The sequence below is a fragment of the Oxyura jamaicensis genome, chromosome 24 (assembly GCF_011077185.1).
Source record: "Oxyura jamaicensis isolate SHBP4307 breed ruddy duck chromosome 24, BPBGC_Ojam_1.0, whole genome shotgun sequence".
In the NCBI taxonomy this organism is placed as follows: domain Eukaryota; kingdom Metazoa; phylum Chordata; class Aves; order Anseriformes; family Anatidae; genus Oxyura; species Oxyura jamaicensis.
In genome coordinates this window covers 2164338-2304663 of record NC_048916.1, presented here as the reverse complement: position 1 = coordinate 2304663, position 140326 = coordinate 2164338, and the positions used below count along the sequence as shown (strand labels likewise).

At 52.3% G+C, this 140326-nt stretch overlaps 1 protein-coding gene and 3 long non-coding RNA genes across 8 annotated transcripts; 2 read left to right on the top strand and 2 right to left on the bottom strand.

Moving 5' to 3' along the window:
• Window positions 1–46832: 46832 nt before the first annotated feature.
• On the bottom strand, window positions 46833–51423 carry LOC118177957. The gene is made up of 2 exons (XR_004755990.1): window positions 49065–51423; window positions 46833–48689 (listed from the first exon to the last, which is right to left on the bottom strand). It is a non-coding gene; the product is annotated as an uncharacterized LOC118177957 (long non-coding RNA).
• Window positions 51424–61230: 9807 nt separating this feature from the next.
• SNX19 (sorting nexin 19) lies at window positions 61231–90068 on the top strand. 4 transcript variants are annotated; one of them, XM_035346050.1, is made up of 12 exons: window positions 61231–61234; window positions 65881–66491; window positions 66891–67029; window positions 67757–67857; window positions 68378–68497; window positions 68829–68959; window positions 70275–70371; window positions 70616–70802; window positions 72955–73084; window positions 84631–84815; window positions 85641–85728; window positions 86404–90068. In XM_035346050.1, the coding sequence occupies exons 3-12, from the start codon at window positions 66936–66938 to the stop codon at window positions 86537–86539; spliced, it is 1269 nt and encodes a 422-aa protein (XP_035201941.1). In that variant the 5' UTR covers window positions 61231–61234; window positions 65881–66491; window positions 66891–66935; the 3' UTR covers window positions 86540–90068. The 4 variants fall into 4 exon arrangements, 3 of the variants coding, with proteins under 3 accessions (XP_035201941.1, XP_035201940.1, XP_035201939.1); XM_035346048.1 differs by lacking the exon at window positions 61231–61234 and having other exon boundaries at window positions 64165–66491; XR_004755987.1 differs by lacking the exons at window positions 61231–61234; window positions 85641–85728; window positions 86404–90068 and adding an exon at window positions 83330–83666 and having other exon boundaries at window positions 64161–66491; window positions 84631–84770.
• Window positions 90069–103041: 12973 nt separating this feature from the next.
• Window positions 103042–139876, top strand: LOC118177956. 2 transcript variants are annotated; one of them, XR_004755989.1, is made up of 4 exons: window positions 103042–103857; window positions 104354–104460; window positions 124916–125014; window positions 137709–139876. It is a non-coding gene; the product is annotated as an uncharacterized LOC118177956 (long non-coding RNA). The 2 variants fall into 2 exon arrangements; XR_004755988.1 differs by having other exon boundaries at window positions 103042–104113.
• On the bottom strand, window positions 128205–128810 carry LOC118177958. Its single transcript, XR_004755991.1, has 2 exons — window positions 128605–128810; window positions 128205–128326 (listed from the first exon to the last, which is right to left on the bottom strand). It is a non-coding gene; the product is annotated as an uncharacterized LOC118177958 (long non-coding RNA).
• Window positions 139877–140326: the final 450 nt, after the last annotated feature.

Here is a 140326-nt window from a genome sequence, read left to right as displayed (position 1 = left end):
AGGGAGGAGGGATGCTGGCGCGCTCGCGGACGGTGGCGGTGGCTGTTCTTGCATCATCTCATAAATATTTAACAGTGAGCACTTTGTAAAGAAGAATGTTATTAAGGCTGGTGTAGTCTGTGGCTCCAAATGTGGCCATACATCAGATGTTGCCAGTCTAGGATGCAAAACCCTCTTAGAGCAGCCGGTGGCAAATCAGTTTCGTCGGGTTAAAAGAAAAAAATAGGGGGGAAAAAAAAGGTAAAATCCTGAGTCGCGGAGCCCTGGGGAGATGCGTGAGACGTTTGAGGGATATCCTACCAATAGATCAGGCCTTCACAACCACCTACAGCAATACAGACATCGCGGAGAGATGGGGGAAAAGGGAGGGCGAAAAGGGAAAAACAATAAAACAGAATGCACTAGATGAAAAGCAATTCTTGGCAGCAATTTTTAGCATAAACTCATTGTTGTTTTTTTTTTTTCTTTCCTGCAATAGCAAATTAATCTTTTTATTGCTGCCGAAGACACTCTAATAATATTTATTCCAACACTTTACGCTTTATTGTGATGCTTTTGACTTCTTCTGGGGGTCTGGGCTTTTTGTTGGTGTTTTTTTCCTGGTATATTGATTTCATTTGCTTCATCACAGCCCCGCCAGCGCTGGAGGGAGGGAGGGATGGAGGAAATCCTGCTGCAGCCAAGAGCAAACCTCCCCGGGTCCCTTTCACCATCCCCTGCTCGAGCAATCCCTGCTCCTGCCCTCAGCTGGCTCTAGCAGCTCACCGGGGCTGGTAAGAGGTTTTCAAGCCTAAGAGCCCTGAGCAGAATCCTGCCCCCAGATTAAAATTTAAGATCCCACCTCCAAAGCTCATCAGCTTCCCTTGTTAACTGCCCGCTTGCCGCTGGTCCCCCCTCTCACCCGTGTTGCCCACGGGGTCAAACCAAACACCCCAAGGGCAGGCTCGGCCTGGGGGACCCGATTTCATTTACATTTCATCCCGATGCTGAAGAGGCAGCGCGTCCCCGTCCCGTGCCAAGCTATGCAGCCTTTGCCAGGTTCCAAAAAGCTGATAATTTCTTTTATGGGGTTCCACAAACTGGTCACTTCCCCTCGCTGCCGAAGCAGCGGTGCTTATGGCGGCTGCTGCACATTGACCATCTGAGCAATGACATCTGAAGTACATTTAAATAGGAAGCAGGCCCATTAAGACACTTAACAATATGGCAGCAGCGAAAGCAGCCCGCGAGTTCGTAATTTGGTTTAAAAATATTGAAAATGATTTTAATTCCCTAATTATCATAATGAAAACCTGGGGAGAGGATGCACGTGCAGGGGAGGGAGGAGGCAGATGGGGAAGGTGATTTTTAAGCCACCATTCCTACAGCAAACGTTTATACGGGGAGAAAGCCTTTGGGACAAAAGGGTGGCTCCTGCACCTTTATGTCCCATAAATTGACTCAAAAGGCTGGGAAAGCTGCTGCGAGGCAATGTGCTCCCCACACGAGTGCCCCAAAACGTTCCCTGACCCCACAAACCCACCCCAGGCACGGGCGATGGCAGAGCATCCCCGCCTCGTCGGCACGGCGTCCGTTTAATCTGTGCATGTGCTTAATTCCCCGCGCTGCTGGCGTTCCTCTCCTCTCTCACTTTTCACAGGCTGTCAGTCCCGAAAGCCTTCACAGAGCAAGCACATGCCATACCTACTTAGGAACGACGCCAGCTCCAGCAGTCATTAGGCACTTCCCATGTCCTACATGCAGCTGTGAACGTTCGTGCTACTGAGACGCCATCAGACAGCGCATCAGCTGCAAGCCGAGCGGGGAGGCAGGCAGGGATGTCACCGATCGCTCCCCTGCCTCGAAAGCTTTCGGGCTGCTTCTTTTTTATTAGCTTTTTTAATTTAAAAAGTTCCATTTGCCTGTTTGTGTTTTTTTTTTTTTTCTGCTGGAGGAGTTCCAGCACCCAAGCAGAGACTCCTCGGGGCTTGTTTTCCCCACTAACAGCCTTGCCCAGGGAAATCCGCCCCCGCGGCATCGCCTGCAGCGGGGCAAACCCAGGCACCGGGGGCTGCCGAAGGGCTGTAACAGAGGGAAACTGAGGCACGGCGAGAGGACGTGATGTGCTCGCCCAATGCCCAGCAAAGAAAAAAAAAAAAGCTCATTCCCGGCTGGGGATGTGGCCACCGACAGCCAGCCCTGGCCCTGTGCTGCAGCCTCCCTGGCAAACCCAACCCCACCAGCATCCATTTCCATCCTGCCGAGCTCGGCTTCCCCCCTCCGGAGTCACTAGGAAAGCCGCAAGGGTGGCACGGGAAGCCGCCATTCGCCCTTTGCAAGGTCAAGAAAAATCCCTCCAAATGTCATCGAGTTTTGAGAGTCCTAAATGAAGAAATTGCTTAATCTACCTGGGGGATTGCAGCTATTATATCCACTGCCGTAAACAAGCTTCAGATCCAGCTACTAAGGATTGTGCCGACATCGCGGAGCCCAGGCTAAATTGACAACTTGTCTCTGCTGCCCTTGAAACTCAATTTGCCATCGCTCACCTCATTTCAAATTAGCACAGAACGAAGCCTCGCCGTCCGATGCTGCTCTGTTGGGGCTTGCTTATGCAAGGTCCCTGCTCCTGGCTCCGTGAGCTGGCGGTGCAGGGTTTTGTCCTATTGCATCAGGTAGGGGAAAAAAAGGAGATTAAATGCAGCCCCTTGAACGCAGCCGAAGGTCCTTAAATTTGGGAGGAATTCACCCTTTTGTCAACAAACCCGCAAAAGGTGCATGCGTGGCTTAAACCCCTTCCTAGATGCATGCAGTGAGGGAGCACGACAGCAGCCCTATGCACGGAGGGAAATGTTACCCCTTCTTTGGGACTGGGATCACTTGGGGCTGAGCTGGATACTCCCAGGGGACCAGGAAGGCTGGAGGATCTCCTCTCCAAAACGTGCTTCAAACCCCGCTTGCCCCAAACCTACCCAACGCCCAGAGAGCTCGCTTCTCTTTTATTAAGTGGGAATTTGCGATGGATAAAATTTCAGGTGAGGACGTGACATCAATGCTGAGCGGATGCTCCGAAACTTCAAAATCAGCTAGGTTATAGGAAACCAACCCCCACAATATTTTTCAAGGAAACTTGGGTCCAAATCACTCTGGTAATGACCACTCAGAATTTATACTGGGGGTGGGTGGGCGCGTCAGACACCGACCCAGTGCCAGGGAGCAGAGAGTTCTTTTGAATTTGCTGTATGCTGTTGCCATGAAGGGCCACCTCTGCTCCTCTTTTGCAGCAGCGAGGCTGAAAATAGGTTGGCAAACGCCTTTGTGCAAAGGGGGAAAGAGACATTTATTTGTCTTCTCAGTGCCACCCTGCAGCAGGGCCAGCAGAAGATTTCCTTCTCCAGGACCCCAGATCAGCACGTTTGCTCTGGGAGCCCGGCTCCCAGGTCCATCAGCTGCAGAGCGCTCCCACACCTCCCCAGATCCACATTTATTAGCTCAGAGAGAGCATTTCGGATCTCGGCTCCCCGTGCACCGAGCAGCTCGCCCACAAGCAGCTTCCAAACGCCTCCCTGCCCGCTGCCGGGAAGCTGACTCGTGGCGTTCTGCCTCCCAAATCCAATCAGCCAATTACGCTCCCTAATTGCCTACAATGGATTTAATTGGGCTGGGACAGCATGCAGCACCTCAATAAATTCCCCACAAAAATGAGGAAAGTAGCACAGCAACGGGCCCTTGGCATCAGACGTTACCTTCCAGCCCCGACCACCCTTGGGTTCCAGTGCCAGTGGCTGCCACCGCCTGGGGACACTTGTCACCGCGGGTCAGGCTGGTTCCCGATGCAAAAACCTCCTCGTCTCCAAAATGGGGCTTATTTACAGGCAACTGTGCAGAGCGTTGCAGGCACCAGCGCCAGTGGGGCACTGCTGGGAAATTAAAGAGGTTTTCCCTCGTAGGGACATGGGTGGGAGATGGGGAAGTGAGCAGGGGGAGAAAGTTGGTGCTGGGGAGAGCTGGGGGTGAGGGTGCTGCCTCTGCTCCTGCTGCTTTTGTTCAGCCCTTCGGTGTTCAGCCCCTCCAGACCCAAAACTGCGGCAGGGACCACGGCGATGAACCCGCACCCCGCTTGGTCGGGAGCCACGTGCTTGGTCTCGCAGCCTTCTGCCTCCGCCTCCCCTACAAAGGGCTCATTGATGCTCGCTCACCGATAGCCTTTGCCCCGAGCCTGCGGCAGCACCCGAGCTGGCTCCTCGGGCGCTGCTGCGAGTGCGAGGCACAGCAACAAGAGGGCTTTATGCTCCGCAGGGCAGCGGGAGGATAAAGAGCCAGTGTTCGCTGCCGCCGGCACTGCCGGCTGACCCGCGCTCAGAACAAGCGCCTGCCTTTCCCCGCGCCTCCCTGACCCCCTCCCAGCGCTCGAGCATCACCGCGCTGCTGCTGCTGCCCTGGGAGGGGGCACCAAAGGGTGTCCCAGCGCTGGGAGGAGGCAGGTGCCAGAATTTTGGGCTCCACGAGGTGCCAAAAGCTTGTGCACAAGAGCGGGAGGTGCAAGTGAAAGGCAGATTTGGGGTTTGATCCACCCCAGGATGTGAAGTTTGATGGGAGGCGTGCTGGGACTGAGCGCGGCTGTGCCAGACCCCAGCACCCTGCTGATGCAGCCCCTTGACCCTTCTGCCTCCAAAATGCACCCGGTTGGGGTGGAGAGTGGTGGGCTGCCATAAGTGGCACACAGAGACCCAGCCCACGCTTGTCCTGATCTCAACGCCTGCAGTCAGCTCCCCAAATTCTTGGTCCATTTGAGTTTCAGAGCACCAGGTGACCAAAGTGGCTTTTTCAGCACCCAAGGAACAACATGGAAATCAGGGAAAGCAAAAAGGCAACGCAGAGCTCCCGGAAAAAACAAATAGGAGGCAGGGGACGACAGACCAACCGCGGCACCCAGCCTGGCGCAAGGTCCAACGCCGAGGCGAGCTGGTACCTCGGTGTGCTCCCCGACCCCGAGTGGAGCCGGCAGGGGCTCACAGGAGATGCTCTTGCATTTCTACTGCCAAAAGCCCCTCCGTCCCCCAGTGCTTCCATTCGGATCGGCATTTCACACTGCGGGTGATGCTCAGCTCCCGGGGCCACGCAAACCAGCAGCGTCCCGGCGCAGTGGACACCCAAGAAGGAACGGAGCTATCCGTCACGGAGCATCGAGCGCATCAGCCGGAGCATTTGCCTGGGCAAATCACCTCGAACAGTCGTTAGCCCAGAGCTCGCTGCTCACGGAGCAGGCAGGGAGCTGCCAGCAGCCCCGGGGGTGGGCAGGTGATGGCAGGGCATCCCAAAATCCCTGCAGACCCTCCTACGACCCAAGCCCAAATAGAAAGCAATCCTTGGAAGAGCCCTGCTCCTTCCCCGCCGCTGAAAGCAGCTTTTGACAGTGGCGTGTGATGTAGGATTTGACTTTGAGTGACTATAATAAAGCGTTTTTATTTTTAAGCTGTTTTATCCCATTTTCCTAGCTCACGAGGAGTACACCTTGGTGTCAACAGGACTCTTTTGTCTTTGTAAGCTATTTTGAGGCAAAATATCTGTAAATTACTTCCCCAAACCTCCACACAAGCAGATCATGCAGAGAAAATAGGCTTTGCAGGAATGCAGCAAATTGTTTCTGTCACACAAGGAAATATAACCAATAGAAATCGTTATGGATGAGTCATTATGAGAGGGACCACAAAAATTAACCTTCATCCATTTCCTTCAGCTCTGCGCATATGCGAGGGTGCGAGAGGGAGAGGAAAGGTGGCGAGCGCCTGCTAAGTGAGCGCATTAGCGCCGGGGGAAAGATGGGACGGGCAAGCGGGTGGAAAAAGGACAAAACCCCACCGTGGGATGTTGGGTTTTTGTTATTATTTGGGAGAGGGCGCGAGGAGGAGGGCTGCAAGAGGAGCGATGCATCAGGGAGCCCCCGGTGGGCAGGGATGCTCCTGGGTGGGGGAGAGGGGCAGGGAAAGAGCAGCCCCACGCAAGCAGCCACGCAAGAGGGGAATTCTTGCTAGCGTGCATCGCTTTTTGTCTGTGCACGTCCTCAAATCCCTTCGCAGCCCTCGCAAACGTCAGGACCCCAGTGGGGTTAAGGAGGGCGGCGAAGCCAAAGCTCCCCGAGCACCACCAAGCCGCAGGGGCTGCAGCCCGGCCACCAGCACAGCAGCAGCCCGCAGCAACGTGCTGCTTGCTTGCTCCACCTTCTGCAATACCAGCACGAACATGTCGGGTTGCCTGTTTTCGGTCTTTTTTTTGTTTAAGATATAAATACACGGAAAAGATGAAAGAAACACAAGCGGGGGGCAGTGAGCGCAGGGATGTCTGCTGCCTGCGTGGGTGAGGTGGCTTTGAGAGACAGAATCATCAGACAGAGGAGTACGTGAGAGCAGAGGAAAAGGTTTATTCCCACTTTTTTGGGGTAAGCAGCACGGGTGGTAATGCCAGCTCGTGCTCTACCCATCGCCGCCATCCCGCACCCGCTCTGCTGCACCAGCCCCGAGCCATTAACCAGGCGCCTTCGCACGTGCGCTCTGCCTCATACCTGCGTGCATTTGTTACAGGCGTAAAGAAAAAAGAGAAAAAAAATCCATTTCCAGAGTGGCAGATAACGATTCCTCCAGCCACACCGTGCAAACAACGCGGCGGAAAAGGCTCAAGTGTTAAATGTTCCCTAATGTGCAGTAATTGATTTCCATGTGTGCAGTAATGGATTTGGTCACATCATGCAACAATGGATTTGACATGGGTTCTCGCTGATATTATAAACATAGTTAAGTCGTTAGCCTTGTGCCCAAGAATTAGGCGTTTAATAGCGCTGACCTCCGCGACCCACGGCGGCTGGCCAGAGCTGCACAGGCAACCACCAACATCTTCAGAGCTGGTTCACAGTCAAGGATGCAATCGGCGATTTAACGGCAAAAAACCACCCGGAGCGATGCAAAACACCGCTGGAATTTTGCTCCAGCCACTCGTGTGCATACACAATTCCCACCCCACCTTCTTCCTCTCCAGCTTTTTTGCCTGTGGCTGCACTCCCTGACATCTCCCATCCCTGGGGACGGGAACAGCAGAGTGGTCTTCGCCTCGGTATCAGCAGTGAGAAATAAACCAGCAATAAAACCCCGCATCCCACTGCGGCTTCCTGCACCCACTGCAGACCCGGGCAGGAGAAGTCCATCACCAGCCTTCCTCCTGGTGCAGCAAACCCGAGCCGAAGCCCAGCATCTCCTATCAGCACTGGCCTCCTCGAGGGGCAAAGGGGCACCGGGGAGGGGGGTGCTCGCTGGGTGTTTACAAGCCTTGCAGGAGCGTTAAAAATCTATTATTTTCACTCCAGCACTGCGGCAGCGCTCGCCTTCTGTCGAGAAGTGATTGGGCTCCTGTCCGTCAGGGACACTGAGTGATTGTACTGAGAAAATTGCATTCGGCAATGGGGGATTTAAGAGGGTGCTTGTCCTCAAACAGGGCTCCAATTAATTAACTCGGAGGAAGGGGCTGCTTGCGGTGCGCTTGGTCTTTTCTGTGTTTTCCTTGGTGCGTTTAATTTATTGGCGGTGCGCTTGTTTTGTTTCCTTCTTGCTTTTCTGTTTGTCTTCAGGACTCTTTGCAGGATGATGAAGCGCACGGAATGTATTTACTCGGCGGGGGATTAATTGGCAAGCAGGAAGGAGAAATGGCCGGGCCAGGCCCTAAATCCTGACCCTGGTGCTGCACCTGCCAGCACGGGGAAATTGAGAAACCTTCTGGCCAGCCCGGCACGCTCCCGGGACTGCAGCCCGTGGAGAGCACCAGGGGAGGACCTCAGCGTGGGGCTCTGCTGGCCCTTAGCGCACACAGCTGGGGTAAAGTAAAGCACCACGGGCCTGAGGGATGTACTGGAGCCGGGTCTGCAAAAACCAGGGGCTTGGCACCAAGACCGAGCCCCCAAAAGCCTGGGCAAGTATTTTGGTGGTGGCTTGTCTCTGAACCACAAGTTTCTGCAGCGTACGATAGAGGGTTGTGACACCTCCCGCTCCTTCCCCCGCACCTTGGCCACTCACTAGACAAGAAGCTGCTCCATGGATTATTCCTTCGTCTTTTCCACAATTAGCACAGGCAGGTTTGACCTCTGATGGAGTCCTATCACGTAGACCATCCTGAAAAGAAAATAATCTGCATTTAAAGAGAATTAGGGATTGGCACTGCAAATGGAGAGACACAACCGATGGCACCACATTTCTGGGTTCCAACCAAAAGAGAGGTGGAAATGTGCATGCCCCAGTTGAGAAGAGCACGTCCCCATGGCTCAGCATGGGTAAGCCACTGGGGACGCACAGCCTCCAGGATGCAATTCCCAAATCTCCAGAAGAGCACGTTCCCAAGGACAGACGGAGACCAGGGTGCGTGGCTAACGGAGACCCCATGGCAGCCTCTGCTCGATGGAGACCCGCTGCCTCGCTGCTCCGGGCGAGCCCTCCCCAAACGCAACCCCAACCACGTCCACAGCACCCAGCCCTGCCATTTCCTTCAGCCCTCGAGACATTTCACATCGCTGCTGCCATTTCGAGGGGTGAGAAAGGTCCTAATCTTGCCCTCGGCCCTAATCTTTCAAAGGAATTAATCTTCAAAGCAATCTCGTCCCGGCTACGCTACAGACAAAGTTTTGATTTATGGGTTACACTGACAGCTGAGCTCCTCTGGCGCGCGAGATGGGAAGTGTGGGGTGGATGGGGCCAGTGCCAGGAGAAACCTCGACACAAACAGGCGTCCAGACCTCAGCTGGAACAAACGCCACGATTTTGCCCTTGGAAATCCCAACTTGCATCGTTTCCTTCACTGACCAGAAAAAAAAAAATCACATTTCCCACCAACCCAAATGATTAAAAAAAAAACCATCTTGGCAATATCAAAATCATTGCAAAGGCTTTGTTTTGCTGTATAATGCCACTACACAGCCCTACTCCAGGCTGCAACGTAGCCTTGCATGCAAAATGATGTGCTGATCCAAAGGGATTTGGCTTCATTGAAATAAAGCATTTTTATGAAATTGGAAATGAGAAAATGGTGATGGTCCGACAAAACGGTTTGATTTCGGTGAACCCATGCTTTCATTTTGAAAACTGATTCATTAGAAAGTTTTTCAACCAGCTCCAATCAAAGTGCTCTACGCGTTTTTGAAAATTTCAGTCTTGAGCTTCCAAACAGCTTAATTTGTGTTGTAAAGGAGAGACGTTTGTGACACCAAGATACAAGGAATGGAAACACTTTTTGACTTTGCAAACACTTCAACTTTAAGAAATTAAATTAATCACAATGTGGGTGAATAATTTCAAAAGTTCATTTCCCGAAGTACAAGAAGTGTATTCAAACTCATCCAAAGGCAGACTTTATAAATATAAGGTTGTCATCTTCACGCTTACAGCTTGCCTTTTGCTAACACCATCTCCATTTCAAATTTCTTAGGGTGGTGAGCAAATGAAATAAAAGAAAGAGCTCGTTTCAGGAAAACTCAAGCGATGGGATCATTACATAGAGCATCTCCAAAGGAAAAAGGCAAGGCACAGAAAGAAAGGACGGAGAAAAATAGAGGGTGTACAGCAAAAATGGAAAGAGAATGAGAACATTGCTGGAAATGCTCATTCCAACAAGAGCCCCATTCACCCTCGCTTGTCTTTCCCTTCAGGGTTACTTCTTGTTTCATTACAGATTAACACAGCATCTCTTCTCTCGAATCTCACTTGCTGGAGATTGCTACATCCATTTAAATGGATTTCAAAAGCTGGGATTGATCTATGCCAAGTTGTAATTTTGGACACTAGCATGACGGGTAATGCACTTCAGCCCTTGCCGAGAGTGAAGGAGGTGTGTGAATTGCTTCCTTGATATGATAAATTCATTAGATAAAGGAACCCGAGATAACAGGCGCAGCACTTAGGCAGCATCTGGTGGCACGAAACGCAGATGCACAGGAGAGGGGGATGCGGCACGGCTCGCTGGGCTCGCGCTCGAGTAAAAGGCTGAACGAAACGGAGCTGTGCCGAGGGCTCGCGGGGACCTCCTGGGTCAAGCAGCCCTGCCTTTCGCTATCAGAAATAGCCACGGAGTGTCCTGCTGATGGCCGCTTGAACCTGAGCGCTCCAGAGCACGGGAAGCATCTCAAAGCACCAGGCAGGCAGACTGGGGAGAAAGGCAGTGCTGGTCCCCTAAGTCCACAGGGACTGCAGATCTGGTCCGAAACGCCCCCAGCTACCACCCAAGGCAGCCAGCAGAGACAAATAAAATTGATGCTAGAGATCTGCTGTGCCGGCCAAGCTCGATGCAGAGGGCTGGAGAGGAGGCAGCGACACGGCTGTGGGCTGCGTGATCTGTGCACCCGCTCCGGGTCCTGCCGTTCCCATCTGCAAGCACTGGGGACCCGGCAGCTCGCTGAGTTAATAGCTGGCCCTCTCCAGCCTTTGTGTAAACTCAGCTCCAATGCCTCGGGGAAATGAGCACGGCCAGGCTCGGAGTACCTGCTCCTGAGCTTCTGCTTCTGAAAAACGGGACAGGAATAGGAGGATGCCTCGGCGGCCACGTAAGGGAGACCAATGGGCACTGCAGGTCACAGGGGGAGCAAAGCAGGGGGATCATCAGGGCACCGCAAAGCAGGAGACTGAAAAAGGAGAGGGATGCTCCTGTGGAGGGCAGGGGGAAGGAGCGAGGGCTAGGAGAGGCAGCAGGAGATAAGGAAAGCTGAAAGCTTCGGTGGGCAGAGGGCCCAGCAGATGGACACCGAGGGCACTGCAGGGAGCCCGCACACAGCGTGCTGCTTGGAGAGGAGCGGGTCGGGCTCCAGCTCCTCCAGCACCGCTGCCAGAAGCCTCCCAGCCAAAACGACAGCCAGGAGCACCCGGCACCGTGCCCTCCACCCACCTACCCCACTGATACAGCCAGACGTGACGCTGCAATTGGGCACAACGGGATCAGCCCCCGAGCCCCACGGGGCCACCCCCGCAAGGATTCGGCCCTGTAACTGTTTAAAGCCCTGCAGTGAGGGGCTTTGTGCTGCAAAAGAAACAAAACTGTCACAGACTTCATTCTCAAGGCCCTGGTAATACGAGGAGAGGAGCACTGCTGGAGCATCTTGGAGGAAGGTGATAAGACGTGTGCGTGCCCAGGGAACATCCCTCCTGACTTCACTGCCGGCTGCACGAACGGAGCGTCCCCTTCCCTGCGCCGAGCTGATGGTGCTGCCTGGTGGGCACCTTCCTCTGTGGCCACCCCTCGGTGGCTGCTCTGATGGTCCTGAGCAAGCCAATTCCCCGTCGGTGCTCTCTGCTTGCTCCTAAATCAAAAGGGATAACAAGTGGCTTTGAGGTCCCCCAGTGCTCTGAAATTGTTATTCTGGGGACTGGAGAACACGCGGAGGGGCTCCAGCAATGCCTGCATGAGACACCAAGACAAGAAACCTGTCCCATGCAGGCATCAGCGCGTTCCCTGCCCCTCCGAGCAGCGTCTGCACGTGCCAGCAGCAGGCAGCCCTCTTGCTTACCCACCGCAGCTCGGAGCAGCGTGCCTATCACCACCCATTTGCAGCCAGAGCGAGCCAAGACCAAAGCCGGGAGCACCCCACAGCCCTTGCACGAAAAGACCACTTTCAGCTGCCGTAAGCAAAAAAGAAAAAGAGAAAAGGATTTAAAAAGGAAGGACCCATTGCTATCGATCGCTGCAGGCCGGCCTCTGCTGAGCAAGGGTGCAGCTTCAAAGCAGCCCCGACCGCCAGTGTGCGGGGCTGCTCTTAGCTCAGCTTCAACCAAGTCCACCTCGGCCTGGTCTGCGACAATTAGGGACAAATTTAAGCTAATGAGAAGTAAAGTGTCCAGACAGGGCTTTGCATCGATTTGGTTAAACCGATGCAAGAGAGCGAGTACATGCGCGGATGGGGAGCTGCGTGTGTGTGGAAAACTCCGCTGCGCCTCGGCACTTTGCCCCCAAACCTGCTTTGGTTAATTCTAAAGATTTTTCGTGTGAAAACTCCAAATTCGCTGCGTGTGTTATCATCATCATTATTTTACAATGCTCACCCCAGTCCTTCTAAACCCTCTGCGAAACAGTCACCGCTTTCTTTTGTACAGCAAAGTTGGGAGATAAATTGCAGATGATTCAGTAAATAACTCAGCCTATGACCTTGATGCTTATTGATTCCTCAAGCTGTTTATCTTTCTTGTGTGCTCCCCAGCAAAAACAATTATCACTTAATTATAAAGCAGCTTGGCTTGAGGGAGCCGCCAATTGGCTGGCAAGCTTTGGGAAGGGGCGAGTTCATCCACGTACGCCACGCAGCGCCAACCAAAGCTCCTGCTTAAGATTCAGAGCCACAAACTTCATTATTTTCTTCCTAGCTCGTGTTTCTCCCCTCGCTTTAAACTCATTTAAGGCTGCTCAGCCAATCCGGGTGTTGGACGGCCCGAATGCTCGCGATGGATGGCATCAAAACAGCAGGTGCCAGCGCTGGAATGGGGGAAAAAGGAGAGCTGCAACAATAAAAAGGAGCTCAAGGAAAGGATGTTGGTCCAGGAATGAAATACCTGGGCTGTTCTCTCCTTCAGTGACCTTGGAAAAGGAATCTTCCCCATCTCTGTTGCCTCCCCCTGTTCTCTCTGCAGAGCTGTGCCCAGCCTGCGCATGAAATCCGGCACAAAGTGTCGGGCTTGCTCTTGGCTGGAGCTTCGTGATGCCACCGGGACGCGAATATTGACAGCACTCGGTGCTCCTGCAGCCGTGCGCGCTTTGCAAGGCACGTAGTGACGTCCGTTAGCGCACGAGAGAGGGAATTACCACCTCCAGCCCAAGGGGCAGAGGTGCCTCCCCTTGGCCAGCAACAAAGGATTTGCCATTTCCAGCACCCCTGGGCTGTGCCACCCCCCAGCGCAGGGACCAGAGCTGGCACACGACAGAGCTATGTCCCCAGGCCCCTGGGTGGCATTTCTGCCTGTGTGGCCACACCGCTGTGACCGACAGAGCAGCTCCTTTCCTGGCACCAGATGATTTTTTTTTGCTGCTTTGCTCCTCGGTGTTGAGCCAGAACGCCACCAAACGCGGTTAGGGCGCCGCGGGACGCTGATGCAATCAGCAAGGCGATGCAATGAAGAGCAGCAGCCGCCGAAGCCACTAAACGGAGCAAACTTAATTACACCTTGTAAAGGGATGAGAGGGGGAACACAGCCCGCTGCAAGCCCTGCGGAGCTGCCTGGGGTCTCCAGGCCTCCGTCCCTGCCTTGCAAGCAGCTGCCCGGCAGCAAAGCCACACGATGGCACTGCGTTTCCCAGAGCCCTCCGATTTCACCGGGCTTTGCAGCAGTGCCTGGCCGTGCAAGACACAAAGCAGCGCTCTCCGCAACAGCAAAGGGCACGGCTGGTTTGCTTCTCGGAGCTGCCGTAAGGACAGGGCTGCACAGTGCCAGGCTCCCGCAGGATTAATAGCAGAACAAAAAGCAGCCGTGCCCAGGCTGCGCGTCCAGGAGGAGCTCGAAGGAGGAGCTGGGGTTTTGCAGGAAATTTGCAATAATCCCACCGATCGCCCCAGGCTCAGCACAGGGGGCTGAGGGAAGGCTTTGCAGGGCATCCGTGCCTGAGTGCTGGGGGGGCTGGAAAACGCTCCCCTTCTCCAAACCAGGGTCACGGCTCCGATCCTCGTGCTCCAGCAGCCTCAGCAGAGCAGCACGGAGCTGTCTGTTGAGCTGCAGCACTTAAACCCCGTGTAACACAGAGCATGGCACGGGCAGGAAGGGGCCCTGTGGCACGACACCGTGTACGTGGGGTGCTTGCAGTGAGCTGACCCTCGGGTTAAACCCAGAGGCACCTTCTGATGCCTCAGGTTGGCTAAAAGGAGACCTCGGTGTGGTCTGCGGGCACTCCAAGCCGTTCTGCTGCAGTAAGGAGCTCCCGGGACCTCCATCTCCATTAACAGACCACCCAACCTGCTGCGGATCCCAGGCTGCTGCTTTTAACTCGCTCCTGCCTCCTAACTCCGCGGCTGCAGAGAGAGCAGACCACAGCTCGTCCAAAGGTTATCGCTATTCATAACGAAAAGAGCTGCCCATAATTACCGCGATTCCTGCCGTACGCCAGCCATGCATCAGAAAAACTGCTCCCACACGTCATTTTTTTCCTTTAAAGCCGCTTGCAGAGTGAAAAAGCAGTAGCTTCCCTCCAGCTCCTCCTTCCTCCCATCACACGGAGCTCACAGCAGGTCTCCCTTATAACCTATGGCACCCTGGCTAGAGGTGTGCCTCGCTCCAAAAATGAGTGCGAATATCCTCGGCGTCTGCTGGCCTACCGTCAAGCAGCGTGCCAGCAGGACATTCCACATCCCTGTCCTTCCCCAGACGGCGAAGCAGAACCAGGCTGGTAAATAACGAGGCTTACGAAGCCGCGTTTCCCAGGGAGCAGCCACGAGCAATCCAGCAGATACGGTATCCTTGCAGGAGGGGATTGTCACATTAAAAAACTCTAAATGCTTAAAAGGGTTTTCGTTTAGACTCTCCTGCCGCGAAGTGTCTTCAAGGGCCCCAGATTTATTATTTCATCAGAAGATCAGAGAGGGGAAGTTTGTAGGAGATCAAACAAATACGAATACATTAGGAGAGACAGTAGGAGAGGCTGGAGAAATTGTCGGATTAAATAAAGAAGTGCCAGGATGCGCGCTGACGGGGCTGGGTTTTTCCCCTCGTACCTGGAGCCGCTTGCTCCTACCCCTGCTTTGGGTCTGGCAGCGCTAAGATTCAGGAAAATCTGTTGGGTTTTGTTCGCTTGTTTTTGTGGTTTGGTGGGTTTTTGGTGGGAGCCTCTGCATTTCACTATGGATCCAGCAAAGGCACCAGAGGTAGTTATAAACAAGCGATGCTGCGGCACTGCAGGACATTTCTGGCACCTCGCTACGCTCCCAGTTAACAGAGACGGATTTTACAACAGCAGAGCTGAGTACGCTTCCTTTAGATAAAAGGATTTGGAAAATACCCTGAGGGAGGTGATGCGAAGGATGTATCTTCTGATAAACACCCCGAGATGGGCCTGCGCTCGCTGCCTGTTCTGCTGCAGGCTCCCTGGGTTGCTTCGTGCTCCGTGCCTCAGTTTCCCCGTTGCAGAACGAGCCTCATCACCTCGCTTTCCCACCCTTCGAGCCTATCTGTGCCAAACCCCAGCCATAAAAATAGGGCCAGAATTTTTCATATTTTTATTTTTTAATAACCGGGGCTTGTGGAAAACAACAACTATCCCTGCACTCCACCGGAGACTCAACTCACGCCTGTGCCGTCGGGTGCCGGTATTTAGCGCCGGGCCTCTTCCACGTCTGCGAGCTGAGACACGTCAGCGTTTCTGCTCCCTTGCCCCCCTCCCGGGCTGGCAGCAGCTGAGCAGGCTCGGGAGCCTTCTGTTCCATCCCACCCAGCCCAGCACCCCGCGTCTCCCCTCCAGCTGTCAGCTCGCGCGGCTCCGTCCCGGGGGAGCAGCGGGTGGGCGCGCAGGCACACCGCATGCATACAGAAGCGCGCCCAGGAGGGCATCGTCTGCCCACCCCAGACAAGCCAGCAGCCTCCCCCTCCTGCAGACCCTTTAATAACGGGGTGAGGCAGCCTGCGGCATCCCTGAGCAGGGCTGTGGGGCACGGGAGAGGGAAGGAGCACGGTGCTGCATGCCCTGCAGCACGTTGCACGCCTCTGGGCAGGGAGGTGCTGCCTCTCCTGCATCCTTCCTTTACTAAAATACCCAACGCGGTACCTCCAGGTGACCTCCACCCCATATCTCATCGGCTGTCACAGAACAAAAGGCGGGGGGAAAGAGGAAAAATAATGTTTTCACTGCTGGCAGCTCGGTGGAGACAACACCTGCCTCTGCCCGCTCCAGACTCAGCAAAACTCAGCAAAACTCATCACCTGATAGCGCACACGGCGAGCCCACGCAGACACACAAAAATCAATGCGCATCGATCCCTAAGCCAGGAATTCATAAACTCCTTTAAAGGTCAAGGATTGATTTTTCACTTTCTGTAAAAAGAAGAGGCTCCTGCCGCCCCCCTCCAGCTGCCACCCCCGGCGCTTCCCTCTCCGGCAGCACAGCGGCGCATCGCGGCACGCGGCCCAGCGCCGGCGGGTGCTGGCAAAGCAGGCGCACACCCCTGCACCTGCTGCACGCGCTGCCCTCACGCGAAATCCCACGGGGCACGTCCGAAAGCACGCCGCGGGGCTGGTGTGGGTGCTGACGGGGACTCCTGTGCACGCTGAGCTCCTCTCTCGCTGGAGGGGCACCACGCGCCGCGATACCCGCAGCCTCGCCAGCGGGTTTGTTGATCTGAGGACCCCCGTAGCTGCTTTCTGTGCCTTTTTGGACCCGCGGGGACCTAAAATCATGTAATACGGCATCCTCCAGCAACGCCAGCCAAGAGGCCCTTTGCAGGCCAGCAACAACCATCTCTTCTCCCAGCCATGCATGCACTGAGTGCACGGGCAGGACGGACGTCCCCGATGTGTCAGCGCTGGGTGCGCGCAGCCCACCCCAGCCCGACGTGGGCACCCACCCTCAGCCTGCCCCTGGCTCCCCTCCAGAAGCAGCAGCCGGCAGCGACAGCTAATTGCTGCAAAATAGCTACTCTCCATTTCAGGGTGCTGCTTGCTTTCGCTTCAGGAGCTGGCAAATCAAGCCTCCAAGGAATTATAATAACCTCGCCCTGGCCCCGTTCCCTGGATTTCTGGCCCCTTTCCCTGGCACGCCTCCGAGCCGGGCTGGAGGATCCTCCGCCTTCATCCTCCTCCGGTCCTTCTCCCTCCTCGCGCGGCCGCCTGCCTTCCAGCCACTCTTCCCATGCGTGGCCACCACCTCCTCTGCAGGACAAACCCCTCGCTCCTTCAGGTCCAAACTTCAGCTGCTAATTGCAGGAGCGCACCCGCTGAAGGCCCCCTCTGCTACCATCCTGCACAGCCTGGCCCGTCTCTGCCAGCACAGATCCGTACTCACTGCTCGCTACCGTCCTCACCTCCCACTCCATCTGGATGCAGGACGCGGAGCTTCAAAATGCAAAAGCCCAGCTGTGCCACGACTCGTCGCTGCTCAGAGGCGCAAGACAACAAATTAAACCAGCGCTGGATTTAATTGATTTCTCTGCATTCCTGCGATGGTTGTTTGGAACTCAAGGTCACGAGCGTGCCACCGCCGTGGGTGCCAACTTGGCACAGCTCTGCCATAACTTCTCTGGGCTTTGAAGCATCTCCAGAAACCCGGGGAAAGAAGAAGCGAGGGGCACCTGTTGAAGGAGCTTCTCTTGTTTTTAAAGCTCAGGGAGGAATTTTGGATGCATGGCTGCGAGGCGCACGCTTTGCTGCTAGAAAGCCGTAATTGAAGTGATCCTTTGCAGTGCATAAAGGGTTTGGCTAACAGCTCAGGGGGGTCCTAAAGGCTCCCTGCTGGAGAGTTTGCTCCCCCAGGGGAGAAACAGGAGCTTGGAGCGAGCTTTGTGGGAAAACCTCAAGAAATCTCACAGATTAGTCCTTTGCCTTTTCATAGTGAAAACATCCGTATTAGAACGAGGAGCACCAGTGCTGCCTTCTGGGCAGCGTCACCGAGCTCCGCCAGCCCTTGGCTGGTGCTGCCTGCCTGGGTTTGGCTGCGTGCAGCCTCTCCCGTTACGCGCTGTCCCTCCAAGCCCAGCCGGTGCCGCGGATGTTCAGAAATAAAGGGAAACAGAAGAGCAGAATTAGAATTCTGCACCCGTGACTAATAGAGAAAATGAAGGCTGGGGGTGCTGGGACGCAGAGCTGGCAGTGCCCAGCCCTGGCACCACGTCCCGCACGACCCCGGGCAGGACATTTAATCCTGCCCTGCCTCGTTTTCTTGGTCCTTGCCTCGGAGGGCTGGGGGCTAAGACTTCGTCTTACCAGGGGGCTGGCTACACTTGAACACTTCCGTTAAATTCAGTAATTGTCAATTAAATCAGCATGCTTAGCAACTTCCATGGGCTGTGCTTTGTTTCCAGCTAAGCATGTTCACCTTAATTAAAGAAGTCTGCGAGTCACTGCAGAGCCATCATGTCCTGCCAGTTCCGTCCTACCAGTTAGGCATTCGTGTGCCCACAAAGGCAATTCTGTGCGACTGGCACCAAGGGACAGGACCGGCTGTTCATTAGGGGGCTTCCGAGTGCCACGAGGCAAGAAAATTAAATCCGATTCAGATGGGAGAGAAAGACTGCAAGTATTTGCAGAGGAGGAAAAGAGCACGCTCCCTTGGGACCTACTGCCCTGCATTTTGGGAAGATGCAGAATACTTTCCCAAGGCGAAGGGGCCTGGCAGAGTCAGCAGTTTGATTTTCACGTCTTTGACTGGTTTGTCTGCCTTTTGCCAAAAGGATGCGATTTCATGAGCCCACAGCCCAGGCACGGCAGCAGGGAGATGGTTTGGTTTCGGGTTTTGCAAAGTGGAAAGGACGGGGCGGGTCGTTGCATGGGGCCTTCTAGGGGCGGAAAGAAGGAGAGGAGAGGAGGAGAGAGGAAAAGCAGCCTGCAAACACCCAGGGACACCTCAGCAACGCAGGGCATGAAGGAAACACCCAGCACACACCTTCAGCCCAGCCCTCCCGCAGAGACTTGCACGAGCACTACGGGGAGCCCCATGGGGCTGTGCCCCACGGCACCCAAGGGAGCAGCTCGGCGCGAACCCTCCTGCCCCCAGCACCTCGCAGCCGAGCCAGCATCACCCTCGCAGCCGGGGCTGCCGGAGTCTTTTAAGGTAAAACCACTGAAACTTTGCAGGAGAGCAAAGAGTATTTTTAAAGAGGATTTGTTTCAGGAAAAAAAAAGAAAAAAAAAAAGCTGTCAAAAATGTTTAATTGATGAAAAGCTGGATTTTCAAGGAAAGACATGTTTCAGAAGTGACACTGATAGCCATGTGAGCAGAAAGTCTGGGGTGGAGTGTGAGGAGTGGGTGGGAGTGCAGGGGAAGAATACATTAGAGTTGCAAATGCGAAATGAAACAAAGCCCTCATGACTTTGAAATCTTCGCCAAAAGGGAGTTTTACTTTCTGACCCGCTCAGCTGCTCGCGCGGTGCCATTTGGTCTGCGAGCCCAAATGCAAGGACCGGCTGAGAGCAGCCACTGCCACCTCTTCCCTTAAACACCCATTTTGTGATCACAGGGAGGGGGAAAAAAGTGACATTCCCCAAGCATCACGGCAGGGCTCGGGGCTAAAGAAGTGATCCTCTGTGCCCGTCCTGCCTGTGCTTGGAGCACCGCAGCTCACCCCGCTCACTGCCAGGTGGCTTCGAGGTGCATTTCTGGGCCACGTGACGCCATACATTAGATCCATTACACCTTCCTTAGCATCCATTTCGAGCAGGAGGTGCTCATTAAAAGAAACCCGGAGGGATGCGGGATGGTGCCTGCGTGATGCATTACGGCCGTACGACGGGCACGAGCCAGCAGGCGGCCGCTGCAGGATGCCAAGCCCTGCACACCGGTACCAGGAGAGCCGAGCTCCAGCGCTTTGATGTCATAAAACCGCAGCTAAAATGAGCAAGGGAGAGCAACAAGGAAACCAAAGGATCAAAATACTCCCTGGTATTTTCAGAGAAAAACTTCTTTTTTACCCCTGTGGCTTATAAATCATGCAGCCAAACTACAAAGCTGGAGATTTCTGTGTTTGACTAATGGAGCCGTGCTTTCCTTGGAGATGAACAGTTTGACCTCAGGATGTCAGCATTAAATAAGACAAAACCATCGACGACGCTCTCCTTTTTTAATCATTGCTGTTGTCTCAGTGTTTTACGGATTGCCAACAAAACACCCCATCGGTGCAGCCACCCCTCCCTGGGCACCCCATTTGCTGGAGGACACCCGCAAACCCTCAGGAGCAGCCGCGAGCATCCCTGAGCACCCCAAGGCACAGCCCCACGGCCCCGAATCCCATCGAGAGCTTTGGAGACCCCAGGCACGGCCCCAGGAGGGAGAGCAACACCTCGGGGGTGGGTTCACAGCCGTTGGTATGAGGCTTTAATGCTTCTGCGTCCTTTCTCCTTAGGGAGCTGCCAGTTTCTGACCTCCTGAGCATGGCAGTGCTTGCGATAGGGACCAGGAGGGACTGGGGGCGATGGGGATGCCCTTTGGCTCCTGGTAGCCCAACCATTAGCCCCAGCTGGCTCCTGGGGAAGGGAAGCAGTCAATACCACTGACCTTGAGAGAATCCAGGCTGGGGCTTGCCCAGAAACAGCTGGAGAAGAGCTGCAGTGGGGATGGACCTCATTTTTTTAGGGCTAAAAGGAAGGATTAAGCTTCTCTGGGAATCCGGTGGTACACAGAGAGCTTTACGGTGATGCCTAGGTACCCTGCATTGTGTGGCTCTGATTCAAAACGAGTCCAAAGGGTTCTGATGGTTCCTGTTTCAATGCTTTCCCCTCAATTTTCCCAGGCAGGGAAGACACGGAGGATGTCTGGCCTCACAGTAAAACTTGAAAGAGCAAGCAACCAACACAACAGGTCAATTAAAAACATGAATGTGTGTTTCTAGTGCTGAAAACATGACCGGAACGGCTGAACTAGATGGAATATACTGCTTTCAGATGACTTTTTTTTTTCCTTCCCCATCCCTTAAAAAAAAATGCTGTGTAGCTGACTTGATGGAAAACATGTGCCATTTGGAAACAATTTGCCTCTTTTTTTTTTTTTTTTTTAATTTCTTTTTTCCTGGCTGAAAACATGTGCCGAGCGGATCGCTTCGGTCAGCACAAAACTGCGTTTGGGGGTGAATAAACTGGCTGCTGCGAGCAATTTGCCCGGTGCTGCTGCAGGCCAAATTGGAGAGTTAAACACCCAGGCGCCGCAAGCTGCCCTGGAATTACCGACCAGGCTCCGCGGCTGTTCCGAGCGAGAAACTCGATGTTATTTACCCAGAAAATACACCAGGACGGCCGCGCAGCCTCAAGCGCAGGCTCTGCAGGGTGAGACCTGAGGAAGACGCAGAGCCCGGCCCCACAGCCTTGTTTATGGGGGGTTTTATGCTTATCTTGGCTGCCAGAAACCCCGACACCGCCCTGCAGGAGGCTTCCTAACGCCAAGGATGCTCCGGCACACTCCGGCTTCCCACCTCCGCTCCTCAAACTCATCTCCTGCTGTACCTCTACGCGGAGCCTCCTTGGTTTTCCGAGTGATGCCGTGGGCTTGGGCAAGCCTTGCTCACCCAGACGAGCAGGAGCATCCCTCAAGGACCCGGGCTGCTCCCCGGGAAGGGGCTGGGAAGGAAACATCCCTTCTAGAGCACCAGGGAGAGGACGCGAGAGCAGCTCCCCCTGCTCGCCACGGGTTATTCAGCTCGAGTCTCTTTCCCCCCCTCTTTGTGCAAATTGCAGGGAGGGGAGGTGGAAATTACAGAAAACAGCTTGATCAGGACTGAGCCGCTGGTGGAATAATTTAATGTTTAGGAAACCGTGGCCAAAAGTGATTGGCAATTTTCCGACAGCCTCTTTAGTATCTTAAAGAGGACCAATCTGCAGACAGCACTGGGCACTCTGCTGAAACCCAGCTCCGTTCACGGGCACCTTCAGTAAGGTGACAAGGACCGTGCAAAGTCACCGAGGCACTTCTGAACCTCTCGGCCTCTGATTAACGGCAATTCATAATTTCTGAGCTCAGCTCGGCCGTCTGAGGCATACGGGATCAATTCTGCTTCCTGCTTTTAGATGGCCAGCGAGAGAAATTTCCAGGGAGCACGTGTACGCGGCAGTCTCGCAACGGCTGTACCTTTGGAGAGGAGCCAAGCGGCGGGGGCAAGGGAGAGGAACAAACGAGTCCCACACAAAGCCTGCCGTCGGGCTCGGTGTCTGATAATCTAGCGGAGCAGCTAGATGCTTTAATCGAAAGCAAGCCAGCCAGATTGGAAAGGAGGGAGCGAAACCTCGACAAAATAAATTCTCTGCGAGACGCAGCTTGCCAGTGTATCTGCTCGGTGACACCTCCTGTAAACTCCACAAATGCAAATTGCATCGGGAGCAGCACCACCTCTGCGAAGAGCACCGAAAGGCGAGCGAGCAGGATGGCACCGAGCAGCCGCGCTGAATTCAAATGAGGCTTTGCAGGCGCCGCCGCTGCAGCGCTTGCCCGTGGCCAGGACAGACGGCCGCGCCAGGCAGCCTCGCACACGGGTGCCCAGGAACGTGCTCGAGGTGCTCGGCAGGGCGGCAACGTTTCGGATGGATGCTGCGGTTATTATGCCTGCTTGAGCCATCTGAGACAGGGGTCTGCAAGGGAAAAACGCGGCCAAATTTGACCAGAATGGTGATTTAGGTACAAGGAAAGTGTTAAATGTCGCAGCGGTGGAGACCTAAGTGGGAACCCAACCACGGACCCTCCATCGCTCCCGCACCAGCCCCACGGAGACCAAAACCTGCCTGCCTGACTCCAGCAATTAGCTCACTTAGTCTCTAACCCAGTCCTTTTAAGGTAAATTTGCCAGCGTTAATGGAAAAGGGTATTTTGGTTTTCCATCACCTGCCAAGTCATTTAAAAAATTGTTTTCCCCCTTCTCCCCGCTGCATTCACGACTTAATTGCAACAGCTCTCTGACAGCAGATAGGTTCCAGTGGGCTGCCACTCCAGATGTCAGGAGCATGTTAGCAGGAAGGGGCCCTGTAGGATATTTATGGCTTTAATTCCTCGGTAGAGGGTTTTGTTCTGTCATGCGGTGACACGCGAATTGCTACTCATTTGATCCCGTATTTCCACATCAGTGACACTTTATGACGGGGCCCTGGCTTCCCGTAACTGCCTCCGAAGTTGGCGGTCCCTCCGCTGGCAGCGCAGGACGGGCAGTGCAGACACAGGGCTGCCCCCTTCATGGAGCCAGCAGAGGGTGACGGAGCCAGGGTTTTGCAAAAACAGCCCCAAAAGGTGCCTGGAGAGACGCAGCGCAGGTCACTCAGCCCTTCTCTGTCCCCAAAGCGGAGGGATTTGCAGTGACTGCCTTGCTCAAAGTGCTGCAAGGCTTTCCCAAAGCACACCTCTTGCTTCTCGCCCAGAAGCACCCCAAAACCCCAGGTTGGGTCTCTGCAATGCTGAATTAGCAGAAGAGGAAGGCTCTGACCCACAGACCCCCTCCACCAACTCCTTGCAGCCCCAACCCGGCCACGAGCAGGTGCAGGATCCATCCTCAGCTCCAAACTGCACGAACGGCAGCAGCTCGAGACCCAGCACCAGGGTGAGGAAGCACAGTCAGCAGCTCCTCTGGGCACAGCACCCCCCTCGCCCCATTCCCCATCATCAGGGGAAGCCGAAAGGAGAGCCTCCCTCTAAATTTGGGAGCATCGGGGGGGGATAACACACCGGGTGACTTTCACGGGGCTACGAGGGGTGCCGGTGGCACAGCCAGGGCTGGAAGTCATCCCCTCCTCCCCCCTCCTGCTAATTCCTGGGCAGAGCGCAAGAGAGGTGGGAGATGCGGTCTCCTGCCGGCCCGCCGGAGCAGTGAATTCCCATCACCTCCCAGCCACAAATTGCCTGAGAAGAGCAAAATCAGGAAAAAAAAAATCCCGTGGATTTCTATTTGTGAGAGTTGATACACAACAAGACCAAGCGCATACAAATACTTTCATTATTTTGTCAACACAATTAGCTCGGGAAGCACCAATCCCAACCACCGCTTCCCTCTCCCCGCCGCCTCCCGGTCCGAGAGGAAATTGGCTCTGCTGAAGGCACCGCTTTGATTTTCCTCCTCCTGCATGCACATTTGCAGGCAGATTGCGCTCCCCCCGCCCCCAGAAAAGCAATCTTGCCGGAGCGTCTGATGGAGCCACCCTCCTGCGAAGCGCGCCGGGGGGGTCCTTCCCTCCAGCAGGGCAGCCTCCCCCTGCCACTTGCTCCTGCCAGGCGGCTCGCCACGGGACGGGTACCGAGCAAAAAGGACCAAGAGGACCGGGGTTCGACAGCCTGAGTCAGCCGAGCTCTCGGGCTCCTTGTGGCGCGTCAGGAATACCGCAGTTACACGACGCAAAGAGCTGGCTAGGTATAAAGTCACCCTGCCATTTCAGATTCGTTCAGCTCTTTTTTTTTTGTCCTTCCTCTTCTCCTTTTTGACAGGCTGCCTCTGTAGCAGCCCGCTTTACGCGGGATCAAATCCTGCCTGTGCGTGCCGCACGGCGAGGCGCAGCTCTCCCACGCTGACGCTGGGGCTCAGCGGGGAGGGAGCCGCGCTCGCGCCCAGCCCGGAGCTGCACAATATTGAACAAATCTGTAAGAATGACAAGGGGAGCAAGATGCCGTCCCCAGGGGAGAGGAGGGGCGGCAGCAAAGCTGTGCAAGCTTTCCCAACGAGTGTTTGCAAAGAGCACCCGGCGAAGACAGCAGGGAAGCCCCAGCCCCGAGCCAGCAGCTGAGTCGCGAGGAGTTTCTGTGCTCGCACGCGAATTTCTCACGCGCCGGGGCAGCGATGCCGGCAGCACTGCACCAGGCCCTGCTTGGCCTGCTGGAAAGCAGCACGAGGAGCGAACGACCCGTGGAGACAGCCCGGCCTTCCCACCGCTCGCTCCAGTAATGGCGAGCTGGATCCCGCACGTCCCCTGCAGCACCCCCAGGCCCCTTTCGGGGCTCATTGACTTCTTCTCGTCCCGCCCGCGTGCACGATCATGCTGCCATCCCTCTTGCATAGGGCAAGGAAGAGACATTCAGGCTTGGGCTATTAATTAAAACCCGGTAATGCTAATTTTACTGCCAACTTGGAAGGTCCTTCCTGCATTTTATTAGGTAATTGCCACTTGTAAGGGGTTTAAATTGATGTCTTTATTCGGCGGAGCAGTACCGGGTGGCTGTAATGACGGCTGAAATCATCTCCTGTGAACGTGCAGCCAGACGTCGCTCCAGCCCGGGCCCCTGAGCTGAATGGGGAATTGCAGCCGCACCGCAGACACCGAGCCCAGCCAGAGACATCCCAAAACGGACACCTCCGGGCTGCACGAATCGGGATCACTGCCCTGTACCCAAACAGAGGGAAAGGGGAAACCGAAGGGCAGCAGGGAGTGCCCCCTGGTCCCCCCAAAACCTTGCATCCCCACTGCCTCTCTGTTTTCTCACTGTGTCAGCCAGCACGGAGGAACCAGGCACCTGCACTGCTGAGTCATTGCTAGTCTCAAGAGAAGTTGGGGCACTTTTCAGAAGCCATTTCCTCCTTCGGGGGGTGATTCGTGTCAATCCGAATCATTTTAATACTGCGTTGTCGGAACAACGTATTTTTTCCCGGCAAACCCTGCACCTCCCCCTTACAGGAGACCCTCGTAACATGCTCATCACTGAAGCACCCAAGCACCTTCCAGCCACGACCTAGATGTAAAACAGCGTGGTCAGACTGCTTTTCTCATCTCCCTGCATTTAAGCAAGGCTTTGCTTTGGCTTCAGCGCCTGATGGAAGGAGGGCGCCCTGCCGCTGCTCTGCTAGGACCATCCCAAGGGCTACAGCAAAGCGAGACATTTGCAGCGTGTCACTGCCAGGAGCAGCACGAAACCCCATCAGCAACCCCACAAAGCCCCAGTTTCTGCCTCCCAGGCCCCCAGTTTCCTGCTCCTTTTTTTCCCTGGCCCTCTGGCTGTAGCAGGGCACGAGATGAGCGGCCCCAGGGTGTCCCTGTGCCACCCAGCAGGGGACACGCCATGGTCACAAGGGGACACAGGACAAAGGAGCCAGGTTGGACCCGAGCACGGTGTTTCCCTGGCAGGGAGGGCACCCCCACGTCGGCAGCACCCACACCTTCAAAATGAGCAGAGCTCCGGCATCAAAGCACAGCCAGCTCGGCTCTCCTCAGCCCCGTGTCCTCCTCGCCTCCCCGTGCCCCCAGAGGAGCCTCTCCCATCTGATCTCTCCGCGCGCCGACTTCCTTCGGCACCCTCTCGCCCACCATTTCTTTCTCTGCTTCCCCATCTCTTTGTTCTCTCACCTGCGCTTCCCTTCACAAAGATTAAAGCGAAGGATTTTTATTTTTTTTTTCCCTTCTCCTCCTGTGGCAGAAAAGGGAAAAACCCGCAGCAAGCCCCCACGGAACTGCAATTCACTTCTGCGTGCACGGGGAAGATCACGGCCACTCCGCGTGGGGGCATGAGCCAGCCTCGGCCTGGCATTCAGGCCCGGTTTCATCAGTTTTCCCAGAGAAAGCAGGTTTTTAGGAAAATGGGGTTATCCCCCCAAAAAGCCAGCATGGGCCTCGCACCCCGTGCCGCTCGCAGGGGATGCGGAGGATCGAAGTGCCCTCTGGGGCTGCTGGGCAGCGAGCACGGTCACGAGTTGAAAGAGCAAACTCAAATGGGCACAGGGCGGCACGGGAGATGTGCGGCCTGGGAAATGAGCGGTTCCCTGCGCTAACGAGGACCCTGGCGCTCTCGTTTCACATCAGGTTCCTCGCGGCTTTCATTGGAGTCAGCCCCGGCTGATAAACTGACAGCGACGTAGGAACCAAACACGGGAAATAAGAGGATTCACCTTCTGAAACGTTTAAAGCCTATTACCGACGTAGGTGTGCGGCGGCGCCGCTGCAGATGTCATCCCTAACGCCTTGTGATTTCCCCCTTCCCTCCTCCCCGACTTTCCCACCGAAGTGTCCAACCCATTAGGGAACAAAAGGAGGCTGCCTTTTAAATCTCATCCCCTCCAGCTTCTTGCCTGATAGACGGCTTCCCCTCCGAAGCTCTGTTTCACATAAAAGCATCTCAGCACGGGGCCGTAAATCTGGTTTGCATCAGCTTTTATGGGCGGCTGGGTTGGGTCCACAACTAAATTACTGTTTATTTATTTGTTCGTTTCAAATAATAAAAATATATCTAGGAAAAAAAAAAAAGGACCCACAACCGCGCAGATTGGAGGGCTGGCAAGTGGCACGGACACGATGAGTTTGCAGGGGGACTAGGCAGGAGGAATGGGGATGAGGCAGAGCCAGCTCGTGTCCACGCTCATGGGGAATCGCTGAGGTTGGAAAACACCTCCGAGATCACCTGGTCCAACCGTCCCCTACAACCAATGTCCCTAAAGAAGGGGAGAAGCCACCCCTGCAGCCCTCCCGGCCGCTGCAGGCAGCCAGAGACAGCAGCAACCCCAGGCAGGGCTGCAAAGAGTGCCATTGTGCAGGGAAATCCTCGCAGACCTCCTTTGCAAACCTCCCTCGGACTTGGCACCTATCCGGAGGGCTGGTAAATATAGCCATGAAGCTAATAATCCTCTGCTCATCATTGCCCTCCGGGGAGGCTGCGATTAGAGCCCTGCAAATAAAGTATCTGGGGCTGGCAAGTGGTTTGGGGAAGAAGAGGGAAACGGCATTTGGGATTTGACAAAGTGTTTTGCTTCCATTTCAAGCTTATATTTATTAGAAAGCCTAAAAGGCAATAAAGGATGTCTCAAACAGAAGGTCAGCAGAACCACGGAAAGGCTGCTTCTGTTGCTAATTGACACTTGGACAACGGATTCTTTTATTACTGTTCTTTGTCAGACATCAACAGCTTGGCGAAAAACCACACAGATGGGCCAAACTTTCGGGGTTTTCCCTCTGCAGGGAAAAAAAAAAAAAAAAAAGCCTAACTCAAGGATCGGTGCTGGGACCTCCCCTCCAGGGCCAGGGCAGAGGCAGCCCCTTCCTCCACCTCATCGTCCTCAAGCGCTGGGATGTGGGCAGATGGGGAGAAAGCGGGGAGGCAGGATGGAGGCCAGCTGCTGATGGAAAAATTCCCCAAATCTTGCCTTTAAATCCCAGATCCCAAAGAAAAGATAGGCTGCATGAACATCCCTTGGGAAAAGCCCTCATCCTGCCCGCACAGCCCCCTGACTGCCCAAACTGCAGCCACCCAGGGAGCGCCTGCTTCGGGCTCGCCGCGAGCTTTACTGCCCCCTCTTCTAATAATCAATAGTGATTTCACTGCCCGTGTTACTGTCCCGGTTTGGAGATTTATTCCCTTGTTTTGCTGCACACGGAGACATTGGTTTATAGTGCCAGCCCTTGTTTTACGCCTCCTTGGGATAATTACCTCGCCCTGCTGGGGAGAGCTGATGCTAAACCGCGCCGGAAAGCAAATCACCGCCGCTCCCCGGCGCCCTGCGCGGATGCGCTGGGGTTACAATCGGGACACCTTGCGGCAAGCCTTGGGTCCCGCTCCCCAAAACAAACGGGATTTGGTTCCACTTCCCACGGAGTTTTAGGCTTTGCCCTCGCCCTCCGGCAGCAAGGCGCCGCGAGCGGTCAGACACGGCCGCGGTGGCCCCGCAGCACGCCGGGTCTGCCGACCCCTGCACCCAATTAGCAGAAGAGTCGATGCGCAACGCGCACTTGACATTGATATGATTTAATGTTAATAACCGGGTTTCAAATATTTATTACAATGGCTGTTTTTAATAAATATTTCATGAACGCCGATTTTTTTTTTCCCCTCTCCCCCTCTGTTGCCAGCTTTGTGGGCTTTAATTTGCCTTAATGAGGATAAAAATCGCTCTGATAAATTGCTCCTTCGCAAATGCACACAATGCGAGAGCAATGCTTGCTGAAATATTTGTCATGCCGAGCTGAGCGGCCGGCAGGGCGTTCAAAAAGGGACCCGAGGGGGAAGGAGGACAAATGGGCTGGAGCCGTCCTGCTCCCATCACCTCGTGCCGTGCCACCCCAGCGGGACCGTACCAGTCCCCGTGTCCGAGCTGGAGCAAATGGGCAGCTCCAGCTGTCTGGCACAACACACCAGAGGAGGAAAAGCTCTCCGAGCTTACGTTGAGGCAAGCATCAGATGTTTTCTTGGCACTAAGAGCTCCTGGTGTGTTTATGCCCCGGTCGGGGGAAGTCTTGAGTTAATACACTGAGGCTTAGCTCTAAGAGGTATTGAACTAAAAGCTTTATTGAGCACATGCAGCTAAGCTGAAGCTTTACCCAAAACTAACCCAAAGACGTGCCCGCAGCCCGCAGGCACCGGGAACATCTCCGGCATCCCCAGCAGTGGACCAAGGCGCAGCCACCCCTGTCCCAGGCAGAAAGGATGCTCAGCGCGCCGACACGCAACTCCTCCTTCCCAAATACAGCTGGGGCTTCTCTTAGGAACTTGTCTGGCTTGGCCAGCTCAGCAAACAGTATCTGGGTTTCTCTCTTCTCCAGTATTTATGTTGTGAGCAGGCATGGGAGACAATTAGAGGCTGTATAATCAGCAGTGCCAGGGGCAGGGCTTTCATGTGCGTGGCGCTCGGGGACTCTCAGGAGGGGTTATTACCATACCAAGCAGCCTTGGCTCAGCCTCGCTCAGCCGCAGCTTTCTGCCCCCCTTCTCCAGCCCCCAAACAGAGAGGAAATTCAAATGGGATGTGCAGAAAGAGCCACAAAAGACGCTTGAGAAGCAGAACTTCACTCTGTCTTTTGCTGCCTTTTCACTTCTTTTGATGTCTAATTTTTCTTCTCCTCTCCTTAGTTTTATTTATCCTTCCCCTTCTTTTTTTTTAATGTTCTACGACTTTTGGTGCATATTGCAGCCCTGCAGCCTTCTCTCTGCACACAGCCCTCTCCCCAGGTTGCTGCGGATAGCGCCCACTTGTATCCCCGCTGCTGGAAGGGGCGGCACAAATCCTGTCCCACGGCTGGGGACCCGCACCCACGCGCTGGGGGAATTCAAGGGGGTGATGAGGAGCAAGACCCAGGGAAAAGCCGAGTCCAAACCACAGGTACCACCTGGGAAACCGCTGCTTATCCTCTGCCAGAGCAGGTTTTGGAGCCAACACACAAATGCACCACTGGGAGGAATCAGAGATACCTCTCAAAAACCATTTTCCTCCCCAAAATACTTCCCAGTCCTTTCCCTCCTTCCTAGATGAATGCCAGGGAGACAGAAAAACCCCAAATGAACCAAAGCAACCCCACTCTGGCTCATCCACACCGTCTGTTTCTGGCGAGAGCAGCAACTAGTTTATTATCCTGCTTAACTCCAAATTGAATTGTGTGGAATTGAGAATATTTATCAGGTTTCCTCCAAAAATCCCCTTCCCAGCAAAGCCAGGAGGAGAAAAGCATTTTATACCAAACACAGAAGAACAGGAGGTTATCGCAAAGCAGGGGAGATTTTTTACCCCTTGGAAGTTCATTTCAATACAGAGGAATTTTGGAAAGGAAAAGGAAGAGGAGAAAGTCTTCGTATTCCAAACAAGCCCCTGAGTTCAGAGACGCAGAGCTCAGTGGGACCTCTGCCACACCTGATGGAAAAAAATAAAAAATAATTTAAAATCTAAAATAAAAAATAATCTAATCAGGCTGGTTGGCACAAAAACTCAGGCCTTGGGTCCCAGCTATGAGCAGCGATGGGGAGGTGAAGCAGAAACCAAACGGCTTGGCTTTAATGAGAATTATGTAGAGAACAGCATCATTCTTTTTACCCATTCAGCAATTCAGATACTTCCAAGGCTTTCATTTTTCCCCCCATCTCCCTTTTACCAGGTGTGCAGAAAGTTACCAAAAAATATCAATTGGGAAATGTCAGAATGAAAAACCTCAGCAGTTCACTTCAAAGCAGAGCGTTCTGCTTGGAAATGTCGGCGTTTTTATAATTCAATAAGCCGATTTGAAACATCTTATCCGGCAGCCCTCTGTCAAAAATGGGAAAATCGACTTTTTCTCCCAACAGTTTGGGTAAACCCTTCTATTTTCTCAGGCGCGTTTTCGGTTACATTCAAACAACTTTTGTTTTAATATTCTCTCCGCTGTGGGTCCTTGCAGAAAATCTTCTCCTGCTCAGGCACCAGCACCTCGTCTCCAGTGACATCCCACCAGCAGGATGCTCTGGCCACGCATGCCGAGAAGCTTTAAGATCCCTGAAGACAAAACAACCGAGGAAGAGCATTTATTGCTTATGCAGGTAACGCCACGCCGAACATACAAGGCGCACATTTAGGGCAGTGCGACTGCCTTGCATGCATTGCTGAGCAGAGCAGCTTGATTCCTGGCTGGCCCCAGGGCTCTGCAGGATTAAACGTGAGCAGGAGACCCAGCGTCATGGTTTCTAGCCACACACCAGTGCCCATTGCAAAAAAAAAAAGGCACTTAGAAATGCTAATTTCCAACAGGCTTCCGTGTCACACAATCATTCTGCAAAGCAGCGGGCAGGACTCACATCCCTGACCTGCTCCCTGTGCACCGACAGCAGCACCCCGGGGCCAGGGCCGCTCTCTCCCCACGTTCACGACCTTAAAGCAAGAGTGAAGCAGCCAAAGCAGGGTTGGTTCTTTTGCAGCTGCAAGGCACGATTCTCTTCTTTTTTTTTGCCAGCAGATCAAGATAATGATCTTAACAAGGTATTTCTGCATATGTGCACATTCACACACGAGAAGAATCTGTGATTTATTTTACAAGCTTATCGAGATTCTAATCTCCCAACAAATAAGGCATGGCATCTAGATAGACGATATTACAAGAAAATCAATATTGATTATTAGCAGCAAGCATGCTGTATATAGCTGACAGTTAAAAATCCTTTTAAGATCTGGGGGAAAAATGACAGGCAGACACCACAAAAATGGCAGCAGGGCTTCAACAGCTTAATCACCGGGTCAATCGATAGGGAGTTTGGGCAAAGTTTGTCAAGTTGCAGAAACCTCAGCTAGGGAGAAAACAAGAGTGAAGGTGCTGATCTCACCGGGCTGCACCGGGGGGGCACCGGAGAAGGTTTGGGAGTTTGGGGCTCCCCTGGTATTGCATGGATCGCTTGGGAACCAGACCCACATCCGTAGGTGCTATAGGAAAGTGGTGGGAGAAGCGTTAGGCAGGCAAGAGGCAGGAGCTACCAGGAGCTACCAGGCCACTGGGATCCTGTGTGCGTGTATCCCTGGGGAACAGCCAGCCTTAACATCTGTGCAGCAACCTGCAGGGACCTGCTGGCCCTTGCCGGGTTTAAATATGACCAGAGGAGGAAAAAAATAAAAATAAAAATAAATTAGCGCATATCAATGGGTTCCTTCCTCTCTTTACAAAGCCTGATTTCCCCCTCTGGGCAGAGGGGCCGAGAGCAATGCCCCGAGCAGGGTGTGCTCCCAAACACAGGCTCTCCTCGAGGACTGCAGCACCACTTCACCCCTGGGCATCCAACACCTGAGCGCTGAGCCTCGGGAATTCACCCTCCTGATTCCCTCTCCCGACGCGCCCTGCTTACAGGCGGTTAGCACCATTATTATTTTCACAACCCGGCCACCCTGCGCAGCTGCCTCCCAGCCCAGCTCCCCCCGAGCAGGGCAGGGACAGCCCCGTCGCCTTTGTATCGATGGCCTCCCACCTCCCCGGCGCGCCGCAACCCTTGGGAGGCGCAGAGCTCGGCGGAGCGAGCGGGCGGGTTCTGTCAGCGTTACAGGGGAACGCGTAATGCGTTCTGGCAGTCAATCGAATATGACATGATAATGAATGTTAACATCATGTGCGCCCCTTTGCCAACAGAGGGGAAAGTCATGTTAGATTACAGCTAAACACGGCGCTGGTGTGAATGCCGTTTCCCTCCCCCGGTGCCTCCTCTCCCCTTCTCCAGCCTCCGCGTTCGCCGGCTCCACATCATCGTGCCGCCGCCTGGAGCTGCAAAGAAAGAGCCAATCGCCCCCAAACCACGAGCCACCTCTCAGAGCGATGCATTCGGAGCTAAAGAGAGGCAACCCCCTTTGTTCAACCTGCAAGGAGCTGATCTGGGGAGGCTCCTCCTCAGCCTGGTTTGCTGGGCAGCCCTTCCCCTAGAGGAGCGCAGCGGTGCTCACGCAGCGCTGATGCTGCACACGATGCCCCGCTTATCCCCTGGGCGCAGGAAAAGGCACCTCTGTGCCCAGACAAGCAGCAAAAGCCCCACAAGGAGCCAACACAAGTGGTGGAAAATAAAAAAGAAGTGCTTTTGTTCACATGCTGACTCCCCCTGGGCCACAAAACCCTGTCCTGGGAAGCCCTAGAGGGTGCCACCTTCCCAAAGTCTTGGCAGAGATGCACTCCCTGTCAAACACAGGCTTCTTTTCAAGCAATAAAAGAAATAATTGGGGAATTTTAGTTATTTTTACTTGGTTTTGGTCCTGAGTCCAAAAGCAGGGACTCGCCTTGCGCAGAGTATGGCAGGAACAGGGACCCCAGTGTGGCTGGTCCCACCTGATCCATCACTGCTTTGGACTGGGCTCCTGCAGTTACATTTAGGGCACAGAACAGAAAAATAATAGCGATCAAGTGACTCTAACACAGGCACTGAGCTGATGAGGCTTCCCACTTCACCACTAATTGGGATGGCCGCTTAAAAAATAAAGCTCCCAGTCACCGAGAGATCCCGCAAGGCACGGGGCAGGGACCCAGCTCTGGCTGCGTGCGCAGGGGGTGGGTGCTGCTGGAGACCCGGCACCCTGCAGGACAGCAGCACGGGACCCAGCTCTGTCTCTTGAGGATTTTGGCTTTTTATCCCCAGAGAATTAATGGTAGAAAAAGCAAAGCTTTTGCTGCAGCCTACTGCAGTGGGAAGAACCGGTTTAACTGGGAGCGCTGGGACGCAGCACTGCTCCCTAACGCCACCCCAACCCATGCTGGGGCCGGAGGTGCCCCGCAAAGACCTCGAAGCAGCCGGCAGCCTGGCTGCAGAGGCGTTCGGCGGCACGCTGCTCACATTGCAGCCGAATCGATCCCACCGAGACATCACACCGCATCTCGGGAGATGCGCCGGGCAGATCGGAGCCAACTCTGGGAGGACGCTGTGCCCTCCTCAAGCCCAAAGCCGCTTCCTGCCTTGTCTGAGAGAAGGACCAAACCCCAGCCGTCGTGAGAAGCGGCGCTGCACGAGAGGATGCTGGAAAGAAACCCACACCAGGCTTAGCATCGCTGCCACGTGCTTGGGGACACCCACAACCTCCCCAGCTCCCCCAGCACGGTCTCTGCTCCCTTTCCAGCCCCCAGCCAGCCCCAACCACACCCTCACCCCCTTCATTATCCCTCATCCCGTGGCTTTCAGGCCCAGTTTTGCTAACGAGCGCATCGACAGCAAAGTTTGAGCAAACTTTGGCCGAGCTCCCCTGCTCGGCAGCCACCCTCGGCTCAGCGGGCGCAAAGGGGCCGCGCAGAATACAAATGGACCCGTTCACTTAGCAGGAGGCAGGTAATTTCTTTTGTCCCCGCTGATGCATTATTGATTGTGATGAATGTCAGAGCAGGAGCCTGTTCCAAAAGCCATTAAACAATAATTTCATCTCCGGAGGGTAATTGATTGTCAGAGGGAGCAGCTTTGCTGGTTGCAAGGTGGCGGTGACGGGGAATGTTTGTATTTGGGTGGGGACAGAGGGAGGCTTGGGCAAACTTCATGATTTATTAATCAGACACTGAAAGGAGTTGGGAGAGCGAGCGCACTGAAAATAAGCGGCTGACCTCTTCCGAGCCGCTGCGCAAAGCCGGGGGGAGCTGAGAGCACGGAGCCGGCACGCAGCACACCCCAAATCCATCCTGGGCACCCCGTGCTGACCCCCGCCACCCTCGTTATTCCAGTCCACGGCCCACGCGCTAAAGTGTTTTTCTGATGTACCTCAGCTCCTGCCCTGCTCCTCCTGCAGCTCCGCTAATGCACAGCCTCGGTGAGCAGCCCTCACCTGAAATACCCCGGCCGGCCGGCCCCGATTGCTGCGCTAATGTGCTGCTTTGCTGACCCTCCTTGATGTGTTTTTTGTTGGTTTTCCCCCCGACCCCCCTGGCAATTAGGGTGGGAGCAGCACATGCCTGCCTTCAGCCACTGAAGGCTGGGAAATCACCAGTTCAAGCATTTCACTGACTTCAGAAAAAAAATTCAGGCTGTGCCAGGTCCCAGAGAGAGGGCGATGGAAGAAGCGGAGGCAGCGGGGCCGGGATTTGAGGGCTGGGGTTGGGTCTGCACCTGGCTCAGGAAGCAGCGAGGGGAGAGGGGCAGGACCCCTCCAGCCTGGAGGAGGAAAACACGAGCCTGTCATCCCCAGAATGAATCCCACCTGCTGAGCACGAGGGCTCAACCTTCCCTTAGCAGCAACAGAGAGGGACACGGCCCCACAGGGAGGGACACGGTGACGGCACGCACCCCGATGTCCGTCCGTCCCTCCGTGCCATAGGAGGGCAGCCTCTTTGCCGCACCTCCTGCAGCGGGCTCGGGAGAGAAAAATCCCACTGTCAGGAGGGGAGAGGGAGTTTATCCGTCTCCTCCGCGGTGTGTGAGAGGTGGATTTATCATGGATTTCCCTTTCTCCCGTGCTTTATTTGGCAGTTCATTATCTTGTCAGCTGGAACCGGCCGGCTCCCCGGCGCACTTCATCACTCGCCCGCTGCCGTGCAAACCCTGGTGGGGGCCGCGCAGAGCCAGCCACGGGCACCAGGACCACAGGGGACAAGGATCGGGGACGGATGAAGGACTGCGTCATGAGCTTAGGCGTTTGCTCCTCGTTGGCTGTGCTGCTCCATCCCTGCAGTCCTGCAACCTCTCTGCAGTCAGTGCGGAAAGGACGTCCCTAAGGGCTGGGGGTGCTTTAGAGCCAAGCTTGCACTTTGGCTTCCTTGGCTGCTTTTAACGTAGAAACATTTAGAGTGATAGGAAATGAAATTCCATTCTTTGGGTGCAAAAATACAGTTTTGCTGAACAAGTCGCCTTTAACGCCCCCCAGTGCCACAGGTTAAAAACTATATCTACAGTCCTAATTGTTTCAGTCAGTGCTGCTGGCCTTCGTATCAACGACAAGGCCTGGTGTTTATAGCAAAACACGAGTCTCACCCCACCGCAAACCTCTCAGCGGAGCAACAACGACCAGGGAAAAGCCTGTTCTTGGTAACAAAGCTGCAGCTCTGCCCGGTGCTGAAGGGGCCTTCATCAGCGGTACGAGCCGCTTACGATGCTTCTCATCCTTCAAACTAACGAGCGCGTTCCTGGCATCAAACGCAGAACAGCAGAGGTTGGCAAAAGCCCCAAGTGACGGAAGACGCAAAGCACAAGCCTCAATCCTTCGGGGCTGTTGCAGGCTGAAAGCTCTGCCCAAAGCCAGCCAAGGACTGCACGGAGGAGAGCGCCCCGCGCGCAGACGCAGCCGCCCACCCGCCACCAGCAGCAGGTGGATGTGCTGGGGTATTTCGGTAAGCAGGGCAGGCCACGCACATCTGTGAGAGGTATTTACAGGCAGGAGCCTGTCCCGGCCCTCAGCTTACTGGCAGATCCCTTCTGTTGCCATGCACACCTCCCAAACGCACGCTTACCAAGGAGACAGCGGCTCCATCGCCCTGCTCTGCGCGGGGCGCGGACGCTTCCTTGACTTTCAGAACCAGCCCTTGAAGGAGTTCAGTACAAATCTTCTCTGTTTATTTGTTTTCATTTATTTTCCCCATTACATCTTCGGCGATCAATACCATTATTTGAATAAAAATGCACTATGAACAAGAGCAAACTCCGCGCCAGGAATACCAATTGAAGGCGCTGCCTTGAAGTGAAGCCGCCAAGGGAGGACGTAATTCTCCCGGGGAGCACGAGGCCAGCAGACCTTGACACGGGCACACCACCGAGCCGCACTCCTTACGGGGCGCTGAAGGGAACAAAGAGGAGAGAGAGGCAGCACAAAGAACCAAATCCCGACTTCAAAAGCTCTTCCGTTTCAAAGCACCACGCGGACATTTCCCGACTTGTCCTCCCCGCTCCCCTTTGCGGTAGGCACTGTTGTGTGCAGCCCGGTCGAGGCCGCAGCACGAAGCTCGGCGGGGTGATCTGTGTCCAGCGTTGCTCCGGCAGCTGAGCCAGCACCGGGTCCCCTCGGTGCCAACCTGCCCCGGAGCTGGGGCAGAGGAGGGGCAGCGCACCTGGGTTCTTCCCCAACCCGAAGCCGTGCATTTATTCCAGCCTTGTTTAGCAGTAGGCATCACCTGAACAGCACAGAATCATAGAATGGCTCACCAATAGATCACCGAACTCCAACCCCTGCCTACGCAGGGATGCCACCACCAGCCCAGGCTGCCCCAGGCCCCATCCAGCCCGGCCTGGAGCACCTCCAGGGATGGGGCAGCCACAGCTTCTCTGGGCAGCCTGTGCCAGTGCCTCACCACCCTTACAGTGAAGAATGTCCTCATAATATTTCATCTAAATCTCTCCTCTTTTAGTTTAAGACCATTCCCCCTTGTCCTATCATTATCTACCCGAGTAAAGAGCCCTTCTCCATCCTTTTTATAAGACCCCTTTAAGTACTGAAAGGCCACAATGAGGTCTCCCCAGAGCCTTCTCTTCTCCAGGCTGCACATCCCCAGCTCTCTCAGCCTGTCTTCACAGGAGAAGCATCCTCCTCGCGTCAAGCACCAGACAAACCCTGCTTTCCCTTTTGGGTCCAGGACAGTACCAAGAGGCCATCCTGCGATGCCTCGGGGCCCAGCTGTGGGAACAAAGACACCTCCCCACCTCCTGACGCCGACGCAGCAAGGAAAGGCTCGGCCACGCTCGATGCCCGGAGCTCCTCTCCCGCTGCCTTTCCCCAGCATCCTCCGCAGCGATCCCAGCCCGCGGCTCAGCTTAAGAAATCAAAGCACGGCGACTTGAAGCACCGCTTATAGCTTAGCTTTTGCTGCTGCTCTTAACCCCAGCAACCTTTCCGGCTCTGCCCTGCCAACACGGAGGAAAACAAGGCACTTGACAGGCTCCCTTCTCCTGCTCCTGGCCTCCTCCTGCGCCAGAGGAGCATCTCTCCGGGGAGGGAAGATCAAGGCAAGCATTGGCTCCCTGTCTAAAAGATGAGGAGATATATTCTAGATGACATTCAGCACTATCAACGTTTTATGAGCTTTGGAATCCAGTTAGTTAGCCAATATTTTACTTAGCTCCAGTCTAGATTTAAAAACCTGACCTTCTCTGGGCGCCCGTCTGCGTTGCATTTCATGCAGTCCCACTCAGCCAAGCATGCCAAGTACAAGATTATTTATCCCCCCGTTTTTATTGTTGCACTGTTATTTGTTCATTTGTACTATTCAAAAAAATCAATAAAAAGATGGGGCTCTCTGAGCAGCCTCTTTGGGCACCCGCACAGCTCTTGAAGGCAGTTATCACATATCGAAAGAGGCAAACGACCCAGAGCAAGTCTTCTCCTGGCCAGAAAGGCTGTAAATCAGGACACAAAGCAGCCCTGATCCTTCTCCTATTGCAGAGGCAAACGCAAATCACTTTTTGTCTACGAGTAGGGCAGCAGTTTGGATGCAGCACAGTGCCCCTCTGCACCCAAAAGTGCTTTACGGGGGAAAATCACCACGGTTTGATGATAGAAAAGCCAAAGGACAGAGCAAGGCAGTGGCTGCCTGCTGGGTCAGTTGCAGCTACAAGCACAAGGGGCCAAGAAGGGAGATCTGGAGAGCACAAGTCCCCCAGAACCAGGAGCACGGCTCCCACCCCAGCGGCTGAGCAGATGCAGCGTGAGTGATCGGTGACAACAGCAGCGACACAAAACGTCGACACGGGCGCCGGGACCTGGTGCCTTTATCTCCTGCTTGCAGATAGAAATACCGCAGTAATGACACTAATTAATACCCCTCGGAGCTCGGCTGGCTGGCACGCACGGAGCACGGTGCACCCACTGGTGCCATGCACGAGGACAAGAGCACGGCAGCGCCAGCGGCTCCCCGTCGCAGCCCTGCGGCACACGAGCAGCCGCCATCGTCCTCCTCCTCCTCGCGCCGCCTGCCTGAAGTAATAATAGATGGAACAATTGCATTTTAATAAAGAAAATTGATTTTGTTTGGTTTATTCATTAACAAACGTGAGCACACGCCGATCGGGAATGATTTATGCCCACAATTTGCAAAATTATTTCTCTATCGATCGGCACGGGTTTGTTTTCTTGTAGGTTCAGTCAATTAGAGGGAATAGCACTCAGGTGGGCAAATTAATCAGTCTTAAGTACAGCCCCCCTATGGAGAGGGACCCTGGAGAGAGTGCAGGGGTTTGGCAAGCCCTGGTGCTGCTGAAAACCCTCGCTGAAATGAGCTTTTCCCTGCAAAGTGGCCAGCACGAGGTTTTCAGAGATGCTAAGATCCAGTTTCAGAGGTTCTCGCTGCTTCTGATCAAAACCTGAGCGATCTGAGTGATTCTGAGCCAAAACCAGCCTCCTACCCGGGACGTGACACACCGAACAAGGAGCAGCAGATTGTGATGCGCTGGGTGGTTATCGCTGCAAGGCAGAGCAATGCAAACCCCCGTCAGCACGATGGGAGCAGGCCCGCACCTGCCAGCAAACCCCGCTGCGTGCGGCGCGATGCGTGCCTGCCGCCTGCTCCCCGCCCTGCCCGGGGGCAGAGCTGATGGATGGGGCTCAGCGCCCCGCTTATCTGCTCCAGTGCAAAGTCAAGCGGCAATGTCAGTGGAGAGGGGCTCCAGCGAGCCTGCATGGAAGCAGACAGGGAGTAATCGTACGGGCTCATCTCTTCGACCGAAGCCAGCTTTTAAGGACCATTTAAGGCGCTTTCCTTAATCTCGGCGTTTGCAGCAGAACCCAATAAATCACGGAGCAACTCCCCCAGCTGCAGCCACGCCGTTGCTCCCTGCAAACTCAGCTCTCCCCAAACAAACCCTTCCCCTGCGCCAGAGGGAAGCATCCTGCTAACATGCCAAGCCTCACGCAGCACACGCTCAGGCTGCAGTTGATGCCCGTGTGCACGGAGCGATGTATGGCACGAGCAGAGCCAGCCCCACGGACACAGCACGCAAGGGGACTTGTTCCTATCTCCGCAGACGTCAGGGCCCATTCTTTCTTGAATGAGATACGTACGTGGCAGGGTGATATTAAATTACAAGTCAAATAACACAAAGGCTTTTAATTACATGCCAAACAGTGGCTGCTGTCAGAGAGGAGACACTGGGCTCAACGGCCCATCAGGCTGTTCCGCTCTGGCAATTCCTATCTACCCGGTAAAAGTCCTGGAAATTGGATCGGTAATGGGAACGGGGGCCTTTCACCTCCAGACCAGCCATTCAAATCCAGCCCAGGAGGGAGAAGCAAAGTCATTACCACCCCGGCAGCTGCCCAGGGGTCTGCAAGCCCCGAGGAGCAGGACCGAGCGTCCCGCACAGCCCCGGCAGCCCAGTGCCATCACCTGGGGGCTAGGAGGGATGCTGCAGAGCGGAGCACCAGCTCCACATCACGTCCGGCTGCGCCTGCAGTCCAGCCGAGCCCATCAACAACTCTGCACGCTGCAGCCAAGGTGCAAAGGGTGCGTGGGTGCTGTCTGGGTGCTGTTGTACCTGGGCACCTCGCACGAATCCAGTGCGGTACCCAGGCTGTCACATCTGCGAACTCTGCCTCCAATCTGCACGGCTAATTTGTTCAACAGCTTTGTTCTCCCTCGGGAGCGGGGTCATTGGTCACAGAAGATTGATTAAGCTTTTGGTGCATCAACATTAATGAAAATCAACACTGTCTAATGAGTGCTCTTTATGGCAGCCCCGTAAAAAAGCATTAGGACAGGTAAACAAAAATAACAGCCGGGCACATCAACAAGGTCCTGTCCTCCCGAGCCCTGGTTGTCCCTGCTCCTCCCTGGCAGGGGAAGAGCCCTCTGTGAGACGAGGACCTTCCCTGCACGTCCCTGGGGACGGGATGCCTGCACAACTCTCTTGCCTTCACCAGGCTCTCAAATTTCTGCAGACTCATCTTTGACACAAGCCGCCTCCAGCTGCATCCCCAGGCATCCCCTCGCAAGGGAGGCAGGCTGAACTCGGCTCAGATGGTGCCAGCGTTTTCTTTTTGAAGGCTCACTCCTGTGAAAATGAAAAAAATAATAAGCAACGGCTACCCTGACCTGGGCATTTCGTTTCTGAAGGCCAGCCAGCCCATGAGACTGGCAGGCCAAAGACCTCCCCGGGCCTCTTCTGGGCTCCAAAACGATGCTCAATCAGGAAAATCACAGGGAAGCAAATCCACGTGGCTACAGCACCAGGGCTGGAACTGCCGGCTGTGAAACTGGTGCTGCCAGAGCGTGGACACATCCAGCAGAGCTTCTGGTTCTTCCCAAGGGGCTCCAGCACTTCAATCCGGATCTTCTGAGCCATCCTTTAGAGGCTCCAGATCTGAACGGGGCGATTGCAGGAGGCTTCTTGTTACAGGACATCATTAAAAGCGATGGATGTGCTTGAAGTGCAGTCAGCAGGGCCTTGCCAGGGATGTGCAGGGGAAAGGCAAGCTCTCTGATCTTGGATGGAGAGAACAATCTATTAAAAAGGAATTTAGCCTCTTGTATAGAGCCATCAAACGCTTGGAAAGCCCTGGTCTCTGCTTCTAAGCTCTTGTAGCCTTTAAGGACAGAAAAAAATTTCCAGGCCTCCTCCAACTGCATTTGAATATTTCATGTAAAAAAGTCAGCTCTTGGACCTCTTTGGCACTCGCTCATTTGGCCAGGAGAAGCCCAGCGCTGCCAGCTCCTGCGCTTTTATCCCAGTGACAGGGCCTGGCCCTCGGAGCACCAGCTCAAGCCACTTAAGTGGGACACCAAAAAAAATCATCTTTTATCAAATGTGTGCACACACACACAGAGAATTGCTTCTGAGGCCAGGCAGAAAGCCTTGCATATATGACACCCCTCTCGAGTGCCAGGTAATCCACAAAACCCTCAGGTCTCCCCCGTGCAGCCCACCCAGCTCCTCCTCACCCCCTCCCGGCTCCCGTTTCGCCTGCACACCCCTTGCCACTGCCCGAAGGCAGCAGCACAACCCTCGTACGGCGTTCTATCTGTTACCGATGCCGCGAGTTCCCGTGCACGCAGCCCCTTGTATCTTTTTGGTCCTGGCGATGTATTATTCATGTGCTCCCTTGTTCCTGTACAAGCTGAGAAAAATGGAGAAAGATTAATTCCCGGGGAAAATAAATAAATAAATAAGCAGGATTGCCTTTTTTTTTGGTATAAAAAAAAAGAAAGGGCTGTGATCCATTCAAAGAGCTGCCTTCTCCATGCAGCCTGTGTCACTGCTGATTGAGTTTCTTCTCTGCTCAGCTCCCGGTTCTGTTGGAGTATCTTGTCTCCTTAGTATTACTGTCGCACTTCCTTTTCATACGCCTGAAATATATACTATTGTGTTCCGACTTTTAGTTTTTGTGCAGGGATCCCTTTCATGTCTCATCTTCTGTAAGGTCCTTTTTTCTTGGCAGTCAAGTGCATGAATGTTTGCTGCCAGGAGATTTTGCTTCTATTGTATTCCAGACATATTATAATATATTTTTTTGTTCTATATTGTCTGTGAGGTGTTCCAGGGGTAGTTTTTCATGCTAGCATGACTTTTTCCCACGTGGCTGCTGCCTGCCTGCCTCTTGCCCCTGCAAGCAGGACTGCAGAGCCTTGCAGAGGCAGGTGAGAGGGCAGAGAGCCCAGCCAGCACCGCCCCGGGTCCCGAGTGAACTAATTAGCTCTCCCCACGCCACGCGGGATTTTATTGCCGGTGCTCACCTGGCAGAACTGGGGCACTGAACAGCAGAGCGGCTCCTACCCAGCCATGCCGAAAATCAGGAGCTGAGCTGTCCCAGAGCCTGCAAGAAGACTTTTTGGCTCAGCCTGACCTAAATCACCACGGGACCGCTTCGCAGAGCTGTTTGCTGCTGCTTCTCGGAGCTTCGCTACCAATTTCCGATAGCAAGCCAAGCCACCTCGGCATGCATTAAAAGCCAGAGGCTTGAAATGACACCAATAAAGCTCTGCTGCTTGCACAGAGGTGGGTTTTGTCCTTCCCACATCACAGGAAGGTACCTTTTGGCTGCTCGGTGGTGTCAAAGCATTGCTCCTCACCTATCCGCCAAGCTAAAGGACTCCTTCCCGCAGCTCAGCCGGGTTCCTCGAGCTCCGTTGCCTCCTCACATCCTCCTCCCCACCTCTCTGGATCAAGAAAAGCCTCCGCACTCCCCCGCCAGCCCGCCCAGCCCTGCCGGCACAACCCAATCCCACGCCTCAAAGGCGACAGCCTGGGCGCATGGGGCGATTCTAATTCCTGCGTCCCCTACGAGCAAAAACATCAGAAAACCCGGAGTTTATACGGCTTCAAACAGCTCCACTGGGGGCCTAAAGACCGCGCGGCGTCTGGAGAGATTAGTTCTCCTGTAACAGGCTCGCGACCAGGCTTTCTGATCTCTATCAGCATCCCTCCAAGAGCTGCTCCTTTTTCCATTTGTTCTTCGGACCCCTCTTCTCAACTCTTTGACTAATTATAGTTTGTTGGTTGTTATGGCAACTATGGATTTCTCTCGGCATCCAACTCTCACGATTTGGCTGCAAATTGAAAGGCTGGAAGAATACAAGCAGGGCATTCAATCTGACACGTGTGCTAGCCTTGCTGGTGAGTCCCCCCACCAAAACAGGCGTCCCGTTGGCTCGCTCTTATTGACCTTGCCCAAGGAACCTGCAAAGCCAGAGCAGTCTTCTGCACCGTGGGGCCAGCAGGGAAGGACGTGCCTCGAGCAGGACCACCGGCACCCTCCTGCCCCAAAGGAGCGAGAGCAGGACCTCACCACCAAGCAGACCCCAACGCCTGCCCTTCATCTGACACCTCCTGCACCAGTCTTCCCGCAGCCACTTAATAAAAATTGAAGCCAGAGGCATACCAGGAGGCGTGCTAAATTCAACCCAGCCCTTTCCAGAGGCAGCTGCCACGTTCCAGCAGGGCTGCGCAGCCAACTGGGGACCACTTAATCCAGCGGATGCACACCCAGAAACCAAAAAGAAGGCTTTCCTGTCCCTTTCCCTGTCTGTCCTTGTCACCTTGTGCGCAGACACTCCGATAATGGATATTAACAGCTGAGGGACACCAGGCTGAATTGAATTGCAGAAGATCGCTCCCACCAGCGGGCACGGCGGCTGCGCAGCCCTGCTCTGCATTCCTCCTGCATCCCGCCCTGAGGACGGGAGGATACCTCTGGACCCTCTCGCCATATTTCTAATTGGACTCAGTGAAAACAAGGCTCTGTATTCTTCTTTTTTAATAGACGTGACTTTTGTTGGCTATGATACGCAGCCAAAGTGGTGCAGTGGGCTTCGCCGGAGCTTGCGCGCCACCTCTGAAGCCTCCGTTCATTGTGCAGCATCCTTTGCACGGGGACAGGACAGATTTCCTGCAGAGCTGCCTCTACGAGTAAACTCTTCAGGCAAAAATAAATAAATAAGCAAGCAAACAAACCTACTTCATCAGCAGCATGGGACAAGCAGAAGGGTTAAGTGAGAAAGTGACTCACGCCTTCCCCTGAATGAGGTTTCTGCCCAGTAAAGGTCTCCCATACAGCACGTCAGCAGCCAGTAGCAATAAAAAAGCAGGTCTCATCCACCCATCGTATGTCACACTTGTTAAGTCATGACTATGCTGCACATCCAGCACTCCGGGAAGGGTATTCATCTCCCTCCTCCTCAGGGACCTGCCTTTTAGCCAGGGCTTTGCGAGTCATGGAATATTTCAGCTTAACCACGAGAGCAATAAAGCCTGGCGTACATCAAGTCAAATCAACCTGAACTGGTCCCCTTTCCTCACCAAAAACACCAGTTTCCCGATGATGAAACCCACTCAGAGCAAGGCATTTTCATTTTGGGGTACACGATGCAGGCAAAAAAAAAGAAAAGCCGATTCCCCATCCAGCCCACCCCCTCTGGGCAGCCCAGGCGATGCACGCTGGCTGCATTACGGGAAAACCTGAGCACGTTTCCTCCTAAACCAGAGCAGGGAGCAGCTCTCCCACCTCTCTAGGACAGGTTTCCCTCTGGTGGGCTGCACTCCCTCATTACCAGCACAATATATGCACTGAAGCAACCCGTGCAAAATGGGAAGCCCCCCAAAACACCACCACCAGGTCACCAACACCCAGCCCAGCTGGGGCACCGCTGCCCGCCCGCTGCTTGCAAGTTTGCAGCCCCCCACTTGCACTCCTCTCCCGAACAGATCTGATTTTAGGACCGCAGAAAACGCCTGGTGGTAAGGGAAGAGGAGAGCCAGTCTCTTGGTATTCTTCACAAGATGGCTCGCCTCTTCCTTACCAGAAGCTGCCCGCCCCGGCCGTGGGGAGATGATGAGAAAGTTGCAGTGTGGCATTCATGAAGTGCCTGCTGATGGAGAGCTCTGTTTACCAAGCCAGCTGGGGAGGGACCTACCATCAGCTCCCAGCGTGTAGGAGATCAATACTGTAATTGGGCCTGTTTGTAGCACATGAACTATGGTAGCAAGGGGGGCAACGCTCGGGGGGAGGCACCAGGACGGGAGGCTGAGCGGGGGCTTGCTGCCCTCTGCCGTGCTGCAGCTCCTTCGCTGCCTGTGCTGTGGGTGAGGGAGGGATGGGGTCGCCCCCCAGGCAGAGCCACCTTCCCCCTGCCTGCCCCAGGGGAGACCCTCGCGGAGCATCCTGCATCCCTGCTGCGGGCCGGGCTGGGTCCTTCCACAGCTCCGCTTTCCCCTTCGATAGAGATTTAACGCGGAGGAAATCACGGCTAAGCCCTTAAAGCGACTTCAGAAGGGCAGCGAGGAGGGAAGGAATAAATCAGCCACTTAGATTTGGAGGAAATGGAGAAAATGAAGTGTTACAAGTGACAGTAATCAATAAAGCATCAGGAGCCCAACAGCAAGACCCGCGCTCAGCCTGGGAGCACAATTAGGCAGCTAATGATGGTAAAAACCCCTGGCATCACTGGCAGTGCCTCCCCAGGGACACGGGGCTCCCCTCCTGTGTAGGAAAAGCTCCTCACCAGCGTGCACCAGCAGGTCTATCTGCCCACATCCAGGAGGGAACGGGCATGAGCTGCATCCCCCAGGGAATCAGGGGACGATGGAGACGTCCCTGGACGGCCTGTTCTGTTCTGGGGGGGTGCCCCCAGGAGCCAGCAGCTTGCAGATATGCTCACCCTTTCCAAGCTCGGTCTTGTTTCTGGCAAGAATCCTGCCCCCTGACCAGCTGAAGCAGGGCATGCCTGACCTCTCCGGGGTTTGGTATCCTGATGGCATCTTCTCCCTGGTCCATCTGAAGCGGTGCAGGAGCAGGATCCTTCCCACCGTCCCCTTGCAGTGCAGACACCAGCACCGCATGACCCCAGGCGCCCTAAAGGAGCCCCGCACATCCACCGGGTTTGGGCCAAGGTGAGATTTCTCTCCCCCTGTTGGGTGCAGGGGTGCGGGTGCCTGCGTGGGCACCGGCTGCCATCTCGTGGGCAGCGGGAACAGCGCGGGGCTCTTCCCCACACTCCCCCCCAGGGCTCCTTTGGCCCCTTCACCATTACAACGCTTTCATCCCAAACCTGCACTCTGCTCCCCCGGTGCACGCAGCATCACTTCAGAGGTCACCGAGCTGGCTGTACATTTAGGTGAATTATTCATAGGCAGGTATAAAATATTAAAAGCAGAGGTATGTTGACTATTCTTTGTATATTCAAGAACATTTTCACCAGGAAATTGCCCTTTCCTTTTTTTTTCTTTCCCCTCCTTTGGCTAGTTTCCTAAGCAGCCCAGTGACCCGCTGGTACTTCTTGCTGTTTAATTGCACCTCGGCACTCCCCCGTGGTCTCTCTTCGGATGGAGGCTGGCTGGACCTCTCTGGGAGCACAGAAATCATCCAGGCCAGCAGGAGTAACTTTTCTGGTCCTCTCCAGCATGGTAAGCCCATGCTCCAGCCTCTCCCACCTCCTTTGCTCAGCTGGCACTGAAAAGAAGCTCGGCCCTTTCAGCATTGCATCCTAGAGGTGACCAGGCCTCCTGTTCTCCCCCTTGGATGCCTTGCTGGGAGAAGTCCAGAGGAAAGCATTTAACACTGCCAGCGGTCTCTGGTTGCCTTTAAAGCCTCTGCCTCCGCCCCCAGGAGCCACAGAAATTCTGGCTGATACCATGTCTCAGCTCCCAAATCCCCCCCGAGGACATCACCCCAAGCCAGCACCCTGTCCCCACTGCCACCAGAACGGGGTCTGTGCCCACCCAGCCCTTCCCTCCTCCTCTGCCACCTGCAGAAGTCTCCAGAACAGGCACGAGAAGAGAAAAGGAATAAATGAATAAGCCAGGCAGCATTTCCACGGGTATCTGCAATGCAGATGGCCTTGGGGAAGGCGGCTCAGCCCGAGCATCACCGCTCCCAGCTGCGAGGGACGGATCCAGACAGAAGGGCTGGCTCCCATCAGGATGGGGGGGGGAGAACCCAGGAAAAAGGGGCACCCACAGCACCAGGGGCTGGCAGCTTTCACGTGGCAGCAGGGGGAGTTTGCCCCCTCCGAAGCGGGATGGAGGTGCTCCATGGCGGGTGTCAAGCGGAGACGCAGCTCCAGCCACTTATCGAAACATTAAAGTTCTCCTAAGCTGCCGAGTTAATTTCTCAAATGCCCTTTCAAAGGGCTAGATAAATACAATCTGGGAGCATCTCCGCTCCCTCGGCTCACATATCTTTAGTCAGGCGGAGAGATAACATTTCATACAGATTGAGACAGTTTAAGCAAAGGTTGCTGGCTAACCTTTCCAGCGACGGCTGTTCCCAGAGCTTCGCCGTGCTCTGGTGCCCGTCCGCATGGGAGCGGGGCAGCAGGGAGCCCCGCTGCAAGCTGCGGCACCCAAGGGCTCCTGGCAAGCACCTGCAGGGAGCTGCCTCCCCGTGTACTGCCGGGAAAAATCAGTGTAAGTCATCACCTGCAGGCTTCTCGGTGCTGGTGACATTGATACTTCCAGGATGGAGTGCCAAAATATGATTACTACGCTGCGTCTGGACGTACACGTGCAATTCACTCCAGCTCAACCTAACAATACATCTTTATTGACTTCCTAGCATCTTGGTAGCATCTTTTTCTCCTAGCGAAGCCCCAGACGCAAGTAAAGCTGGAAGTTCTCTACTCAAACGTGAGGTGCAAGCAGCGTTGCAGCGGGAAGTGGCCAGCACCGTGGCCTGTTTTGGAACGTGGACTCCCAGCTCAGCTCCAGGCTCTCCCCAGACAAGGCACAGGAGCTCTGCACCTGCAGCCCCTGCTGAGCATCACGTGCCCGGTGCAGACAACAGCACGGCCCAGGGGGAAGATTTGCGTCTCGGTGACACCCAAACGCCCCCATCCCTTGCCACGGGAGCCCTCGGGCAAGCAGGCAGCTCTGCAGCGAGATGGGGAACGTCTCAAAACCCATGGCAGGCAAGGGAGTGAAGGAGGAATACTGGCAAATGACAGAGCCCTTATCTTAATTACAGGCTTATTTGCATTTAAATGAAGGTTATTCTATAATTACCACCAAATGTTTTGTATTGCAGCTGAAATACCTCTCCATGGGCTGTCAAGCTCCTTCCCATTTTCATTTTCTCTTGCCATTCTTCTGCTTTCTAATCAGCTGGCGCACGCGAGGAGGCACTGACACCACCCGACGCCAGCCCCCCGCCTCGCCCGGGGAGGGGGCTTTGGGTACCACCACGGCCAGCGTCCCTCCAGGGGGCAGGGGAAGGACGCGGCCCCCTGGTTTCCCCCACCAGCGCCGTGGGAGATGGGTAGGTCTGAAGTTCAGGAGCTGTTTTTGTGGGTTCGAGTGCAAAACCAAAGGAAACGCTTTCTCTGCACACACACACACCTCATTAGCTTGTCAAACTTGTTGCGACGGGGTGATGCGGAAGGCAGAATTGCGTGCAAGGTCAGAAAGAGATCAGACTCGTGGAGAACGGGGCTTCTGAGCAGGAGCTGAAGCTCACGTCTAGCTCAGCAAGTCCCCAGGCCACAGGCTGCCGGAAACCAGGATCCGAGGAGCTCACCAGCCTCTCCTGGCCTTGTGGTTGATGGTTATTCCTGGAGACAGGACAGAGAGAAACCAGAACCCACGGATGCATGTTTGCACTGTAGCTAGCACTTCCCTGGAATAGATAAAGCACTCCCATAGAGAAAATAACACCCAATTACATCATTCAAAACAATCACAGGGAACAAATCCATGCAAATGACCAAATTAAGGCTGAATGAGAAGCCTTCTGCTATTTCCTAAATTGCTATACCTTTAATCAAGCTCCTTTAACAACCTATCGTGAATGCTTTTGCTATCCAGCCAGAAGAACCACATTAACCAACCAGCCCATATGGGGATGAACAAGACAGCAGCTATTAGAGCCGCAGCAGAGTCTTCTGTTTATGAGTCGGCAGTAATGAAAATGGACAGTTATCTCTCACCAGACCCAGCTCTCCTCTTCCTGCTCCTGCCCGCCGCTGAATCCCAGCTCTGCACAACCTTCACATTCCCCTGCCAAACTCCAAGTCTCTGCCTCCATCTCATGGAGAGACTGGATCCCTTCAGCTCTGTTGCAAACTTATTTTTTCCTCCTCCTGTTTTAAAGAGACACAAAAAAAAAAAAGGTCCCCGTTCCCCAATTTCATATAGCCTGAGGCAGACTTGCAGCATGGAAATTTTTAGCCTGAACAATTATCACTTGGCAGAGAGTTAACTCACTGGAAACAGGATCTTATAATGGGCAGCCCTGGCTACCAGCAACTTTGCTGGCTCCATTTAAAACAAGCTCCATACCTCAGAATAGATAACCCCCCCAGCCCGTTCCACAGCCATTTATGTTTAATAAGAGGCAGCACCAGCAGCATGGGAAATCAGCAGCGCATCCGCGATGCCTCTCGGGTGCTGATGCACGCGCCAAAACGATTCATCTTGTTCTTCCACCATGCAGACAGGAGAGAGATAAGGGCAAAACCCCTGCAACAAGCCCCAGCCCTGACAGTTTAAGCGTCTCCTCTGTTTTCTGAGCTGAGGGTTTACCACCAAATCTCACGTTTCCTCCAGACTGTTTTACGCTTCCTCAGGATACCGACGATTTGTCTGCCCACCCAGACACGCTGCCACCACGGTTAGGGCTGCCTCTCTCAGCTATTCCCCAGGGCAGCTGCCAAAGCTGAATTGCTTCATCGCATCCTCACTACCAGCCTCCAGCCCCCAGCCATGGGGATTTTTTTTAGCCTTGAGCCCACGCTGCCAGCTGCCTGGGGGAAGATGATGCTCATGCAGCCCTATTGCCCCTAGGCAGCACAACAAGGCTTTTAGTGCACCCCAGGAAGCCACAGCTCCATGAAAACCCCAGCAACTCAGCATCCAGGCACATTCTTAACTTAGGAGATCTGAGAAAAAGAAAATCCCTGCTCTCCCCTGACCCCAAGGAAGAGTTTTGCTAGCCCACATCGATTCCCATCAATAAGGTGCAGGAAGACAAGCCTGTAGGCACGGCTTTCCTCGCAGACCCCAGGCAAGGCAGCCCTGTCAGAGAGGATTTCACAGCGCTGGCGATGAGGCTCCAGCTAGCGCCTGCCTGGGCTGCAGTCATGCTGTGTTAATTAAGTGACAACATTTGTCTGGTGCAGAGGTATTGCTGCGAGGGGTACCAGGTGGAGGCAGGACCTGCTACGGGAGATGCTGCAGACCCCGGGAGGCAGCCACAGCAAGGCACGGTGCATCCCACTGCGTGCAGCTCAGCCCGCTCTGAAGGATGATTTGAGTTGGAAAGAGAACAGGCAGACCCTCATCTCTCCACCTTCAGGGCATGGAGAGCGGATCAAGCCTGCGCCCTGCCAGCAGCGAGCATTTGGAGATGTGAGGGTTTGTTTCAGAGCCATCTTGCTCAGCAGTCTGTAGGCAGGGAGCAGCTTCTCGGAAGTCCTCGAGCCCTGGCAGAGCGCAGCGCTGCAGGAATTGCCAGACATCTTACACTGGAGAGTCGGTGTTCCGCTCCCCATCGCTGTCAGGGAATCTCAGTACAAAACGAAACGCTTCTGAGCTTCTCATCTAGCTAAAAATCCCTTCCAAGCCTTCCTTCCAGTGGAAGGAGAGAGGGGGAAAAAAGGCAAGAAGCACAGCATCTCTCTTCCTTCTCAATCTCCCTCCCCTCTGCCTTCAAGTGCTCCTTGGAGTGTCTCTGCGGAATCATGTTTATATGCAGTGAGTGCTGTTGTTAGTTAATAACATCGCGATCGCTGAACCTCCCTAATGAAAGAGAGAGACAACATAAACTGTCATTTCAAACAAACATGCAATCAGGGTACCAGCAGCTCTGAAAATATTATCTTCCCAATTTCACGGGCTTCATGCAGGAAATAGGCTGCTTTCATGGAGATTGTGGTGCCTCGCGCCCGACGCATGGGATGCGGGAGCGGGCTGGGAGCGGCGGGGACGCATCAGAGCCATGAAATTGGCTGGGCTATGAAGGAGGAATTGTTTTAACAGCTGGAGCCAGGAAGGACAAATAACAGCAGTGATTATATCTTCATTGCTCATCGTAACCAATGCACCAGGCAAGTTGTAATTAGACTGTGAAGAGCTGAAGGTTTGATGGTGAAGGCTTTGAGCTCGCGATTAGACACGGCGCGTTTGGGCCTGCCCCACAGCCACCCTGCCCCTCTCCGGAGCAGAGCTCGGGTCAGGAGCTCCGGTGCTGCTGCAAATGCTGTAAATTGTGCGAGAGCAGCACCCGATGTGCTGCAGCCATGCATCACCCATCCTCCTCCTCCTCCTCCTCCAAGTTCCCTCTGGCTCAGCATCCTCTGACTCACAACAAACCCCACACCTCAGCCCCCTGCTGACGCCCCGTGGCCCTACAGAAGCCGCCACCACCCATCCCTGGGTGGATCCCCAGTGATCCAAAGCAACGCTGGCACAGAGCAGCTGCTGATCAGCTCCATGTTCAATGTGCTTTGAAGTCCTCCATAATCCTAAATCCCCCCCAGATAGCCACACTGATAACTGAGAATTGCCCTTTCTGTGCAGAAGAAACTTTTCCTCTAGGTTTATAGATTCATAAACCCACTGACGGGGCTCCAGCAAGCCACGGGAGAGCATGGCTCAGGAAGGATTGCCTTCCCAGCCTCAACAAACACCCAACTGAACAAAACACCCAGCCTGAGCAGAGTGCAAGCAGAAACAGCTGAGAGCCTCAAAGAGCTTTCCCTTTGCTCTTTTCCTGATACCATCATGTCCAAGGTGAGAGGAGGGTCCAGGAGAAAGAGCATGCTTCAACTGGAGGTTCTCCACCACCAGATTAATGTGGTGGAGCTCAAGGAGAATGCTGAAGTGAATAAGGGATCGCTTTTCCTTTGCAAAATATTATCATCATAACCCAAAGTGGGTATGAAGCTTCAGAAAGCCCAGCTTTCCCCGCACCACCTTCAGTGCCAGCAGCTTCAGAGCATCCAGCCAACAGCCACCCATTCCCAGAGCTTCCTTGGCATCGATGAAGCTTCTCCCAGCTTCACCTCCAGAGCAGGGGCACCGACAGCACGGGGAAGCGTTCATCAAAACTGGCAACAGCAGCAGCAGGGAGCTGGAGCCACAGAGACGAAATCCGCACCCGATCCCTTCCACAGGCCCTCAGTGTTCATGAGCAACCACCAGGGAGACCTTGCAGACGATCTTTTCACCGACCAGCCTTGTTGATACCCATTCCTGGGTCAGGACGAGGACCCTGAGCAGGGCAGTTTACAAAAAGCAGCCGCAGCCCATTTCCCCAAGGCTGCCCGAGGGCAGTGCCGAGCTGCGCCTCGGCAACACGTCACCTCCTGAAGCAATGAGGCCACCTTGGTGGGAGCTAGGTGCTGGCCCAGCCACAAACTGCTTCCACAAGACAAGGCAGACAGACAGCAGGAAACATTTGAGCAGGCCAAGTTCAGTCTCACTTAGGAGCCTCCCAGCGCTGTACGGGAGACGGACAGGACTGATCTCCCTGCTGTCCCAGGCACAGAGCTAGGACTTGAGCTTTTATTGCTTCACACCGAGGGCAGCCCGTGGTTCTGAGGGGCATCTTGGCAAACATTTTAAGAGCAAGCACCTTAAATAATAATAATAAAAAAGAAAGCCGGGCTGCACCTGGTACTGCTCCCTCTCTGGCCATCAAGAGCTGGAAGGAAAATGGGGTGAAAACAGCCTGTCCCCAGGCACAGACTGATGCCTGCAAAAAGGGACAGCGTTCGTAGGGGAGGTAAATGACAGCAAGAATCTCTCCTTGTTAATAAAGGAGGGGGCTAATTGCGCCCCCCGTGGCACTGCAGTCAGCAGCCATGCGCCAGCAGCACCGGTGCGGAGGCAGAGGGACCTCGCGGGAGGTGACAGCGCTGCCACCGCCGCTTGGCAGCCGCATCCAAATGAAGTTTAAAAACTCTTCTGACATTTAAGAAAAAATCAACAAGCATCTAAAGTGATGAGGGGACCAGGCACACGACTGGCTGAATGTCACATTTAAAGCTAGAGAGATAGCAGCTGCTTTATCTCCTGAAGCAGGTGGTTCGAGTGGTAAATAAGGCACGGAGGGCCAGATTCTGCTCGCACACCTGCATCCCTCCGCTGACGGCAATGGAGCAGCTCTGGATTTGCACCAACACGCCAGCCAGCCAGAATGGGACTGGAGAGTCTATTAAACTTTAATACTTCTGAGCATCAACAACGAGTGTGCTACCAGCCCCCTGCCTCGACTCTGAGTATCTATACGGGCCACAGCCGAACCAGTAAAAAATTATTGATTTAAATTGGCAGTGCCCTTTTGGAATCAGCTGTAGCTCTGACTGATGTACAGATACGAGCAAAGGACATTGGAAGCATTTTAATGCACTTTTTACTGCATTATCTCTCACCATGATCTTCGCTGCTTCATGGAAATGACTCACATCGCGAGTAGAAGAACCCAATGTAATTAACGACCTGGCAACTCCATAATGATCCTTTCTACATAAAAAGGTCTTCCCTACCCTATGAATAGACTCCAAGTAATTTATTGCAATCCATATAAAGATGAAACTGCTTTGACCTTGGGGATTTTCTTTAAGTTTTTTTTTTAAATAACCATAATTGCTAAGAAGATTTTTAAGTGATAGCAGTTTAAAGAAAATTTTTAAATGTGATGTAAAAAGTGAAGAATCATCATGAGCAGCCTTCAGAAAGAATATTAACAAGCATCCTCTGCATCACTTAGGGGCGAGCTTTCACGACTAAACAATACTTTTCTTCCATTTCTTGCGGGCCTCACTCCGATACACCAAAACACAGAGGTAGTTTTACTCCCACGAGGAGCTCCGAGGAAATTACAAACACACAGCAAAGCCCTTGGGGAAGCCAAGAACAAGCCATTACCTTGCATCCCCTGGGGTGTCCCATGAAATGATCTGCCCTTTACTGACCCCACCGACAAAGTGGGGCCTTCCTAGGCTTGTCCCACGAGCAGGCAGGACCTTTGAGGTCCCTTCCAGCCCAAACCATTCATTCCACGGTACCACGACACGATGACCTCCACTTCGGTCCTCTCTCTTGCAACCCCCCTTCCCCTCCTCTCCCTGCACACTCCACACACCAGCGCTGCTCCTACTTGGACGGAGCTCAGCGGTGATTTACCGCAGCCAGGCTATTGGTAAATTGTGAGCTTTATGTGCGGTGTGATAGTTTCATCTTGGCTTTTACTGTTCGCAGTAAAGCCTTTACTCTTTCCATCTTGCTAACGCCTCGCCTGCCCATGCGTGTTGCCTGTTTTCCCCTCGTTTCTCATTTCATCTGGCTCATACTTCTCTCAGATCCCCCAATCCCCTGCGTTTTCACAGGGAAAATCTCGCAGGCGGGTGATTTTGGCAGAAGTTGAGTTCAGTCCATCAGGGCTCTTTTCAAGGTCTCTGGAAGAGAGGGGGACACCTGGGAAGGGTCACGTCCCATGCTGGATTAGCGGCCACAGGACATCTAACGCGGAGTGCTAGAGTGACTGCCGCGCTTTGAAGTACCCACGGCTGTTTTGATTCCCTTCCTGGAGCTTTGGGGCTGTCTCGATTACAAGGAAACATGTTGAGGGAAGGAATAAATCTGGCCCAGAAAGGGTAAGCTGCAGACCTGGCTGAAAGAAGCTCGGATGGAAGCGCTTTCCATCAGAAAAATAAGATTAGCTGGAAGTGAAGCACTCTGCAGAGTCAGGCCTTTTTCCCTGCAGAAATTTCATGTCACAGAAGAGGAGAAATAACAGCCGACAGCTCCGAATCACCCTGCTTGGATATTTCCCGCGACTCCACATTTGCATTCTTTGTTTTGAGACAACTTTAACCTCAGGCTTGCTTCCCCCAATCGTTTCCTGTTGCGCTTTGTCACGTACGACACCAATAAGCTAATGCCAAAGCAAGACGTGTTCCTGCCTGTAATGTTCTGACGGAGTTCTGAATCCAAGGGCTTCAGTCCCATCCAGAGCAGGGCCACAGGCACCGACACGTGCGGCTGAAGCCAGAGCTTCTCCGGTGGAAGGGCTGGAAAGCATCCAAGTATTTCAGGACTCTTGCCTCGTATGAGGACAGAAAAGTCAACCTTTCCACACAGCAGAAGCACTCAAACCTGCCAAGGAACATCAAAATGACTACATAAAAATGCAATTTTTCATCTCTGCTAGGCTAAGCTTTGTCAGAGTAAATACACAGGATTAACGTCGTCATATGATTTAAGTTTTAATTAAACGTGAGCATGGTATTTAATAGAACCAAAGAAGCAACAAGTTAATACCCGTAATTTTGATTTTAAGTCACTAAAAACAGCGGAGGAAGCGATCAGACTCAGCAGGAGCTAAAAAGCATCATCCAAAAGAAAGTTATTTCAAAAAAAAAAACCTGCTTGCTATTGACTATCCGATCACATCACTTACAATCACTACCATGTCTCACATTAAAAAATTAAGTCCATAACAGCAGAGAAACATCTCCCCATTTCTTTTATAGCTTCTTGCCACAACTAGCTATATATCTCCATTATCACAGCGCTATCACCAACACACAATGGATCTGAGCTCGCGCCGTAAATAACACTGCCACATAACAAAGTTACGCTGAGGAGTACAGGCATAAATTAACACGCAGCCGTGTAACTCTAAATAGTATTTTAGGCCTTGTCAGAAACCAATTATGCAAAATATTCCTCTTGCAAAGATCTGCTGGTGATACTTCAGAGCATTACCTCACTGCCACAGCCGCGGACAAGACGCGGGGCTGCGCATCGAGGGCTTGGCTGGGGGATTCTCGGACGCTCAGACCCTCTGAAGCCATCTAATTACTGACATCAGCACTTGAAAGCACGGGCACACCTCCCAGAAAATATTCTAATATGGCATTTCTGCGTCAGCGACGAGATGTTTCCGCTAGCATCGGACCCTGCTATCCCAACTCAGCGAACACACCGAAGCCTAAACAAACAGGGGGCTACCGGGAGGGAGATTTGCAGGGTTTAATAAAAGAGCTTGCCGGCTGAGCTCGCGCTGCCTGTAGCTTTACACCATTTTGGCTGCAACCCAGAGGACTACAACGCAGCCTTATTTCAGCCAGGAAGGGAGGCACGGCAAGATTAAACATCTTTCTCAAGGTCGTGCACAACCTGCTGGAAGACGCGGGAGAAATTAGAAGCATCCGTTATCCTTCCATGCCGGGCTGGGTATCCAAACTGGAACCAGTCGGCTGTCCCCAGCTGGCTGTAAAAGCCTCGGCTGCTGTCTGTTCAGATGAGGAATGGGCACAGAAATCCCTGGGGATGTTCTCCTGACAACTGTTTAGCAACATGCATTTTCATCATCCCCAAACCCTGTCCCTAAGAAACCATTTCTTCTTCAGGTTTGTATTAAAACGCTCTCTCTCCCCCCGGAGCCACGCTAACAGAGGTCCTTGGCTTTGCAAAATAAAAGCCAACCAAGCGGGCAAACAACTCGTTTTATCGCCTGGACGTGCGGATCAAACCCCTCCGTATCGTTCTGCCCGTACCAGCATGGCGTGGAGATTTCCCGCATTTGCCACAAACGTCCCCAAATCTGTCCTGCCCGAGCGAGGCTCCCACCAGCAGCGCTCGTGCTCCCCTCCACTCGCAGGAATTTGCTGCAAATCCGATAGCAGATGTGATTTCCAGCTGGGTCCATAGACCGACCGCAGCAGGTTCATTAATAACAATTATTAAGTGCTTTATGTTACAAATTAGGCCGGTAGGAATACAAAAAAATATCCAGCCGCTTGGTTTACGGTCTCTTGTCAGAGAGGACAGTAAATTCCCATTATCACAACACTATCACCATGGCAAAATGGGCATAGGAATGCATCGTAAATAATGCTTTAAAACAGCTAAATCATCACTGGATGCGAGAGCATAAATTAGTGCTCGTGTGCGATGCCACGGAAGGCCTCAGCTAACAGCTTTGATGCATCAGCCAGCAAATACAGAGATTTCTGAAGTTGGATTTCTAAAGTTGTTCCATTTTTTGGCTCCCCACTGCCCTGCGAGAGAAGCTCCTTTGGCACAACCCTCCTACTGATAAGTTTCAGTTGGCACAGGGGCACAAAAAGCGTTGAAAAACTCAAAAAGCAGAGGAAACTCAGCTTTCTGCTCACAAAAGGGTGGAAAAATTCCTTTTCCCCTCTCTTCACCCAAGTCCCCCGCCCGGTTCCATGGAAGCAGCTCTCCCAGGGATGCTCACTGCTCCCAGGGGTGCAGCGACCACGAATAAAACAGCAGGGAGCCCACCAAGAGCGACGCCAGGCCGCCTGCTGACGCCGCACATCCCACCGGGGATGGCTCAGGCATTTGCTTTCAGTTGCTTCTGCCCGGGGCTGGATGCGAGGCAGCAAAGAGGGAGCTTACTCATCCCATTACCAAGCCCCTGAGGCATCCAGTTCCCCCCACCATGAAAATTTTAATAAAACCGGTGCATCGACTTTCAATTAGAAGGCCATAAAACGGTTCATTTTCATCTGTTTGTTGCACAGTAACACAGATCCTCGGGAGAAAACGGTGCCTTTTCCAGACTGTCTGCGACGCAGAGAGCATTAATTGAATATTCTGTTGAAACCACCTTCAATTAGTGCCTTGGAGTTTTGCATGACATTCATCACTGCAACGCGCCCGGTTCTGCATGCAGCACGTTTGGGGCTTTGCGATGTGCACATCACATTAACTCACGGCGTTATCCCGAAAATAACAATTTTATTTGCTAATGGGATGCCAGCCGGTGTAGGGCGAGCTGCTGCAGCTCCAGGCAGCGCCTTCCTGGCCTGGACAGCACAGGGCAGAGGGGAGATGGCGTCTCCTGCCTCCAGCTCTGCCGCTCTGGAAAGGGCATCCCCTTCTCTAACCTCACATCACCCAGCACTGATGAGAAATTCCTCCTGCTAACCCAAACCATGCCCTGGCTCTTCCTCTAGATGGGGAAGAGAGTGTCAGTCCTAGAGGTGCTGTTACAGTGAAGTCGGATGCAGCGCCCTTCGCTCCCCCAGCAGTCTGGGAACCACAGTTACGAGCCTGCACATCCCAGATGGGACTCAGGCCATCATTAAGACCTGTTTGTCCTATGGTTCCTGCGGTACCATCAAGCCCTAAACTTCCTTTTGCTTTTTTTGGCCATATTTTAGGAAAATGTTCAAGCTGGGTGCTGGCTGGGAGCCAGATGCAAGGACAAAAGTCACACTCCACTTACTCCTGCTGGCTGAGCCCCAGCCAGAGGAGCTGAAGCCCCCAGGTCTGACTTTCCCCACTGCCCTGAGGAGCTGTGCTGCAAACAAGAGAGCTGGGATGCTCTCCCCTGCCCCGTGGGATCACTCATCATGGAGCAGGGGTGCTGGAAGATACCCTGGTGGAAAGGTGCTTTCATCTCCCCACCTCTACCCACTCCCCAAAAACGTCTATGTCAAAATTTTCTATGCATCTGTGCTGACTGGAGGGATCATTTTTATTCTGCTGAGTCCTGTTGCGCTGCGACCTCCTTTCTGCTCCTGCCAGAACCTCTCCAGGCAGCCATGCAGAAGGCAGAGGGGAGCCAAGGTGCTCGTCAGGCACCAGGAGCTCGCGACCAAAGAGCCCACGGCAGCACAAGAACAGACACAACCAAGGAGATTCAGACAGGAGGACGGGGAATTTAGATACATTACCCTTCCCCTGCATCCCACACCACGGAAAGTTTTCATCTCGTTTAAGCCATCACATAGCATCAGGGAAGCAGCAAGGCTTAGAAAGATGAACAAGCAGGATCTGTCACGTCTCCGCACCTCAGTTTCCCCACCTGTAAGAAATCTGAAGCATTGTTAAAAGAAGTGGGGCAGGGTTTGTAGAGCTCACTGTCATCTCCCGAGGTGACACACTACAGCAGCAAGGTGATATTAATAAGCAGATCTTACACGCAAAGTTTTACATACAAAATTGTACGACTTTGAAGACTGTCAAGTGCACAGCAAGCAGATTTTTTAATTACAGGCTGTTTTTCCTTTCATTGCAGCTCCATTATTAGCTTCAGTATTAGCTTCAGCCAACAGATCTCTGGAAGGCTGCGGGCATGGGGGGGGAGCAAGAAGGGGTCCGTGGCACACAGACGTGCAGCACAATTAGCAGCCCCACGTGTGGGCAGCATGGGTGCGGGTGGCCACTTGGACGAGCAATTGCTGCTCACAGGGCAAACCCCACTTCTTGCACAACCATCATTTTGCAGACTCACATTTGCAGATCTCGGAGCCGGGCTCTTTTGGCTCCAAAGATGGAGAAAAAAAAAAACAACAAAAAACATGCATCTGCTTCAAGAGAAACAAACACAGCGGCAACCGGAGTGCTTTTGAGAAATCCCACACACCGGCCAACATTTTTAATTGTTTCTTAACTTTGTATCTGCAGATCTGCAAAGCACTCTAATATAATCAGGTCTTCTGCACAGGGGATTAGCAGGCTTATATCCCGTGGATCCAATCAGGAAAGTCTATCAGCAAAACATACTTATGTTGATACAGCTATTATAATCTGCATAATTCTTCTGAGTTCACGTACTTAATGGATAGCAAACAGAGTCATTACTGCTGCAACTTACAGCCATAGGATCTCTATGAGCCATTCACTGCAGTGTTTTTTATTATTCATAGCTTTAGTTATTGATTTTCGGGAGAAGATACATGCTTTTAAGCACCATAAAAGCAAGAGAGGAAAACAAATAGCACTATTCCAAGATTAATACACTGTTCGTAATAAAAGTATGGCTGTCACATTGCACTGTATATCGCTGATGGAGCCTTGACAAATTCCATGCAAAATGGCTGAGTTGCTTAAGAAGCTTGTTAAATAATTTAAAGGCAAGTTGCACTGGAGGCAGGCGAGTTCTTCCCCAAATCCACTTTCCTAGATTTATGTGCTAGCAGTGTGTGAATCACGCCACGCGCAGGATGCAGCCGGGATGTTTCATCCCAGCAGGGCACAGCCAGGGGTGATGAGAGAGCACGGGCCACGCGTGGTTCACGTCCTGAAGGTCTCCGAGCCGTGGTCCAGCTGACACACACTGAGCCAGAGCCATCCCAGAGCAAACACCCACCTGGATCCAGGCGGGAGGAATTGCTCCCAGAGCCCCTCCAGCTGGACATTGCTGGCTGGTAAGCACAAAACCAGACTCCGAGCCAGCAGAACAGTAACAACGGCCTTGTTTGGTCACTTAAGGGCTCGCACAGGAGACAAAGGACTGCCCAAATCTCCGCATTTCTACAGCAGCTAAGGTCCCACCATGGCCTTTTTGTTCCAGACACCACACAGCCTGTCTCCACGTTAATAACTCTGGTTCCTAAGGAGGCAGAAAAACAGGCAGAAGAAAAACACCCCCGGGATGCAATGCACGGGACCAGTCTTCCACAACATCCAGGCAAGGAGGGATGCAGGTAGGGGATGTAATGAGCGCTCAACGACAGCTGGCAAAGCACCAACGCTCAGGGTAGGCACCTAAAGGGCGTTATAACCAGCCTGCCAGGGCTGTGCTGGGGACGCTTTCTAGCTCACGTCAGACAAAAATAATCCTGACAGCTCCACGCTCCCCTCTTCCAGGTCCACAGAAGATGGGTTCAGTGCCTAGGACTTCTATACTTCACCCCCGAGTTCACACTTAATGAGCAACTCCGTCTACTCGCGGTTATTTATGCAGCCCCGACTGCCGGAGCACTGCTGCGCTGCACGCTGAACAGCCTGGTCCTCCAACAAGCCCAGCAACAGCCCCGATATCACGATGGGGAATGATCAAGGATGGGATTTATGCGAGCTGCCTTCCACATCCATCCAAGCAAGCTGTTCCTGCCTTTTTTGGGGGGTAAAGAGAGTGGAAATAAGCCCCATGGTAAAGGCATCCGCTCTGACAGCGCCTCGCCGCGCGTTCACCTCCTTTGTGCCTGACGTGCAAGAAGAGGAACTGCACCGTGAGTTATTTCCCACACAGGAAATTCTGTCAAAACAGGGAATTGCACATATTTGTCCTCATCCTAGCCAGCAGCAGGGCTGTGCAGCCATCCTTCCTCCCCAACAGCAGAATCATGGCATCAGAGCCACCGCCAGAGACAAAGGAGCGACACGGCGAGTTTTATGGCCCTGCGAGGAGCTCCAGCAGACAGCATACCTGAGCCAGTTAATTTTTTCTGCATCATTTGCATCCGCCCCCATTAAAGCTTGCAGGCAGCTGTAACTTCCAGAAAGCATCTCCCAGAGCCGCCACAGGAGTACCGCCCTTCCCCAGAGTGGCCTTTTAAGCCAGGCACTATTTAACTAAGACAGGGGTCCCACTCCCCTCTTGGAGCAGGGGAATTTTTGATTGGAACAAACCTGAGTGCTCAAGAAAGGCGATGCCACCCCAGCTGGGGGATTTAGCACCAGGGATCGGCCAGGACAACACGGGGAGGCTCCCAGCCCTGAGGGCATCGAACCTCCTCGGATCAGACACTTTGCTCCCTGCCCTGCTAACACCACATGCTCTGTTCTGCATTTACCCATTAATAATTAGCTGTCTGATTCCTCAGTTTGTACAGTTTATATATTAATCTCTTTTAATTGGCCCAATTTCCCCCCCAGATGAACAACAGCTCCCCGCAGGTCCCTTTCTCCGCATGGTTACATGGCACGGAGGAGTTCCAGCCTGCGGACAGACCCACGGCAATAAAAAGCAGCTCACGGTGTGGAACGGGGCCGTTTGTCACTGCTGGGGGCCTGATTAAAGCACCACAGCATTAACTTCAGCTCCCCGCCATCCACCAGCTTCCATACCCTAACGTAAGGGCCAGCAGCTCGATGCCGAAGCCTGCAGAAGCTGCACGCTGCGAGCTCTTCAGATTTGGAGGCCTCAGCCACAGGCTGCAATCCTTCAGCAGCACAGAGACATCGGGAGAAATTTGGAGGAATGACAGGGTTTGTGCCCCAGCAGGTGCAATTCAGAGCAGAGCTGCTTTTGGTATCGCCCAAGCACTGCGATGCAACCCCCAGGCTCAGCCCCAGCTCTGCTGAGCACCCTATTTTAAGGAGAAACAGAGAAAAGCAACAAACGCTCCACGGACTTGGGGACGCACCTATGAAACCTCATGGCCAGCAGTCCTGCAGCCTGTCAGGGAGGACGTTCCCATGGGCAGGGCAAATACAGCTCCTGCTGCACAGGGGAAGCTGAGGCACTGCCTCATGAGCGTGCGGTGCTCCAGCATCTCTCATGCTGGGGCCCTCGGATGTTTAGCAGTGGAGCAGGAGAAATCGGGCTCTGCCAATTCATTGGGTTCAGAAATTGGGTTCAGCTGTGCTAACCCCCACCTGCCCAGAGAGCTCAAGCTCTCCCTTGCATGCCTGTACTTCCGAGCACGCCAAGGAGGTGGCAAGATTCAAAATCAGATCTGCTTCATCATTTACTCCCGCCCATCCAACATACCTCCCTGTTACAGCGTTTACACCATAACACGTGGAAGCAGAGATGGACATGCACCAGAAACAAAGAGCACAGCACGACCCCACACACGGCTCCAGCCGGGCTGAGCCCCCCCCGCAGCAAACCCCAAACCCAGCCCAGCACCTGCTGAGCTGCAGGCCAGGAGCGTTCCCTGCCCCTGGCTTTGTTTCTTTGTTTTGTTTTCCTTTTAATTTATTTTTTTTTGTTGTTGGTGGTGGTGTTTTTTGTTTGGTTGGTTTGGTTTTTTGTTGTTGTTGTTTTCCCTTTGCTGCTCACATCAAAAAAAAAAAAAAAAAAAAGAGCTGCAACTGTACTCTGTATAGGAAGCAAGAGCTACAGCGATGAGGGCATTTCAGTCAGGTTTATCAGCCCCAGACTGCCCCTCAGAGCTCGATCACACAACGCAAGCCCCCTTAGGGCAAACAAACACCCCACCGCCCCTCCTGGTGGCACCAAAATGGGGATTTGCCCCCCACCGCAGCCAGGGCACCTCTGAACACACCACACACACCCCATCCCACCCTGACTCCAGAAACATTTTTAATGTCCCCCTCGCCTTCCTGCAGAAGCCCCCCTGCAGCCACACCACCGTCCTCTCTCGGGACTGTCCCCAGGAGGTCCCCAGCCCGTCTCAGGGCACTGCCAGCCCCATCCCACCCCAATTAGCGCAGGCTGCTAACGGTGCCCAGCAGGGCAGGGCTGCCCATCCCAGCTCAGGCCTTTATTTTAGTAGCACCTCTCCTACGAAGAAAGGCTGAGAGAACTGGGGATGTTCAGCCTGAAGAAGAGTTTTGGGGGATGTTCAGCCTAGAGGAGGCTCTGGGGTGGCCTCGTCGTGGCTTTGCAGTACTTAAAGGGGGCTTATAAAAGAGACGGGAAGTGACTTTGTGCTCAGTCAGATAACAACAGGGACAAGGGGGAACGGTTTTAAACAGAGGGGGGATCTAGATTAGAGTTTAGGAAGAAATTCTTCATTCAGAGGACGGTGAGGCCCTGGCACAGGCTGCCCAGAGAAGCTGTGGCTGCCCCATCCCTGGAGGTGCTCGAGGCCAGGCTGGGCAGCCTGGGCTGGTGGCTGGTGGCTGGTGGGTGCTGTCCCCCCCTGTGGCAGGGGAATGAGCTGATTTTTGAGGTCTCTTCCATCCCGAACCATTCTTTGATACGATTCTGTGCCTTTCTGTGGTGCTTAACACAGTTTAGGTGCATTTAGGGTGCCCCCTGTCGCAGTGCCACAGCCCAGACGGGCCGTTCAGCACCAGACCCCCCCTCGTGCACCACCACTGGGCTGTTTTATGGACTAACCTCAAACTTTTTGGTCAAGCGCTGGCATCTTTCGGTCCGCAACGAGAACCGCGAGGGCATCAGAGCTTCGTGTCCCTTCGGGGGCGGGCGGGGACTTCGGGGCGCTGGGGGGGGGGGGGAACAACTCTGTGGGAGCCCGGTGGGTGCTGTGGGGGGCTGTGGGGGCCCGTGGGTGCTGTGGCGGGGGCACTGTGTGAGCCCTGTGGGGGCTCTGTGGGCCCTGTGGGCGCTATGGGGCGCTGTGGGGCCGCAGGCCGCCACCGGCAGCCGTGGAAGTGACGGAACAGGGGGCGGGCCGCCGGTGCTCGGCGGCGGCGGCCCGGCTGTTTCGGGCCGGTTGTGGGGCGGCCCCGGCCCCGGGTCCCGGCCCCGAACCGAGGAGCCGGTGTGTGGGAGCGGGGGGCCCGGTGCGTAGCGGGGGGCCGGGGGCCGGAGTGTGGGGCGGGGAGAGGGCAGAGGGTTGGAGCCCTGATCCTGGGGGTTGTGGCCCCATAAAGAGCCCGGGGGGTTGGAGCCCTGAGCCCTGGGTATCGCATCCCGGTGAGGATCCCGGGGGGTTGGAGCCCCGTTCCTTGGGCCCTGTGTCCCCATAAAGATCCCGGGGGTTGGAGCCCTGAGCCCTGCGGCTGTGTTCCCATAAAGAGCCCGGAGGGTTGGAGCCCAGCTTCCTGGGGGCTGTGTCCCCATGACGATCCTGGAGGGTTGGAGTCCTGATCCCTGGGGCTCTGTCCCCATAAGGATCCCGGGGTTTGGGGCCCTGATCCCTGGATCTATGTCCCCATAAAGAGCCCGGTGGGAGTAGAGACCTCTTCCCTGGGGGCTGTGTCCCCATAACTATCCCAGAGGGTTGGAGTTCCTCTCTGTGGGGGCTGTGTCCCCATAAGGATCCCAGTGGAGTCCTGCTCCTTGGGTGTTACGTTCCCATAAGGATCCCAGAGGCCTGGAGCCCCCCTCCCTGGGGCTGTGTCCCCAAAAGGATCCCGGTGGGTTGGAGCCCCCCTCCCTGGGGGCTTCATCCCGGCGTGTTGCAGCCCCACAGCACGGCAGGCACCTCGTAACCCGCTGTGGCCATCCCACCATGCCATCCCGCGGGGCGAGCGCGCGGCGGCCGGGCCGTCGGCAGCTGCTGGCGCTGGCGGCGGTGCTGGGCTGGCTGCTGGCGCTGCGCCTGCTGCTGGACCTGCAGGCGCTGGGGCTGCTCTGCGGGGCGCTGGCAGCTGTGGGCGGCTGGCTGGGACCCCGCGCCCTGAGCCGCCCGGGCTGGCGGCTGCGGCTGGAGCGCTTCGTCGGCACCCTGCGGCCATCGCCGCCCAGCCCACAAGCGGAGGAGCAGCTGGAGCGGGAGATCGCCGGCACCATCCGCAAGGTGGTGCGGGATTTTGTCTCTTCCTGGTACCGCACCGTCAGTGCCGAGCGCGCCTTCGAGGATGAGGTGGAGAAAGCCATGGCCGGGCTGGCTGCGGAGCTGAGGCGACGGATGGGGCGGGTGGATCGCAAGGCCCTGGCTCGACGCCTTCTTCTCCTCTGCAGCCACCACCTGCAGAGTTACCTGCAGGCCTGCCAGGCCCTACGGGACGCCCCGGAGGGTTGCCGGATGCTGTGGCAGGAGTACAGCCAGATAGCGGGCACGCATCCAGCCCTCCGCAGCCCTTTGGCGGAGGTGGGCTACGCCCGGGCCGCTGTGGAGGTGTTGCTGCAGGCGCTGGTGCCCCAGCCCCACCTGGAGACGCGGACGGGACGCTTCGTGGTGGTGGAGCTGGTGGCCTGCAACGTGCTGCTGCCCGCTGTCAGGAAGATGGCCGATCCCGACTGGATCAACCTGCTGCTCGTCGCGGCTTTCTCCAAGAAGCCCCGGGAAGAGGAGGTGCCTCCTGCGCCCCCAGTGCCTGACTGCTTGTCCTTTGCTGTGCAGCCTGATTCTGCTCCTGCAGGGCTGCCCCCTTCCCCGAGGGCTGTGGAGGTGCCTGGGGCTGTTGGCGAGGAGGGAGAGGACGCAGCAGGCAGGCTGAGCTGCACGGAGGTGCCTTTCCTCCGCCCACAAGCCCTGGGCTCCCTGTTTCCTTGTGAGGGTTTGGAGCTGGAGTCCCCTGCGCCTGATCCTGGCCAGGACGTGGACCTGCTGGCACCATCGCCTGCCAAGGAGTGTCTTGATGACACCCTCCCTGACACCCCCGCTGTGCTCGAAGGACCAGACGCTTCAGAGGATGGTGTGGGGGGCCTGGAGGAAAGCAATGCCACCTGCACAGATGCTGGCCTGCTTCCCCCTTCTGCTTTTGTTCTGAGCTCCTGCCCTGACATCCAAATTGATCCAGCAGTGGAGAAGGAGGAGGAGAGCCCACCCGTCCCCAAGAAGCCCTCCTCGCAGAGGCCCTGCAGCTTGGGGAAAGAACTGGGGGCATCAGAAGCCCCACCACAAAGCCCCCCAGACCCCGGGCAGACTCTTCCCCTACTCTCATCCTCCCCGACGGCTCCCATCAGCACCTTCAGCTTTGAGCCCCTCAACAGCCCCGACGGGCCGGTCGTCATCCAGAACCTGCGGATAACTGGGACCATCACTGCCCGGGAGCACAGCGGGACTGGCTTCCACCCCTACACCCTGTACACGGTCAAGGTAAATGCTCCCTGGGCACCCACCCCTTTTTCAAGATCCCTGCCCCAGCTGGGCAGCATGGACTGGGGTTTGGAGGTGCCGGCTTCTGCTCTCTGTAGCTTAAAGATTTTTGACTGGCAGCAGAGAAAGATCAGGCATGGTAACAGTGGCTGTCTGGATGCAGGACAGGGGATACAACCCTTGGCCAGTCATTGTGTGGGACTGTTGGAGTCTTATATCCCAATTTACCCAGTCCCTTCATCATGAGGGATTTGTGTGCTGTGCAGGGATGGGTCAATGTGAGAAATTATTGGATGGGAGCTCCGTGGGGCCTGGGGGTTGTGGGGCCAGCAAGGAATACAGTACATCAGGATTGTTTTGGGGTCTGTAAGGATTAATGACTGTTGCTTTCCTCCTCAGTACGAGACAGCCCTGGAGGGTGACAGCACGGGCAGCCTTCAGCAAATGGCCTACCACACTGTGAACCGCCGTTACCGGGAGTTCCTCAACCTCCAGACCAGACTGGAAGAGAAACCAGAGCTCCGCAAGTTCCTGAAAAGTCAGTGCCTGCTTCAGCTTTCTGTGAAAGTCCTTTTTTCTCTCACCCCAGTCTGTGTCCCCTCTCTGCTTTGGGGTTATCCAGCACTGTTAGGGCATGCCTGGGCTGTTCATGATGCTCGCGTACTCCATTGCTTGGGCAGAGCTGATTGGAGGATTTTTTTTTTCCACTGGCAAATTCCAGTTACAAAAAATGTCCTTGTTCCCGTTTAAATCACAGTGCTTGCTTTTGCAGTTTTGTCAGTGAGCAGCAACATCAAAACATGGGTATCTGCAAGTATCTTGTTTGTATACAAGCAAGCGTTGGACATGAGCTTTATTGAAGAAGCAAGCAAAAAAAAGTTTTTTCTATAATTACTTCTGTTTAAAAACAAAAAGTCATTGAATTTAACATGTTCCTACTTAATCCTTTGATATTGGTGGATCTGGGGTTTGGGTGAGAAAACTGCTTTGTTGAGAATTTTGGGGCTTTTTGAGTGATCTCGAGTCTTTGCACTGAACCGATGTCCTTTATTCTTTACCATTAAAGGCACGGATGGTACAACATCCAGCAGAACGCAGGTTCTCTATGGATTTAAGGCCTGATTCAGTCAGCCTGGTCTGGGAGGCATATTATCTTGGGCTGGGGCAGGGCAGCGTGTAGTGGTGGTCTTAAGTAGGAGAGCATTAAGATTTTGATACAGCTGTTAGTTTTCTGACACTTGCTAATGCGTTTGTTTTATTCAAAGATATCAAAGGCCCAAAGAAACTGTTCCCTGATCTTCCATTTGGAAATATGGACAGCGATAAAGTAGAAGCCAGAAAAAGTCTGCTAGAATCTTTCTTGAAGGTGAGCTACTTGCCCAGTGCCTGCTTGGTGTCCACTGCCTCCCGTGGCTGCTGTGATTCTCACCATTCCCCTTCCTTTGGTGCAGAGATCAGGTCACTGCTGGTCTGTTAGACCAGAGGGCTGGGCTTTTGTGCTGGTTGCTGGTGTCTTTTAAGTATGTTTTTTGTTTGTTTTGTTTTCACAAGTAGCCACTAGACTCATTTTTTTATTTTTACTATTACTGGGGAAAGTGCAGGCAGAGAATATCTACTTTTTTTCCCTGCCCTGCTATCTTGAGTAGTGTCCCAGAGGGATAACTGCCCTGTGACGGCCAGCCAGAGATGGCAATTGGACTTTCCTTTACGTGTAGAAGGGCCTTGAGCTGGCAGCTGTAGCTCTCTGTGAGCTGGAAAGCAGTGGATTAGGACAGCTCTGTTCTGACAGACAATGGAGCACATCTGGTGTTTTCCCAGCCTGCTCATGTAAAGTGCTAGTGGAAGTTGACTCAAAGAAGACCTAAAGCTGTTGTCTTGCCTTGCAGCAACTGTGTGCAGTCCCTGAGATTGCCAACAGTGAGGAGGTGCAGGAGTTCCTTGCCCTGAACACCGATGCCAGAATCGCGTTCGTCAAGAAGCCCTTTGTTGTCTCCAGGATAGACAAGGTAGACAAGTGGGAAACTGCTTACGTGAACTTTTTTTGATTGCACTCAGACTCTCCTTTTGCATTTGCCTCTTGAGCTTCATCATCTATATCCATTGCAGCTGCAGTAGTAGCCAAAAAAAAACCCAAACACACTCTGTGTAACTGCGTTGAGCTTGCCCAGAAAGCCATTAAGCTAGGCAGGGTCAAAGCCTGTCTGAAAGTTTGGGCTGGTTTTTTTTTTTTTTTTTTTTTTTTCTTTATGGAAAATAGGGATACAGAAAATCTTAGAACTCCAGATTCTCATTCCAGAAAACCCTACCAATGATTTATGTCTCTCCTGGCTCTTGCAGATTGTTGTCAATGCCATTGTGGATACCTTGAAGACAGCGTTCCCCAGGTCAGAGCCCCAGAGCCCCACAGAGGATCTTAGCGAGTCTGAGGTGGATGGGAAATCTCAGACAGATGGGAAGAAGGCTAACAAGTAAGTGCTCCTTCAGCTTCCCCTGTGCTTCATGTAGAACGTGGAGTTCATCAATATGATGGCTCCAACATGCTGTACTGACTTGATGCTTCATGTGTTTTGGATAATCCATGGCTGTCATGCTTTAGTTGAGTTGCTTTCTCTTTCATATTCTGAGCAAGGATGTTTGAGTTCCTGTTTGGGTAAAAAACTCTCCAGGAACGCTGAGGGTTCCCACGGCAATTGCTGCTTGAGGTTTCTCTGTGGTTTCTTCCTGAGGGAACCATGAGGTGGTAGCATTTGCTACCTGGGAAAGATGTTGATGCTCCTGAAGAATTGCTTTCTACCCATAAGCATTTACATGACCTACGCATGCGGTGAGTCACCGCAAAATGCAGCTACAGCTTGTGAGACATTGGGTTGCTGCTGGTGAGAACAATTACTCCATGCACAGCACTTCAGGGCAGACTTCAAACTGTGATGAAGAAAACATGCAGTGTTCCAGCTAGTTTTACCTGTATTGTCTACCCGAAGGCTTACTCCTACCTTTCCCATGTGCTTCACGCAGTGACACATCACTTTTCCCAGCAGAAGTTTGAATATTTATTTAGGAGTCACATTAAAGGTCATTGCACCTCTCCTGCTTACCAAGTGGTTGTTTGGTGCTGCTTGCAGTGATGAGCCCTGCTGGACTTGTCACTGATTGTTCCTTTACAGAAGAAGGGAAGGTTTCTGCATGAGTATGGCTTTTTCCAGGAAAGAGTTGTTTTGCTAGGGAAAGCTGCTTTGGACAAAAAGTTTAAAAAAAGAAAAAAACCAGTTCAACTTTTGAAACCTCTTGGCTGAATAGGACATTCTTTCAAGATAAAGACTTTTTTTACAATTTGTCCCAAGTCCAAAATGCCCTTTCACATCCTCCTTTTTGTATATGTGTTTACAATTGGGTTTCACAATCCTGCTGAGTGTGTCTCAGAGTTTTCTGGAAACTTTCCTGGATATGCTGATGTGCTCGCACCTATCTGCATGTAGGCTTCTATCTCAAAGAGCTGTGGAAGAAGGTGTGTATGGTAGATACCAGGAAGGCTTGGTTATGCCAATATTTAAGAATGTTGTAGTTGAGCAGAAGCACTCTAAAGCTTTCATTGCATGGTTGGTTCTACAGCTAGGTCTCAGTTATCCTGGGGGCGGATGCTTTTCTGAACCACTTTAGGTCTAATCAGACTTCTTAGCTTGCGCTTGACACAGGACAAACATAGCTGGTTCAGGGTTTTGGCTGAGACCGGGAACTCATCACTCCTGGAGAAAATCCTGACCGTGATGTGTTTTTCCTCTTCAGGTCCAGGCTGAGGTTTTCATCCAGTAAAATCACTCCAGTGCTGAGTGTGAGTGAAGCACATGACAGGATCGTGTACTCCGTGAGGGAGGGCAGCGCTGTAAGTTCAGATCCCTCTTGTGATCCTTCCGTGATCCTGATCATTGCCATGTTTGGATGCTGGCCTGGAATTATCCACGGGCACAAAGCTGTGGTTGCTGCAGCCTTGTTCCCACATGCCAGGCCTTTGCAGAAGGGCAGTGAGCACCTCTTGTGCCATTGGATAGAGCAAGTTGCAAATCAGGCGGTGGTGGGGCTGTCTGAGCAGTGCAGACTGTGGTGCTAACACACCGGTGCTTTTATAGGTCTCTGGCACCATATCGCTGGCTGCTATGGAGTCCTTCATCCAGAAGCAGGAGAAGCTGCTGGAGACTGTCCCCAGCAAAGCTCCTGAGGGTGAGGGAAGCAGAGAAGCTAATGAATGCCCCACACAGGAGGATGCAGACAGGCTGGGCCTATCCAAACAGGGAGTACATCCAGACACAGACACAGGTGAGCTCAGCCCCTCTGACTGCTCTCTCCCCTGGTATTGCAGCAGCTGCCTGCCGAGAGCCTGCACGCTCCACTCACAGGGTCTCGAGCACAAGGACCTGGTCCCTTGCCTGTTGCACCTTGATTAAAGAGAAGGCAGGCCGAGTATTTTCCATCCCTGTTGGGAGATTGCTCTGATCCTTTTGCTATTGGAAGTAAATTGGATCTTGACTTGGTTCTGACACTGTAGATCTTCACCTTGGTGTACTCGCTGCAGTTCCTCCAGAGATATTTCTTAAGGGCATGCTACCCAAACTGCTAATGTTGTAAAATCAAGCTCTGTTAAACTTCCAAATAACAGTTTCTTGGTAATCTAAAGTTAGCCTTGGTATGTTCATACACTATAAAAGGACATCTGAGGTTGTTAAGTTTGAATGAATTTGGTGGGAGTAGTAAATGTGTAACCTCAGTTCAAGGAACGATGTTCTCTTTCTAGTTATAGATCTCTCCTCTGAAGCACAGAGGTCCTATGTCCTCTCAGAGCGGTTACAAGATTATCCTGAGCATGAGCAAAAATATGTTCTCTAATCTTCTTCTTGGAATAGCTAAGCTGTATCAGCTGGAACTTTCCAAAAACTTCACTCCAGTGGTTCAGGTTTGGCAAGCTCTGACTGAAAGCACATGCTTGTGACAAGATGGGTCTGGTATTCTGAAACCCAGCCTGTGCTACCAGCCTTGCCTATAATCTTTGAACCACATGTCTGCAGTTGTTTTGGGGCTGCTGGGGAGCAGGACTGGAATCGGAGGTCAGTGCTCCGTGCAGAGGACAAGAGATAGAGGCAGGCCAAGTTAGCTGAACTCTTAAGGAAATCCTGATGTCAAATCCCTGCAGATCTGTGATGCCTCAGAGCTGAGACAGGGCAGGATGAGGGGAATGGATGTGGGGAGGGACTTGCTAAAGGCACCCAGCATCGCTGTCTGCTCACTGGGTGACCTCGGAGGGGTTGGCCAGCAGCTCTCTGGAGAAGGAGGCTTGGATATAATGGGAATAAACAGAGCTTCATTCTGACTCTTCCTGTGGGCCTGCAGTGATGCTAAACAGCCTGCTCTGCTTTTAGCTCAGGGAAGTCAAGGCTCAAAGGGCAAAGCAAGGACTGACTTGTGCGTGGCGCAGAGCAAGAGGCGCTGAGCGCACTCGGATGCCGTCTCCTCCAAATGAACGGCCTGGAGTTACTAGTCCAGCTGGTGAGCAGCAGGGAGGGAAGGAGGGTTCAGAATCCCTCTCCCCGTTATCTCCAGCAGGCCTGCTGGCTCTCCACAGGGGAAGAGTGGCTGCAAAATGAGGTGCTGGGGACCAGCAGAGTAGGAGCTACTGCCGCACAGTAACTCACCCTGCCGACAGAGCAGATGCAGCAGCCACAGGTTGGGGTGCTGGCCTAGGAGCCATTATCTCAGTCAGGTTTGTGGTACGTTAATGGGTTTGTTCTGCACCCCAGCTACAATGCTTTGGGGCCAAGCAGCACACAAGTCACTCTAACAAGTTGAATGTGTGCTGTAGGCTTTGACATCCATCTGGGAATAAGAAAGGTTTTGCTGTCCCCCGTTAGCGTCACGCAGGGTTGTCAGCACTGATGCATCTGGTTTGCCCAGCTGTTACATCTTCCTGCTGAGACCTGGACCTGCCACACGATGGCAGCCCACAGACACCGACCGGAGCCTGGTGCCTGGAAAACTGCGCGTTGAAAGAGGGGAGACTGTCGAGGGAGACTTGGGAAAGGTATTCCTCAGCGATGTGCAGTCAGTACTTTCATCTCACCTGCTTTGGGCACGCTGCCATCCCTGTGCATGGCCTGGGATTTGATAATCCCTCTGCAGAACTGAGTAGGAACTGAGCAAAGCTGCACTTGGAGCAGACAAGTTCTGGTGTGCCCCTTCGAAGAAGAGGATGGTGCTGCTTGAATGGAAGAGGAAATGAGTGCTCAGGGCAGGATGCTGAGAGGGCGGGGGCCCCAGGCTGGCTATGCTGTAGCACGTGGCACGAGGTGTTAGGCTGGGAAGCAGAGCATCATTCAGGCTGTTGGCTAAAAGAGTGGGTTTCAGGTGATGCTTTCTACCATATTTGCTTAGGTTCTGAGCTGGCTGCTGCATCTGAGCCTCCCCTTCCTCCTTGCAGACTCAGAAACGGCTTTGGCTGACCTGGCCCTGGACTTGCTGCGCCTGCTCCTGATGGATCACTGGAGCTGGCTCTGCACAGAGGACATCCAGAAGGTCTTCCACCTGCTCTTCGGGACCCTCATTCAAAGGTAAGGCCTCAGCGACCAACCTCACAGCTCGGTGGCGGCACTGCCTCTCGAGTTAGACTAAACCAGAGTTTTTTTCTGAACACAGATAAATACTTTCTGTTGTATTGAACATCTAGGCTTTGTAGAGGAGGTGTAACATGTATGTGCAGTGAGCATCATGGAGGTTTGCAATGTAAGCTGCTTTCCCTGTGAGTAGCAATGTGACTCCAGTGGACAGCCTGCTGCCTCTTAACACAAGGGAAAGGAAGGATCCAGCCTTGTGAGTGAAAGGCTTCTTACCTCACTGAAGGAGCAAGTGTACCCATCTCCTCAGCCCTCCAGGGAGGAACTGGCTTCTGCTGGTCTACCGCAGCCTGGGGCCTCAGCTTTTTCTTTCTGCAAAAGGAGAACAAACAGGCACGGGAAACAGGGAATTGTCAAGTAACAGCTTGGACTGCAATCTCCCAGGGCCTTTGCTCTCCCCGATGTGTCCCTCTCCAGTCTGCAGTGGGCCAATAATGCTTGTGCCTTGGGCATTGACCCACAGATGTATTAGGGAAAGATTTCCTTTCCAGCTGGTATGCACTTGCCAAGCTTTTCTGCGGCCAGTGCCTCTGTGTGGTAAGGCATTGGGCCAAGACACACAAACAGAGAGCATTTCTGTTTTCTTTTGTAAGTCGGTGACTATCGCTAGCTGAGGATGTGGTCCTTTAGAGTAAAAGATAAGCCTTCCCAGGAGAACTTTGGCTAGGGGGAGCCTCAGAGCAGAGTTTTTCCCACTCCTGCACCCTATCTTCTACAGGAGATGTTGAAAGCCGGTGTCAGAATGTGCAGGGTAGCACGTTGTAACCTGGGTAGTAACTTGAGCTGCCCTGAGCAGAGGTTGCCAAAGCACTTTGAGGTCAGGAGCTGCTGGCTGTCACTCCCAAGTCAGTTTCCTTGCGTGGGAGGAGGTGGGTGTCATTCCCACTTCTCCAAAATGGGCTCTGGTGCTTTGGGGAGTGGGCTGGAACCCAATCCTCGTGTGTAAGCACGGAGGTATGAGAGCTTGAGCGTGCACGTCATCACCTCCTAATAAGCCGTGTCCCCGTCACCCAGGGGGCCTGCAGCACGGACACGTGGCGTTGGTATTTTCCACTAGAGAAGCTGTCATACACAAAGCACATGCCTGGCCCTGGAAGGTGGAGGAGCTCTGCGTGTTGTGCTAGCAGAGAAACATGAGGATGAATGTGTTTGTAGCAGTTCTTCTTCAACAGCTCTTTGGGAACCTGAACGTGCTGCATGCAAGCAAACCCTTGGCTGGAAGGGAGGCGGGAAGTCCTGTGAGTCCTTGGTGCCACGATCAGGACCTCCTGCAGGGTGTAGAAAGAACCTTCTGAGCTAACTACGTGTCCCTGGGCCTGTTTGTGACTGCGCTGATAGCCGTGTGTTGACACTGGCTCTGGGCTTGTTCTGGAGCAGTTGGGAGTCAGCGTGTCTGGTGTGAAGGGGCTGGGGAAGGAGCTGGCAGGGAGAGCTGACCTGCTGCCAGGACAGCGTTACTCAGGGGCTGCTGCAGGGAATGCTTCCCACTCCTCTTTCTGCTGCTGCAGTTGTCACCCTGACACTGAAGGCTGTATTTGGGAATGTGCTTTGGTCTCCTGAATGGAAGGAGTGTCAGGGTAGAAGTTATCCTGAAGCAAGGTGAGAGGGTTTCAGTGATCCTGGAAGCCCACGCGGGGAGCAGGACGCTGCAGTGGACATGGAGCTGCTGAGAGCTGGGAGCAGCAGAAGCTGTTACAGAAGCTGTGATCTGGGATGAGAGCAGAGCTCAGTGCCCAAGGCAGATGTTTGAGATGAGGAACGTAGGAGGAGACATGGGAACAGGAGGCTCCCTGCCAGCTTGCCAGGGCACCTTGGCCCTTCTTGTGATACCTGAGCAGGAGGGTGGCCGAGATGGGTGTTCGTGGCTGACCCAGGTGGCCACTGCTGCCCTGAGCAGATCAAGAGCTCTCTGGCTCAGACCTACTGCCAACTGCCTGTCCGAGGGCACAAGGTGGCATTTCTGTTCCATTTAAGCATCGGCAACTTAATCGCTGCTAGGCAGGACCCAGCACAGCCTTAGTTCAGGTTCTCAGGCAGGCGCTGTGTCGGGGTACCCTGTGCAGGTGGAGAGATACCAAAGCTGTTTGGGAGCGTGTGCTCTTCGAGGCATCATTGCTCCTGCCTCTGAGAAGAGGTGGACAAACACGAGGTAGCAGGTGTCACACAGCCTGTCTCTAGCCGTGGCTGGTTACAAAGTACAAGTGGAGTCATCCCTCCCTGATACAAAATCCTCCTCCCTTCCCATCAGTGGCTGGGTTACGTGGTGGGTGATGGAAAACCGACCTAGCAGTGTTTAGGGTGTCAGGAAGGGGGCTGCTGCTGGAGGCTTCTCTGCTTGGTTGTTGGGAAACGTGCTGCTCCTGCAGCCTCCTCCCTGGGCATTGCTACTGCTGGGCACTGCGTGTGCCTCATGTGAGAGCAGAAAAATCAAAGAAACACCAACAGAGAGGTCAAACCTCTCCAGAGAGCCAGTCCCCTTTCCTTTGAGAGTTTCATCCCTTAAGGTACGTGGTGCCCACAGGACCCCTGTGCTGACACGAAGTGCCCAGCGTTACCTTGCTGGTGAGCCAGAGCTCCCTATCCCACTCCGTTTGCAGGGAGCATCCCTCTACACTCCTCTTTCTCCTCTCTGTAGCTGAAGTAGCCGGAGCCAAGCACTATCCGTCTCCCCTGACTGTCAGCAAGGACGGCAGTATGACCGAAAAAGGTATTGTTAAGTAAAAGGGAGGCCGCGTGTGCAAGCCCACATCTGAGCAGAGCTCGTCCCATTATGTAACAGGGAGTGATCCTTTTTTGGAGCAGAAAGGAGAGGTGGGTGGAGAGGAGGCTTGCTGGGAGCCCAGGCAACCCTGGGGCCAAGGAGCGCTTCCAGCAGGCTCTCCGTGTGCCTCTCCCTGCCTGTAACCAAACCCCGCTCCGTGCCCCTCCTCTGGCCGGCTGCTGCTTCCCTCCCCCGGGCTGGGAATGGCGATGTTGCTCTCACCGGGAGGCTGCAACGGGAACCTGATGGCAGAGGGGGGTAGAAGGGGCTATTCTGGGCCCCAAGGGTGTTCGGGGAAAGAGCTAAAAGGCATTTGGAGAATCCGTGTGCTTTTTGGAGCCCGTGACTCAAAGCAGTGTTAAAAATACACAGCAAGCATGCGAGCCACTCTGAGGCTGTGACCCCGCGCCCTGCCCTCGCTGTGTCCCTGGTGGCATGCTGGTCACTGGGTCAGCGTCCAGCAGGAGCCAGGTAGAGCCCATCTTGCCCTGCTGGGGCTCTCCCAGGTCTGCATCTCCTTCCAGCAGAGTCCAGGATTCTGGGGCTGGACCAGGGAGGATTTATATGTAGGTGCTTTTCCGGAGCTTGGTGCAGTGTAGGTCCAGGAGCAGAGCTGCTTGCTTCCCCTTCCCATGCATCACAAGAGAGCCACAGCAATGCAAACCACCGAGCTGACAGAAGGGGACCCGTCGCACCCCGTAACGCCAGCAGTGGTGCCTGTGTATTTAAGGGAGCACATGTGCAGCAGGCAGCTTTGGGTGCTGTGTTCCACATTCAAACAAACACGAAGCACCCCTGCCTTCCCCGGGAGCTCAGCGCTGCTCGGCTTGCTGTTTGTTTTCAGTCACTGGTGCTCCTCCAGGCTTTGTCCCGTCCTCTTCCTCAGGAAAGCAGCCTGTTAGGAACTGGCAGGAACTGGCTACAAGAGCTGCTGTCCCCCAAAAAGCAGTCTCCTCTTCTGAAGTCACCGTTCTTGAAGGAAGAATGGACTAGAGCCCTTGTGGGTGGCTGGGAATCTGTGTGGATTTGGAGAGGTGATGCTCCAGCCCATGAGACGTAGCCAGAGACTCGGGGACAGGCTGGAGGCAGGTTACAAATGACCACCTGGCTCTTGTGGACACAGTTCCTTGCAAGTTCTAGATCTGCTCGCCTGTACATTGGCACCCGAGGGCTGGCTGGCTTCGGCAAATTTTAGTTTTCCTCGTGGGGCTTCTTCTCTTGTGCTGGTTCTGCACTCATGCAATGCTCAGGCCGCTGTCCCTGCCCTCGGTGCATCGCCTCTGCTGGCACGAGGGGGAGCTGCCGGCTGTCCGCAGGGTGTGCAGGTAGGCAGCAGGGCAGAGGAGGGTTGCTTGGTGCTGCCGGGCCCCACTGCTGCAGCAGGGTCAGCAGCTGGAGCCTGCAGGGCTGTGGGCTATTCCTGGATGCCTCTCCAGTGCTGTCTAGGATAGTCAGTGCATTTTCAATGGGGGCTGCAAGGCTGGGGAGAGCAGGACATGTCCCTTGTCCCCAGAATGTTCTTGGAGCTGGCTGTTGCAGGGATTATTCCAGCCCATCAGCTTCGGGCCAGGTGTCGTGGGCGCTTGTGCAACTGCTGGTGTGAGTCAAGGAGCTGATAGCTTCAGGGTGTTGCTTGCTGATTTTTCTGTTCTTTTTTTTCCTCTTTCTTCCTTGATCTCCGTGCCAACAGAACTGGCAAAAACAAAGACCCTTGGCAGCCTCCTGGATCCTCTTGACTTTAAAGTGCCACTGGCATGTAGTGTTGCCTGACCCTCTTAAATGTCCCTGAGTAAACCTGTCCTCTCGGGCAGCCAAGCACCTGCAGCCCCGGGCTCTCTGGGAACACGCTGCCCACAGGTGACATGTCCTGGCTGTCTGGAGCCCCGTGGGCACGCAGGGCTGGGTCCGACAACGCGGCCAGGTGAGTGCAGAGCTGTAGGTGTGCCCTGCACCCACATCACTGGGTGCAGGGGCTGGCCTTGTGCAGGACGTGGCCGTGCTCAGGCAGGTGTTCGCTGCAGACACTTCCCTCTCTGTCTTATCTCTGAAAAGGACATTGCCCAGGGCTGGCCCCAGGAGGAGCCGTGCTGGTTTGTGCCAGAGCTGTTCCCAGCACCACTGCTCCCACCTCCCTTTGGCCTCATGGCTGGCAGGTAGCTCACCGCGCCGCTCGGGCAGCACCTCCAGGTTTTGCTGGCAGAAGCAAGCTGCCAAAGGTGCAGTGTTGGAATGGATTTAGTTGCTCCAAATATGCCTTGTTCCCTGGGGGAGCTGCTGCGGGCACGGTTAGCAAGCAGCTCTGCAACCAGGGGCCATGCTGGTGGCCACAGCGGGGTGGCTGCAGGGGTGCTGAGGCTCCTGCGGTGGTGCGAGCCCGTGTCCCACCTAATGCCAGCAAGAGTTTGTGTGCAGGGGAGCCGCGTTATGGCATCTTCCTCCTTGTCGCTGGACTTGGCTACCGGAGCTTTAGGGAGCAATAGGAACCGCAGGCCTGTGGTATATCAGCAAAAGCAATCCTCGGGACTGCGTGTGTCCTCGTGTGTGTGTAAAGTAAATAAAAATCAGCTTGGAGACAGGCCTCGATGCAGTTGTCTCCAAGCACCTGGAAATTTTGGATCTGGCTTTGAATCTCTGTCCCAAACAATTTTTTTTCCCCCTCATCTAGAAGCAGCATTCTTCCAAAAACAGCCGCTGGAATGAAGCGAGCACTCTGTGCTTTGATAACAATTGCAACATTATTTTAACTGCATCTCTTTTTTTCCTTTTGACTCTGTTTCAGCAATTACATACGTGCCAACTTTTTTTTTTTCTTTTCCAAATTAAGAAGAAAAAGTAACTTCCTATCGCAAATAGAGGAGACAAAGAAGAAAAGAGTTGCAAGGAAATGATTTCTCCTTGCAAGTTTTAGTTTTCTCAGGCTTGTGAAGGGTTAATGGTGTTTTTATGTATTTTGTTTCTGAAGTGGGCTAATGAAGCAATCTGCTCTGAGCAGGACCTGGCTGAGACAGCCTGGCCTCTCCCTGGGGCACTGCTGAGAGCTTAATTGGCTCAATAAATACTTGATGAAGATGTTATCGAAAGCCGGGATGCTTTGTTAAAAATCAAGGGGTTTTTGGGACGATTTTTTATCATATAGCTTCCCCTCCCCTTTCCTGAGCCCCATGGCGTTGCAGGGAAATCTGACATGAGAGGAGCAAAAAGCAGCAGAGCGGCTTGGTTAACTCACTGCAGGAAGATGTGAGAGCTGGAGCCCTCTGTGTTTACGAGCTTTCTTTTTGCAGCAGGTGTGTTTAGGAGAGAGCAGAGTGTGAAGTGGCAGCAGCACAGAGTGGCCCAAATCCGAATGCCAAGGTACAACTTGATGCCTGCAAGCAGTAGGGAACGGTCTGGTTTTCCTCCTGCCCACCCCACGGTGAAGTGTCGCCCGTAGCCACCTCTCCCAGGACTTCTGCATGCTGCACATCTCAGTGCTAGGTCAGGTAGATAAAATAAATCCCACTGCCCTGTGCTGCTGCAGGCAGGCAAGTGTAACAGGCAGGGTAAGGGCACATCGGATGCCAGCGCTACCTGGGTCAGCTCCCTGCAGCTCCGTTTGTTTCTTCCTTCCCTCGGTGTGCTGCCCTTGGCCGGGCTGGGTTTGGGAGGCGCGAGGCTGGCAAGACACTCTGTTCAAGGGGAAGGCACTCGGCCACGGGGCCGCTGCCTCGCTGGTCAAACACTTCATCACCGTGTGCTCGGGCAGGGGTACAGGACGCATTGTTCGTAGCATATACAATTGTAAACTTTTTATAGGGCAGCAGGAGAGGAACGTTTCCAGTAAGGCGAGAAGGATAGTTTACTTTTTGCGTGTGTGCCTTTGGCCAGAAATTTAAAAGGACTCAGGATGCTTCGTATTTGATTTATGGAAGGCTTTTTTCTTTTTTCTTTTTTCTTTTTTTTTTTTTTTCCTCTTCTATTTCCTTCCTCTCCAAAGAGTTTACTGATGGCCTGGACAAGTATGGGTTTGCTCTGAAGGTGTTTGAGCAGAGCGTGCCAGCACTCAGCTGCACGTGTTGCTGCTGGCGGCCGTGCGGGGAAGGTGAACGTGGGCTCGAGTAGCAGGTGCTAAAAGCTGAGCCTGGGGGCAAAAGCTCTCCGTTTGTGTTTTTCCATGCTTCTAACTGCCTGCTGCAGCTGTTCCTTGGGTTTTATAAGCTTTGCTAAGAAATGTTTTACAGTCAAAGCATTGAAATGTTGCTCTTCGTGAGCCCTTGAGCTAAGGATATTCTTGTGGTTTGAGGCACAATTTGGGGAAGAATTTGGGGGACAAGTACTGAGAAGGGAGGGATGGTCTGGTGATTTAAAGATCAGCCTTTCCTGATTTCACAGGAGTCGGATGCTTGACTACATTGTGCATTTCCAGATGTTGCTGCCTTCTTAAATCCTTTTCACTACCTTGGTCTCACAGGCCCTTTTTGAGCTCCCGGTTAGCCATGCCGTGTTAACTGACCTCGGGGAAACAGGGGCCTTGTTCTGGGGTGGAAGGTAGATGTTGAACCAGACTTGCTACTGTTCTGCACAAATCATCTGTATTTATAGAGCTATTTGTATTTATACAGCTAAAGCAGACTAGTAGAGGTATTCCCATCTTTCTCTTCATCCTAACGAAGGCTCCAGGTTGTGTTTGTCTGAATCCTTATGACCCCCAGTCTGGGGGAGAATCACAGTTGCTGTTGCTTCAGATTTCTATCACAATCAGCGTTAGAAGGTTTTCTTGAATACTTAACCCAAACATTTCTCAGCTCAAATGAATTTAGCAGTTCTCATCCCTACCTCGATGACAGGAGAAGCAGAGGTTTATCAGCTCAGACCAGCTGTTTCTAAGTTTGGATAGTACTTACATCTTTTTGTCCACTGGACCATTTGTGGTCCTTTCTCTTCCAGGCAACACAAACCCAACTTTTCCAGCTCATGGAGATGAGCTCTCCTTCTGCAGGCGAACCCTTGGGGCAGACTGCTTAGAGGAGGAGCCAGGTAAACTCCAGTCCTTACACAGCGCTTTGTCCTTCCTGACCCTGTTTATTTAGGCTGCCCTGCATTAGCAGTCCCGTTACTTTTAGGGGGCAGAAAAGAGCCAAGGTATGTACCACCCAGGCCTTGTTTCTCATTCCCAGGGCATTTCTGCTGTTCTCTCTTAATGGGCCCCTTCAGCTGACCTTGGAGTTCCAGCTTAAGCCATGGCATTAAATCAGCTCTTTTTTAGCAGCCATTTCATTCCTCCATCAGCAGCTATTTCAAACGGAGGACCCTTACAGCATGGGCAAGCTATGCACCTCCAGACAAACGGCCAGGACCTCGTAGCCTTTGCAGTCTGCCTCTTTGCATTGGGCATTATCAAAGCATTTGAACGTCTGAGCCCAGGAGATCACTTGCTATCTATTTCTGGTCTCCACTGAAGTGTAAGGAGATGGTTTGGTGATGGGTTTGTTATTCTTTCTTTCTTATTAAGGCTACTTCTTCATGAAATACCAGAATGGAAATAGTAACTTTAAAAAGACAGCTCTATTTGTGTTTCTTACTGGATTTATTTCTACCTGGGAGCAGGGGGTTGTGCATTTTTGATGTGGCCCACAGATCTCAAATGTTTCGTCCTTTAATAGTAAGAAAAATCATCTGTGATCAGCTGGTGGAGGTCAGCTTCGGGCCCACGTGTTTGGAGTTCCTGTACGAGAAGTGTGAACTCTTAAGCCTGGCCTAGCACTGGGGCAGCAAGGCTGCCTGATGGAAAGGTCAATTTGCCACAGAAACCCGAGGTTTGCTCAGGTAGGATCTCAGTAAAGCTAGATATGAACCTCCCTGAATTGCAGATGCAGTTGTGAGTGCTGAGGAATTAACGTGCTCCTGGGCATTTAATTAGTGCTGCTCAGGCATGGCCCGGTTTGCTGTGCAACTGCAGTGTGGGTGTCGGTGGGACTGCTGCAGGCTGAGAGCTGTGAGAGCACCAACTGGAGGGAACAGGGAAGAAAACTCCTCGTGGACAGGTTGCTCTGCTTTGATCATCTCTTGGAACATCTGAGGGCATCAGCTGCTCTTCCACGAAGGACGCTGAGCCAGTGACCGGTGTGATGGTTCCTCTCTTCCCATTGCTCTTGGGATGGGTCCACGCACCGGTAGGCTGGCAAAGGGCACCCAGAGTGTCCTTCTGCTCTGAGCTGCTGCCCTTCCTGCCGTTCCCTTCCCAAACGGGAAGGCAGGGAGCTGCCAGAGGGAGTGGAAATCCACCTGCTGTGTTTTGCAGCTGTGGGAACAAAGACCTGCAAGCGCTTGCGTAATCCAAGTGCATGCACACGCGATAAGATCTGTAGGTGTTAACTCCTAGGCCTTGTCACCAAGTCCTGGGGACTTTATAGGAGTAAAAGAGCTAGAGATGGAAGGTTGTTTGTCCGGGGTCTTCCAACGTTCGTCACTTCTCAGTCTGCTCTTGAGCTGTCTGGAAATGTGTGCTGTCTTCTCAAAGTTCAGCTTTCACTCTCCGCGCTATTTGCTTGAATTTTTGCTATTTTAGGAACGTTCCTAAGGAAAAAAAAAAAAAAGAGTTTGTTCTTTGCTTTTTGCAACCTTTTAAAGGATGGTAAATGACTGTTGCTGAGGTGAAATTCAAGTCAACATTGGATCCATTGTCCCCAGACGCGGGGTTGTTCTGTTTGCAGCTCCGTCCCCAAGTCTCTGAACTTCTGTTGCCTGTCAGATGTTTTCTCAATTAGGAAAACAGATTGTATATGAAAACATGTTAATGAAAGCTCTTGTCCCTAGAGGAGCCACAGTTTAGCACTTTAATTTGGTAGGGGATGGCTGGAAGGTTTTACACAATCCAAGGTGTTAAACTCTGCTGATTGCTGGAGATAAACCCTTTTAAACAATTGTCTTTCAGACATGGCCTTTTCCTAGACAAGACAGCGCCGTGACATTTTGTCCTGTTATTCTGGTGGCAGCCAAGCTGTGGATCTCTGGCACTACCTTGTAGCAGCATCAGTACTTGGGGTCCCTGGCGAGACAGGGAGTAAAGGCCGTGTGTCTCCATCCCCGTTGCTGTTTCTGGGATGGCACAGCACACACCAGCACCACCCTGCCCTGACACGTAGCTGGCCTGTAGGTTTCATGTTCTTTGCTTTTGCAGCTGGTCTCTCCTAGGTGTGCAGCCTTAAAAGCCTGCAGCTAGGCATCTTGTTTCCTGCTGAAGAGGGGAGCGGTGTGTTGCAGCCCTGGCCCCGATGATGGCTACCTGCCCTTCTGCCCGCTTACCTTGCGGTGTTGCTATTCCTGATGTTCTGATGGCGCTGCCCTGGTTGCGTGGGGAAAGACGCCCTTGGCCCAAATGCCTCGCCTGAGAAGAATGCAGACAGTCTGGCAGAGCGCAGGTTAAATAAAGTTTGCCTTGGCAGGGCCCATGCTCTTGGATGTACTGTGAGCTGCCGGGGCGTAGTGGTGACGGAATTGCAAGCACGAACGCCAGCTGCCAAGAGGAACGGGTCTCCTGGCCCTGCTCGCGGACTCCTCTCCTCTGGGACTCTGGAAGTGCTGGCGAAATCCAAACCTTCTCCCTACCCGCCCCGGCCCAACGCTCCTCTCTGTCTCTGGATCTCCTGCTGCTGAGGACGGCGGCCACGGGCGAGTCCCGGCCCCGAGAAGTCAACGGGGACCCTCCCATTGACCTCGGTGGCGTCAAGGATTTGGCCGCTGGCTCCCCCTTGTTCTGGCGGGGAAAGATTTTAGGCGGTGGTGAGCCCTGACTGATGGCCATGGCTTTTACTATTGCACAGGGAAGTGACTTAACACCTTGGAAAGAGGGTCCGCCTGATTGATGTAGAAACTTCCCCTGACCAGCTTGGGTGGTGTTGCCAAATCTCCCTGCCCTGGCTGCAGACACTTCAGGGCCCTTTTGTGGAGTGACATTCCTGCGGCGCAGCCTCAGGATTTGCAGGTTGTTGCCATATAAAGGGCACAGCTTGGCCCAGCAGGAGGGCCAGTGAGTGGTTTTGTTGGCAGGTACCTACGCTTCCTTTTAATAGATGTGCAGCACGGGGTTTGGATGGGAGCTGCAGTGAGTTCATTGCCTGCAACCGGGGGACGGGGCTGGGCTGGGCGGCAGGGAAGCAAGGAGATGAGTGCGAAGCAGCGGGATATTCATGCCTCGCCGTCCTGGGAGGGTGCATTTTGGTCTCCCAGCAAGACACCCTTGACTCTTTTAGTAGCAGAGGGGCTGATGAGGGGAGTGCTGGTTGCCAGACCACGTTCACATCCTTCCAGTCGTTCGCAGGGATTGTTTTAGAGTTACAGCGACAATTTTGGAAGATGGAGATGGGGGTGGTTCTCCCAGCTCTTTGAGCTCTGTCATCTGCTTGTGCACGGACATCACTTCAGTCGTATCCCTTAGTCAGGCTCTCTCTGGAGACCCGTTAACTCATTTGATTTCTCATGGGCAGCAGGGCAATGGAGCTTTTCACAGCTTGTTGGCATTTCCTTTGTGACTTCGCTGGTGTTTGTAAGATGGGAAACATTTCCGTAAATCTGGTGCACAGGAAAACTCAGCTAATTACACTTGTGAAAATGTATTTTATATAAACATATGTACACACTTGAAAAGTGCATGTTAACTTGCCCAGCAAGGTGATTTCTCTGCAGAAAGCTCCTTAGTTGGTACAAGTCTGACACTTCTGATTTCTCTTCTGCCTTGTGCCCGCAGGTGGCTGGAGGTCCAGGTGGTGAACCTGACCTGCACCCAGCGCTGGGTCCAGTACCTCCAGCTGCTGCAGGAATCCATCTGGCCCGGAGGAGTTTTACCAGCCGTGCCTAAACCAGCCAGGACAGAGGAGCAGAAGAAAGCAGCAGCAGAGCAGGCCCTGCAGAGCCTGATGGGGATCTTGCCTGGTAAGTGTGTGCCAGAGATGGGTCAGGAGCCGCAGGTGAGGCTGGGGAACCCTCCAGTGCATTGGCACCTCTGGAAATATGTTTGCCATGATGGAGTCTGCTTGTGCCAAAGCACTGAGAAATGTTCCCAGCCTTTGGGGTCGGATAGTTTCCTGCAAGGGAAAGCAGCATTTTCCCAGTTCTAGGCAGTTTGCACAACCACTTAGGGAGCAGCACAGCTTAGAGAGCAAGGGCATGTGTCCTGGTGATTCCCAGGTGCAGACTGCCACACGTTCCTTCTTAGTGCTGGTGGTGCTGTTCCTGATGAGCCACTCCAAAAAGGAGGGGCTCGGGCCAGCCTGTGCCACGCTGTGCTCCTACCTGCTGCCAGAGGTAGCACTGCTGAAGAGTCGGGCAGCAATCGTTTTGGCTTCTCGCTCTAAAGATGAACGAGCGGCTTTTCCACTGGGCTGAAATCTTGAGTGCAGCTGCACTGGATTTCCCTTGTGAAGTTTGACATGGGGACCTTTGGCATTGAAGCAGCTGCTGCCTGATCCATGTGAGCGCAGCCTGAACTTTTAACTCCTTGCTGCAGTGTAAGGGGCCCTTAGTATCCTTTGGGAATGAAAAGGTGCTGCCAGTGTATGCTGCTCCAGGCTGAAGCACTTCCCCGGCAATCAGTTCCTGTCCGTGGATGTTTTTTCTCATAGTAATATTGGGCACAAGGTGCCTCAGGCTCAAAGCACCACCACAAACTTTGATCTGGCACCCTCCAGGAGGAGACTGAGCCCATTTCACTACAGTGGAGTCATGCTGTTCCTAAAGCTTTGTCTCTGATGTTGACAGATGTGATCCAAGAAATCCTTGGAACCAGTAAATGTCGCATGAGCTGGAACCTGGTGCTGGAGTCCCTGGGCCATTCTGTTATAAACAGGTATGTTGATTAGTCTCCTTGCCTCAGCAGCCTGTGCAGCAAGTCCTATGCTCAGGGCTCTGCTGTGAGTTTCACACTGCCAGCTTCTTGGCACAGAGCCTATCTGGCTAATCTTGCTAGACTTCGTGTGCTATCAAAGGGAATCTGGGACGATAATTGTGAAGTTGTGTTTTAGGACCTCAGTCTAGCTGGATGTTATTGAGTCAATCATATTAATTATGTTGTCAGGCTTGTTTAAGTTGTAGATGTCCTGGGAGGAAACAGGACCTAATCCTGGTTTAGTTTGTTGTTTTTAGAAGAGCTTAGGGAGCTGCATGTATTTGTAGATGGTGTTTTTCTGCATACCTGTTGCTGTGCATTTGAAAAGTGATGTTTTCTGTGATTAACTGAAAAAAAAAACCAAATGCATGTGCCACCTCCCTCCAGGAGATGCATTTGTGCTTTCTGTGCTCATCAGCTCCAAACGCTTCCTGGTTTGGAATGGTGGGGGGAAACTGAACTGAAACGTTTCTTCTAGGGTACAAGATCTTTTGCCTGTCTCACGAAGGCAGGCAGAGTATTTCTTCCTTGCGTGAGGAAGGTACAAGCCTTCCTCTGGCTCCTGTGCGTCTAGAGCTGATCTCCCAGCTCCACTGTGCCCCGACCAGGCTAAGATTTGTCTTCTCTTCATTTCAGGCACCTGGTTTTCTGCCTCTTGGACATTCTACTGGAGTTCTTGGTTCTGAAGGGCTCCAGTAATGAGCTCGAGACCGCAGCTGTCGCGCCGTCTGACTCTAGTGGCCTGGAGAAAGCAGGCATTTCAGCACATTAACGAGGGCTGGTGTAGCCAGCAGTGAAGGAGAAAAGAAGCCACAGGCATGGGATGATTTGATTTTCAGTGCTTACTGAACATGTCTGGGAGCTTCTTGTAAAGAATTTTTCCAGCCAGTGCTAAATGAGGCTGCTTCCAGGCTTCTCTGTTTTGACTGGGTGATGAATCAAGCCCGCTGTCAGTGGCTGAAGAGGTTTTTCTGCTGTGTAGTGTCTGTGCCATCGCTGACTTGATGGAGAGTCTGAACTGAAGATGCCTGACTTCTGTGGAGCTGGATGTCCTGAGAAGGATGTGCAGGCTGCCCGCAGATGCTCTTTGGGTTTCATGTCTCTCCCCATGTGTCTGAACAGCCCTAACGTACACACAAAGGCAGGTGGCACACATGAGCTTTGCTTTTGGGGCTTCAAGCTCCACCTGGCACTGGCATGTAGAGGCATGACAGTGCCTTGTCACTGGGTGTTTCTCCAGGACAGGTGAAGGGAGGACCAAATGCTGTCCCTGCTCTCTATAACAGCCTGCCTCATGCCTACGCAGGGCCACCTGCTCTACCAGACGGAAGACAGGGAGAGAATGGAGCATTAGAGATGTGACAGCAGCCCTGAAGTCAGTCAGGAACTCATCCCCATTGCCCAAATAATTGGGAAGTTGGAAGCAGTGCAGAAATCAAAGCTGCTGTCCTGCCTTAGGGACAAAGATAAGTTGGCTCCTGCTGCCACCCCTCCAACATGGTCTTGTTCTGGCATCCTTTGCTCCCTGAGCAGTAGGAGGCAAGTAGGGCAGGCTGTGGTCCTGGAAAAGAGAACCATCCCTGTGCTGAAGAGGAATGGTAGCTTAGCTGGACTTTAGGATTCCCATGTATTTTGCCTGCTGAGTTCAGTCCCAGAGACTTGTCTGGAAGGCACAGGAGAAAGGGAGCTTGTCCATGTGTGACACGTAGCGAGTAAACCAGCTCCCAAAGTGCTTGTCACAGCGAGCTCTTGGAGAGGAGCGAAGACCTCTGAGCCCAGGAGGAGTATTGGATGCATGCTCTGGGAAGGCAGCTGGTAAGATGGCCCTGGGAGCACCACCTTAACTCTGACTGCTGTCTCACTATGGTTTGCTATGCCTGCTGTTGCAAACAGCTGTGTGCAGACTGCTCCAAGAAGCTTGTCAGCTCAGGCTGTCCAGTGCCATCCAGCGCAGAATGGCACGTTGGTCTGACAGCTGCCTTTCTGGGTCATCCAAGACTTGACTGGTTTTGCAAGCTTACGTTGCCCAGCTGTCAGGCTCGTGACAGGGCAGATGGACATGGCAAATACTCACCAAGAGACTGACCTGTCTATACATCCCAGGATATGGATCACCAAACTGACCAGCGCTGGACTTTTCCTAATCAAGGGAATGCTGCTCCTGGTGCTCTCAACAGATCAAAGCACTGAGAGGAGACGTTGCAAGAGGAGAGCACGCAGGATCACAGCTAGTTCCCACGTTCCAGTACCAAATGGTGCATTTCATGCAGCCTGCATAGTTTCTTGGAGCTGGGTACTCCGTGGCGTGTTTGGAGAACAGGTCATGCAGCTCCAACACGTGTACTGCTGGAAGCAGAGCCTCTGCTCTTCCCAGGGACAGCTGCTTAGTAGTGGATGCTTTTCTTCATGCTTCTGTTGTGAGTGTGCCTGTGGTGTGTGGTAGATGCTGGGAAGGAATAGCTTGCTGCCTGGAAGTGTATTTTTAGGAAGTTCCAAGGGTACCCAAGACTAGGCAGAACCCAATGTAATGAAATAAAGCAGTTTTGCACAGCTTATTGGAGCAGTTTCTCAGCAATGACACTTTTGAGCTGGTAGACCTGCCTGCCTGCTTGGAAAAGGAGGGAGTTCGGTAGCATAAGAGCAGGTCAGACAACGCGTTGGAGAATGTTCCATATGGAATAATCACAAATGGCCGAGCAGCAGGTTGGGAAGCAGGAACCCACCGTACCCTTAAGCACAATATCCACTTGGAGCACCCTCTTCACCCTCTCTTTCACTGCCAGCTTCTGATTCCCTTCTTTTTTTCCCTACAACTTCCATTACTGTATGACCTGCCTTGAGGAGGCAGTAGGAGAAGGAGCCATCATCCAGGGACAGCTGATCTGTTGTGTGTGGTGGCTTCCCAAATGCTCTTGGTGTCCTTGCTTGCTCTTGTTTTTTCAGGAACTTTACAGCACCAAGGCTGGTGTGTCACTGATTAGGGCGATCATTACGAGACTGCTGAGAAGGATCATTCAGAGATGGTTTCAAACTCCACACTGCCAGCTCCACATGAGGACATAGGTGTAGTACAATCCTTACAGACACTGAATTTTTCCTCAGAAGGATGAGCTTAGGCTTCCCCTTCGCCAGGAAGCCCTGATATGCCTGCCTTTCACCCTGACCTCTGGCATTATGCGAGCAGCTCAATATTCATTCCTCCTGATGGAAATAATTTGTGATTTCCGCTGGCGGGCTCCGAGGAGCATAGCTGGAGAGGTGGCACTTGGCTGGAATGCTGTGACAATGACCTGTGGTTGTACCAGACCACTCGGTGTGTGCGTCCTCTGCACCTTTCGTGCGGGGGCCTTGAGCCCTGCATTATGTAGAGTCACTCACAGGGTGAAGTAGCAGCATCTCCTCTCTATTATCCTCTGTTACCTGGCAGTTGTTGGGGCACGGAGAGATGAAGCAAGTTTACTTGCTTCCACTTCGAGTCAGCAGCAGAGTTGGGAACAGACCCCAGGAGTTTGGATTGTGAGATCTGTGTTTTAATCTCCCGAACCCCCTTTCTTGTCTTAGAGCAAGGAAAACAAACCAGGATTGCCGGAGCCCTTTCTCAGGCTCTCACTGGCCAGGCTTCAAGCTCCCATTCTCTCTTTCATAGATATTAGCCCGTTCTCACAGCCAAGATGAAGCTGCCCATGAACGGCATAGGAACAAGTAGCCCCTCTCTGTATCTCGTTGTTAAGCAATACAAAATCCAATAAAAGAAATCAGCTTTTTCTTTTTTTTTTTTTTTTTTTTTTTTGTCTCGCTGTAGCTTTCAGATTAAATTGAGCACAACAGTGGCAAGGGCAAGCTTCTTTAATCAGGTGGGCTGGAAGTTTATTTTCTCTGGACTGTGACTGGAAGTGCTGCTTTGGTAAAACAAACAAGGCCAGCAAAAACCTTTAACTCATTATGTGTGTCAAGCTCCCAGAGTTGTTCCAGCAAGCTCCCTTCTTCTGCACAGATCTGTATAGAAGGCTTGAACCAGGGAGCTTCAAGGCATCACCATAAGCTAAACAGCAGTTGTTGTGTTGAGCTAGAGCTTGATTTTTTGAAGGAAAAAAAAAAAAAAAGGGAAAAAATATGCAGCTGTGCACTGAATCCTTGTCACCTTTCCTGTATTCAAACCCCTGTATCAGCTGTTTGTGGTCTGTACCAAGGAGTGCTGGTCTGAGAACCTGTTTTGTGGTTAATGGGGAGCAAACTGGTGCTCCAGGTACCTGTGACTTCTGCTCTGACTCTCTGTACAATAATACTATGTTTCAAAACTATTTCTGCATTGGGATTTAAAAATCACTTTTGTCAAGAGACTGCGCTTAGAAAGAAAAGGGCAAGCGGGCGAGAGGCAAGAAAGCCCATTTGGGAGTGGGAAGAGTTGGGGCAGGCATCTCCCCGAGTGTTTGTTGCCTCCTGAGATGCCTGGCTGGGGTGGTAGGACTGGTGACAGTGGGTCTGAGACAGTGGGTTGCCCTCCTGGCACACACTGAGGGTGGCTGTGACCACAATTGGGGGGGCTCCAGCTGGAGCACAGTCCCGGGACAGCTTGCACAGCCCTGACTTCTCAGATGTGGGAAAGACCAGTGTCCTAGGCCGCTTGGTCAGAAGCAGGAACAAGTTTTCCTTCTCTGCTACCATCAGCACTGTTTCTTTCTCCCTGACAAGCAAACTTCTTGATCTAGGCTTCCTGGTGAGTGTGAAACCAGAGGAGCAGTGCGGAGATCTCACGGCCTTTCTCCTGGAAGAAAGTGAAAGACACCCAAATAAACAAGGGTCACTGCAGCTTGGGAAGTTCACCTTGGTACCAGTTGTGGAGGAGGAAAGCTGGTAAGCTATAAGGAAATAGGGTGAATGTCTGAAAGAAATTCCACATGGAAGTCAAAATATTACAGCGAAATAAAAATACTGGGAAGGAAGAAAAACCTGATACAATGAATGCTTGGGTCATGTGTTATTCTAGATTAGCTCTGCCACAGAAAGATCCAGTACACCCTAGGAAAGCCATTACCTCCAAGCTGGTGAACATTTGTACAGCACATGAAGCAGGGATCATAGCTGAAGCCAAGTTCCCCTGTATAATATCCACTCCAGGGTAGATTGGTCCTTTTCCAATATCAACAGCCTGCAGATTAAGCATTTATCTCTGCAGAACAGGGGATAATTAATACCAGATCGAACTAGGAGCTATGCTCTACAGAGCTTGCTTGTGACTATATTTGTGACCAAGCATGGCTGTAGTGCCTGCAGGTGACTTGTGGGGAATGGGATGTGCTTTTTTCTTTGCCAAATGGCGCAGGCATTGCCTCAGTGATGTTTGCCTTGTAGCAGAGCATTCGTGGCTTCAGGGCTTTGTACTGGGATAGCATCAGGCTTCCCAGACACAGCTCAGGGTGAGGTCTCCCGTCGTGGCCACAGGCGGTAGGCATCGGGGTGAGAACCCATCAGGAGGGCTTTTATTCCAGCCAGACGTTGGAAGAATGGAATCAGGATGCTGTGATTTGCCATCTTCTGCATTTAAATGTAAAATCCAGGCTTTGGCACATCTCACTTCTTGAAATAAATTAATACCATTATCCTGGCTGCAGTCCAGTTCAGGTGATTATATTCTTCCTACCTTAATGCCACTCCAGCTCCCTGTCTCCACTGGATATGCAGTGCTCTAATTCCTGTCTGGAGCTCGCTTATTATATTACAAAGTCTTTCCCCCTCTCCTCCCAAGTACAATTTGTGTACAGCAGGCTCACCCTGCTATGCTGAGCTGCTAAAATAGTTGAGAGGACCTGCAAAGACATTTAACTGTGCCTGGTGTTGTTCTGCAGCATCTCCCTGGTGCTTGAGCCTGCTGAGCAGAGAAGGAAGGTAGCATAAATGATCAGAGCAAGTGTTGCAGTCCTGTTTAACACAGTGGACTGTTAGAAACCCCCCTCTTCCTTCTAAGAGGGCCTTTGGCTGGTGTATGTGTTAAGGGAGGAAACATTAACATGGGGTTCTTCCACCTTCCTGTCTTGCCAGTTGAAGGCTAGAGAGTGTCATTACATACAGGCAGGGAAGAGACCTCCTGTCTTCAAGGAGCACACTGTTAGTGTCCTGACATGAATATGCCCAAACGTCCCTGCTAATTTAGTGGGGCAGTTCGGCCTCGATTTGTGCTCAGCATCCAGCCCCAAGAAGCCCTGTTCCCTGCAATACAGCAGCAATACTGAAAGCTGGCTTTAAGTGCCTCGTTTCCCTTTCGGAGAAGCTTGCTTGTCCATGTTGGTGGCTCGTTGGCCTTTACATCCTGCAAAGGATGTATTGGGGTGGTTTTTCCCCTCTGAAAAGTATTTAAAGTTGCCTTCTTTCCTTACCCTTTCAATTACACTCTCTTCATCTCCTGGCCTCGCTGAGCGGCTGAAAAGGTTGCTCAAGCAGTACTTGAGAGCATCCCACAATGTGCCCTACTTCCTTCCTGTTCCCAGGCCTCTTTGCTCTTCCGTGGCCCCCGAGGACAAGGGGGGCTTGAGGGACGTTCTGCAGAAGGGACAGCAGGGGTGAGGATCAAAGACCATAAAGCCCTGTTTAAATGTATAATGCCCACCGCTCCTCTCGAGTGTCGCATCTGGCAGAGCCTCATTAACCTTCTGTTTCCCCCTCCTACTCCTTTGCCCCTGAAAATCAACAAAGCCAAACATAACAAGTTGCCTTGATTGAAGAAGGATGAAGTGTGTGTGCTTAGTGTGAAAAAGCAAAAGCAAAGCCATTGGCTAAAGCCCCTTTTCCATGCAGGCCACTTCACATTTATTACGCTAGAAGACGGAGCTCTTTAAATCCCGATGCTCTTTATAGTTGAGCTCTTTAACTTTCTCCTTTCCTCCCCTTGCAGCCTTCATTCTCCCCTTGTTCGGCTCCTTCCGCTCTGCTCCTTTCTGTTTTGTCCTGTGAGAACGAGTCTTTTAATCCCCTTGTAGCGCAGATTAAAGCTATTATAGCCTCCCCAACCTGACATTTTCTCAGAGAGGCTCACAGCCAGATCTTTATGAGTGCTCTCTGTCTGTCTGCTGCTGCCTTTCTTCTCGGCACACTAAAACCCTGTTCCTGACCTTTCCCTGAAGGAGGAAGGGCTGTGGTGTGCAATCCCGTGTAGGCAGAGGCTGGGCTCAGCGGGGCTCGGTGGGCAGGAAATTAAGACCCATGGAAATTAACAAGTAAATAAGGGGAGAAAGAAAAGACGATGGGAATTAAGAGACAGAAGCAAAGCAAAATTTGCTGTGTTTGGAAACTGAATGCAGAGCTTGGGCCTGAATTTTGCACATGGTCTTTATGAGGAGGCAAGACATAAACCTGGGACTTGGTTTTTAGGAGCAGGCTGGGGGTACCTGAAGCCCAACTTACTGTCTGACCCCACTCTTTGCATTTGACCAGGAACAGTGGGTGCAGGCACCTAGAAGTACACGGGTGGATGTTGAGTGTGTGAGCTCTACAGGGCAGGAATGGCCTCCAGTACAATGGGGCGCTGTCCGTGACAGGGGTTTCTTAGTGTCTGTCATCAAAGGATTGTACATCACCTCTGGGATTGCAGTGGGCTGCTCCTTTGCTTGTACACATCATAAAAACACAAAGGATTGGGGTAGTTTGCCTAAAAATGCGTGTGCTAATGGCAGAAACATCTTCCTGAAGGAGTTTTCTATCTCATCATCAGTCCTGCCCTGAGAGGTGTCCTGCAAATGTCCCAGAGCTCTTGGCTAAGCACTGGGGAAGATGGAAAACTCAGCTAAAGGTCTGTTCCCCAGGGAATGGTGCAGAATTACGCTCACACACTCCCTCTTTCAAGTTTGTGTCCAGTATACAAGGATGCGTGAGCGAGTAGGAGAGGTGTGCTGTTCATACAGAGCAGAGGAGGCACTTTGGTTTCTTCTTCTCTTCAACCTCCTGCATCGACTTAGCCTGGTTGTTCTGAGCCAGGGCTTCACCTCTGTGTGAAATGGGGCTGGGAGCCTAACCCGGAGCTGTGCAGCCATCCTAATGCAGTGTGTGAAGGACTGCAGAGCTCGTGGTGCCATGCTAACCTGTTCAGGGAGTTCGAACCGAGGAAAACCATGCAATACCTACGTGAGAGAGCACGAAAAGCCATCTTCCAGTTCTGCAAGGCTTTATGTGCATCCATTTATACATGTTTTTTTTTTTTTTTTTTTTACCTCCCTTTTAAAAGGAGGAATTTGCTTATCCTTATAAGCAACCTGAGAGCACAGCCTTCACAAGCCATGTGCGGGGTTGGAAGACGTTTAAAGGGTTGATTCAGCACCTCCAGATTTTGCTGAGGCAGGTGGTGACCACACAGAGGATGGTTTCCCAGGCTGCTGCCCGCAGCACGGCCGGCTCAGGCCGTTTGTGCTCTCCTGTTGCGCACCACCGTGACCGCGGGGGCTTCGGGGGGAAGCTGCAAAATTGCTTCCCAAGCAAGAATAAAAGAAGTGCAACTGTCCCCTTTTTGGGAACTCGTTTCGGGGCAAAAGTTCCCCCGGCAGCCCAGCTTGCTGATAATGAAATCAAAACGGGAGCTGGCCCCTGGAGGGGCCGTACGTGTGAAACACTGCCATGTCGAATCCCTGTGAATCCCCTCGGCTCCTCCGCGAGGGAAGCCCGAGCCCTGTAATTACAGCTTTTCTCTTTGTGTGGGCCGCCCCCCTCTTCTCTCCCCCCCCGTTCCCTCCCGATAAGAGGATATTTGTAATGAAAATCGCTGGGCAGAAGCGGGGAACAAAAGCGGGCGCGCAGCGCGCTGGCGGTGGGGAGAGGCGAGGCGCTGGGCTCCCACCTCCGGCCGGCCTGCTGGCCGCGCGGTGGGCACGGGGAGCCTCTCATTAACCTTCATCTGCAGAAAGGGGCCGGAGCCCCGGCGTGCCCCGTTTCATAGCTACAGCAGCTCGCTCCCAGGCGTGCGGCCTTGGGAAGGAAGGGGCAATCTCCCCAGCAACCGGCCCGGCCGGGGCCCTAATGCGTTTTGCGCCGTGCCGGCTAATCTGGGGTAGAAATGTCACCGTGGTCCGGCCCCAGGCTGGCAGCTCCCAGCCCCGGCCTGCTCGTAAGCACATATCCAGCTTCAACCTTCTGGTTGCTGGGGTGAAAGGGCCTCTTCATCTCCGCGGGGAGAGGCAGATGAATCCCGGGCTCGAACAAGGGACGTGCTTTTTTTTTTTTACCCCCCCCCCCCAGACGCTCCCCCTCCGGCTCAAGGGCCCTTTATTATGTCTTTTAATTCTCAGCTGCGAGTGAGAGGGAGCAATAAGACCGAAGAAATGGTGGGGGGGAAAAAGCCCCTCTCAGTGGGGAAAGGCCTCAGCCCCAGTGTGTGAAAAGGGAAGGCAGTGTGGGGATTAGAGATGGCAGCTTCATGGGAAGGACTTGGTATTTAGCAGCCCCGCTTGGGTCCTATGAGGTGGGGACAGGCACAGCGTGGCAGAGCCCCATCCCAAAGGACTTGAGGAGTGATGCCTTTTCTGGGTGCCTCGGGAGCTATTGCTGTGTAGGACGGTGAGGAAGAGCCACGTGAGCTGAGCTTGTGTTACTTAAGATCAGGTTACCAGGCTGGTGGCTCGTCCTTCCCACGACTGGCAAAGGATGCCCAGGTTGTGCCCTCCTGCTGATGGCTGGTAGTGCTTGCAGCTCGTTTCTTGCAGCCACAGACGCTGAAAATGCTGCTGGCTGCTCTGTCTGCAACATATTCTCTAGTTTGCTCATGTTTACAGCCGCTGGGGGAGCTGAGGCCTTTTAAAGCTCTGTAATTTCCTCATCTCGACAGATGCTCTGATGCTATCTTCTGCGAGAAGTCAGGGCCGTTCGAGGAATTCGTTTGTGCAATGGGAGCCTGCTCCTGCGTCGGTAGGGATCTTGTCAACATTTTTGTCTGATTAGGCCAATAAAAATTCTTGGATTCTTCCCTCCTCTCCAGCGTGCATGTCCTGCAACCAGCGGCCCAAACAGCACGCTGTTTCTCACCCAGATCGCCTCCTCTGCCCCTCTGGATGTGGCCTTGGGAGAGGAAGTCTCTCCTCTAGGATAAGAGCTGTCGGAACAACTGAATAGTTCTGACAGGATGGAGATTGCTTCTTGTTGCTTCTTTTGTAACGGGTGATAAAGACTAAGTGACCTGAGCTTTCCCATCATGTCTGACTTGTAAAGAGCCTTCCCAGCATTGTGCTCCGTCTCCATACCAAAAGGCAACGTGCCCTTATTGAACCAGGTCTGCTCCGGGCTCCCTGCCCTCCATCGAGCTGTGTTAAGCTTTTGTTTTGCTTTTCTTTGAGCAAGTGCATTCTAACAGAGCAGCATATGGCTGTCATTTGCAGCACACTTCAGCACAAAGACATCCTTGCACGTTCTGAGAGCTTTATCCCAGATTCATGTGCATGTCAAAAGCAGCCCCAATGGCCGGGCTGATCTCCCCCTACCCCTCGAGGCAGGCACTTGAAATTGGGCCATGTTCCTGTGCCACCTGCGTGGAGAAGCGGGATGCCTGCCCATCACTTGGCTCTCCTGTCCTGAGGAAAACAGCATCCGGGGTATAAATAGGCACGATGCACTGTGAGCCTTTTTAGGGGCAGTTCTTGACCCAATATGCTCCTCTGTCAAAAATAACCTGTCTCACCCCTTTCGGCGAGGTTCACCTGAAGCCCAAACGCTGCATTGGAACAGCGTGTATTCAAGTGCATCACTCATCGAGGGCTTGAAAATAAACACCGGCGATGCCTCTTTTTGATCGCATTCCTTTCCACGACAGGCTGATGATTTCCAAGCCAAGAATGTCACTAACCTCTCATATTTCTCCTGGTCATTTCTGTCCCGAAACCGGAATGCAGCCGCAGGCAAGACGGGGCCGAGCGCCCTCGTGTCACAGATCCAGATTTAAGAGACATTATCTCATCGATAGCGAACAACAAGGCTGGCACGCTGTCAGGCGCGATATTCCCTGGAAAGTTCAGCCTGCGTGGTGAGGGACGGGAAGGCAGGCTGAACTCGCAGCGCCGAGCTCACGCTAGTCGAGCGTGGTGAGATGCTGGCAGGCGGCCCCAGCAAAACGTCTCCACTGAGCCGGAGAGCTGCAGAGGGCCCTGTGCTCGAGGGAGATGGAGGATGGCTGGCGGGGAACGAAGAAGTTGGATTGTGTGGAGGGAAGGAGGGGAACGGGGCTGACAACTGCTCTTCTTTACTGTGGTTTGGGAGAAAAATTAGGCAACGAGAGGGGAACTGGGGTCAGGTACGCCGAAGCATCCAGGTGTAAGGTTGGCACGAGAGGACTGCTGTCATTGCCTTTCTTGGGTGGCAAGGATGGAGCCAAAGCTACAACTAAAGCTACTAATACCCTCCAGAAACTTCCTTGCACTTGTTCTGCAGATCATCTTGTCCTTAAGAAAAAGTTCAGCTTTTGCTGCTTGGCAGCAGCTGTGTTTAGCTTGGAGTGTGGCACCGGCACCGGCAGATAAGATGGCACTAGGAGGTTTTGCAATCCGTCAGCCCTCTGGATTGTTCTGGGGAACAACTTCAGAAGGACCCGATTTCATCACCACGTGAATTTAGAAAGTGGTTGCAGCAGGGGAAGAAATTGCTGGGGAGGGAGCAGAGACAAACCCCCCCCAGCCCTGTGCTGAATCGGTTAAAAGTGCCAGCTTCCAAACCGCAAGTGCTGAAAGCCTTGCAGCCACTGTCAGCATTGCGACAGCATGTTTGCAGCAAGCATCCTCCTGAACCAACCTAAAATTGCCAAGGAAGCTGGCCTTTTAGGTTAAACTGCCAGTAGGGTTATCGCTGGCAGGCCCCAGCACTGCAAGCTGCGGATGGCGACACCTCCCTTTGAACATCTCTTGAAGGGCTGCAGCCCTTCAGCTGGTTCTTCTGAAATAAATGTACCGAGGGCAGCTGCGTGCTCTGTGGCAGCAGGTCTGAGCTCCCAGATCCAGATTTGCCTGCCCGGAGGACAAACCCTTGCCTGCGCGACGCCCTGGCAGGGACCCCAGCTGCTGTGGATGGAGTTGGGCTGGGCAAGGACCAGGAGCAGTTTCTCCAAAATGCAGCTGGGATGCGTTGGGTGGGGAAGCAGGGAAGCTGCAGGGGCTGGTTTTCGCTCAGACCTCTCCAAATCCTCGTCCCCATCCCTCCTCCTGCCTGCTCGCTGCAGAAGCCGCGAGAGGGAGCTTTGGGGCCGTCCCTTCCATTTTTCCCCAAGCCGGGCAGAGGCACGAGGTGGTGCTGTTGTCTCAGCCATCGCAGAGCCTCCGAGGGACAGGGGACAGCCCCTGGGGACAGGGGCACACTGGTGAGCCCCGCCGTGCCACCACACCGCCCAGCAAACTGGAGCCCTGCGCAGGACGGGGTCCAGCTCCCAGGTGATTTTAATTCTCCCCAATTTGAACCCGTTTCCAGTCCTGCTTCAGGGCAAACCCAGGGCTCTGGGAGGCTTTTCCCAGGAAAACTGGACAAGACGTGCGCCTGCAAACACGGTGTCACATCCAGATGTGCCCTTCTCCATGTCCTGAGTTAATGTCCTGCCCGTAGGGCTGAGGGGTCTGTGTCTCTGAGGGTTATGGGGTTTATTAGAGGCAAAATATTGTCTTGTGGCTCCGTTTTCTGCAGAGATACCAGCCTCATGGTGAGATGCCTTGGGGTGGGGAGAAGGGGAAAAGAAAATAAAGGGGTGGGGGTGTCCCCATCCCGGGGGCACCAGCTCGGCCAGGTGATGGGGACGCTCTGGCTTGTGCCTCTCAAGCGGAAAGCTCCAGCCAGGGTTTGAAGGCGACTTTCCCATGAAAGATTCCCTGAAGCTGGTACATTCCCACAGAGAGCTTTGATTTCAGTGTATCGGCATTTTCCGATGAGAAAGCAGCTCATCGGAAAATTCCCGACGAGCAAAGAGAAACTCCCCAGCGTATCGGGGAAGGATCCTGTCCCATGCGGAAGAAATTTAATACCGGTGGCGTCTCGAGGCTCCGGGTAAAGCAAGACGCAGTGCAGCCAGCACTGCTCATGGAAACCGTGAAGCCCTGCAATTGAGCACTACCAGCTTTGCTCTCCGTAACCCGCTGCCTGTTTTCCCAGCACTTTTGGTCCTTCTCCGTCAGCAGGGTGTCGGTGCTCTCCGTGCAGGCAGAGGGTGCAGCGTGCAAGCATTTCCAGACCAGCGGCAGTACAGAGACCTGCTGGGGAGCTGGAGGCAATGGAGAGCAAGCTGAAGCCTTGGTTCACCCTGCCTTGGATAAGGGTCTTGAGCTAAGGGGGCACCTGAGATCATGTGAGGATCAGAGATAAGCATGTTAGCAGCTTCCAAATGGAGCCGGGTGGTGGTTAGTGGTCACACATTCCCAGCTGGTCCCTTGCTCGGAGAAAATATTTGTGTGTGCTATGGAGACAGCCCTCCTGTTTAAGTTGGGCAGCCCTCTAGAGCGATAGCATGGCAGGCTCTTGCCTCCACGAGAGCTCTTTGCGATGGACCATGGAGAGGGTGGGCCCTGAGCCACCCTTGGCAGGTGCCTGCCTCGGTGCTTCGGGGCTGGAGGAGCCTGGTCTGGGGCTCTGGCAGCATCAGCACCCTGCAGCAGTCCGAGAGGTGCCGCCAGGGTTTGCTGAGACAGGGAATAAAGCAGGCTAGGACATCTAGCTAGGACAACTAGCCCTGGACATCTTACGGCCCTGGCCCTCTGCTCTTAAAAGTAGCCCAACATTTAGTTCTTATTGCTTCCTTTCTCTGATTAAGCTCAGGCATCCTCACAGACAGAAGTACCCACTCTGATGGGTGCCCCCTGCTCCCCAGCCGATGCGTGCTGCCTTTGGGAAGATCTCAGCCCTGCTTGGAAGAATGCCGGCGAGCACAGCCTGGAGCTGCCGACAGCACTCCCCGCTCACTGCCCGCACCCGGTCCTGAGGCTGCAGGGCGAGCGCTTCACCTCTCAGAGCCGGACCTCACACACTCTGTATCCTCAGTGGGACAGAAACAACCAAACAAGAGACCTGAAACCATAATTAGGGTTATTTAATCCACCTCTCATTGCCCAGGGACTCCTCTTCCGACCCTGAGCTAAATTCTTTTGCCGTGCATCAACTTCAGGGGAATTGCACAAGAGCGGAGGACAAACTCCAGCCACGAGACTTCTCCAGGGCTTTGTCCAGCCTGGTTTCAAACGATTCCCGAGAGGGCTTTCAGCAGCCCTCGTGGGATAATGTACCAGAGCCTGCCCCATCTCTGACGGGAAGCGTGCCTCCCTTCCCTGGCAGGCACTTCATCTGGGCTCGAAGGCTTCCTTCGCCCCGCGCCTTTTCCTGGTGGTTGTCTCTGCGGCGGAGGTTAGCGAGTCCCTTTGTGAGGCCTGCACTTCTCAGATGTTATGTCTGGAAGTTTGCTCTGTTTTTTTGGCTAGGGGGCCCAGGGTCTGGAAGTAGAGAGGCTTTTATGGGAACCCAAGTCCCCTTTTGACACTACTTCCTTGTGCTTAAATTTCAGGTTGAGTTACAGACTTGAGCATTTTCTGGTTGGATATCTTTCATTGTCAAAGGGGATTAGGCCAGTGATTATTTACAAGCACCTCTATTACACAGAGTCTGTTTCTTTTCTTTTCCCATGTAGTTCTACATAATATGTAAACGTTGACTAAAGCAGACCCGGAGATGGGGGAAAGAGTGAATGAGGTTCCTGCTATGCAAAGTGAAATGGGGAGATGGAGGTCTCGGAGCTGGTCTGGTGCTCTCAGGGTGAGCATCCTCCTCCTTCCACACAGGGACACCGCTGCCCAAGGGGCCAGGTTCACCCTGGGGCATCCTCTTCCTCCAGTACATCGAGGTTGGTTACGGCAGGAGACTGAATGCTTGGCACAATGGGCCCCTGGTTTGATCTAGGGCGGCTCCTTTGGAGCTTTGGCTGCTCCCCAAGAAGCGGTGATATTTTTTAGAGCCCAACATGCATGAGTTTTAAAAGAGATTTTTGATAGAGGTCCCATTTACTCCTTTATTTGGCTTGGGAGGCTGCAGTGGAACAGATTTCTTTACATATCCTTGAGTGTTATTTGATTAAGGTTACGACTGCTAATAAACACTCTGAGTCTATTCTCCTTCCCCACCACTTGCAGCTTGGGATAACTCTGGTGCTTGCATGGGACTACACCTTTTTATACCAGTGCAAGGGAGCGGAGTGCTGATTCTGCTTTTCAGCGATACCCTTTCCTCAGTTTATCGGTGTACTGCTCACTTCAGGGAAGTTTGTTCTGATTTATTCCAGCTTCATAATGTAAGAGAAAATAGAAATGGGAGGAGTGCCAGGAGGGATTCTAGCACAATAACCAGTTTACTTCCCTTTCCTTCACTTTGCCATTTACAATCACACGTTCTTCCATAAAACAGCTATGAGAAGAGCAGACATTGCCCAGGAGTAAGAAAAATCGAGGCTGCAGAATCAAACTGACAAAAACCAAACCCCTCTTTGCAGCGTAGGGGAGAGAAGCAGGTTTTGCTTGGAAAGACAGAAGGGGGAAAGCGAGCAGGGTCCCCAGAGGACTCTGTTCTATCTGCCATCTAGAAGACGAGTGCCTTCCATAGCATGGTTACTCTTTTCCCATGTTTCAAAATATTTTCATTTTTTCAGGGAACAAAGCAGAGGAAGTGATGCAGACACCTCGGCTACCCAGCATCACCACAACTGCAGCAGGAGATCTTATCCAGTCCTCGGAGAAGGCTGGTAAGTGAATCATCGCTGAAAGCAGTGACCATGGATTAAGGGAAGAGGCGGTCAGGCTGACCCAGGGACATGTCGATTGTGTGGAGGGAAAGAAGCAGAGACGTGGAGGCTGCCTGCAGTCATCGGTGTCCAGGGAATAAGCAGGGTGCTGCAGGAGTTTAAAAAATGATGGATATCCAACATGCAATGAAATGGATGTACCTGGACTCCAAACGTCATGTAAATGAAACCGCTCTGCGCTCAAAGCACGCCGAAAAGCACGCGTCTTGGCCCAAGAACAGCATCTAGCTCTCCCTGCAGACACTGCACACCTGACTGCACAGCAGATTGCTGCAGTGTGGGTGTGTAAATCCCCGTCCACACGCTGCACACCCACCCTGGGAGCTCAGGTACCACCGTGATGGGATGGAGCATCTGACACACATCTCTCTGAGGGCCATTTAGGACTCCGTAAGCGTACAGAGAGCCCCCTCTTTGCACCAGGCCTTTCTGTGCCTCTTTCCCCTGAAGGCTGGGGGCCTTGATGCCTTTTTCCTGCACATCAGGCACAGTCTCTCCACAACAGTCATAATAAGTCTTGCGCGGTGCGGCGCTAATGAAAAGCTGTGTGGGCTAGTCCCTAATTACAACCATCAGTTAAGCTGTCAGAGGGAGCTCCCAGCCTCTGTTGTTTCTTTATTAGGCTTTGGGCCTTGATGAGCTGCAATCAGGCATGAAAGCACGACCTGGGCAGAGCCAGGGAGGTCTCCACTCCCCCACCAGCTCAGGGGGTTTCGTTCCCAACCTGGTTCCCCAGGTCCAGAGCTTTGCCCACTGCACTCAGGGAGGGAGCTGGGAGTGGAGAGGGCAAGGAGGAGGAGGAGGAGGATTGCTCCTCGGGGCATGGCCCAGCCTTGGCCACAACCAGCCACCTCCCCACTCACCCACTGACTTTTTAAGGTCTGTGGCTTCATCATTTTGAAGGCCAGAGGCTGTTGCTGTAGCACAGCCCCTTCAGCCTGGGTTTCCTGCGTAAAAGCTCTAGGACATTCAGCTGTAGACATTCAGTTTCAGTACAAATGTTATCCAGGGACAAGTCCAAGTCACGGTGCCTCCTACCCACATCTGGATCTTGAAGTGCCCCACAGGACGATGCTCGGGGACTGTTTCTCCTCTCAGTGGTCCCTTCACGTTTCACACTACCCCGGTGGAGAAGCGACGTGCAGATGGTGGGGTTTAATGACAGCAGCACCGGTTTATTTGAACTAGGGTCTTTACAGAGAGATGTGTTTGTTTCCTCAGACCACACATTATCCACTAATCCCTCGACTTTGTTTTTATAGTCGCATTGTGAGCAACTTCCTACTTTTCGCCCCTTTCCTCTGTCAAAGTGCCTTTGGCTCCACAGTTGTGTGTGAGATGTCCCCGACTGGGGCTGGATTCCCACCGGCTGCTGCTCCCCTTCCCGACAGGCAGCAGCCTTCCCTGCAGCCACAGCACCTTGTGCCCTTTGGAAATGAGCAGCTCCAAATCCCGTTCCCTCTTAGCACAAGGGGTAATGGTGTTCCTTTTGTCTTCCCTGCGTGTAGGCACCACTTTTATTCCCAAACCCACACCTGCCTCCTTGCTGCATGCCTGCATCAAGTGGGGGACATCCCACTTCCATCACATTCCCACAGTGAAATGTTTGCAAGACCTTCTGCAGGATTTGGTTGTGTTAAACCATCGGTGCCATAAGAAGAGGCTTTGCTATTTCCTGTTTCTTCACAGATTCAAGAAACCTCCATCTGAGCAGTTCCCTTCTTGCAGTCAGGGCTGCGAGAGGCGCTGGCAAAGCCAAAACACGCCACCGTGGCCGGAGGGCTGCGGAAGGGACGGGACGTGGGGCAGCGGCTTCTCCTCGCCGGCTTTCCCACCTGCAGCTTTTGCAGAGCATCTCCTCTGATCGCTTCCAGCCTTCTCCTGACAAACAGCAAACTGAGAAGAAACAGCCTGTTCTGCAGGGCTCGCGGGCGCGGGGGTCAGGGGTCTCCGTTGCATAGCCCCACGCAGCTGTTAATCACCAGAATATCTCTGGCTCCCAGCAGCTGTCTGGTGTTTATCTTAGCCTGGATATCTGCTGGCTGAGCCCGCCAAGAGCAGGCTGTGCAGCCAAGGCAAACACAAACGGAAGACAGATAATTTGCACACAATGGTGCGCACGTGTGCTTGGTGCGCGCGCGCGTACGTGTGCATGTGCGTGCACACACAGCCTTTGTTTATGGCCCGCTGCTGGGGCTGGAGCTGAGCCCCCGCCCTTTCTGTCTGAAATCATTCATTTTGTAGTTTTGTGGACGTCTCGGTGCAAACAAGAAGGGAGCCTCAAGTACACGAGCTGGGCAGGTGGTTAGGTGGGCGCTTCCAGGTGCACGGCTGTGACTCCGATAAGATCTCTCCCCCTGTGCTTTCTCTAAGCCTTATGAGGTTAATTAACAGAGTGTAAAAATACAGGGCTGATTCCAGGATCGGTCAGCCTCAGAGGCTTCAAAGGTTGTCTCCAAGACATTTCCCCAGCCACCTGGGGCTGGTTGGGAACCATGAAGGAGGGAGAGGGCTGACAAAGTGAGCTGTCCCACCTGGAGGAGAGGAGCTCAGCCCTGTGATCCGGTTAACCTGTCCTGCCAGGGGTGCGGGGCCATGGGGTTTTTATAAATCAGGCTGAGCCAAGGCTGAATTTTTGAAGGTGTGGATGGGAGAAGCTGTTCTCCTGGTGTGTTTGGCACTGTATGTGTGCTAAGAGACGTGGTGACAAAGGAAATTAAAAGCTTGAGAAGCAGCAGGGAGGATGCGAGCGTGTTACACCTGCATTTTTCTGAAGGCTTTTACCTTCCTTTCTCCTGTTCCCAGGTTGTTTTGTGAAGGTCAGATAATCCTGAGCTACCACGTAGCAGCTTGGAGCAGAGGAGGAGGTCCTGGCTGGCTCTGAGTTGCTGTTTGTGTGTGTGCATGACAAGGTAGGATTTGGATAAACCTACTGGGTGCTGGGAATAGACCTGCCTTTTCTCTGGATGCCTTGTCAGCTGTAGCTGCTGGGTGAACACGAGGCTGGGTTGCTCAATGTTGTGATGCTTCAAACTAGCTTTTATTTACGTAGAGGTTGGTTGTATTTAAGTCTCCTTTTGGGGTCCTTGTTGTTGCTGACTCCCCCCAGGGGTTCTGAAGGGCACCAAACTCTGTGAGCTACAGGAGCTGGCTGCACAGGGCATTGCGTGCCTTTGGCTCTCCTGGGTCCCGAGGGAGACTGAAATCCTCCTGCTTCCTGCACCGCCTTCCCCAGGGGCAGCTGTGCAGGATAAGCTGCAGTGCTGGCTTTGGAGGCCGTGCTTTTTTGGTAGGTGGGAAGCTGGAGGCCTGAGCTGTGCTTCGGGCTGTGTGATACAGAGCGAGGGGGATTGCGTCTGCATATCCCCCGTTGGACTCTCGCTCTCCAAGTACAGTGAGTGCCTCGCACAGAGATTGTGCAACAAGGCCAGGGCTTCCAAGGCAGTTAGGCTTTCTTGGCTGTGAATGCCCAGCTTTCCTTTAGGTCCAACTCTGGTATTTCTCAATTAGCTCGCTCCAGATCCTGGGAACAGCTACAGCTGTCCCTCCAGCCCCGAGCACCCACTGCCTTCTGCCTTACCTCATCCTGCGATTGCTGTCCCGCGGGGCACCGGGGCTGCCTGTACATCTGTCCTCCCTTCTGTGCACGCAGCAAAGCCTCGGAGGGTTGCAGAACAGAAGAGAAAGAAACCAGTTGCCCAAGAGCAGTGTTCAGGCAGCAGTAAGCTCGTATTGTCCCACCTGGAGACAGCGGGAGGGAGCTCGTGGGATGCGCAGGGAGGGCAGCCTGCCATCAGGACACATCTCCTGGAGGCTTGGTGAGGAACAGCAACCTCAGGAAAGGCTGAAGGGGCTCCTGTCCTCACCAGAGATGACAGCCCTTTGGGCTCTTTCACCAGAGCCTTTGCTGTAGGTGAGGGATTGACTCCTCCAAGCAGAGAGACCGGCGTTCTGGAAGGCAGAGGACAGGAAGGGAGGAGTCCATCTGGACCAGACTCCTGAATAACTGCTCAGCTGTTTCCTAACGTGCTGAGAGGATGTGGGAGCCCGTGGGCTTGGTGAAATGTGCGCACAGCGACTGCTGCTTCTGCAGAGCCAAGAGTCCCCCGAGCAGGAGGTGCAGCCTCGCTCCTCTCCCTTGTGAAACACCGCGCGGGGCTCAGAGCCAGCAGGGGCCGGGCGTTCTGGGGGCAGGCAGCAGGGTCAGTGATGGCCTGGGGGGGAGTAAAGGTGGGGAGGGGTCGGTGCTGGAGAAACACTGCTCAGAAACACTGCTTGCATTAGGGAGGTGGTGGTGGAAACGGCTCAGGAGGCATCCTGGTGACAGGCACATCCTAGAACAGTGTTTCCTTTGTGTTTACTTTTTGTTTGTTTGTTTGTTTTTTCCTTGCAACCTTATTTCCAGCTTTGTAATGGGGAGCACAACCTCTGGCTTTGCTTCATCAGATGTGCCTGCAGCAAAACTAAACGGAGCTGGCAGACCGGGGCTCTGCAGTTCCTCTGGAGCTAGCACAGTCCAAAGGAGGTGTGGAGACATGTCTTGGGAGTCCTGATGCTCAGGATGCATCTGGGCACCTGTGGGGCTGGTGTTGGTGGCAGAGACTGAGCCTTCCCACCCCAGAGGGAGAAATTCAGCTAAAATCTTGAGGGAAGTTCCCAGAGATCTGTGCTTTGGCTCGAGTCCCACGCAAGCCCTGGGGTGTGGAGGGAGAGAGGCCTTGCACTGCCACGGGGAGCCCCTGCCAGGCAGCACACGCAGGGGAAGCGAAGCAATAACATTATCCCCTGGTGGGGGCTTCAAATTGAAATCAGCTGCAAGGCCCCATCCTGCCCCTGGAAACGGAGAGGCTGTGAGGACCTGCCTCGGAGGCTGTGGAGCAGCAGTAAGGTGATACGCTGAGAAAAAATTACGTTCTGAACTGCCGGAGTGCTGCTGCTCTTTCTCAGCTCCCCACACAGCTCTCTGTCACCGTCAGCAGCTTCTGTGCTATCCCAAACCTCATCCTGACCTGATGTGCAGGGCCAGATCCTCGCTCCTGCGTGGTGAGGGGTGCCCCATGCCCATAGCCCTGTACTTGGTCAGCTGCCCCCCTCTGTGCTGTCGTTCCCCTGGGAACAGCAAGCTGCAGTTGCAGTCCCACTGACAAAATTCCTATCGACGGGGCTCCTCTGGGTATTTGTGTCTCCACATCCCCTCTGCCTTGCTGAGCGTGTGCCGGTCTGTACGTGTTTGGTGTGCGGGCGTCCTGCTCTGTTCTACTTCCTCAGCATCCTTTTGCTGGTGCTTAGTGTCACTCGAGGACACTTGGTGGCCCACTGTGCGAGCCACCCCATGAAAGCAATGTGCCTCGTAAGCACGGGCATGGGCATTGCCTGCTTTGTGCTCCAATTTCAACAAAATGCTGTTTCCAAAGGAGTTTGGTGGGGTTTGTTCTGGGGCATAGTAAGTCCCTGTAGTCAAAAAAGTGTTTTTTTGGGGGGGTGAGAGGGCTCTGGGTTTGAGTTAAGCCTGCAGGTTGAGAGTCTTGGAAGCAGAGGCTGTAAGAAATGCACCAACCCCTCCGGCGGGTCCTGCAGGCACGCAGCTCCCCCCCCGTGCAGCACCAGGACCCCTGCGGGGCTCTGCCGGTGCCTGGAGGAGCTGGGGGGGCTGCAGGCTGCTGGCTCTGCTCCCAGCCAGGATCAAGATTGCTTCTACGGACCTGAGCTGCCTTCTAAACAATCACCTAGGTGTGAAAAAATCCACTCCCCGGTCCCTGTAGTCCCCACCCATTGTATTTTTTTAAATATTCCTAATGAGCTGTCATTTTGGCTGGGGCTCACTTGCCGATTTAAGGATCGTTGTAACAATGAGACCACGATGGCCAGGCAGAGGGAAAGGAGCGAGGGGCTTTCTGCTATTTATTATTATTATTTTTTTTTCCCTGCTTGGTCTTTGCTTTAGTTGTTTTGAGTCCTGCAGTGATTTCGAACAGCTGGCCCAGCTATCATCCTGCTCATGTTGCTCTGCGCTCGGGCGAGGAGTGAGCTGGGGGGACTTGGCAACCAGGCAGCTGTCCCGGAGCCTGAGCCATGAATGAGCTCAGAGGGGGAAGGAGAGAGGCTTGGATGGGAGAAAACTGTATTTGTGTTTTCTTTTTTTTTTTATTTAAGTGAGAGGCTGACAGCGTTGACTGGATCCAGGCATAGCGCGAGCAGGTGCTGTGTGTGCTTCGCCCTTCCACGTTCCTCCTCCCTCGACCATGTGGGTGTACAGACCCCCCTGCAGCACGGGGAGCGAGGGAAGGCCCCGAGCACCCCAAATTCAGCCTCTGCCTCTTCTCTCAACCCAGTGCTCGGCTCTGGGCATGGCTCATGCCCGCCCTGGGAGCTCACACATAGCTCTGCCAGTGCTCTGATGTGTGGCAGGTCTTGGCTCTGTCTACCCTGATGCCCCACGCAGAGGTTTGTGAGCTGCATTTTCAGAGCTCAGTTCTGGTCAGGCAGGCTGTCAGCAGCTTGCATTGCTTATATTTTATGCTACAGATCCTAAATGGTAGTTACATCTGGAGGGGTTTCTCTTGACCAAGATCCTTTACACCTCTTGCATCGCCATTCTCTGCAGCACAGCACCATCCCCTGCTATCAGCCATGTCTAACAACTTGAGCTGGAGTGCTCTGGGATATTATGAAGATATTTTCTGCCATTTGCAAGGTGGGTAAGGCTTTCGGCCCTTTGCCATGCTAATGTCCTCAAGCTGATAAGGTGTGCATTCACACTTTGCTTAAAATAACACAGACCCAGCTAAGCTGTAGCACAGTGTGAGGATGCAATTCCTGTTTTTCAGAGCCTAAAGCACGCAATAGCATGTAATAACACCCACCAGAACTGGGATGGCAAAGGAAAACCCACCAGGCTGCAGAAACTGCCAGACTGCTGCTCTGGAGCTGGTATGTTGTGAACTGGGGGCAAACCAGAGCAAGGTGTGATGGTGTTCTCCTCAAGTGCAGAGAGTCTGGCAAAATACCGCAGGCTACTGCTTTTAAACAACTCATCCTTAAATAGTTTGCTGTCTCCATTACCAAGGGCATGTCAGCTCCAAAGCTTTCCTGGAGGGTACTGGAAGTTTCATTTTATAGGCAGTCACCTTGGGATTCTTCGGAGATGTTGATGATGTGTCGCAGGATGATCTCCAGCACACGGCGTGCAAATGGTAGAAAGGGCTGAAAACAAAACTCCTGCGAGACTGTGCATGCTGTGAGCTGTAGTGCTCGAGAAAATGAGGGGCTGCTATTCCTTCCTCTGGATGTGGGCTGTGTCAGCGTGTCTTCAGTCCAGCCCTGCTGTTCCCCTTTCCCAGCAAGCCTTGGCTTCTCTGATTCCTGCTACGTGCTCCTTGCAGCACTGCCATCCTGCATAGATGCCAGGTTGGCTGCTCTGCTCTCATCGTAGCTGTTGGCATGTGGAAAGCTCCTACGTGGGGCTGTGGGGTGCTGTTGTCAGGCGTGTGTTATCGCAGACCTGGGCCTTGCTTGCTCTTTCCATGGTTCATCCTGTGCTAGCCTCGTCTCCTGCTGCTGAAGTCTTGAAGGACCCCCCCCCCGTTTTTTTTTTTTTCCGAGCTCCGTCCAGGAGGACAGCAAGGGTGTGCAGGCAAACCACAAAGTGGGGCAGTGGCCAACACGGGACCATGGCAGAGATGGGTGCTGCAGCTCTGCGAACAAATGCCCTGTGTTACACCTTAACAGTCACTGCAGGTGCCAGGTCCCTGCGCGCGTCCTTCCAGGCATCTGCCTGGGCGGCTGCCATGCTCTGGCAGGGAGCAGCCAGGAACTAGCTCCAGTGCTGGAAAGCGAGCCCGTAATTGTCTGTGGAAATAATGCTTCTCCTGGGCTTATGTAGATGTGAGTGCCCTGGCGCTGTTCTGGGTGTGTGCGCTACCAGGCACAGCAATGAGGCTTTTGTCCCACACCTGGAGCTGCTTTTTCCCTGCTGCCTGCTTTGGGAGAGGCTGGCAGGGCCGGTGTGTGATGCTAAAAGTCATGGATGGGAACCGACTGGGGCGAGGTAGTCATAATTCAACACTGCAGAAAGGTGTAGTGAGGGCCACGCTTAAATTAAGACAGATGGGTGCAAATGGGGTTGTTGGACAAGCCTGTGGTGCTTGCTGAAGCGGGGCCAGATGTATGTTCTCTTCGTGGTCACAGCTGTAAACACTGGAGGTGCCTGAAGTTGTCTGGCATGAGCAGATAAGCACATCATTCCTGCGAAGGTAAAGGAGAAATTGGAGTTTTAGCAGCATGACATTGAACTTCGAATGGGGTTTTGGCTCTGTCACAACTTTCTTCTGCAGTCGAGAGGAGGTAGCTGCAGGCTGCTTCCCTGAACAATAAACCGTGCTTTGAGGTGTGCAGCGGAAGAGCACTAAAAGCTGAACTCCCTGCAAGTTATTTCCTTTGAGCTCTTGATTACACTAGAGCACATGCATCCCCTGTATGATCCGGGATGGATGATGTTCCATCCATTTCTTTTGAATACCTCATGGATCTCAGTAACAGCTGTGAGCAATTTATTTTGGGGTATAATCAGTTAATGTTTTGGTGAAGTGCTTTGAAGATGTACAGCATCCTCAAACGTTGAGTATTGTTTCATTATTATTACTATTTAACATCTCTACGTAGCTGAACTACTGTCAGACAGCCTCACTTAATAACCTATTTGGTGTCTGGATCTTTTCCGTAAAGGCAGATTTTTGGCACGGGGGCTGGTGCAGTGATATAATAGGGCTTGCAGTTATATAGTACCTGTCATCTGAGTCTCCCAACATGCTTTACAGGCACCAGTTAATTCTCACCAGTTGGTAGGGCAGTCTGGCTATCCATCTCCGGGTAGATGGGGAGGAGAAGTGACCTTTCTGGGGTCCCCCAGGGGAAAACCTGGCCGAGGGGGATCAGAACCAGGTTTGCCAGAGCCTGCCCTCTCTGCTGAGGTTGCACAGTGCCCCCTTCACTGCAACATGCCTCAGTAGAACCCCCTGCCCCTTGCAAAGGGGTCTGGCAAACAGTCTTTGTGTACTTATTCCAGGTCAAGAAGCATGCAAAGGGGCTTTCCTGCCATGCAAAAGTCTGTGTGCTGTGGAGAATGAAGTCGAAGAGATACAAGACGTGGGGTAAATAGGAAAGCAAAACCAAGTGATTTCTGAAGCCATGCAGGTTTGGAGTAAGATTCCTGCTGCCAGCATGTGGCTTGTTGTCTTTGCTTTTCCTTGTGATGTCACTTGGAGAATAGGCATCACTGATGGTTTCTGATTTGCTTTCTGGCCAGCCAGATCGCTAGCAGACCTCTCCAAGGAGAGCTGCTGCTTGGGCTCCTGAATGAAACGAGTCAGAGCGAAGGCCACCCATCGGCATAAATCACCCTGCTGGGGTGGATTGCCAGGCAGTGCTGTCAGTCTGAGCTGGTCCCTCTGTGCCGGGGCAGAGCAGCTTTCCTCGCCTCCTCCCTGGCTGTTCAAACTGATTGCTGTCAATCCCCAACCTTTCATCAGGGGAAAAAAATCGCTGAAATTGAAGAGGTGATATTAGGAGATACAGCCATGGGACTCTAGCAGGCAGTCCATCATCTCTCAGACATCAACATCTCGTCTAGAAGTCTTGGAAAGCAGCTTTTCCCCATGTGCATCCCCCAACCTACTCCAGAGACAACGTATAGCATGAAAACAAAAAAATTAACTGGCGCTGCTATTCTGACAGATAAAGAGCAACTCTTCATAAAGGACCTCTGTGTTTTTCTTCCTGCCAAGAATCATTTAAGCAGCGGTCATTAGTGACTTATCTTTCCGAAAACACTAGCGAAGGCTGACGTCTCCGTGAGAGGCTCCATCAGTCAATGTGCCGTGGTGGAGAGCAGCTGTCCGGAGCTCCAGCTGTTTGCACTGTGCGTGGATCCCCCCTCCCTCAGACACATGCTGGGACCGGGTATTTACAGCTCGCTCCCAGGCTCGTGTATTGCTCCTTCCGAAGCTGGGGGTGAGTGACAGCCCAAACGATGCGAGCGGGGAAAATTCCTCCTGCTTACTCACAGCTTTTGTCCCTGGGGCTGCAGAAGCTTTATCAAAGCCCTGCTCAGGGTGGAAGCTCAGCCTGATAACCAGGCACTGCAAACAGCCCTCAGCTGGGGTGAGAATTCCCCTGAACAGCCACCAGTGGGACTGGGAGTGGGGCTGATTCCTGAGAGCTGTGCGGTTACCCCTGGCACCGTATTTATCTTCCTAAAATGCTCATTAAGAAAACAATGTTATCTCCATCTTAAAGGTAGAGAATAAAGAGACTGTTGGCTGCCCTGAAGTCTCCTCAGTCTCCGGGTCTCCTCGTGGTGCTCTGCTGGGATCTCTAAATTGCTCTTAAATATCCCTCTCCCTCCTCTGGACTAGGTGCAGGGGCTTGAGGGGGATTTAGGCTGGCTAAGCATGGCCCCTGAGGACTCTCCCAAAGTGGCAAAAAAATGCCTGGGGGCAGGAAAGGAATGCAAACCAGGCGGTTCAGACCATGGGCCCTCGTAAAAGTCAATGTAAAGGCCAGGCAGGGTTAACTCTACAGATCCTCCAACTTCAAGTTCCTTATCTGCGCCCGGTTTATGCATTGTCTGCTACTGAAGGTCATGCCGTGGAGAATCCTTCCCTGAAGCCTGGGACTCGCAGCCTGATGGGTTGTGACCTGTCCTAGAGCCTGCCTGCAACTTTAAAGGCCGGTTTGTGACTTTTAAGGCCAAACTTGAAACCTATCTACTTTCTGAACTTTTCTTTCCTTGCTTGTTCAAATACTGGGAGGGAAGCTGTGATGGTTTCACTCGGGTGGGTGACCGAGCTCCACCACAACCGCTCTCTCACTCCCCCTCCTCAAAGAGGAACAGGGAGAAAATACGATGAAAGGGGCTCAAGGGTTGAGATAAGGACGAGGAGATCGTGCAGTAATTATTGTGATGGGCAAAACAGACTCAGCATAGGGAGATAGTAAGATTTATTGCCTATTACAAACGAGCTAGAGAAGTGAGAAACAAAGGAAAGAAACCAAAAGCACCTTCCCCCCCATCCACCCTCTTCCACCTCCTCCCCCCGAGCGGCGCAGGGGAACGGGGACATGGGGGCTATGGTCAGTCTATAGAAATTCTTCTCTGCCGCTCCTTCTTGGTCACTCTCGTCCCCTGTGCTGTGGGGTCCCACCCACGGGATGCAGTCCTTGCTGAACTAATCCAGCGTGGGCTTCCCACAGGCAGCAGCTCTTCAAGAACTGCTCCAGATATGGGTCCGTACCACGGGGTCCATCCCTCGGGAGCAAACTGCTCCAACCTGGGTCCCCCACGGGCAGCAGCTCCTGCCAGGTCACCTGCTCCTGCGTGGTCTCCTCTCCACGGGCTGCAGGTCCGGCCCGGAATCTGCTCCGGCAGGGGTCTTCCACAGGCCGCAGTCTCCGTCGGTGCAGGGCCACCTGCTCCACCGTGGTCTCCTCCACGGGCTGCAGCGTGGAACCCTGCTCCACCGTGGTACTCCATGGGCTGCAGGGGGACATCCTGCTTCACCATGGTCCTCACCACAGGCCGCAGGGGACTTCTGCTCCGGCGCCTGGAGCACCTCTCCCCCTCCTTCTTCACTGACCTTGGCGCCTGCAAGGCTGTTCCTCACTCCTCTCACTCTCCCAGCTGCTGTGTGGCGCAGCGTTTTTTTTTTTTCCTGTCTTAAATATGCTCTCACAGAGGCGCAAACAACATCACTTATTGGCTCAGTTCTGGTCAGCAGTGGGGCCCTTACCAAACATGGGGCAGCTTCTAGATCCTTCTCACAGAAGCCACCCCTATGGCCCCCTGCTACCAAAACCTTGTCACATAAACCCACTACAGAAGCCAGCTCTGGAAATGAAGTCACTTCTGAAGATGGCTGCTCTCCCCAGAAGGAGGCTCTGAAAATTCCCATTGTAATTAAAACTGATTATTTTTTCAAAAAAAAAAAAAAAGAACAACAACTTATGGACTTGGCCCTTGAATCAGTCCCTCCCAGCTGTCCTCAAATTAAAAAGGGGAAAAAAAAAAAAAAAAAAAAAAACCCTGGCACTGCGGGGCTTTTTTTTAATGACAGATTTTATTGCCTAGGATTCAGCGCATTGACAGGCCGTAAAAGTTTATTGAGAACAGCCACAGCCTGTCAATGGGCTGACCAGTGCCCCTGGCCGGGGTGCACCCTCGGGCTCCTGGTGGAGGGATGCTGGTTTTTGGGGGGGTTTCTGCACTTCTGACTGTGGGGGAGCTCCTGGAGGGGGGATGCCTGCTGGGAACCACCAGCGTTGGTAAATGGGTGCAAGGTGCTCAGATGCAGAGACCCGTGGTGCTGACAAGTCTTGCGGTGGCTCTTCTGGGGCTGAGTGCATGCCTGAGGTTTACATCAAGTAGGTCTTTCCCTGGCTTAAATTCATATTCCTGGTAGTGCAAGGCCAGCCTCTAATACTCCTTGAACGAAGCACTCCAGCTTTTTGCAATGTAGAAGCAACCATATCACAAAGCCCACCCGACGGGGAAATCCTAGGGCTTCCTTAGGACAGCGGAGCACAGTTTGTGGGTGCTAACTGGTTGTAGAGACCTCACAGCAGTCTCCTCTTTGTGTAGTAACAGGAAAATAGCAGGTGAATCCCCTAGTTAGACACTCTTAGGGGACCCAGGGGAAGAGCCATGCTGTCTTAGCTCATGAATTTCTCAGTGTAGAGAAATTGGGAAAGAAAACACCAATGCTGCAGCACTGATGCAGGTCTAGTTGATGGGAGCCCAGCCTTGCCGGTTTCTCATGGCAACCAGAAAAATGCCACTGGCTTCTGCGCTGAGGGTCCCTAATTTTAGTCACTCTTTTTGGAGACAGCTGAAATGTTTTTGTCCCTGCCAAGGTTCTCAGCAGCAGCAACCAGAGCAAAGAGCAGGAAGGATCACAGGCAGGCAGCAGGTCTCCTCCAGTTACTGGTGTGCCATCTCTGGGGACTCTTCTGGGCTTGGAAGGGAGCTTTTCCTATGAAAATGACATCGTTTCCAGGGAAGGCTGGTTATGAATGTCCATTGCAATTAACTTTGTGGAGTACAGTGCCTTCCCCAAACCAGAACAAAACAGGAGAGGATCACATCTCCATCTGCAAAGTAGGAATATGGCTAGATCTGCTTTTTGTGGTGGTTGAAGCAACTGAGATGGCCATCGACAGGACTGCTGATAAGTGTCCACGTTAATACCTTGCTGGGGTGCGTGAGGCTGTTGATGCAAGACACAGCAAAGGTGGTAGGAGCAAAGGAAAGCTCACTCCTCGTAAATCTTGACTGCTTGCTTCTGCAAACGGCCTGGTACACCTTTAGCCTGAGTTTGACTCTGAGTATGGAAAGAGAGAGTCAACATGCCTGGGACTGACTGCCCACCAAGGCTGGTGCTAGCTCATCCCTCTGGGGATCTGCACTTTATTCCAGCAGCAATCATCGATTTTGGCCAGCATGCGTTATCGTGAACAGCAAAGACGAGGAACTGGCCTACGTTCACATCTGCTGTCCCTGCTAAGAAGGCAGCTTCCCATCAAACGGCTTCAGCAACACTTGGCAGCGATGGAGTCAGAGTACTGACAGTGGGTGCCAGATTTGCTGCGTTCACAGGTCAGCGAACTTAAACAACTGAGTCATTTCGGAGACCCTGAGTAAAAAAAAAAAACAGCGTCCAGTCACCAGACCCCTCACCTCATCGGCCATGCCAATTTGGATGTGCTGTCAGAAATAGTTTGCTAGTGGAGCAGCATTAGGTAAGAACCCTGTTTTTGTATCCACAACAGTGTTGGATCAAGGTTGCCGCGTGTCATTTCATCACTCTGGCAAACTGCGAGCTCAGGGCTTGGAGTGTGGAACCTTATTTTTAATAAAGGAAAAATCTTTGCACTTCTATTCTGCATCTGTCAGCGATCTCACTTGGCTGAGCCCTGGAGGAGTTCATCTGGCCCTCATGTTAAGGAAAACCAACAAATTAGTACAGATGTTTTTCTGAGAGCTACGGGGATCAGGGATCAGTGATTTAATACTGCCTGATATTTGATAGGGGACGCCCAGGGAATATGTGCTGGAAACCAGGAAGTAATATTACATGAAATCAAAATATAAATATGTTCCTAAAGGTTTAGGTAATTTTTTTGCAATTTCCCCTTGTATAGTCCTAAATGAGGTTTCTCCTCCTGTTCTTCATGCACTTGTTCATGTATGAGGCTCGTTCCTATCAAGCTGAGTTCAAAATCCATTGAGCAAAATGAAGGCTTTCCATGCGTGTTCATGGGCTTCAGCTCAGCTGAGGAGCACCCTGAAAAAAACAAGATCCTTTTGGAGGAGAGAAGGAAGGGAAGCTCTGAGGTGAGGGAGGAAGCAGCCCTAGCCACATTGGGTGTACATTTACCTTTAGGAAGCATTCTTGCTTTGGGGCACGTCATCCATTGGCCTCTCCCTGCCTCTTCCAGCCCTGACAATTCACAAGGGTCAGAGTTAGTGAAATGTGCAGCTAGAGTCCCAAACATGGGGAGGGCTGAACGAAACCTGAGGCCAAACCAGCTTTGATTTGACTCTCCAGAGTTTGTTTTGTAGTTCCTGAGCAACGTCAGCTGAGAGAGGCTGCCTGTAAGTCCTGCTAGGCTATGCTCAGCTCTCAGTGCCCCTCGGACCAAATGAGGCTCGGGCTGAAAGCTCCTGCTGAGATGTGCCTTTAGGAACAGACACAGAGTGGTAGGAGATCCCAACAGCATAGCTGTTCTTGTTGGTATGCCAAGAAGCTATTTTTATGAAGGTTTGAAGGTTATTTGATTCCTGGTGGCCTGAAAGGGCACAAGTGTGTCTTTGGGGCATTTTGTATTTATTCAGGTGCCTAAGGTATGAAAGCAAACGTAGGAGGGGAAGATGGTTATGCTTCACAGGCTTTGAATTCAAGGTAACTTGTTCGAGTAGACCTATCATGAACGTAAGAGGGATTTACATTTCTTGATGGTTTTCACTTGACATTTAGGACCTCAAGATGTGTCATGCTGGTGAGTCTTTGTCTGCCACACCTCCACCGTGGGCCTTCTGTATTGCTCAATGGCTTCACCGCTGCTGGGTTGGGTTTACTGATACCTAAATAACTCACAGCAAGAGAATTTATTCACACCCTCCAAAAACCACAAGATATGGAAAACTGGTGTTATTCTTGACTCTCAAAAACATAACAGTAACTGAGATGAAGTCATATAGGCTCAGCAATGACCGTCAAGGGGATTTGGAAATTGTTCACAGCCCCTCTGTCCGTCCCCGAGATGCCCAGGGTAGCCCAGCTGTTTGGCACAGCGGGATGACATCCGACGTGTCTAGCTGCGTGCGAAGGATTTTAGAGTGAGGGATGACTTCTCTCCCCCACCTGCCCCCTGGTGCACCTGGAGCTGGCAGGGACTCTGCAGGCGTAAATCAAGAGGAAGATGACAGGGCTGTGGCTGAAGATTTCTGGCTCTGGTGCTCCTGGCCTCCTCATAAAGGTCACACCATAGCTGCCCTCCCAGGAAGGGGCGAGGGAGGAGGGCTGCCAAGCCCCAGGCAGGGCAGCGATGCTGCAGGAGATGAGGCGCATCCTTTGTGCAATACCGGACCCAAAAGCGTGAGGCAGTTTGGCCGGTTGTCCCCCATTGCTTCATACAGGAAGATGACATGGACAGCAACTTCCAGCTGCCTCAATTTTTTCCCCACATTTCTCCTCTTACCCTTGGGCAAGGGCCCAGAGACTTCACAACATGGAGCGAGTTTACTAGTCCCTCACCAGCAGGATGTTATTCAGCTCTGGCTCTCGCCGCTGTTTCTGGAGGCACATCTCGTGGTATGTACCTGCACGCATCTCTGGTATTTGTGCTCCAGTTTGGGGATTTGGCTTCAGCTAAATGAAGCTTTTTGCGAATATCGTGTAAATCGTGCACTGAAGACATAACTAATTAGAAGCCAACACGCTTCTCAGTTGTGGAAGTGTTGAGCCAAGGAAATCCAGAGCAGGGAGTGACAATGTTCTGCACTTAACACCGGGGAAATTCCGGTGATAGCTGCTCCTTTCCCTTTGCTCATTCGATTGTGACTTTCCACAGCATATGGTGACTCAAGGACGGCTTGCCCGTCTTACCCCACAATTTCCTGGCTTGCATCAGGGTTTCTGTAACTGTTTTGGTAGTCCTTCTACAGGGATAGGAAGGCTGAGATTTTTGTAAGGCCTCAGATGGCTTTAAATTGTATAAACTTTGTACTCCTTTTACGTTCAGCCTGCAAGCTTAAGGAACTTATTCAACTCCAAAAAAAAATTCTTAACTTAGTGACAAATCTGCTTCCTATAAACCCAAGCTGTTGGCATTTGCTGTTACCCTCCTTTAATGCTTTATTAATGAAGTTCTTTTACAGCTGTTCCATTATTTCACCTGGGATAGGAGTCAGGGTCACAGGTGGATAATTATATGGGTCATCCTGTTTCTATCCTCTTAAAACTCTGGCACAACATAAGCTTTCTTCCAGTCCTCAGTGTTCCAAAGACTTATTAAAAGTCAACATTAATGATCCAGAGCACTCTTTGGCCAGCCCTCATTTAAATCTCAAATACAACTTCTCTGGGCTTGCTGATTTCAAAATACCTCATTTACTAGCTGTGGCTTAACATCCTCCTTAGTTACTGCTGGATTAGGAGCTATTTCATCATCACATGATACAAATAAACCCCGTGGCTTTCTCTCAAATGCAGAATGGCTGCTCCTATTGTTACGACACCGTGGAGCTGTGCTTATACCAGCTCCATGTCTGTATCTCTGATGCTTTATGTGCTCCTTTTCTGCTCGACTCACTGCAGTTCTACTTACTGCATTGAGCAAATGCTGTTGTTGGGAGTTCTGAGCTCCCTGATGTGTCTGTCCCAAAGGGAATGGTGCAGGAGTTTCCAGTCTGGGAAGCCATCGCCATGCTGTGGGGAGATGCACCAAAAATGGCATAGGTTGGGGGCAGAAGAAGAGGGAGAGGGGCAAGATTGCTTTTCTGTAGCAACAAATGTGTTTTCGTATGGCAATGGAGAAGACCAATCTAGCCAAGACTTCCCCAGGAAGTCTCACGGAAGGAAGTCGTGATCCTCGGAGAGATGCTCACCGATGTCAGAGTACGAGGGTGAGCGAAGGAGCAGAGGTTTAGCAATAAGCCAGAGAAGCAGCAGCAAAGCAGAGGCAGATAGGAAGTCATCCTTTAATCGCTACCACATGGATGCGAGGAGCTTGGCTAACGGGCAGAAGAACTGGCATCCCACATCTGAGGATGAACTTGACCTGTTAGTGAAATGTGGGGGGAAGGCTTGCCAAAGCGGAACACAGAAAAACGTTGGCTACAGACAGGGAGTGGGAGCGAGTGATGGTACGACGTGGGTGGTGAGGTCTCCAGTCATGGAAAAGTTGGTGAATCCTGAATGAAATGCAAAGCAGGGAATTCAGCGGTGTCTGCTACTGCCTGTCTGGCCAAGCCGGGAGCAGGGTGACTTGTGTGCGGTCATTAGGTGGTTTGCTGAACACGAGCATCGTTCTGGAAAAGTGTCAGGGAGAAACATCTGCTGGATCACTTCTGTCGCTGCTGCTTTCGCTTTGATTTTTCCCATCCAGATAGAAAGGTGTGCATAGCGAGAGCTCAACAAGAAGCTGACATGGCTTGCAGGTTCCCATAATGGTTTCTCTCTGCTGCAGGTCGGTTTAAAAGCAGCCAGAGTGCCAACTGCTTGCCTGTTAGTGCAAACACGGCCAGGGACTGTAGGGCAGTAGGTGAGTTGTTGGGGAATAAAATCAAGAGCTTCCCTGCATGTTGGATTTTTGGATTCTGTAGTAATTGAATACCCTCAGCCCATTTCATAGACACAGACTTAAAGATTTGGGGCAAGTTAAGCATAGAGCCCAGTTTGGATAAACCCTCCATGGGAGCATCTCGCAGATAAACACGTGGCAGTGTTAACATGGAGGAACTCTACCCCCGTGACCTGCGTCACTTGCGATGACTCCAGAAACACTTCTGACATTTCCTCCTTGAATCATGTAGCTGTTTGCCTGATACTTGCTTATATAACCATTTGCTGTGACATAGAAGAAAACAAGTAAATGTCAAGGAATAATGGTTATTGCTCATGATTTATTCTCAGTCAGTTAGCTTAATTGCCTTTCCTGGTTGGGCAATCGGATATGAGGACACAGAAGAGTAAATTTCCCTATCTTTGACTGAAGGTTGTTGGCACTGTGTTGTGGGCCGTTCTCTAACTTGGGAAACATGGTCTAGAAGCTGCTGCTAAAAGGTAGATGTAAGCAGGAGAAAAGCAGACGTGGAGCAGTTGTTAATGGTTCGCTGCCAAAACAGAAAGCTTTATTAAGTGAGATTTTGCCAGGCCTGAAAAAAACACTCTGGCCCAAAGTGTTTCATAATCCCAGAGGTTCTGGATAATGGAAGAGGGAATACGTGTGTCGGTGCTGCCAGTCAGGGAGGTGCTGTGAGCCTGCAGGAGGATGAGATTAGCATTTGAAGCGACTGTCACGGTGGGGAGAAACACCCTCCCTGCTGGGTGGGGAGCAACCCTGGCTCTGATTCCTGGTGGATGAGGCTCGCACGTAAATCACCAGGTGCATAAATAGAGAAGGAAGAACAACTGGCCAGCTCTGCCTGGGAGGGTTTGGGGTTGACCTAGGCTTGAGCTGCATGTGGTCTGTTGCTGCAAATAAAGGACCGGTGTGCCAGGATTTATAAGCAGGGCTCTTGCAGTTCTTCAAACCCAGCATTTTAGCGAGCTGTCACTTGTGGGAGTTGCAGTGTAGGCTGGGACAGTGGCAGGGGATAATTTTTAAGTATGTGTACGCATACACTTCTATCTTGGATGTCCAAACGTGTATCTTAGGCTCTCTGTAGATTTCCAAGCATTTTCAGGGAGTGATGGAGAATTGTAGAGGTCTCTGCTGCCTGGTGGCACTTGGCCTATTCCCATTGACTCCTCTGGGAGCTTTGAGCTGATGAAGCTTCTGCATGAGGAGACTTGTCATCAGGTTTTTGAATAAAGCCTATCCCCCTTGTAGCAAACCTGATTTCACTGCTCAAGCCCTGGAACAACTCTGACAGCTCAACAGGGAGCAACCTCCACTGGAAACCTCCCTCTATTTAAGGCCACCAGGAGAAAATGTTTCTGCCTAACAATAACAGCCTTTAGGTGAAGATACAGTTACATGGAATTTGGACTAGGTGATGGTGTTGCCCAATAGCACCCAAAGCATCGGGGCCTGCACCCGCTCTGGTTTGCACAGCACCTTGTTGGAGAGCAGATGACTTCCAATGGCACGGCGGAGGTGGGGATTGGGCCCATTTGCCTCACTTTGCCTATTTGGAGCCTCTGGCAGGTATCAGGCCTGATGAGAAATGAGCTTGTGTATTCCCCCTGTGTCACCCTCAGTGTTACTCATATGGAAAGTCTGGCAGTAAGTCCCCAGTGGGAATATAACACCCAAACAGAGTGAAGTAAGTCACTCTGTTGCAAGGGATTTGCTGACTATATCTAAGGAAAACACCTTTAAGACTTCCTGGAAGGCATTAGGTCTTCCACTTTTGGTGTAATCATTTTAGTGTTCCCATAAGATTTTAATGATGTTATAGAACAGTTTGCAAAGTTAATAGGTGTCTGAGCTGGGAGTCAAAACCTGTTTTGATGTCAAGCCTCAGATATTTTATGGAGCTGTTTGGAGCATTTGATAATAATTTAAGTAGCAGCAGGAATCTTCCTCGTAAAGGGTGGCTGTAATCTGCAGAACTGGACGGTTTCACTGGTGGGGAAGGTGTCGGGCGAAGGGACGCTGGAGTAGCACACCAAAGGCTGGGTGTGGGAATTAGGATGCTGAACGTTCCCAGCACTGCCGCGGTCTGTGCGGCTGCAGGGAAAGCTGACGTGAGTCACAGAAACTAGTGATAGTGATAATCCTCTGCTCTGGTTCTGTCTGGCTGCTTGTCCAAACGAAGCTTTCGGGGAGGGAATGTCCTCTTTTTTATTATCTTTATTAGCATAACCGTGGTGCCACTGAGGGGGCCCAGCCTCAGACTTTCGCTCGTATTTGTGTGTGTTGCTGAGCTGTAGCGAAGTGGCCCGGTGCTCAGTGATGTGCTGCTCTAACCAGCATCAATGAGACCTCAGCCTTGTTGAAAACGAGACCCAGGCACTCACTGTGCTCAAAGGCACTTGGTCAGATCTTCCCAAATGCTTCTGCAAGCATCTGAGTGCAGAAGGGTGCTGGGGTATGTCTGTTTGCCCTCAAATCAGGATGGGGGAGCACTGTCAGTGCCTGGGGAACCAGCAGAAATCCAGGTATCGCTTTACAGTCTGGTGCGTGTGGTTTATGCAAACTCCATGAATTTTAATGTCTTGATGCTATCTTGCCTTACATCTGAGACCAAACTTACCCATTGGTGTGTTCCCAAATGCTTTGGAGGAACGTGGGTGCCCAGTGGTGTTGCAGAGCAGGAGACAAATCGGCGTGCTCCCTGAAGCACACAAGAAACATTTCCCTGCAGTGAGGGGTTCGGCTAGCATCACTGCTTGGAAACGAGAAAGAGGAATTAAAAGCTCACCAAGGAGAGATTGTGCTCTGCAGGGTGCCAAGATCTCCGCGTTCGTTATCAGAAATGTAAGCAAACAGTAAATTAAAACAAATTGCATTTGTTCCCCAAGCCTTTGTCTATACAGGGGATTAAGTCTGGCGGTGGCTGTTGTAGGCTGGCAGGCAGCGCTGCTGTCGCTGCAGAGCACAGCTCTCCCCTCAACTGGAGCTGGCTCCGCGGCAGCGATGAGATGCTGGCTAAAGGAAGATAAAGGAAGCTGGCAGATGCAGGAGCTAATGAAATAATAGGTGTGCAAGGGTATTAAGGGATGTCTGAGAGCTGTGGGTTGGAAAAATAAAGTTAAAAATAAATGGGGGGTTTCTTGTGTTGTCACTAAGCCTTGCTGGCAATTGAGGCTAAAGCACCTCGTCTGGCGCTGGCAGCTAAGGCATCTTTGCAGGTGTGAGGCTGGCACACAGCATTTTGGGTGGGTAGGGTCTGCTGTCTGTGAAATCAAGCACAACATTAATCTGCTTTTCATTCTTGTCCTCTGGCTAGGAAAAAAAAATTGAGTTAAACCTCCTTGGTGGAGCAAATTTTTCCTGATAAATTCCCCTGAAGTAAGATTTCCCATGCAGCAGCATGATGGGACTGCATGTGGGTGGGTGGGGGGAACTCTGTAAAAACATCAGCAGTAGATGATTTCCTATAGGAAAAGCAAAGAGCAGGAGGCATACCTGTGCTGCTTCTGCAGGAGTTACAGCTATTTGCCTTAAACGCACTTGCTAGAAAACAAAGCCAAACAAACAAACAAAAAGTCTCAAGAAATACTGCCTTTAAAAACAAGTTATTCAACCTGGGAAATGTTTTTTGGAGGCTGATGTTGAAGCAGATGCCAAGTTTCCCTCAGTGCTGTCTGTCCAAATGGCTTGTTTAATTTCACAGCCCTAATCAAGCGCTGGGGAGGAGAGCAGTACGGAGATGTGAGATTTTTGTCCTGAGCATCCAAATGCCATGCTCCTAACCACAAGCGCTGGGCTGTGCAGGATTGTCCCAGGTAACACAGAGCTCTTTATAGCCTAATGCTGGAATATGTGAGAAGCACCAGCTCGCTGGACGTGGTTAAATGGCTGTTCTAGCTGGATCCATTGGATCCTGTTCGTTAACGTGCTGATAAGAGGGGGGAATAGTGCTTCTGTGGTAGGGTGCACTGCTAGGACCCTGCTGGTGATGCCTGGCGTTGCCAGCAGCTCTGTGACCTGCAGGCAGGTCTCGAGGTGCATTGTAAGCTCAATCCATCATCTGTATGTTCTTCCCCTATGTCGAAAGGAGACAATGGCACAGTGCTGTGAAACGTGTGGTGTTACCTGAGCGTGCATTGCTGGGAGAGCTTTCTGCTTGCTTGGCTCCTCTCAGGCAGCTTTGCCTGCTCCAGTCTGCTCCCAGTTTTACATCAGTGCTTTGTCTTTTAGTCCCCTTGCCTTCTCCTGTGTATTTGTCAGGCTGGCAGAATCGTAACCCTATTTGCCAGCACGACAGATTCCCTGGTGCAGCGAAAAGGATGGGGTGGCCTCCTGGGGAGCCGGGGTTAAGCCGAGATGTCCTCGAGCCACCTGTCCTCCAGCAGCGGGGCTCTGCTGAGAGTTGTCTGCTGTTGTGCTGCTTCTCCAGGCCCCCTCCTCCTTCCAGCCATTGGCTGCAGTTTGTATTTCCCCTTTATTACCTTTGGCTCGCTTGCAATGGGCGGTGCAGTATTTTTGTTCTCCACTTAATAATCTTTTGGCGGCCGGTGGACATCATTTCTCATTGTATTGGTGGAGGATTAGCTGAGATGATGGGAGATATTTCCTGTCTTAGCCAGCGGGATGGGCTTTGCAGGGCTTGTGCCTTCTTTTCACATAGTGTAATGCTTTGTTTGGGAATGTGCAGAGGCAGCTAATCTATGGGAAGCGAGTGCAGCCCTGAAGCATGATCACTTTTAATAGTGGCAAGAAGCCACGGAGCAGGCAGAATTACTGGTATTCCCAGGCTGGACAGACCGCAGGGCTGGGACGTGGGGCCCTGGTGCCTGTTCCCCCCTCTGCTCCTAACCTGCATCGCAGCAGGGAGGGCAATTGGCTTCTCAAATGGCTTCTCTGTTTACCTGACCCTTGTATCTGGTCACGGTCCTTCCTTCGGTAAGTACTGGTAAAGCTCAGGGTGTCTCAAAGCATCGCTTCATGCTGGTGTTAGAGAAGCAAAGGGTGCTGCAGGGTTTCCTTCGGGATGGCTGCAAAGGGGGTGTACGGGCACAAAGCTGCGTTGGCACAAGCTGCCTGCAGGGATGGGCAAGCAAACTTTATTTTTTTTTTTTTTAAATAAAAAAAAAAAAAAGAAGAAGAAGAAAAAAAAAAAAAGTAATGCCCGGAAAAGGATAAAAGGTTAGACTTCTGGGAAAGCAATTGGAGAAGGGTGGGTCCAGGTCTCCATGGCTCTAGGAGGGTGTTATCTAGCATAGTTCCCTAACCACAGCCCCTCTCAGGTTTCTGATTGTTGGCCCAGGTGGTATCTCCAAGGGGAAAGATGGGCTCTCCTGCAATCCCTCTTCAGCTCTCACCACCAAGCCATGTGCTCCCTCGCATCCAGCTGCAAGTCTTCACCGGCTCTTGAAAATCCCCAAGGCTCTTTCTTCCTTCTGCTGTGTCTTATCACAGCGCAAGGTAGTCTCCCTGTCCCACGGAGCCCAAGTCTGGATCCTGTGTTTCTGTCTGCAGGCACTTCCGCGGCTCTGCTGGGACGGTTCCTCGCCGCCGCGGTCCGCTGGTGAGATCAGACGTTACTGGAGAACAAGGTTTAACGTTACGCTGTAGATTGTAAGCGGAGACAATCTCGAGATGAAAAAAAAAAAAAAGACTTTCCTGGTTCCAAGGCGATTTAGTTTTCTTGTAATAGTAACTGATAGGTGGGGGGGGGAGGGATTAGCCATGACATGATCCCTTTGCAATGCTTCACAAAGACAAGAGCTGCAGACTTCTTTAATCTTCCTGCCAATTCAGAGCATGGGATATGGTACCAAACGCTGAAAACCCAGACAGTTGAAGAGCAGAGGAAGGAAGTTAATGGTTGCTGGAAGAGGTTGGGGATAAAAATGCACCACATTCCTTGTTGCACATAGTTTGTGCTGATCTAGTCCCGAGATATCGACCATCTGAGAGCAACTGCTGTAGCAAATATGCCCTAGGTTTTACTGGAGTACAGTGCTGTGAAATTGTCATTTGAACTATTGAAAAAAGTAAGGCTTTGACTTCTACAAACCCTAGTTACTTCTTGTAGCCAGCTTTGCTTTCTTCCACTTGTATCTTTGCTAACTTTTTTCAGTGAACGCATGAGGGGAGGAACCTCAAAACAAGTTATTCAGTTAAATTCCTAGCACAGTGATGTGACTTTTCTTAAATTTCAAGAAACAACAGTTGCCCTGCTCTGGTAGCATCCTGCTCATTTTCAGTGGGAGCAGTGGGAAGGACTGTCCTCTACCTGAGGTGTGAGCACCATGCTTTAGGTGCCTTAAATGCTTGAAATGGGACTTGCAGCCTTGTTAACGCTCAAGGTCAAGGAGCAAGGTCTAGAAACTGCAATTGCTGATGCTCAGTGACCAGCAGACGCTGCCTGTTCTGCAAATATGCTACAAAGGGGTCAGCTGTAGACCTCCCCCAGCCTGCCGCAGACTTGGTGGGACCTCTTATGAACCTGGAAGGGGAAAAACAGGAGGAGGATTCAGGAGAGTGCTTGCTGCCAGCAGCCAGGAGGAAGTCAGCAGCTCCCGCTGCTTTCCTTTGGAAGGGACTTGTGTCAGGGTTGGATTTTGGATGTGCTGCAGCTGAGTGGTTTGGGGTAGGTGTTTATAGCTGAGCAAAGGGGGCCGGGTGGAGGAATAGGGAGCTGAAGAGGCATTGTGGTCACACCGGAGTCGGCTGCTCAGCCACGTTCGGTAGACCAGGCTTTAAGTGGATTGTGAATGACAGGCACCTCTGAAAGTTTTCTCATCCCTGCAAGAGTAATTCATAATTCGTCTCCTTACACCACTGAGAAATATGACAGAGGAAATCCCTTGGACAAGGGAACGGGAGCTAAACCGTGCTCCAAAGCTCCTCCTGATATTTTTCATCTGTGCTGCTGTATCTCCCATTGACAGTTTTCTAAAACTGCTGGTCACTGTTCATGCTGGTCCTAAAATCAGCTCTATTAGGCGTTAGAAATACCAGCACTCTTCCAGAAGATGCTTATTTTTATTATATTCCCAGCCTAATGCTAGAAACCTAAGAGCTCCAGAATGGAGCTGGCTGCAACTCCAGCATTTCCCATGAAAGAAAGTAAGTTATGGGAAAAATCCCCTTTTTGACAGCCTTCCACCAAAAAAAAAAAAAATAAAAATAAAAATCTATTTTTCCCACAGGAAAGTTTTGTGCAAGTTTTTGTGCAAGTTTTGTGGGTAAGTGGGTTTTTCCTCGCTTTCTTGCTGTCTTTAACTTTTTCCAGCTTGAGCTTGGTGTTTCAAAGTGCTGCTCTCACTTTGGGCTGGCAGAAGTTGGACACCAGCACTGAGGAGTTTTTCTTCCCTGGTGGAGAACCATCTGGAAGTAGGCGGGAACCTACCACTTGAAAAGTGCATCTTGAAACAGGAATAAACTTTCTGCAACACGCTATTTGTCTGATCTTTTCAGTAAGATGAGAACTTGCCCCTCGAAGGGTAAGGTGGCTGCTGGGGCTGGCTGCATGGTGGTGCCTGCAGTAACACTCAAGGCTTGCTCCGTCTGCTCTGTACTGAAATGGGGTGACGTTTGGTCCTCATCTGTGATGGGAACTTGCAGGTGTTCTACCAGTGAAGCAAAAAGAATGGCACTTGGCTTTTGCTAATCTGATATAATCTGATAAGTTGTCTTAGTTTTGAATAACCTATTGTTCCATCTACGTGCTGGCATCGGGCACCGTTACAGCAGCAAAGATAAGGTCCTACTGGGAAAACTCAACCATCAGTGCTGATCCTGCAGTTATGCCGCTCTGCAGGCTGTTGTGTTTGGGTGAGAATATTTAAGCAAATAAAGCTGTTTTCTCATAGGCAGTGCTCCATTTTTAGACATGCAGCAAGAAGGATGATAAAGAACAAAGGTTCCAACAGCAAGACCGTATCATTGCTCAGTCTGGCAAACAAATGGATTGAGGATCCCTCACATATATGTTAACAATGTTTTAATTTATGTGGGTTTTTACTATTATTATTATAGCTGCCAAGATTTCCTTGCCAGCTATCTCTATTTTGGTTATTTTTAATCCTTACTTATTTGCGCTTTTTATCCCAGCCTTTTCAAACTTTTATGACTGTAACGCTAACCCCTCATGCCCTGCAAACACGTGCTCTATAACTTTACTCACGTGAGTCATCTTTGATGTTGAAACTGAGTTAAGTATGTGCTTTAGTGTTTATAAGATCGGGTCCTTAGTTTCTTAACCCTTGCCCAATAAGTTTAGTTTACCATAGTTTTTGCAATAAATCCCTGTCTGTTTCATTTCGGAAAACAGCTACACGCTTTTCCTGCCCCCCCACCTTGTCAAGAGACACTACAGATGTGTGATACTTGGCTCTGCGGTCATCTCTTTGCCCTTTGTTTTTGCTTACGATTTTGTCTCTGGGTCTCTAGGATCATGTTTTCCCTCCTATATGGCTCTGAATAATCAATATAGAAAGCCAGGAAATAAATCAAAGCCTCAGATAGTAATGTAGAAAGAACGAAGGGAAAAGCAGACATATGGATTTCATCACCAACGGAGAATAACACATATAATAATAACAACAGAGTGTAAATGAGTATATGTACTCACTGGAGGCTCTTCCAAAACGATTGTTTTTGTACATGACTGGGGAAGTTATTTTGTGGTTTCTGAGTTCTTTGGAACGATTGCATCCTGGCACCGCCTAAACTCTTTTCCCAGCCCTATTCCTTGCAGCACAGCTTTGTGTTGGGTGATGCTAAAGATTTGGTGCAAGTGGCTGTGCTCTGGGAACAGTTCAACAGTTCTGGGGACTTCTCTGAAAATGACTTCCTAGCAGTGCTTGCGTCCTCGGTGATGATGCTTTTCGTCCATGTGTCCCATCAGAGTGCTGTGGGCTGGAATTCACTGCTGCTTCCCTAAACAAAATTAATCAAAAGCGCAAGTTCTTCACTGGCCAAGATAAATTATGGAGAGAACATTGATGGTGTGAAGCAACCCAAGCTTTGTGTTTTTGCTTTGAAACCATAGATCCCTGCACTTGGTCTGTGCTTGTGTGCTGCCAAACACAAGGGGTGTTAGAGAAGGGACCCCAGAGACCCTGCAATGGGGATGCTTCCCTGACTTGCAGAATTTGGGATGATAGCCACAAAGAACAATTTTTTTCCCTCATAGAACAGGATTCTTTTTTGCTTACATGCACTTTTGCATCTCTAATGGAAGAGCAAGTTAAAATAGAGGGGTGTACCCTAACCTATTAGGGCTGTCAGGTGAAGCTGTTGCAGACTCAGGTGCTTCAGCTAAAGGAGAGCTGGGTCCAGCGGTTCTTGGCTCCTCTTCCCTGTCAGTCACCACTGGCTTTACCACTCTCAGAGCAGAAGTTGCCTTCCTGTTTGCCCTAACCAAGTTACTAGCTAATGCCCTTTTACAAGTAGGGTGGGGGGGAGCTAAACCCAGGTGGCTATTTAACATGGACTAGTAACCCCAAGCCACCCCACCATCAGAATGGGAAGACAATATAAGAGCAGATAAGTACCTCAGCACAGGTACTCAGCTGCAGATATAAAATTAGGATCCAGCCCTTGCCAAGGCTTGCTCACCATGCTGGTTGTTAGCCTCTTCTAGATGGATTTTGCTTAAATCTTTCATAGAAGAATCAGTGAAATTTCCTGTTGTGAATATAACTTCCTACTGAAAATCTCAGTAGGAATATATAAAAATTGATATAAAATATATTTGAAAATATACTTGACAAATATATACTTTGACATTAAAATATGCTAAAATAGCAAAATATATATTCTGCTTTTTTGACAAATCTTAAGACATTCTGATTTACAGCTAGAAGCTGGTAATTTTGTTATCTAAGATAGTATAAAATCAACTGGAAAAAAAACATTCTACATCACGGGAACAAGAACTCAGATATGAAGAAATTCTGGATACTGAAAAGCTTCATCAGATAGGAAAATCAGTTCTCCCTAGCTCATTTCACAATCCTGTGCTTCCTTTGTGAGTGCAAATCCAGCACCTTTCACCAGCAATAAAAATCACACATTTTTCTGGTTTAGTTCTGTTTTGAAGGAAAAAAAAAAAAAAAAAAAAGAACTAAAAAACTCTTCCTGGCAGGATCCACCAGTTGTCCTGTAACTGCACTTTGTTGAGAAACAGCTTTTCCTCATCAGAGCTTGTGCCCTGCATGCCATTTTTGGCTGGAATAGACCGCATGTAGATGCCAAAGCATGATCTCGGGTGGGCTCTGGATACTATCAGAGCTCGGAGGTTGTGTGACCACCCTCCGTGGCAAGGGGTGGGGGGTACAAATGTAAGAAGGGTCAAAATGAGTAAAGCGTGACAAAGCGTAGGTCAAATGAACCTCCATGGGTTTCAACTTTTGTCCTTTTCCGCTTGAAAAAACTGCCTTGTCCCGGCTCTGGTTTGGCCTTTGGTGGTGCTGTCTGATTGCAGCAGGAAGGTGGGAACTCAGTGGGGCTTTCGTAAAAGGTCTGGGGGTGCTTTGCCCTTCTAGCAGATAACTAATAGCTAATCCAATGGATTAAGCTGTGACAAAACACTGCAGTGCTGGTCTCTGACTTCAGGACCTGTTTCCAGCAGGGCATTTGAGGATGTGCTTGTAGCTGGACAGGGCTGGTTTTGTCGAGTCTTGCAGGTCCCAAGATTTTCTTGAAACAAAGCTTATTTCTCTAAGCTTTCCAAAGTTTTTCTAGGATGTTGTAGTTCCTGGCACTGTAAGACAAAACTATCTTAAGAGTGAGGCAGATGCTTTGGATGTGTATTAGTGATGGATAATCTCACATTACTCAGTTCAACTTGAGCTGAGGATCTCTCGTGTCCTTGGTTATAACCCTGCAGAGTGGGTGCTATCAGTGAGCAAATTGCTGAAGCATCTTTGCCAGGCCCCAAGCTGTAATGCCTGGGCTGCTGCAGGTCTGGGTCCAGCCCTCACCTCTGTGGTGCTCAGAGGCTTAGGAACAGCCTGGGTTCATCTGGCCAAAATCTGAGCATCCATTTCCTTTGCCTTTGGTGAAGCTGGGAGAGCTGCAATGCGTGCTGCCAAGTCTGTTCTCCCTTGTCTCTGTGGTGTAGATTAAGGTTGAAGTAGGTGTTTTGTTACAAAAGCTCTGGGTTGTGCTGCTGTGTTTTATCCAGAGTCCTTTTGAAGTTGCTGAGGTGCTGGGGCTGCGAATGGGGAACTTGCTTTGGTTTCTGATACCATTAATCATGCACTTCCCCACTTGGGAAAGTGTCAGATTGCTTATTCAATTGCATCTCAGCGCAGGAAAGCACGCTTTTGTCAGGCAGCTGGGGTTATGGGACTCCTGCCGCTTCTAATCCACCTGAGTGGAAGAGGTCACACCCTCGGTTCAGACACCAGCGGCCCTGTGGAGGTTAATTTTGGTATTTTACCCCCACCGAACACTGCTGTACGTGGAGCTGGGAGCTCGTCATATGTCACACAGGGCCTCTACACAGCTTGGGTTTGTGCCCCAGTTACCCAACCAAATAAATGGCAATAACAGGAGCCCCTCCAAGCAGGCCTCTTCATGGTCTTGGGGCGCTTACTGTCTGTTTGGCCTACAATTGGCCTAGGCCAACAATGCATATTTACATTGTACCGAGAGACATGGTCATTTAATTACCACAAAAAGCTTTTGTCAGCCTGTTCCTGAGCTCCAGGTGATCCCTTTGGAACCCCCTGAGAGGAATTACGGCCTGTGAGAGCAAAGGCTGTTGTGTGGGGAAGGAGGCAGCCGCCATGGCACCCGTGGGCCCTGGAGCTGGCGGGTCTGCCATGACCATGGTGGGCAGTGAGACCCTCACGGGTTTTTCCCGAGTTGCACTGGCACCGTGTTGGTCAGAGGAGTAAAAACATGTGTTTGTGTTTCTGCTCTGTAAACGGAGTGGGTATGACTCACCAGAAACATGCAGGGCAGATGTTTGTGGTAATGAGGTGTCATTTTTATACAGTTACTTTTCTGACTACAGCAACATTTTAAGGCTACTTTGCATGCCTGAAGAGCAGTTGTGCTGAAACTCCGAGACTGTAGTGGTCTAGAGCAAAGTTTTCAAAAGCACCCGGTGGCTGGGGAGCCCACGCTTGGATTTCAGCGCAGCTTGTGCTGCGTTGGCAGTCAGCGGGAGACGGATGACAGATATTCAGGTATTCTGAAAATGATACCTCTGGTCCAGTGTGATCTACTCATATATGTAAAGTACTTGCAGATAGAAGTTCTTTAATCTCCGAGAGCTTGTGCACATACCTCACAATAATGCAGATGTGTTGGATAAGCTTAAAAAAAAAAAATTAAAAATGAAATAAAACCTCTTTAAGGAGCTCAGAGCACAAGTCCCAGGGGTGCATTTGACTATCTTGCCAATGCAATATATGTTTTATGGTCTTTTTAAAATGTGGGTAGCATAATTGAGGTCTGTACATGTTTGTATTAGGAGCAGGGCTAGTGAATTAACCCTTACAGCAACCTCTGGGTCACATTTCCTCTTGGCAATAAAGTGTTGAAACTCCTGTTGGATTTCCCGTGGCCTTTCAAGATTTCTGTGAGCAGTCCATCAATAAGCACCCCTTCCTCATGGCCTGCATCAGACCTTCTCAAAACCTCTATGCCATGGCATGGCACTAGGAGATGGCTCAGGAGCATGGTTGTGACTCCTTCCTCTCCTATTTGCAGCTCCTTAGTTATCGCCTTGGCCAACACAAGGTCCCCATTTCAATGTGGCTCATTCAGAACTCGCAGAAGAGAAACTCCTTTAAGTCCACCCAGCAAGGGAAGAAAGGAGGAGATGATCTGGAGAGTGATAAGTGGGATGATTCCAGTCTTTGCCTCCAGCACTGCTTGGTATCTTCCACTTCAGTGACAGTTTTTTGGGAAGGAGAGCAAAGATCTTAATCTTGTTGGCAAACTCAAACATGGAAGATGAGGTGATCTGTGCTCCACAGTGCATCTGATTATTTAAGACAGAAAAAAGCTCGCAAAGGTCCTAGCTCTCAAAACATGCTGAAATAATGTAGTTATACCCAACCTTTGATAATTGCAGTTCGTGGATTCTAGTCCTAGTTCTAGTGCTTCTAGTCCTAGTTCTAGTCCTAGTGCTTCTAGTCCTAGTTCTAGTGCTTCTCATACACATTTATTTTCAAAAGCAGCCACTGCTATTTGGTGTGTGAGCCTTTAGCTCCTTTTTCAGTTTCATTTTTTAGCATCCAGACTTCAAGGTCTCCAAATGTGCAGGCTGACTTCTGAAAATACGGGCTGGAAAAACACCTCTCTGCCTTGACCTCTCCTGTAGAGAACGGGGGGATCATACCTACCTCGTAGAAGGGTTGTGGTCGATAATGTTCGCAAAGTGCTTTTTAATCCCCTGCTGAAAGATTCTGTGCGAGTGTGAGTTATAATTATTACGTAAATGTCTCATATTTTCCTGTGCAAGCCTTCAGCTTGCCGCAGAGATGTTTTCCCAGTCTTTATATGTGGATGCCATTGCATTTGTAGCTTCCTGGCCCATTCTAGGCAGCTGTAGTGAGGCACAGATCTCAAAGAGAGAATTAAAATCTTTTCATCAGTTTGGAGAGCCAAACCAAACCCCGAACTGCTTTCAATAAATCTTTCCAAGAGGAAAATTGATTACACATCAACAGGGAAGAGATGCAGCTAGGTTAAGGATGGGTGAACGGCTCTAACTCCTGCAGACAGGTGTCCATCTCCGGACCAGAGGCTTAGCCCACGGGTTGGCCCGGTCTCCTGGAGGGGCTGTGGCCAGCTGAGAAAACATGTGTCCTTCATCACGTCAGATCATCCGGCTAAAGTAAACCATGAGGTCATGCCGGCATCACTGTGTCACCCTGCAGTAATTAAGACCGCTGCTTGGTTACTTTGCAGCCCCCAACCCCAGCTTGCATACAGGTGTGTTGTTATTAAGCAGCTGGTATAACAAGGCTGTGCCAGTGCGAAGTATGAAACGGCTCAGGACCTGTCCAAAACCAACACAGCCGGGACTTGCAATATAGTCCAGGGGGTGCAGTTCTCCCTCCTGGAGATGAAAACAAATCGTAAAGGTTAAAAGGCAGGAATCAGGCCTGTTGCTTTCTGCAAACTGAGAGGAATCTCTGCACGTCATCCCAGGAGGAAAGGAGTTAATAGGTAGCCAAGGCAAAGGTTTAAAAATAGAGCTCTTTGCATAGCTATTAGGTGATGTCTCTGTCACACTGGCTGGTGTTTGCTGCTTCAAACCCCAGCGCGTTCCCAGCAGGTTTTTAATGTTGGGTGTTTGCCTTTTTTTATGGTGGGGTGATGAATGGGGAAAATGGGCCTTGGAAAAAGTGACTTGGGAGGCTTTGGGGTCCAGGTAATGGGTAAGCTGTGTCCTCAGCCGTGCTGGCACAGTCCCAGTGGAATTAACAAGGTGGATTTGAAGCTGGGAAGGTTGCTCATGGAGCCCAAGGTGTGCTTAGAAAGTGATGCTTGTCCAAAGAAGTTCTCCTTCTGTCTTTGTGTGAGGTTATTCCTCTTATTCTGTTACCATTAGCTAGGCCTCACAAGAAGAGATGCATGTGATTTTCCTCTCAGATGAGATGTGTTGACTGATGGCATCCAAAATCTGGCCTCAGAGAGATGCTGCTGGGAGCTGAGGTCCCACAAAGAGCCTGTCACTCTAAGATGGGGGCTTCTTAAGTGTGGGGGCAACTGAGATGAGCTGTTCCTGCAAGTACGGCAATGAGCCAACAGCAATTAGTGTTAAACAGAGGTTCAGCAGAGGGTTTGGTTGCCAGTAAATAGCAAAGCGGGTGCTGGAACACAGTCTTTTAGCTTCTGAGGTGCTGTGAGTTTCATTAGCATACACCTCCGTGTTCCAGAAGCAGGTTTCATAGTGCCTGATGGGGCAGAAATGCCAGTTGTTGCCAATTCAGCAATGTACTCGATAACTATCCTCCAACATCATGTTTCCTGATGTTAAAAAAAACACCAAAGCCCCAAATCCCTCACTTTCAAGGAAGCTTTCCCTTATAATTAAGACGCGTTGACTAAAAAGATTGCTGTGAATTTTTTTCACATCTTTTCCTTGGAGCGTGTCTCTATGGGAGCCTGTTGGGAGGTGCAGGATTAGGGAGGAAACTGGATTAGCCCCGTAGGATTTCAACAATGCGGCTTTGGTTTAATATAGAAGGTTTTATTTAATATGCTGGTAGAAAAATGCGGCGTTGCATAGCTGAGATCAGATTTTCCCACCCCGCTTTCTCCACAGTCCCATCGCCTCGACTTTTTCCCACTAGTGGTCTATAAATACAGAGCAGGTGCAGCGAGCTCTCCGGGATCACGCTCTGATCCGGAGCTGACAGTTCAAGCGCTGATCGTTCCTCCCTCCCAAAGGGAGATGGGTTTGCACAAGCGGAGCCTCTTCCAGCTGTGGGAAGAGCTGGGTTTCGGCTCCCCGTCCTCAGAGGTCTGTGGTGTGCCTTCCCCGAAGCGGCTGCATCGTACGCCAGCCTGGGTTCACGGCTGCGAGCTTTCCCAGCCACGGCACAGGGCTGCTCTGCCCAGAGCACCTTGCTTTCCACCACTAAAAAAACACAAATTAAAATCTACTGCTGCCTTTCTTGTTTTCCTTCCTCTTTTCCAAACCCCAGTGAATTTTTAAACTGAGGGATTTACTCTCGGCCCCCTCTGGCCTCGCTGCAGCTCAGTCCTGATCCCATCAGAAAGATGCTGCTGGGGAGGGGTCTCTGACCCGGCAGAAGATTTGATGCTCCCTTAACACTGCCCTGCAGTCTGTGACGCTGTGTAAGGAAGCAGAGAGCTTGGCCTGCCCGTACCAAAACATTCAAAAGGTTTCGCTGAGTTATCTGAAGGTGCTAATCCAAGAGGGACAGTCAGGGCACACTGGAGGACCACAGGCCCCAGGCTTTCCAAAGCAAATGAAGATTTGAACCTAACCCAACACGTGAGTTTGATACCACAGAGGTAACAATCCCGAAGGATTCAGCTGACTGTTCCTTAGCATCCTGTCAGCAAGCCCTAATTAGATGTTGAGCAGGATCCTAGAAGCAGCTGAGAAAAATGAAATCTTCCCTGTGCAGCAAGAAGGAGGCACCAAATGAGACAAGCCAGCAGCCCCTCCAGTTTTGCCAAGCTGCTGCTTTGTGCAGCTCCTTTAGTCCTCGCTGCACTTGACAGCAAAGACGAGACAAAACCCAGCTGTTCTCTGCGAGACCAAAGCAAAATGGCACACGGCGAGCTTGGATGAGCACGTTGGGAGGTGCAGGTGCAGAGGCTCTGCTACAACCGACGTGATTTACGGTGGTACCAGCAGCAGGGCTGCTGCTCTGGGTAGGGCAGTTATCATTTATTTCTGTCCGCATTGCAAGCATTTCTCTGCTCCCATGCCCAGCCTGGCCTGCGGGGAAGGGTATTTCATAGTTCCTGGCTGCGATGTCACCTGGCTGCGATGACACTGCGAGGCACAGAGCAGCAAGAGTGAAACCAGGGAGCGCCTCTGAAAGGCAGGAAGGGAGCAGGCTGCGCTAGGAGCTCCGTCAGCTGATTTCTCCCACAGCAGCGTGGGCTTGGCTGCCAAAAAAGTGTCGCAACAGACAAGGAGAGGGAGATGTGCATCTCCCACTAGAGATGGGAGCAGGGGGGCTGTGGAAAAGAGCAGGGAATGTGAAACATCCTGCAAAAAGGCTTTTTATTTTGTTATATTGATGAATTGGATGCAGTTTTGTATTGGCAGGTGCTTGACCGTACCTAGCATTACATCTAAATTCTCTTAAAAATGAGGTTTGGAAGGGTCAGGACACATGCTAAGAATTTCCAAATTTTTAGGCTTTTCAGATCAGAGAATTTGCATTGGGATTCCCAGCTAAAAGCTCATTACAAAGGTGGGCACATGGATACAGGTCGGGATGTGGTTTAGCCACATACTCGAGGCTCTCCTGGTTATCAGTGAATGGGGTGGGCTGACCTAACCATGCAGGCTGGAGCTGCAGTGTCATTTAAGACAGGTAGTTGTAAAAACCTCCCTCTGCTGGAAATCAGAGGGGAGGATTTAGGTGGCCAGAGTGTGGAGGGCAAAGCAAGAAGGAAAATTTGCAGCATCCAGGGTTTCTGAGTGATTGAGTAGGTATGGGAACTGTGCATCGATAGCATGGTTTGGGCAAGCTGGAGACGAGGAGATAAAAGTTGTTAGACATCTCTAAATCCAAGGTGGACAACAATTTGAATCCATCCTAAAGCTTAACTAAAAGCTGAAAAGTAGGGAGTGAAGGACAATACAACCTTTCAGGTCCCCTGAAGGGGACGTACGAGGGTCCCCAAGCAGTGGTGCACTCTCAAGGTCCTGGTCGAGCTTCCACCACTACATAAACGGTTAAACAAGCAGGCAGAGCAGAAACTGTGCAAGAGCAGGGTGAACCAGAAGGCTTACACTCCTCGTGGCTGCAGAGAAGCGCCAGGTCTTGGCAGCCCCTCCAGCTTCAAACCACTTGGACCCGCTTCCCTCCTCCCTGCTGGTTCCCCAAAGAGGAGTGCCACCAAAACCACCGCTGGGAGGGCCAGCTCTGTCTCCTGTGCGTGGAGCCCCTTGCCTCACCTTGGAGGAATGTGTTCGCTTCATAACCAAGATAAACGGCCTGCTGTTTAACTGCAGTTTGTGTTGCAAACACCAAGCTCTTGCTTGGGGACGAGCGCTTGGCATGCCTCCTGCTTCCCTGCTGCCTGCCGGGCGGGACGGTGCCTCGCTCCGCCGAAGCAGGGTCTGCTCTGCCGAGGGTGGATTTATTATTGGTGACTGGACTCTGCTGTTGGCTCAATGATTTCTGCTCTGATCTCAGAGGATAACTCTCTCCTAGCCTGGTCTCTGAGGGAACTCGCATTCCTTTCTTATCTCCCACCAGCATGAGTTATGCTCTCAAAAATTAGTCCTTATTTATTAGCGTAGCCCAGCCAAAAGCCATCTCCAGGCTTTGCATGTGCAAAAAAAAAAAAAAAAAATCCACCTCCCTTTCCTTGCTCCCCAGGAGAGATTAATTAGGAATAACCTCACCTTTCGGGGAATCAGATGTTCCTTCAAGGATGTTGACTTCCATGGGGTTTGGAGGCAGTGTCCCAGGGAAACACTGCGGTTAGTGCATTCAGCTCATCTGTTTTCACTTAAAGCAAGAGACCCTGGAGAGCTGCAAAATAAACGCAAGGGCCCTGATTTCTCCTTTCAACTGTAAACTGAGGCACCAAAGCGAGCATCCTAGTCATTCTACGCATTTTTTTCCTGCAGATTCAGAACAATCTGGAAAAATGTATAACCCGGTGCTGCTCATGGTGCTTCCTCAGCCGAGGAGAGGAGCGTGGAGCCTGAGTGCAGCCGCCCAGCGAAGCATCTGCCCCGTCCCTGTGCGCAGGAGCGAGACGGACGTGAAGCCGTAATAAAGCTAATGGAAGACCCAGCTGGACAAGGACAACTTTGGCTTGGGTTGAAAGCCGGAGGAAGCCTCTGCACTGCTGATGCACAGAGGTAAAGAATTACAAAGGCGATGGGAGGGACCACAGTCAGCAGGAAAAGGACAGAAAGGCACTGAGGAGGATCGGATATATCATGCTATCACGTAGCTCGAGAGATGCAATATCAGCAGCACCCGAAGACACCAGAGACCAAGAAACCGCTAGCAAGAAACGTGGGCGCGGAAGTAGTTGCACAGTGCAATTAATAAAACCTGACAAAGCTCCGGCTGCTGCCGCAGGCCAGCAAGGTTCTGGTAGTGCAGAGCTGATGTCTGGGCTCAGCAGCGACATCTGAAGCTGTCACAGAACAGAGGTCAGAGAACTGACACCGGCACAGGGCTGCAGCCGGGCATCTGCTTCCCATCTCGTTTTGCCCCGTGCTAGCGTAACCCCATCACTCTGGGGGAAACTGCTGCTTTGTGTACGCAGGGGAAGGCATTGCCTCCTAAAGCAGGATCAGGCCCTGACCTCAGCCCACCGAGCCCTCAGGGGACATGGCAAGTCCCTGGTCATGTCCGCTGCTGACAGCCCCACGAGGGCTGGGTGGGTTTCCTCGCCTGTGGCTCTCCCTGGGGAGAGAGTTGGACCGGCATCATCCCTGGGGGAAACCTTCCCAGGGAGAAAGGAGGACCGAGGACAGAGGTGTTGACTGGCTTAAGAAAGCGAAGGGGAAGAAAAAAACAACCCCTGAGCTGCCAACAACTGTAAAACCCAGATTATTTGACCCGCACTTCACAGACAAGACATTTTTGATTCCAGTGCAAAGGAATATGGGCAAGACATCAAGTTACAAGCCAGAAATATCATGTAACCGGTAATGGCCCTTTATTGACATAGGAAGTGGGATGGTTTTGATAAAAATAAGAGCCCACACAAATGATTTTCTGTGCATACAATTCACAAGGAAAATCTTTGAGGACTTTTTTGAAGGAATGTGGTTATTATTTTTCCCTGTGTTCGTTTTGCTTGTTCCATTATTGAACAGAAAAGGAGTCGGTGGCAGGAGGAGATGGAGCTTTCCCCCGTGCTCAAGGAGTCTGTGCAGTGGGTGTGCCCTGTGGCTTTTCCCTGAAACTGCCTGCCAGGAGCCTGGGCAAGGTGTGAGTGGTAGGAATCGCTTCTCCCTGTGCCGAGAAGCACTTGAAACAAGTCTGCACATACATCGTGTTTTGGGCCAGTTTTCAGACTTAGTCCTCTCTGTCCGCAGTCAGTGTTTATTGGGACAAAAATGCAAGCGACCTACTTCACTGCTTACAGGTAGAACTACAAACGGGTTCAGTTCTTGGGATGTTTTTAGTAACGTCTGTGTTTTGGAGGAGGCTGCACTGAAAAATTTGAGAAGCTGATGTGCTTCCTTTGTGGTGCATCGCCCGGCTGACTTTTCAGGTTGCATCCTGGGTGGCAAAGAAAGATGCCCATGCTTCGTCCTCTCTCCTCACTCTTCAGCAGCTTCTAGTGATTCCCATGCCAAAGCCACGTCCCACCAAGCTGCCGGCCTTCCTCACCCTGGGAGGAAATAGCAGTCGAGCACCCCGTGGCCCTGGGGTTGCTGAACCCAGCAGTCCCATTTTTGTGGTGTGTCTTTGTTGCCAGTTCTCTTCACCTAGTTTGAAACCAAATGGTTCGTGAAGACCTACATTAATTTGGGAGGGACGGGGACTGACGTGTCATTAAACATGATTAATCTCTCGCTGTTGCCAGCCCTGCAGTAATTTCTGGAGTGTTATGGCTGCATTTGTAGAGCGAATCCCTGAACTTTTTGCAGACCTGTGGCCACACCAGCACCAGGCTCCCAGCATTGTTTGTGTTCAATTTCCTTAGTTTGCTTTTTTGTTGTTGTTTTTTGGGAAGGAGGATGTAGAAGTAAGAAATACGGGGGAAAGGTAAACAGGTCTGCGCTGGATTTGTGCTCCCTAGTTGTTTGAATGTGTGATGTTAGAAAAAGAGTAAACTTTGAGTACCTTTATCTGAAAGTTTACAAATACAAATAAAAGCCCTACACAGAAATTTAGTACATGATGAAAGATTCAAATATACACAAGGAGAGTGTTTATTTGAACGGTCTCTCGGTTCCTCTGTTTGTATTCTGCAGTGGCTGTTTCATTGTAGGAGGTCCAAAAAGTTAATTCACCAAAAGAATTGCAGTTTTGGAAACAGCAGGGAAGAGAGGCTATTCGTGGATCTGGTTTTCGGTTTCTTTATTCGTTTTTTGGAAAACGTTTGTTTTGGCTTGAGCCAAACCAAGCTTTTCCTGAGATCTTCGTTTACCCAGCTCCGATGCGCAGCCACGTACCAGGCCAAGCTCTGTGAATTTCTGAGGCTTTTTTCTTTTTTCTAGAGCTGTTTTCCTCTCCAGACCTCCCCAAGCGCCTGCGCTGCAGGGCAGGGTCTGAC

Excerpts from the sequence above, each read along its gene's own strand:
- SNX19 (XM_035346048.1), top strand. The coding sequence starts at position 64,959 with ATGCCATCCCGCGGGGCGAGCGCGCGGCGGCCGGGCCGTCGGCAGCTG. Across the intron at positions 68,960-70,274 it reads GATGGGAAGAAGGCTAACAA|GTCCAGGCTGAGGTTTTCAT; the intron begins GTAAGTGCTCCT and ends TTTCCTCTTCAG. Across the intron at positions 84,816-85,640 it reads CCTGATGGGGATCTTGCCTG|ATGTGATCCAAGAAATCCTT; the intron begins GTAAGTGTGTGC and ends TGATGTTGACAG.